This window comes from Strix aluco, chromosome 4 (genome assembly GCF_031877795.1).
Source record: "Strix aluco isolate bStrAlu1 chromosome 4, bStrAlu1.hap1, whole genome shotgun sequence".
Lineage (NCBI taxonomy): Eukaryota > Metazoa > Chordata > Aves > Strigiformes > Strigidae > Strix > Strix aluco.
The window spans coordinates 119,661,483-119,804,539 of NC_133934.1; the positions used below are offsets into that span (position 1 = coordinate 119,661,483).

Sequence of the window (143,057 nt, forward strand, 5' to 3'; positions counted from 1 at the left end):
TGAAAACCTATTCTGTGGTAAAGAACTAATACACTTTGCACTGGGAAATATTGGTGGCTGTCAGTGCTGGGGTTTAAGAGCATTGCTTATTATTCCCCTGATTTAGAACTGATATTTTTAAAGAGTTGCCACCATAAAATTTAGTCTTGTGAGCTAGAAAGTTATTTTTATGTAGTGTAAATAAACTTGGGTTTTGTGCTGTAAATAAATAACTGTGGTGAATAAATATTCGCAGGTACATGCATGTGTACATGTAGGAAAGTGATGATGCATCTGTCGGTGTATGCACACAACACATACACTGGGTATAGAGGGGAAAGTAAATATTGCAGAGAGGTCAGTATGCTGAAAGAAACTACCACGCATTTCAAAAAGGTATTTATTTTCCTAATTTTAATGGAGCAAATAGTGCATGAAAATCCAGGACCCTTTCCAAACTACTACCTAGATGCGAAATAATTTTGATATTCTGAAGCACAACATAGAAAGGGAACAGTGAGCCCAGTGCTAGAGACCGTAGCTCTCCCTCAGCAGCTCTTTCCCCCTCCCCCTGTGCAAATTCTCTTGGATTAAAATGGCAGAGGGAGGAGGGGAGTGGCTGGGGACAGTTTGTCTGATATAAGATAACCGCTGCTAGTCAAATTGCACTTTTAATTGCACAGGCCAATAAAAAAAAAAACTTGCTACAGAAGTTAATTTGAATGAAAATAGAAGACACACCCCACAAGCTGCTTTCCATGATTCGGTATTGTTTTCCCTCACCCTGCTGTACAGTCCAAGTCGCAAATAAAAGCGAACACTTTGTGTTATTACTTTTCGTTGCCCATTTTTGTCAGGACGGGGCTGCAGCCCCCGGCCCCCCCAGCAATTCCTGCCCTGAAGCTACGGGAGCCTCGTGCCACAAGGAAAGGAAAAGTGGTCGCACTTCCCCTTTTGTTTCCTCCCCTCGCCCCCGGCCCAGGCTCCTTCCCGGTGTCGCGGAGCGCTGCCGGGGGCTGGCGGCGGGGCAGGCTGCGCGCCCCCGGGCTGGGGGGAGGCACAAACGCGCGGGGCCGGTGCTGTCCGCGGCTCCGAGAGCTCGATCCTCCGGCGGCGGCCATGCGGGGAGGGCTGCTGCGCCCGGCCAGGCCTCCGCAGGCTCCAGGGGCTCCTCCACGGCCCGAACCCCCGCCCCCGCCGCGGTCTCCCGGGGGAGCCAGGCGCCTCGCCGGCGAGGAGCGAGCTGTGGAAATTTGGGGCGTGGGGTCTGCGGCTCACTCCGGGCCCCAAGAGCCGACCTTGACTGGGCAGAGGAGCCCCTCGAGGGGAACGAGCGGGCTCAGGAGTTACGCGACGGGACCTCGGGGCGACCATCGCCCGGGCAAGGGCTGCGGCGGCTCGCGCGACTGTGCCAGACCCCCCGGCGGGCGGCTCTGCCCGGGGGGCCGCCGGCAGCACCCTCCGGACGGGGCCGCATCCTGCTTTGGCCGCGGCCCAGGGAGCCCGTCCCCGTGGTTGGTGCCCGCTCCCCGGCCGGCTGCTCCCATCCCCTCCGGGCGCCGCTCCCGGGAAGGGGGAACCTCCCCGGCCCCCGACGCTGTCCCGTACCCTCAGCGCCGCTCCCCGCTGGCCGGGCCGCTCCCCCCCCGCCCCGCTCTCTCCCCAGGGCACTCTGGATCGCCGGGTCCCCCGACCCCTCGGACGGCTCTTGCCCCGCCCCGCCCCGCCGAGCACAGCCCCCCCCCGCGGCCGGGCCGTCACTGGTCCGCTCCAGGAACCCCAGCGCCAACCGCCCCCCAGCCCCGGCCCCCTGGCAACGGGGGCTTTGTATAGCAACCCATTCAAACCACGCGGTAACCTTCCGCCGCGGGGGGGGGGAAGAGAGGGAAAGTAGTCCCTCGCCACCCTCCTCCCGAGGCTGAGTTCACAGCGGGGCGGCGGACCCCGCTGCCGCCCCCTCCGAGGAGCCGGGCCGGGCCGGGGAGTGCCGCTCCGGCGGGGGCGTGCGAACCCGCCTCTCCCCGCGCCCCGCTCCGCTCCGGCGCAGCCCTCGGAGGAGAGGTATCGCTGGGCGGAGAGATCGCGGAGCCCTCACACGTACGGCCCGGCGATACGCCTCCACCTAACAGAGCAAACGGAAGCACCAGGCAGCAACGATGGACAGGAGGCGCCGTCCAATGGGCAGGCGGGCTGGCCTCCCAAAATGTAGGTTTAGCCAATGCAAAGGGGCAGGAGAGGGGGGAGGCGGGGCCGGCTGCAGGCAGCAGCGCAGGTTGAACGGAGTCCCAGCGCAGGGCTGGGATGAGCTTCAAAGTTCAGGGCGATCGTGGTGGGGGATGTAGCAGCGCCGCTGTCGCGCACCGGCCCGGCCCGCCCCGGCTCCCGCCTCCCTCGGCGCCTCCCCCAGCCCCCCCCCGCAGTTTTTAAACTCTAATTCCCCCTCCCTTCCCTTCTTCTCCACACCCCCCCCCTCCCCTTCCTCCCCTAAATGCCAGCCATGATCGAGAAGGGCCCGGAGGTCTCGGGGAAACGGCGGGGCAGGAACCACAACGCCGCCGGCGCGAATAATAACAACAACGGCGGTAGCAAAAGTTTATCCGCCGCCCCCAACGGCAACAGCAGCGGCAACTCCTGGGAGGAGGGTAGCTCGGGGTCCTCCAGCGATGAGGAGCACGGTGAGAAGCGGGGGGGTGGCGGTGTGTGGTAACCGGAGGGGGGGGGGGGGGTAGGGGCCGGGCGGGCCCACGCGGGTAACGCTTCTCCCTCTGCCTCCCTCAGCTGGCGGCGGTATGAGGGTCGGGCCGCAGTACCAGGCGGTGGTCCCCGATTTCGACCCCGGTAAGTCTTTATTATTTTTTAGGGGGGGCGACTCCCCCTTCTCCCCCCCCCCCCCATTGCTTTAGACCCCCCCCTTGATAAGTGGAGCCCAGGGAGGGGGGGGTTACCCCCTCTCCGGGCTCCGCTCATCAGGGGGTTTCCAAAAATAATTCCCCTTAATTCCAGTCCCAAACACCCTGAGCAAGAACAAGGACCCCCCCCTTCCCCCCCAACACACACGGTTGATAAAAGAAGTCTCGATGCTTTCCAGAGGGCGCTTTGCAGGCAGGGAGGAACAGGGAAGCTGGCAGGGCTAGAGGAGGCAGGAGATGGCAGTTGGGTGGTTTTTTTTTCTTTCTTTTTTTTTTTTTTTTATCCCCTCCTGGACTCGTGTGTCTGTGGGCTCTGTGGTAGGGGTGAAACTAGAAGACATCAAGTTGTAAATATAATTTTTTCGAAGGTATTTAGAAGCGACTTGGGTCTGTATTTTAATTTTCTCTCTTCCTAAGAAGCTGCTCGCCTCCCCCCTCCAAAAAAATGTTTCACATTCCAGCTATTCTGCTGCGGTTCTTTGTAAGCTAATTTAAAGTGGTATGGAAGCAAATTTTGAGCAAACAAAGGAATTGGGGCTGTGCTGAAAGGCAGGTGCTGGAAGCACGTTAGTACTGATGTATCTCCGTGTATAGAAGACAGGCTGTTGACCTCCTTAGTTTGAAATCTAAGCAATTTTTTTTTTTTTTGCATTGTTCCTTTGTAAGTGGAGGTTGAAGCTAGCGAAAACCCTCCTTCGGTCTGGAGATTCTAGCGTTTGGAGTTGTCCCTTTGCCCAGCCCAAACTTAATTGAATCCTCCGCACCACTTGCCTTAAAACAAAAAGAATGGTGTGGAAAGCCACGGTGTCTCCTTATCGAATAATCCTGAGAGTTATTGTGTGGAAAAAGGTTTCTTGTGGATCGACCTCAGACTGTGTGCTAATATGTTGGATGCCTTTTTTATTATTAAATATATATATGTTTGTTCTTGACTGTTAAGGTCTCGGGGGGGGGGGGGGTGGTTTGGGGTGGGGGTGGGGTGGGGGGGAGGGCGGAGAGGATTTTTTTCTTAAGTTCAATATTACTTGTATTTATTTACAGAATCCTTTTTACTCGCTCCTTCCCCCCTTCATTTTCTTGACAAAATAAGATACAAGGTCTTGGCACATGGGAACTCCATTTCTTGCTTGACCAGGAGGAAGAAGGGGGGGGGGGGGCGTGGGAGGAGGAGGAGGAGAAAAAGGGGGGGGGGGGGGGGAGGAGGGAGGGGGAGCTGTTAGTTAGGCAGCAGTTGACACTGTTTTTCAGTCTGTAGGTCAAACGCAACATTTCTGTAACACACAACGTGCATCACACTGGCTGTTAGCCAGGTACCGCAACAATACTTGGGCTTTTCGGTCACCCCTGTGAATTACTCTTTTGTGCAGTTCATTTCTCTAACATAATAGATGGAGGGGGAAAAAATACTATGTGCCCCTTCCTCACTGTTAAGTGCTCAGTTATACATTGTTCTGGTTTTAACTTATAGATGTACAGTGACCTATACAAAGGATACTGCTTTCTGTGCTGTGTGGAGTGGAAGGGAGGGGGAAGTGTGTGATGTGGAGAAACAAATTTTTTTGGGGTAATATATGCCCTAACACAGCATCAGCAGGAGTTCTTGTTTGAGTACACACTGTACTAGAGCAAGCTCTGAGTAGATTGACCCAAAGTAAATGATCAGTCTTCTGATGAACTGAATGGGCATTGGATCCTCCTTTACTGGTGTCTCTATTTTTTCTTTTTTTTTTTTTCTTAAAAGTATACTTTTTAGGTAACAAGTTTGAGGTGAACTTTTGTCTGCTTGTGTATTGAAGAGTTGGTTTCCTGGCCTGTGTAATTACCCAGGAATAATTTTGCAATGCAAGGTTGTTCCCTGAGTTTTGTGATCTCTTCTTGGTCCTAAAGGCTAAATAGCCACATTGTGTGTATTTGTTATGATTCTTTTGTTTCCCTGTTTAAGAAAGAAAACCCTGAATAAACCTAACACTGCACTAAGACCTTTTGACTGAAACTGTTAAATTGTCCTGTCTCATTGGTAATTTTGAAGTTAAGTTGATGGGATAGTGTTATCAGAGCACACAGATGCTGTATCTGTTTCTCACTAGAAATTTTAGGGACTGGATGACCACAGGATCCTAAGGCTTGAAGGTTGTTTGGTGTTGAGTTGCAGACGCTTTCACCTTCAGATTAGCTGGCTGGTAAAATGCGGAGGGCTCGTGCTCCTCTAGCTGTGTCTGAGGGGAAAATGGCACAGACTAGGCCTTGTGTGTAATTTTTTTTTTTTTTAAACTTAATGTTCAATTATACCTCGGGTTTGGCTGAGGTATATTTGTAACTGCTGATTCTTACATCACCATTCTTACGTGGGTGTTCCTCTGTCCCCATGCGTAGGGGCAGAGAAAGCATTTAATTTTGTTTCACTTCTCAGCCACATGTGAGCTGTAGCAAAGAGCAATAAAATCAGGAAAGCTTCTCTGAAATCTGTTTCTGTGAGACTATGGGAGAAAAGAGAGGTAGAGCAAGGCAGTGGTGGGATGTTGGTTTGGGTTTCATGAATTAAATAGCCCGAGAAGAGTGAAAAAGTACCATATGGTGTGGCCTGAAAGTGAGTCGAGTGTCTTCTCAATGATTCCTTAGGTTTAGGGAGGGAAGGGACCTCAGCACCTTTCAGTCAGCATGGAGGATAGAGAGTGCTTGTCTCCCTTGTTGGAGCAGAGTATAAGGAAAATGGTTAAGGGTTGTGTTTCTTTGGATTTGCTTCATCCTTAGAACCAGAAAATAACAGGTTCTCATTCTGGATTAAAATATCATGGTGCAAGTTTTTAATACTCCTCATGGCTAAAACTTGCTGGGACAGTGGCCAAGGAAGGGCCTGATGTGATTGTTTGACTGTAAAAATGCTCTTGACTGGAATCCTCTGTAGGAGGTGGTCCTTGCTCGCAGCTCCTTTAGTAAATCTCTTTATGGTGGCAAGGCCTATTCCATGTGCTGGCAGAGCCCATAGGTTCTTTGCCAAAGTTAACGTTGCTATCTTTCTTACCTATTTTACCTCTCCCCTTACTTTGGGGAAGTAAGTTCTCACTGCATTGATCCCACTTCTTCTATTCTCAAAAACTTACACCTCTACTATTATTGGTATAGTACACCCCTTATTATTTGTATAATATAGTTGTACAATAAAGGCAGAGGCAATGTATTAATTAAACAAGCCAACTAGGGAGAACAGGCAAAATTTTTTGGGCTGAAAATCCCATGCTAGAGCTCGCTAGAATCAGTAAAACTTGCGATTCAGCTGTGTTTCACTGTTTGGCCTTGATTACACAGATGCGATGTGAAAAATTGCTATTGTCTCTCCTGTTTCTTCTCTTATTAGAGCTCAGAGTCATTTGCCAGACGAAAATTCTGAGCGTTAAACAAAGGGTGGTATTGGTAGGTCAGCATTTCTTGCAAGTTCTCAGTCTGAGACATTGAAGGTTTTGAAGAGGGAAAACTATTATGGTTCTTTTAATCCATACAAATGAAACCCACATGTCCTGTTAATGGAAAAACTCAGTGGAAGGAAACATTGCATATCCTAAAGCTAAGTAAAAATCTTTCATATGGGGAAGCACTGATATTGTACTTGACCATTTTACTTGTTGCTTATTAATTTATGCTATTGGAACATTGAAAAGAGGAGGAAGAAAAGATTAGTGAGCACTTTAACACAGCCAGTGAATTTAAATAAAGATTAAAGCTTCCATAATTTTGAGGAGTGTTAAATAACTCCGCAAAGAGGACAGTCCTGTATTTTGACATGTACTGAAGGCAGATGAGCTTTTCTTTCTCCTTTGTAGCACTACAACTTTAGATTCCCTCATTTGTTGTGATGGCAGTAAAAATACAATCTACATCTTGTACCTTTGGACATCAGTTGTGTTGGTCATCTTTAGAAAGCAGTTTCTGGGACTATTTCCAGTGGAAACAGGTGAGCAAAAGCTGGTTTGATTCAATAGTGTCTTCTAGAGATCCAAAGTTGGGAGACTTCAATTTCAATCCCTTGTTTGCAGCGCTGCTCTCTTCCCAGTTTGTTGTTGTTGTAGTGTAACAGTTGAAGTAAAAATGGTGGAAGGAAATACTTCACCACTAGGTGCAGAAAAGCCTACTGGAAGGTGCTTGCTGCCAGAATGTCAGTAATCCTTAAGGAGCTCGTCCTCTGGTCCACACTCTTAGCTGTGCTCTGTGTGCTACTGCACAAACACTTTGATATTCCCTGACCTTCCTTTGTGGCTAAGACTGTGTTGTTTTAGTGTTACCAAAAATGGGGAGTGGGGAAAGAAACCAACAACCCTTTTCAATGTAGTCAGAAACTGTCAGAATAATTGTGTCTAAGAAGACCCAAAACTAGTCTCTGCTGTCTCTGATCTGGAATGCCTGATAGGGAAGTGGTGGCATGGCTGTGTCCTAGGGGAGGAAGCTGGTGCATCCATCCATTCAGCTCTGGCTGTTAAAATGTACCCACCCTCTGTCTATTTAGGATCAAAGATAAAAGTAATAATGGGACAGCCCCTGGGTGGCTGATTCACCTAGAATAGCTCTATGTCTCTGGTAGGTGTAAAAGCCAAATTTCATTAGGTTGCATCTTCAGCTACTTCATGGGGTGCTTGGCAGAAGCACCTATTGGCCTCCACAATAGGGACTGTAACCCTTTAACAAGAGGTTGTTAAAAGCCCCCTTATGACTTGCACTTGGCAAATCCAACTCCCAGCCAGCTTGTTCTGTTGCTTTGTTTGCAAATAGTCCTGCTCCTAACAGTTTTAATAGTTTGCAAATAGCCTGAGTACCCAATGACTGTAAGAGAAAATGGTGTTTATATGAAGGGACTCCTCAGAAAGGGGGTGGGGACAAAGTGTGCTCTTCAGGTGAGACTTTGGGATCTCCATCTAAACAAGTGGAAAAGTCAAAACCAAGCTCCTGAAACTGGAAATACTGGTATCCTGGAAAACTTATCTCATCTCCTCAAATGACTTTGCCTTAAACGCAAAAGGCAGGAACTCCCTTAGTGCAAGAGTCTTTTCCAAAAAGATGGGAGAATTATAAGGATGTTTGATCTAATCAGAAATACCAAACCATAATGTACTAATGTCCAGTGTGTTTGGGCTGACAGAGGCTGCCTAGTGTCTTTGATAAACCAGGTGCGCCTCGGTCCTTCCACTGTTGTCTGAGGAGACATGCATTGTCCCCAACAAGACTGTGTTTTCACAATTAGGTGGTGGAAAATTTAGGTACTGTAGGTTTTCTCTTAAACTTTCTGGTGGGAGAAGAGAAGCTTTTCCTCCTAGTTATAGTCTGCTCAGCCCCTTACTTCCCTTGTGGGCTATATTTGTCTTACCCTCCTTCTTCCACAAGTCACAGCCTCTCTGTGTGTGCTGTACTGCAGAGCACATGAGAAGGTCCTCAACAGGCATTCCACCAAAAGCTGTTGCTGAAACCTTGGCTTTTTGGCTGTCTCAACCCTTCAGGCATTTGGATACAGTAAAAGGGAGTTCTCAAGGTCAGGCTGGCCCCCAGCAGCCCTGGGCAAGGGGGAGATGACTCTTGCCGCCTCCTTACTGTGCTGGCAACTCTGCTGGTGTGTGGGTGAGTCTGAGTCTCTGTCACCAGTACGAACTCTTGGTCCAGTCACCGCAGCAGCAGAGAGTGCAGTCCCACTACTCCTACACTAGGAGAAGGAAGCTGACTTGCAGATGCTGACACTTTAGCTTGTCCTCTGTTTATTAAATCCACCCTGAAGAAAAAGAAGAGTAGTGCTCAAGTTGGAGACTTTATTATCCATATCTCTGACACCTCAGCAAGAGTACAGCTGTCGATTTGGTGCCATACCTTTGTTACCTCTGGGCTGCTTGCCCGAGGGAGACCATTTTTAAGCCTGCATGGCTCAGTAGTTACCTTTTAGTAGCTACCCGTTCTGTTCACTCATCCTGTGAAGGGGTGCAGAGGCTGCTGGTGGTGAGCAGAGCTCCTGCTCCACCTTATTCCAAGGCTTTCTCGTTATTCAAATAGTACTGAGAACATCCTTCTCAAACCTTAATGCTGTAGTAAACAAACAACTCTTGGTGCAGCCAAAGTCTGTGGCTTCCTTCCCTGCCTGGCACATGCAATGTTTGTATGTGGAGGTAATAGCTGTCTCATGTACTGACAAATGTATTAATGGCTGGACTGGAATTAATACTGGGTAGAGTGACTGCTTTGTTCTTCATAGCTGGTTCCTGCTGCTTAATGAGTTGCTCTTAAAACTCTTGTTTTCAGCCCTAGTTAGGTCTGTGACTTGGCCAAGTGAAGGCTTAGAGCTCCCTGTGATTAGTCATTATAATTAGCTCGGAAATCTTTGCCTCTGTGATCAAGGCACACTGTATAATGCGGCTTATAGTGGGCTCTAGTCCTGTCACATACCTTCAGAGTAGTATAAATGACAATGCTTTGTTGGACATACATATGTATTTTTTTAACTGTGTTGTAACTTTAATATACAATTTTTTTAATATGTGCCAGGCAGGTAAATCTGAAGTAACTGACTCCTCAGAAACTTATGGTTAGTGCTAGTCCCCTCTTCCCTCAGGTATAACAATTTCTGGTCATGGCCAAGGCTTGCCTTACCTATTCCAAGTGTAAGGTAAGATTGCGACATGGTGACTAGTGGCTCATTGAGAGTAGAGGCCAAATTAAAAAGAAAACTTTGGGGTAGTTAGTGTGCTCCCTTCCTAGGAAGTCTGTACCTCTTTCTGCACTGGGTGACCTTGTCTTTTGAGGCTTTGACATGACGGTATAACAAGATGAGTGATCCCACGTTCGTAAGTGTTTAAACTTGAAAGAACAGTTTGAAATTCAGTTCCTGAAAACACCAAGTTGATTTGTAAACTGAACTTGCTCTTAAAAAATGCTTTTGTAAGGGATGTTAGATTATGTGTCTCTTTCTTTAAACTTCACAAGCTTTTAATTTATAGTTCTGTATGAAAGTTTTGACTACTTTGTGCTTTTCGAAAGTGCAAGAGGATGTGCTGAGCCTTAGTGAAGGCAGTGAAAGTTTCTCCAGCATATTCTAGAATTGTGCTGCTTTTGTGTTGCTCTTGCTGTTTGTTTTCAAATGCAACAGATTGTGATGGGACTGCCTTTAAGTACTGTAGGTCAAATTCAATAAATTTGCTTCACTTCTCATGTAAGGTTTTAAGATGAAACAAGTGAGTTTAACCTACCTTTCCAAGTATCTTCAAAAATTCAGCTCTATGCAGCAGCTTGCTCTTTGAACTTCATAAAGGAAGTATTGGTAAATGTTGCCTCTCTGGGGGGAGGAGGCTACAGCAGTGTCATAAAATTGCAAAAATCCCCTCTCGGGAGGAAATTCTTGTCTATGCTTCCCCCTTCAGCTCTGTCCTTCTATGATGCAGGTACCTCTGGGGGACATCAGCCAGGTCTCGTATGTACTCTATGTGTGTGTAACTAGGTATATCTCTAGAAAAATATTCCCCTGCCCCAATGGAGCAGGAGAATAAGGCTGTGAGTTTTTGTCCTTAAAGTTATTTCATCTTCCTGGCCCTTATCTCTGTGCTCTTCACCAGGGTGGATTTCACAAATAATAATCTGAGAGGGCCAACAGCTTGTTTTTGTAGCCTAGTTATCTAATTAGAGGAGTCTAACCACGTGGCTGTCTATCACAGTTCTGCTGTCTGTAGGTATCTGTGATAACCTGTCATGATAGCATGTGCATGTACTTTTAGATGACTAGGTATCTTACTGGGTTGGTGTTAGTTCATATAGACACTTTGATTTGAAAGTTGGGTATTGAAAATAATTACTAGTGTGCATGACCTTGAATTGGTGTCCTTCGAGATTTTATAACCATAGTATGAAAGCACAATGTAACAAATGTGTAATCATAGCTGTGGCTTCTGGGTTCAGAAATCCCTAAGGAATATGTATAAACAAGACTTGCATGCAGGGATATGATGCCAGCCCTCCCCTCTTAACTGGTCCCTGGAGAGGGCACAGAGAGATTCTAGTTCCACAGGGGGATTGGGGATGGATAAAGGCTAAGAAAAAACCTCTTTCTGAGTGGGAAAAAGCCTCACCTCTTGAAGAACTGAAGCCTCGGGACTAAGGAAGTCTGGTTTACATAACACGGCTTTTGAAGCAACTCTTTACTTGCAGCTTGCATTGAAATGTGGAGGTTTTTTTCTTTTCCTTATGACTTCCCACCTTCTTTGGGGGTCTAAACTCATCCCTCTGTCCTCATCAGTAACATCGGTTTGAGTCTTGGCCACGTGTGAATGGGGATGGACGGAGGATTTTTCATCTCCTCCTCACCCTGTGTTGAGAGCTAGTTGCCTCACGTAGCAGGCACCGTTGGCTGGAGTTGTATATAGTTCTGTGTTGAGGTTGCTAACAGCTGTGTGAGAAGCTGGAAGTGCCACATCTGTAATCCGAGCTTTTTTTGTGCTAAAGAGTGTAAATGATAGATACCAGTGTGCACATGTATTCCCCTGGCTGACATCTTTCCATCCCTAGGAGGGGGCTGCTCTGAGTGCTTTCGAGGGCAGTAAAGGGCTGTAAAGGCAGGCAGGCACACCAGGTGTAGCATTTGTACTTTCTCGGTATTGTTTTCTGTCTGGGAATCTTAAAGATGTCCCTCCTGGGACCCTTGTGCTGACTTGTGCAGCTGCCACCACACTGTTCATGACAGTAGCCATGGGAACACAAGTAGGATGATACAAGTTTAAAACTCCAACTTGTTGCTAGGCAGACCTTGCTCAATGTGTGGATTAAGTAGTCTTAACAACAACCCTCCCCTCCCCGTTCTGATGTTCTACCTTTTTCGTGGGGGAAGATAACTCAGCTTGCCCCAAATTATGGGTGTTTGTCTTTAGGCTGGCAGAATGAAACCAGCCCCAAAGGATCCCCTGACACCAGCCAACCTTGGGGGAAACCCCTCTCATACATCTGAATGATGAGTATGCGGTGGCTGGGTGAGTGGGAGTTTCAGCAGGTAGGTTTTAACACAACCTTTTCTTAAAAACAAAGTGCTGTGAAGTAAAGCAATGTGCCATCCAATGCAGAACTGTTGTGCTGCTCATATAGTCTAAAAGTTGTAGCCTGCATTAAAATAGATACTGCTAAAAGTGACGTACACTCTAAACAAAGGTCACGGGCTTAAAATATCACAAGATCATTTCTAAACTCTGGCTGTAAAAACTTAAAATTATGACTAAGGCAAGGTAAACACCTTCAAAACTTACACTGCTTTTGCACACTGTTAGCACAGATGCTGGTATGTGCTGGATGAGCTGGTGTAGACCTTTTAACTTGGGCAATCTCTTGTTGATAACTTGCTTTGTCCTAAGCTCGTGTTTTGGCACTTCTTGTTCAAGAAATAAGGGCAGCCCGTTCCCTCATGTTATTTTTGTCATCGGTGCCTGCAAAGGATGTATGGCAAATTCTAGGGGCCTGAGGGGAACTGGAGACCCTAACTTTAAGGGAGCGATGGGCCCCATGTGCTTCTTGAGGGCTGAGCTCCAGCATGCCTTTGTCTCTGCAGCTGTTGGCTTCCTGTGTCACAGCAGTAAGTGGTTATGCTCTGGCCACTGGTTTCAATGGATCTTTTTTATTTTATAAACATTTGCTGTGCGGTAGCTGTCATTCCTGTTGGAATAAGGCCATTTATAGAGATGCTCCCAATTACCACCTGCTCTTTTTCTTTCTTAGCAAAGTACACTCTTACCTAATTTAACCTCCTGCAGCAACTGCTTTGAAGTCACTTTCTCTTTGCACCTTGGCTCACTGCTATCCCTTTCCCCCTTGACCACCCTAACAAACTGCAGTTGTCCTTGCTTGTCCTTCCAGAAATTACTTACTTCTGGGGGGAAAACCACTTGCTTGTTTTGCCCCAAATGTTTTTGTAGTCAACTCTTGTAAGAAAAAGATTGCTTTCCTTCAATATGCCTCAGCCCTTCTTTTCGTTTCCGAAGTTACTATTTGTGGTTCTCCCATTTTCATTGTAATTTGTGTACAGCTTCTAGATCCTATCTGTCGCCGATCTTACTAACGCAGCCCTGCTCGGATTTCTGTGCTCTTCTATTATGCTCCTGAGCCCTCTTTCCCTGTACTTTGTCCCTTCAGGAGAGACACCTTCTCTGTGCCTGAACTACCTTGTAGTGGTTCTCCCAAGTTCCCTCTCAGGCTGGAAGAAAGTGGTTGTGATTTTTAGTTTGTTATGATGTTGCTCTAAAAGAGGAGAAAATGTAGCGGAACTCTGCTCCTTAACCTATTTTATAACTTGGATGCCTCTCTGGATATGGTGTCTGCCTGCTTTTGAAGCATTTAAATAGCAGTGATGTTTTTGCTTTTTCAGGCTCCTTTCTCAAGGCTTTTTTGCATTGCTGAAGAATTTTTGCCTCAGCTTCTCCCATAGAAGCCTCAAGGCGCTGCTTGCTCTTGTAGGAGCAAATGCTTCCCCCCCCCCCCCACTTTAGCCTGGTAGAGCATCTGTCTCTTCAGCCAGTTCTTCTCCTGAACTGTTGCTGCTGTGAGGTATGTGAGAAAGGTGAGAGCTGATCTCTCCTGCAGCCAGGGCTGCCCTGGGGACAGGCTGAGCGCTTGGCTGGAGCCTCCAGCTGGCCCCTGCCTGCTGGACACTGGGGCTGAGTTGCCCTGAGTAGCTCTGAAGCTCATCCTGTGAGTTTGGAGAAGAGAGAGGGCAGATCTCCTCTCCTGTTTTGTGAATAAAGGACACCTCGGGGTTGCTGCCTGTCTCAAATCTTCAAGCAGTGAGTTGTGATGCAGTGAGGATGGGCAAGTGCTCAGAAGAGCTTTTCCTTGTCTCTTTTTGCTGTAGACTCAGCCTTGGGCTCACTGTTGGGTGGTGCTGAGGGGAGCTGGGAGAGTACAGCTGGATCTCATCTGAAGTTCTCATGGCCTCTCTTCTCCTGTTAAGCTTTGTACAAGTATTGAATAACTTGTGAGGGGGAGAGGCTTGCTGGTGGGAACTTGGTGGCAGAGGGAAGATTTTTCAGAGCTGTCCTCTGGCTTTCAGCCCAAGATCTGAGTTGCTTGGCAAATTGTTTCCTCCTGTGCGTACTGGCTCCAACAAATGGGTCTGCTCTCTGGGAAACTGCTGCATTGTGCTCTAGTTCCTTCTGTATTTTGAGTGGGTTTTTAGTCCTCTTAATTTGGTTCATAAGATGGTTCCCCCCTCCCTGATTTGCTTGGAAGTGTGAGTGCATGGGATCAATTTCTTTAGTTTCTTGGGCAATTTCAGGTAAAACAGCAGAGCTGTCCTCCACATGCAGGTCAGATGCTGTCCTTGTGGTGCAAACAGGGCAGGCACAAATCCAGCCATTCTGCCAGCAGTCTGAAAATTGGCAAGCATCTAGGTATATTTGTGGATTTGGGTGAAAAATTACTTTTTCTACTGAAGCAGAAGCAAAGGTGGTGGAGCTGGGAAGTGTTGCAGTTTGCTCTTGTGCAGCTAGTGACTGAGGAACATCTGTGTGCTGGTCCAGGAGCAGAGATGGGCAGCGCTGGTTTTGCCTGACAATCCAAGACTAGCTGCTTCTGGTTTGAAAGCATGGATGTATATGGAGAGGACCTTTATAAATGTTTAAGCTGTTCAAAATGTGTGTGAGAGTAGTTACATTAGGCAAATTGATGTCTTTTATTGTACCCATCTTGCTGAAGTTATTTTGGAGGATGGAGGAGACATAAAGACAGAACTTCTTAAAACCCTAATAACTATTTTTAGAGGTCATAAAAACAAATAAATGAGGTGTTGGGGGAATTAGGCTTGGAAACAGTCCTTATGGCTCAAACTTGCTGGGAAGGGGACTGTTTGCATGTCCTCTTACCTGTGCTCTTGTGAATAGGCTCTGGGAGCAGACACTGGTCTCCTCTTGAAACCAACAGTCTCCAGCTCAGTTCAGTGGAATGCTGCCCTATCTGGTTATCGCCCGCTCCGCGGTGGCTGCTGTGTTGCCCAGAGCAATACCTCCCGAGCAGCAGTGTGTCCTTTTGTTTCAGCTCAAGAGAAGGAAACTACTGGGTGCAGTAGTGTCGCTTGCAAAATGATTTCAATGTCTGCTGAGGGAGGGGGTGGGAAGAGATGCGGTAGGGTCTCTGAAAGAGATGGGTAGGGGAAACCTTTCCAGTGACTATATAATGCCTGTATAAATAAAGGCAGCAGATCCAATTCATGCTGCCAGAGCTGGGACAAAGCTTGGAGCAGGTGCACACCCAGAGCTTGCTTAAGTTGGATGGATGCCTGCTGAAATGTTTATCAAACATGAGAATAAAAGGAAAAGGGTTATATTTAACCTTTTTTTTGATGATGCATTTTAAAAATAACTTACGTTTCTAAAGTGAGCAGCAGTTACAACCAGGTTTGAAAAATTGACTTGGTGCTTGCAAGCTGCAGTGGGAAACACCTGTGCTGCAATATGCCCTGCAGCAGGAAGGGATAAAATGGTTGGGTGATGCTCGCTTACTGTGGTGTTTGGCTGTTGCAGCGGGGTTCTCCTTGAGTGCTAGGGTTGCCTTCACACTCCTATTGCTACTTGGTTCTTGCTCTTTCATCAGTAGACATAATTTGGCTTGATATCTGTATTTCACTGCTGTTCAAGTGATTCTGAGCCTCTGGAGTAGGAAAGAATGAATCTAGTTAGTCTTAGTTCAGTTTTCCCCCGTAAAACTATGGCACGTAGTTGAAGCTGTCTTCAGACTAAGGAAGACACTACTGCACTAATGTGCTAATTTTATACTCTCACTTGGCAGGTTGCCTTTGTAATCAAAGGGCTGGAAATTTTTCAGTTTGAACAAAATGTTCTAAGTAGCTGTTCTCTAGGTGGAAATGGATTTGATATGGGATACTGCCTTCAAAAGAAATCCATCTTTCCATATCTTTCTGGGCATAATCATTGTAACTAAAATTCCCTTTCCTGACTAAGTGAAGTTATAGTCAAGACCTGGGTAAGGCTTACCTGTGAAGTTTCCTTAGCAGTGGTGTATCTCATCAATCTCTATGCATCTGATAGGAATGGAGAGGGGGGATGTTTTCAAAAAGTACCTGGAAATTTTAGGAATGACAGTTACAACGAATTTCAACAGAACCATTCTATTATGTGTCATTTTCTCTCTGGTTAATAACTATTGTACAGGCTTGGTAGAGAGCATGGTTAAAATACAAAAGCTTGTTTTAAGCATGTTTGGAAGAGAATCATAGAATGGTTTGGGTTTGAAAGGACCTTAAAGATCATCTAGTTCCAACTTCCCTGCCATGGGCAGGGACACTTTCCGCTAGACCAGGTTGCTCAAGGCCCTGTCCAACCTGGCCTTGAACACTTCCAGGGAGGGGGCAGCCAAAACCTCTCTGGGCAACCTGTTCCAGTGTCTCACCACTCACAGTAAAGCGTTTCTTCCTTATATCTAACCTAAATCTACCCTCTTCCAGTTTAAAACTGCTACTCCTTGTCCTATTGCTACACTCCCTGATAAAGAGTCCCTCTCCAGCTTTCCTCCAGGCCCCCTTTACGTACTAGAAGGATTCTATAAGGTCTCCCCAGAGCCTTCCCTTCTCTAGACTGAACAACCCCAACTCTCTTAGCCTGTTCCGTAAGGGATGTGCTCCAGAATGTCCTGGTGAATTGTATAGTACCTGGCACATGGGAATAAGAATATGCAATAGGGAGTAAGTATCTGCTTCTCATCAATAGTGTAAAAGTAATTAGAAACATCTTTTGATGCCCTTGGGTTTTTTGCCCTTTGTTTTAGGGAATCAGTGAGCGCTGACTAGAGAACATAGTATTCCAACTTTACTTTTTCCAATGAAAATGTCTATGGGAGCAGGACAATCACAGAACAATCATATATTTTTAAAGTGGTTTGAAATGAAATGTTAACTCAAAGACCACGTTATATTGCTAGATAGTTTAAAACAACTGGTAGAATTGCTTCCAGGTTGTATGAAACTTGTGTCTTTCTGGTGCCTTTTTTTTTTTCCCCCCTAAAGTAGCTTCCAGTTATCTTGAATTTATATAGAATTTTAAATACACTATTTTTTAATGAGCCTAAAATTTCAACTTCTGTAATACTATGACAGCTGACTGGTAAATTTTGTTGCTTTGAGTTTAAGATGAAACAAAACTCTGTGTGCCATATGTTAAAAGGACAAGCTGACTTGACAACAAGTATGTGTTTTATCTTCTGCATTTTGGCAAGACTCTGTAGTCTTGGAGGGCAACTGTAAGGAGAGAGAAATCAGTGAAGATACAAGAATGATGTGAGAAGGACTTGTGAGGTCAGCAGAGTTGGAAGCTAACTGTCTTGGATGGGAGGGGGGAATAGGAAGAGAACCAACCAAGAAGGGCTGAGAAGTGGCAGTGGGGAAAATCTTTAATTAAAAAACCCTCCATGCTGTTAGTGTCCTCTCTAAAGATATTTGGCTATTCTTTCTGTTTTATCATTTGATAGATTAAACATACAGTTACCAGTTCAGGTGAGTGCAAACCTACCCTTCCAGTGCTTTGGAGAAGATGGTCTTGAATTGAATTCCTGAGATCAGGGGAGAGCCAGACTGGTGGGGTGATGATGAAAGGGAAGCTACGTTTGTGACAGGGTCTTACAGCAGCCTTTGGCTAGTATCTGAAGGCCTGACACATCCACATTGGGCTGAGCTACTGCTTCTGCCTACAGCAGCTGTTCTTGTCTGTGTTAGGGGCATACGTACGTGGCTGGGTACTGCTCTGGCAACCTGGGCAAATATGCAGCTTGCCTGGTGATGGGAGAGCCAAAGCAGGCCTGTCCTTCCTTTCTCTCCTTCTAGGGAAGGCGAGCTGTGGCTTTCTCTGTTCACGAGCCCTCTGCCAGCCCTGCAGCTGCTCAGGCCATTCAGCTGAAACTCTTCTTTGCTGTGGCTTTTGTTCTACCTTAACCAAAAGCAGTTTGCTCAGAAGTTGAGGACCGCTGTTGTCGTTCTGTCACTTGTGATTTCCTGTGACCATCAGCAAAGTGTGATGTCCCCACAGCACACTGTTTACTTGGCCCCACTGTGCTGGGCTTGGTGAAGCTTGGTCACCGCGGAGCTAATGACTGACTTGCCATAACCTGCGATAAAGGTGTAGGGGGGATTGCGAGAGAGTTTCAGTCATCCCGTTGGTATATTTTACTCTCCTGTTGGTTGTCCTGCCTGTCCTTTGAAGCCAGGCAGCATCCTTTTGTACTGCCACTGGGGCATTGGGACCGCGTGTGTGATTACCTTTTGCTGGACTGTAGCAGGCTGCTGGAAAGGTGAGCAAGTCAACTGAACTGCTGGCTCTGAGGAGTGTGCCCAATCCAGATGCAGGAGGAGCCAAACACTAAGTCACCGTACAGGCTGGCTCTTGGCACAGTGTTCAGCTGAGTAAAATTGCAAGATGTGCTTTGCAGGGTCTAGAGTCTGAATTCACCTCTGAGTGGATCTTCTCAAGTCTTGTTACTTCTGTTCAGGCTTGAGTTTTGTGATGCAGGTCTCATTCCTCCACCTCTGTGTTTTACTCCATGTAAGTTCTTTGCTAAATATTTGTTTGGGTTAAGGGGCCCTTATGGTTTTCTCTCTTTCTGCCTCTAACCTCCCTTATTTTCAGGCTCGTTGTTTCATCCCTGAGCCACACAAAGCACTGTATCTCTTTCAGAGGTGGAAATTCTGTTACTATCTGCATTCCTAGACCTCTCTGAGTCTGGGACAGGCCTTGCCTAACTCATCTCCTGGGTCATACCAATTCCTGTTCCTTGTGCCATGCAACAGCTCAACCTCCCCCCTCTGAAAAAACAAGCAATATTGCAGTCACTCGTGCGCTGTTCCTGTGCTGTGCATTCAGGGCAGGACCCTCCTCTGCCGTCGGGGTGTCCCTGCTGCAGCAGGTGGTTACTCTGGCGCTGAATTTGGCCAGGTGTTCCCAGGACTCTGTTCAGTAAGAGCAGGCACTTAGTGCTGGTGCTGTTAGACAGGCGGGAGATCCCCGTCATACTTGGATCGCAGTACAGTTACACCCTGTTGTTTCACATATGTGTCTGTGTCATACAGCTGTAGGGTGACAAAGGTCTCCTTGTCAAAGCAGGTGTTTAAGTGGCTATAAATACTTGCATCGTAGCAAACTATCTCCATGCAACTACAATTGAGTGGAGTAGGAGTATGGGCTAGCATTGAGGGAGGTGGGAATACTGCCTCCAAATAGTCGTAAATAAATAGTCTTTGGTTGTGGCCAAGCACAGCTAGAGCGTTAGTGAAGTGAGTGAGGGAATGAAGTAATGATCGTGGACAGACCCTGGAATGAATTGGATGGGTCAGCGCACCAAAAATGGCCCTTCTGTGTAGATGTCTGACTAATTGGCAGTGATGGGGAAAAGAGCACGTAGGATGCTGAGATCTGACGCTAGCCTCTGAAGGGCTCTCTGGGGCATATCTGACTGCTGGAGGTGGCCTGTGAAGGTGGCTGATAGGTTCCTTCCAGGGTTTAGTTGTGGAAGGTGGGCAGTGGCAGGGGAAGAAAAATAGCTTGTTTCTCTCTTCAGTAATTTGGACTGTAAGAGTACAAGTTTCTGCTGGGATTGGGGAAAATGAACGCTATTGCCTGTAGCACTCGTGGCTCTTGGTACTTAGAGGAGCCTGGGACATTTGTGGGCCGCAGGGAAAGTGGCCGCTGTTCTTGTCTAGGGCAGGACTTCCAGTGCACAGTTTCCAGGTATTAAGATGAGTAACTGGCACCTCTGGTCTGCATGTGTGTTCTCCATAGCTAAGCCTTCGTCAGGTTCTTGTGATTCTTATTCTGTTAGCCTCCAGCTGGGTCACCTCTCTTTGCACAATGGAGGCTGCACTTGAATGAATGAGAAACCAGTTGGGAGGTGAACCAGCTTGGTATGCAGATAATATTGTGATATTGCTGCTGCTTCCTTCCCCCTTTTGGCCCAGTGGCTTAAAACCTTGTTCTGAAAAAGCATCCTCCAGTTGATTTTTCAAATGGGGAAACAGGCAAGGCTTCTTCTAGTAAGGGAAGGTAAGCTTGGTTTAGGTTACTTTACCCTGCAGCAAAGACATCTGAAGGTAAGAGGTGGTGGTGGGGAGAAGACTCTAAAAAGAACTTGGTTTCATTAAGTAAAGTCACCTAAAATCTTGACATGTGAGAATCATTTCCACTTGGCACAGACTGTGACAGGTGTTTCACCATAGGATACTGTTAGGTGTGGGAAACGTGAGAAGCAAAACAGTGAGAAATCTGTAAAACACACATTTCCTTGACACAGGGTGCCCAGAGCAAGCACAGGACGGGATGGAGGTCCAGTGATTTGTGTTTGTCATGGCGCCAAGGAGGAATGCAAAGCGGGGCGTAGGCTGCGCGGTCCCATTCTTGCATTTCAAGGACAGATTTATCTCCTGCTCTTTGCAGTAGCCTGCTGGCCTTGTTTCCTATCCTCCCTTTTTTTCCTCACAAAATCCAGCTGCACCCCTCACATCGAGCCAACCTTGTTTCTCATCCTCCCTTTTCTCCCACAAAAACCAGCTGTACCCCGGCACCAAAGAATGTACTGTGTCCTTACTCAGAAGATAACGGCTTGACTACAGTCCCACCCACTCACACATACAAACTAAGATAAATACTACCCCAAGTTTTTACCTAACTTGGAGGGACGATAATCCGACACCAGACTGGAGGAACAGATCGATGGGTTTGTGCTCTCGCCCCCCCCAGAAGGGACACCTTTTGGTAAGATTTCCTTGGCTATGCCGAGTGTATACCTGGGAACTTAGTGTGTGTGATTGCAATCATTTTTCTTTTGTGTAGTGCTATATAGCCAACCTGCAGTTTGTGCATTTATCATAGGCAATCTTAAAGAATCTGTAGATATTGCATGAAAATAAACCGTACTATTAGTGAATCTGACTGCTTCTCTTGAATGCAACCAGACTTGCAGTGTGTGGGCTGTTTGGGCTGGGTCAGACCTATAGTTATGGCCCCAGTTGGCATACCTATTAAGGGATAAGTCCAGTCACCCCTAGCCCCTCTAATCTCTGAGGACCAGCTAGAACACAACGGATTTAACTCTTACCAAATTTATTCTTACCCTAATTGCAACAGATATTCATAGTTTGACTTCCAGTGTGACCTTGTCAGAAAGCTAAACCTTTTAGCTTTCTCTGTTTTACATTAAAGCTACCTATATTGTTCAGTATGGAGATGAGAGTGGAGTGGACAAGAGTGTGTACCTAGAGATATTAGAGAAGAAACCAGCAGCCCGGGTAGAGCTAGTGCTTTATGAGGCAGGGCTGGAATCCCCCCTGTCTGATTTGGTGACAAGATGGGGAGAGGAGGTATCAGTGTTTGGTCTATCTTATTAATAGAATTGATGCATCTGAAGTCTGGTCTGACCACAGCAGACTAATTCATGTTCTGAAGGTAAAACGGGAAGGAATTTTCCTTTGTAACTGTCTTCCAAAAGTCAAAAGTGTTTCTGGCTTCAGGGTAACTAAGGTGCATTAACTATTCCACTGTGAATTCCTTGTGGAGACAGTGTGCTTGCTCTAGCTTTACTGCAAAGTAAAGCAGGTGCAGCCAGTGCTCGTCTGCCTGGCCATCTCAGGGAGGAGTCTGTGCACTGGAGGGGGAGGGAGAGATGTCTCTAGCAGGGAAGGCAGAAGCTAAATTTACGCATTTGCCTTTCAGACTGCTTGGAAGGAAGAGAAATACATAGCAAATAAATGTGTGTTGGGCTTAGGCTCTGTTGTGCCAGACCTGCGCTGTGCCTTCTGAGCAGCGTTAATGTGTCTCAGAGTTTAATTCCTTCCCTCTGCCTATAATGGAATGATGAGGGACTAGAAGGTTTCCTGGTCTGTCCAGTGTTGCTCATGTAAGGGCATATTTCTCTGGGTTACCTTAACTTCTAGTTCATGATGCTTCCTCGCTTGCTTGTTCATGCAGGAAAAACTGTTCCCAGGGACCACTGGAGTTGGGGAGTCCTCTGTTCTGACTGCTTTGGCAGTGTCCCTGTTTCTGGAATATTACTTGTGGGTGAAGCCTGTCATAGTAGAGCAGCCACAGCCCTGGAGCAGGGGGATTTTACTGCTCAGGGGAAACCCTCTTCCCCCTTAAACAAGGGGTTTGGAGGGTTCTTCTTGGCAGTTTCTCTTTCATGTTTTTTTTCTGTGACTATTTCACCAGAGGGTGTCTGAGAATCTGGAGACCCATCCCCTGAAAATCTGGGAGGGGAATGCAAGGTATCAGAGAAGGTAGGGAAACTTTTGAGGCAGTGTGCTCTGGCATGCTGGATTCAAGCAAGTGCCTGAAGCCCAGAATTCCCCGCACTCAAAGGCCTCATCTATTGCAAAAGCTGTAGAAGTGAGTGCCAAGTGATGCTAATAGAAGCATGTTCAGTTCTCCCGGACTCTTCTCTAGCTGCCTGCCTAAATAAACACACTCTGCATCAGTCACACCGTTGTCTCATGCCTCTGAGCTAAGCTAATTTTCCCCATGATGGTGTAAAATGGGAAACAAATTCCAAATCTTTATTAAATGACAACTCCAGCACTATCCCCTGCTAAGCAATGAGAGCACAGCTGGCCTATGGAGACACCACAGCATTTGTCACTTGGCCATGTACAGGGTAGCCAGAGGGTGCTGAGTGCCTGCTGCATCCATCAGAAGTCCTTGGTTTGTTCCAGCCCACTCTGTGCAAGGTGCGTCTGTACACTGTGCAAATGCTGGTTGTTTGGAAATCTTAACAGAACTTCTGTTCAGTCTGTGCTCAGAAGGGAGAAATTAAAAGCAGGTCCTAACCATGTCTGCCGTGGTCTGTGCAAACCACTGTCTGTTGGGTAGCCTCAGTTATAACGGAGCCTTAGGGCATCTCGAGGGGACTAGGCTCTTGTTAGTCTGATGTGGAAGCATAATTTAAAGAGATCCCTCTCAGGGTTCAAGGCCTGCTGGTGATCTGCTTTACTGTGAAGAGATCCTGTCATGACATGGACAAGCAGAAGCTGGTCCAAGGCTATGACCAAGTATGCCTGGGTGTAGTTTGACACGTGTGTTATGACAGATGAATATGCAGGTGAGCCGAGAAGAGGATAAGAGGTCAGAGTAGCTAGAAGAGCTTCTTCAGGATCTAGCAGCCAAACAGCCATTGTCTTAATCAGCATGTTGTGGGAATGGCTTGCGGAGAGAAGAATGAAGCAAACACTGGCTCAGCAACCTGCTTGCTAGTGTGCACCCAGGTGTCTTGAAAATGTATTTCTTTAAGATGTATTACTAGTTATGCAGGGCATTTTGTGTCTCAGATTGATCTGTAAGCTGTACCTTGGCTATCATACGACTTTTTTGCAGGGTATGTCTACCACACTAATATAAATCATCCATCCATCTAGTGACAAAAATCCTTGCTACTTATTCCTGGAAACTTGTTTTTGAATTGTAGAGCATGAACACTCCAGTGGGCTAAGCAGTAAGTCTGAAGTGCATCGTGCTGGCTTGGTCCCTGCTTGGTGCAGTATGTGCAGGGGAGCCCAGATGGAGCCCTTGGGTTCAGAAGCAGTTGCTGGAAACCAGGCTGCCTGCTGCTTGTGTCTTCTCAGCTCTGTGAAGTTTTATGCTTTTACACGAACGATCTTTCTCAGTAATTGGTCCAGGGGCTTGGAAGAAAGAGGTGTGCAGTGCCATGTTCTGCTGTAGAGCTGTGTATCGGGGAGCAGAGAGTAGTGTTGCTGGTGTTTTGAGAGAAGTCCTTAAGGCCCATCATTCTTAAGTATGCTGTGACTGACTCTGATCGAAGGCTTGCAGGGTGTCTCTGTTGCTAGTTTGCAGAGATTTTTCCTCGTGGCTTTATCAGTTACAGTTTTAAAAATGAACTTGGAATTACTGGCTGTGTGCAGGCTTGCAATGGTGGGATACACTGTTAACTCATCTTTGAGATAGAGGTGTGGGTCGACAGGCAGAAATCCCTAATGTAGGTGCTGTGTGGCCAGCAAACCCCACCCTTCTACCAGCAGAGCTTGCTGGGAGACGGTTCGGTATAGCTGTACAAAGCACAGCTCTGCCTATATAGCAGGATACATACTGGGAACGCTCTGGGGATGGTTTTGTACTTAACTGCGATGGAGTGAATCCATGAACTTCAGAGTATAAACGCCATGAACCAGAGCCCAGCTAGGTCAGTGGAACAAGTCCCCTTGGGTTGGAGGGCTGTAGGCTGGGTCTTGTATTGCCATTTTTCCTTTCCCAATTTATGATGTGAAAGAATTGTGGGGTGTTTTTCCTCTCCCTTTTATTTTTATGTGGCTGGTTCTAATCCACGGTATTTGTCTTATCACCTGTGATTCCCCAAAATTGTAAATTGGCAAGAGACTTAATGTTAAAATCTTTCAGTTTTCTAGGAGGTTTTATGATAAGACCAATGACATTTCTAGAACCTAAATGTCTTGTCCTCATTTATTTAGCTTTTCTTTTTAATAGCTGTCTCCAGTGATTTTTTTTCAGGCAGTTCACCTAGTACAGAGGTAAGCCTTGCTGTTCTGAACTTTTCAGAATCACTTCTGTCCACCTGCCTCCTAAAGGCTCTGCACTCTGTACCACCATTGCAATGCCTGGTTAGAATAAACTGATGTGGCACAGCAGAAAGGATGGACTAGGGAAGCAGGGGAGAAGACTTGTATCTGAATCTGCAAAGGGATAGATAGTCTTCTTTCTTATGATTAGTAGCTTGCTTTTCTTTCTAGTTCACTTAATTTATTCCTTCATTTGCCTGTGCATTAGTCTTTGAAATACTGCTAGAAAAGGATAGGCATACATGCAGTTTCCTCTCTTCTGAAGTCTGAGATAGATCATTAGCTTCTCTGTAACTAACTTATCCTCCTTAACTACTGCTTTTTGTTCCTGGGTTTTCCAGATCTTGCTGACTTGCATCAAAACAGGAAGTCTGCAGTGCTGTAAATAACTGGGTGGTTCAGTCAGATTTTTTTTTCCATCCAACATTTTACCAGCCAGAGTTAAAATTCCAGTTTACTGGCATCAGTTGACCTGAGCTAGGGCTAGACTTTCTCCCAGCACATAACTTACCAAGTTTCATTATGGAGAAATGTGAGATTTGGGGGAGAGCAGGGTTGGTCCTGCTTTGCCTTTCTGTTGTAGTTTGTCAATGTTCCCTACAAAGGTACCATTTGTGAAGACACTGTGGAATGTCAGAGCATCCTTGGACTCAGCCTGAAGGTAGCTGTCTGTCTTAACCTGACTGTAGGAAAAGAAGGCTTAGTTCAGCAGCCTCTGAGGAGGAGCACACCAGATGGACACAGAGGATTTCGGTTTCCTGGTGAAGTTCTGTTGCTGAATTGACTCAATTATACCAGTATAACCACAGAACAGAATCCTGCTGCAAGAGTGGACATAGTATGGTGTGACTACTTTTTCACTGATAACTGCTCGGTTTAACTTGCTCTCATCTTCCATATCTGTACAGAGATTTGGGTTATGTCATAACTGTCCCTGCTTGGGGTAGCAGCTATAGGTAGATTAACTGTGTACTCTGCAGTGAGATTTCTGGGTATAAGAACTTCAGGAACTCCTTTGGATAGCTCAGGTGTATGGGTATTATTCTCCTATGTTCTTTTAGTAGTTTAAGTAAAGCTTAAGCTGTGTAGCACAACTCTGGCTACAGATCTGCAGAGATGTAAGGTTCAGATTTACTCTTTGTGTATACTAAAAAGCTTCTCCTGTATGAGCTGAGCTAGGGTGTGAACTTAATCTGCTGTAGTTAAGACTGTATAATCCTTACAGAGGAACACTAGTTAGTTGTGAAGAGCTTGCTTTCCCCTTCCTTTCTTCTCCTTCCCAATGGAGTCTCCTCTTTAGAAAGGGGTTTTGTGAAACCTTAAATGATATTTGGGAAGCCGCAGACCTCCCTAGGTAGGCAAGGCATCTCATATCCTACTAGACACCACTCTGAGGCTGTAAGCCCAAGGACACCTTCCTGTTGTCCTACTGGAGTGAATGGTTTCTGCTCTTGCTTTGACCCCCTCAGGCCGGGAACCATTTTATGGAGCTCTCTGATGTCTAGGTCCCTGGAAGGGCCTTTGTCTCAAGCAGAAGGGACACAGCTACCAAGACATTTGCCCAGGTAACTGGCCTGAGACTTGTGTATGCTCCTGTTAGCACTGGAACTGGATGTGCAAGTGCTGTTGATGTTGACACTGGAAAAGTTACAAAATAGGGTAAAGTACAGTAGCTCTGCACAACTCGACTGATGCTACCCCACTCCCCCTCACCTCAGAGGGGGACATTTCTGTAGTTCAATCTGCTGTGAAAGTTGTTCTTCAGCAGGCATGGTGATCTGCCTGTGTTGGTAAGCTGTTAATACTGGGTGGGGCTTCATTCTTTGGATGTGATGGGTGGAAGCCTCCTATGGCCACTATTACCTTCAGGAGGTCACTTGAATTGACTTGCTCTGGTCTTCTCACTTTGAAGTGCACTGTGATAAAAATTCCCCCAAGGTCTGTCTGCCTGGCTCGCATGTGTGCAGCAGTTCTCTTTCTGCCATGGGGCCTGGAATGCCGTTCCGATAACCGCCTTTAGACTTTCTCACCCTTTGCATGTATGTCTGCAAAGTGCTGAGTATTGCCATAAGTTGAAGGCAGGAGGGAAATCAAGGCACTGAGGTAAAAGGACTTGCTTCTGCTCCAGGGAACGAAACATAGTTTCCCACATAGCATCCCTGTTCCATGTTCGGTCACTTTCTGTGGCAGCTGGAAATAAATCCATTTTCATACAGCTTTTTCTTCAGAACTGCGGTGCATGAGCATTCTAGCAGATGATCTAAGCTTTTGTTGTAACAGTGTTTGGGAGGAGAAAACATGGGGCTTCTGGCTGCAAAGCAACTTAGCATGGTAAGGTGTTCATGAATCAGTAATGAAATGCAGGGAGTCCCATTCCAAGGAACAGATCTTTTAGGTCTGTGAGAAGAAGAAAATAATTCCCTTGGGTTTTTTGTTTGTTTTAATAAATGAATAAAACGGGTTTATGGGTGTCTTGTGAACTCTGGGCTCAAAGTCAGAAGGTCGGACTAACACAGATCCTAATAATCAGAACTGGGACTAGTTCATGGATGATAGCATTGTGTTTCATGAAGGCCAGATAGTTCTCTAGGGCAAGATTCAGTACATGAAACAACACTTAATTTCTATGGAAAGGTCATGGATGCGATGTACTGGATGTGAGAACTCAATAGGGAAAAAAAAGAGTAAGTCATTAGCTCTCAGAAACCACTTTACCCTCCCCAAGTCCAGGGTGGAAAAATCAGAAGGGATATTCTTGAGATATATTTAGGGTTAAAAGTGAAAAGCTTTAAATGGAGATGGCTGCTGCACTTGAGTTCCTCAGATTGTTTTCTGTCACTAATGAATTCAAATGTGTTTGCTTCATTTAAAAAAAAATCAGTATATATGAATTAGTGATAACGTGGGATCAGATTTACTTTTTGTCCTTGCTGTTTCCATGTCACAATGAAAGACACTTTTATGTAGACTGGGATGTTGTACCTGTTTCTTTACGTTTGCTTTATGACACTAGGTCTTTATTTACATACCATTTCAGAGCCCCCAGCATATATAATCTTCTGTTTGAGTTAACAATATTGATACTTTCTATTTCTGACACTTTTCCTGCTTCCTTTGTCTCATTTTAGAGATACACCGACTGGCAACAAATACGCTTATTACCATAGTGTGCTGTGATGTTCTAGTCTCACTTCTGAATGATGATAAATGTACCTTGTATTAAAGGGCTTTATTTGAAAGCATACCTGATGGAAATTTATGGGCAACTCAGGCATGACGTGTTTCTCATTCCTAGATGAGCAAATGAAGTTCCAAGTTTTTACAGCTGACTTCTTTGAAAACTTCTGGGAAAAGGCAGGCAGAAAGAAAAGGGAACTAGTTTTCACTTTGCGTGTTTCAAAACTTCAGGAAGCATTACACCTCCAAGTGATTGATGTGTGAGGTGAACAAAACTGATCAACTTTACATTGGGATGTAACAATGCAGGAAAGTGTCTAACCTGTAGAACATGGGGCATGGCATGGGCCTTTCCTTCTGTCCTCTGCATGTGTGCCTTGTTCTACCAAGGATTTAGGTGGCTGGAGAAGTTCCCTTTCTAATTCGTAAGTGTTACTTTTTGTGGCAGTGCTGAGAAGGATACTATTATAGATGGCCTTGAAATCACCAGAATAAACAGGAGGAACAAGAGAAACTCTCCATGTCTTTTGAATGATGGAAGAAGTGGTAGGGTTGTGTGATGGTTTCAAGTGAGTTTTCTATAGAAGAGCCAAAGCAGCCAGGGAAGAGATTGTTAATATAGCTAAATGGCAAACCCAGGGATGGTAATTGCTGCTTCTATAAAAAAATATCTTTTTTCCCCTTGTGTCATGATTTCTAGTGGCCAAAATTGATGGTTCTGTAGGAACAGCAGAGGAAGGGCTTCTGAAAGCAGAAAAATCTGCTTTCCTAGCAGTGTTGCTAGTGTGTCCTTGGCCTATACATTTGAATTGAAACCTCTGTTCAGGGAGGTGCCGGCATTACAGGGTAAAGTTGGACATGAACTGCCCTAAACTTGACAAGAGAACAACTGACCACCTGGTGAGTATGCATACATCTTGGGGCAGGGGGATCTACTCTGCAGTATCCTTCTGCCAGGAGGTGGCTGTAAGAGAGAAATGCCTACATTTTGTTTCTTCAGACCGTAGCCTGGTGTATTCCCTGTCTCTTGTCTCTCCCCTGTTCCTACAGGGGAAATTCTTGCAGGTGGTGCAGTAGAGCAAAGGCATGTGCCCTTGCCTTACATGAAGTTACTGCAGGACACTAGCTGAGCCTGCTGGCATGTGACCTTCAGCTTTAGGAATAGAGAAGCAACCTAGAAGCTCAGTGTGAAAGCTTTAGCTTTCCAGTAGTGTCCCCCTGGCAAAGGGGAGCTTGGAAGAAAAAGGTGTAGGTATTCTGTTCCTGTAGACCACTGGGGTGGGAGCTTCAGAAGGGCTTTGCTCTCAGGATGTGGGGGAGGGAGGTTGCATCACCAGCCGGTGTCAGATGGAAACAAGTTTTCAAGCCTTACCGACTGCACAAAAAGAACTATCCACAGGCAGTAAGCCAGAGATGTGGAAACTGTGGTGCTTCTGGTGTCATCTTTCCTAGAAATTGCTGCAGAGTTCTCTACTGGAGATAGTACAGATATTTAAACAAACTGCATAGAGGGAGTGCTGTTTTCTTGGTGTATTGCTATAGTCAAGGGTGCAAGGATTCTCAAACAGAAAGAGCCCAGGGATCTTATTAGGCATTACTTAATTATTACTTTTTCTTGTGCAGGAATAACTTAAAACCTGCTCTCTCAGCATCTGTGCTAGTCTCATATGACTCGTCTACATACTGACTGGGCAGTTGCATAAGGAGGTTCTGAGGTTGTGGGGGGACATGCCTGGGCTCTGGGACTCATTGTTGAACTGTTCTTGGACTGATAATGTCCATACTTGTGTCTGAACTGCTGGGTTCTGCGAGAGGGGGAAAATGGAGGTTTTTGGAGGGGACTCTGCAAGTTTAGACAGAACTCAGCAGCGACAGGCATCTAAATTCTCCTGCATGTAAGTTGATGCCTCTGTTTCAGGACAGCACCAGATGCAATGGGATTGTTTTATTCTGCAAGCCTGGAACAGCTGGGAATGGATCTGGAACACTGCTATGAGAAAGTGGTCTTTGAACGAGTTTTGTTAGCAGTTTCCTTCTTCCTTTCTCTGTGGGGCACAAAAACAACTAAAGCCATGCGGTCAGCAGCTTGGCAGTCTGAAGTACCGTGCAAAAGATGGCTACAGGTCTAAGACCAATGTTGTTAGGACTGTGTTGCTGGAGGCCATGTGAGTTGATCTAGCATGTGGCTTACCGGACTGGACGCAATGCTGGTAACTGATAATCATGACCCCAAGGAAAAGAGCATCCTGGATTTCTTGGGGCTCATCAGGGATGTTTGTCTCCCTGCCTTGTGCCAAGGTCTTGAAAGCATTGCTGGTGTTCAGCCCTTGCTGGAGCAGAAGAGCAGGTGTTTAGCTTATGCTGGAAATACCAGAAAAAATACTTAAGTGCAAAGATCTATCATCCAGCTGTTGAGAAAGCCTGGGCCATATTCCTGCTGAACGACAGTTTTTGAAGATGGGGGTTTGTGTGGACCTTCAGGGAGTCTCACTTCACTGCTGCTTCTGTATCTTGTGCAGCGGCACATGTCGTGACTGCTCCTGCAGGGAGCTCCCACAGCTGTTGCAGGATAGTGGAGAGCTGTCTGTGGAGGTGTGAGCATGTCACAGTGCTGCAGCTGGATGGCCTCATGCAGGGCTCTGCAAGTGGAGACGTGGGAAGTGTTGACAAGAGCAAGCTTGGAGTCTTGCTTGCCTTTGAGCCCAGTTCAGACAGCCAGCGCCTTCTGTGGGCATTGCTTGGGTGGGATCTTATGAACAAGTAGAATAAGATGTTCTTGTTGCTCTGCACAGTAAATGCATGCTACAGAAAACTGCCATAGGAAAAGAGCTTCAGTCTTGATGAAGCTGGCTTACTCTTGAATTTGTGTTGTTTTGATTTGATTTTTGGTACCTTACAGGCTGTGAACTCTTCCTCCTTTGCCTGTACATTCAGGCTAGGTGTTAATGAACAGAATTATACCAAGAATCACTGCCAGCATCAGGAATATCTGACTACAAATAGTTTTATCATTAGAAAGTTGGACCCATTGGAGCATGCCTTAAAGGGAGATGAGGCTCCCAGCAGTGTCCCTGGCCGTGCTAGCAAGTATTGGTTTAATGTGTGCAAAGCTTTCGCTGAGGGGATGTGTGCGTGCAAGGAGGGGGAGGTGAGGCTGAAGGATTTCCTGGGGGAGGAGGAGAAGAGAGAAGTCTGTGGAGTCAACTTACTCTGAATTATTTTGACACTCATTCTTTCCCTTCAATGTAGATATAACTGGACTCAGCAATTTGTATTTGAGTGGTGGCACAGAGCAGAAGACTCAAGACTTCCAAGTGTGCAGGGTAAAATCAATGTTGCAACAGTGCCTACAGCCCCAGTTGCCGATCAGAGCTCAGTTGCACTAAGAATGGTGGTTAGTCCCTGTTTTCATGGTACCTGTCTTGGAGTCTATCCTTTAAGGTAGCAAACTTTTACTGAAATAGCAGCCTGTGAAAATCCAGAAGTCAGGGAAAATAGTCATCTTTCAGTAAATGTAATAAATTGTGCTGGGAAAATGCGGGCCAGGATAAAAATGAAGAGGACATGCAGCTGTTCTGCTGAGGAAGATGCAAGTGTCTTGGCAGAGTCCCTTGCTGTGGGTAAACGGTGCAGATTCCCTGGCCTGCCGTGCCTTGTAGTTTTCTTTGTCTGTCTGTTTTCCCCTCTGGTGCCAGTGTGTCTCAGCTTTTCTCTGCTTCAGCCCACATATGCACCTGTAAGGCTGTTGTGTTCTCTGAGATGCTCTGCACAGACTTTTTTTTCCCCCTTTGAAGGCCCAGCAATGTTAGTATAGTTTTAGCTTCTCAGTATCTAGTAACTGCTCTTCTAAATATTGTCCCTCCCCTGAGGCTCTCTGCCATGTGTTTCGTTTCCCTTGCTGCCTTGTTCTTCTTGCTGCTGCTCCCCCCCCCCCCCCTTCACTTCTGTATGGATGTGTGTTATCCCCATTAAGCACTCTTCCACAAGCTGGGGAGCTGAGATTTGGACTTGAAGTAACCTGGTGGCAGAACACCAGGCTGTATTGGGTCACTGATGCTCAGAAGGTGATAGTGTGGAGACAGTGTTCCAGAGTGGCCAGGGTGGTAGCACTGGACGTGGGAGGACAGGGACGATTGCTTAATGCGTCCTTACGTGGCTGGAGCTCAATATAGTGCCTTGTGGAGGGCCGCTGGTTGCTTTTATGGAGTTGTCCAGTGATCACTGGGTAAAGAAAATGAGCTTGGCAGCCACGTTTTGAATTTGCCCAGTGCAGTGTGGGGCAGCATAATTGATGTGCGAGGAGGTACAGCTGTATTTCTATCAAACAGCTGCTGGGGGCTGGCCACTGCATTTTTTTGCCATTATATAATTTGTGGGAAGGGAAAATGAGACCTCTGGGCTCATAACACAGGCAGGGACTCTGGCTGCTTTCACTATGATGATGACTTTTGGAAGGAAGGGAGAGAGGGGATGTTTTGCCCTGAGCATGAATTCTGTCTAAAAGGTATTTTTTTCCCCTTTTTAAATTGGAGAAAAGAAGAATTTTCAGCCTCAGTGAAGAGGCATTTATGTGCTGAACAGGATCTCGGTCCTCAGATTGGAAAGACTAATGGCCCTGAACACAGTAAAATTAAGTTAATTTTGTAGCTCTGTGTGTGTGAGGAGGACCGTGCTGCAGCGTTGTGCAGTGCGAGGGACGTGCTACAGGGCAGGTAAGTGCTGTGCAAACTGCCTTCCTCTGCTTTGCCAGGAAGCGTCTCCTCCTTCCCCTCCCGGGGCAGCGCCAAGCTGGGTTCCTCCCTCAGCTCTCTACCAAACCACACGTTTCTCTTTCCAGCAGGATCTTGGCTCCTCTGTTTATCTACATTGCCAGGCTGGCACTCGGCTGGCTTCTCCTTATCTACTTAGCCTCACCGTCCCATTTGTGCTTGTTTCCTTGTGGCGGTGGCTGGAGAATAAGGCTTGGTCTCCTCTTCCCCAGTCTCCTGGCTGCCGAGGCTTTCCCAGCCCTCTCCCTCCCCTTGGTCTCCCGCTGCCTCTCGGCTCTTTGTGTGAGCTCTGCTCCTAACGCTTGCCACGTGGTGGTTGCGTTTTAGAGAGCTGGTAAGGCTTTGCGCCTGCAAACTTCTGTCCTCTTTGTTAAATGGAGTGGGGAAGGGGATCATGCTTTAGATGTGGATGGGTCGTAACCGATTTGCTTTTTCCCCGAAGCATCTAAGCAGAGCAGAAAGCCGTGTGCTTTTCTGCTGGGTGCCCCAAGCACTACGGGCCTCTTCTCCGTGTTCACCTTTGTGCTTGTGTCCCGATTGATTTCTTTGTAAATATGCTGTGGTATGCAAATGCTGGCACTGCAGAAGGAGCATTCGTAATCCCACAGCGGAGGCAGCTCAGGAAAATCCAACATCTTTGCAGGGCTGTGCCCCTGTTTTGTTCCTCTGGACTGCAAGTGTACTTGCTGCTTGTTGCCGAGAGCCTGTCTCTCCAGTTTGCTGTTACTTGGCACCTTTTAGGATCAGTTACATTCGACATAAAGTGGGAGTATGGGTAGAACAGCAGTGCAGATGAGTGCAAGGCAGTGTTTGGTGTGGAGCAAAGATGAATTGTTTAGCCTCTCTTGTAGTTATCATACTCTGAAATTATTAATGTAGATGCAAGACAAACTAGTTCTGAGACTCTTTTGAAGGCAGGAGGAGGAGAGGAACCAGATAACTTCTTTTGGATAGTCTTTTACTAAAAGTTGAATGTTTAAAAAAAATAATTTAAGATTTGCCATGATTGTTAGCTACATCTTAAATATAGTTGTTACTGTGCCTCTGAGTTTGGCAAAAATGGGGAAAAAACAAACTGACTTGTGAAATCTGTTGGGGAAAAATGTGATCGAGGATCTGCCTGCATTTCAAGGGCATGTTAAATCTGACTTTGGTTTTGGGTATGAATATTATCCTTACAGCACCCTGTTGAGCCAGGCCCCGTGCAGACAGAAGGAGAGGGACTGTCTGTGCCTTGGGGAGCTTGTGAGTTAATGAATACACTAGTCATCTCCAAGGAGAGCTGGAAGCAGACTGAATTTTCAGGATCTGATTTGAAATATTACAAATGTGTTATTTATGGGCCCCTTTTTGATTTCAGCATTTCTGAGAGCGGGATGATGAGGAAGGATGACCCGCAGTTGGGGCTCTAACATGGGGCCCGGAAAACCTGACTCAACTCCTGCAAGCCTGGCACTCTGCACTTTGTGTGTGTGTTGATAAAAGCTCTCTTCGGCTGGTAGGGGTGCTGTGAGGATAAGGACCTGGAAGACTGTCATGGATGGGGGTGAGAGGAGGATATGCAACTGTTGCAGACGTTTAAAAGTCGGATTTGTGTGGGTTAAACTGGGCATGCTCGCAGCCTGTTGATTGCAGTTGCACACCACATCGGTGCATGACTCAGTGCTGGGTGGGATTTGATATATAAGCTTCTCCTATGCTCACGTTGGCCTGAGGACAGGTGTCTGCTGCTGGAGATGGCTGCGTCAGGAAAGGAAGCTGTGCCCCCTTTTCAGAGGTTGCTGTCTCTGCTGCTTTGCCAGCCGGGCCACTCATGTAACCTCTACAAAACTAGCTTCAGGTAGAAATGGCTGGGTCGGTTTAGGTGACTTCAGCATAGAGGTAAGGCCTCTCCTGGGCTTGCTGGCAGGGCCTGATTCTGCTGCTCTTGGAAGCCACCAGTCTCTCCACAGCACCCAGCTGGGTTTGGGAGATATGTGTCTGCCACTGTATGTGATGGGCTTGTCTCCTCATGGCCTTGAAAAGCGTTGGTGTTTGACTCAGGTTTTAAAGAATAATAATGTGAGAAATCTTTACCGTTTTTGAGAGCTGACTGTGCTTAGCTGTTGCTGATTGATTCATTCTGCTGTGTAAAATGATTTGGCTCTACTGGAGTACGCTAACACAGAATTTTTCTTTTGTTTGACCTTTTGAGTGGACTCTTGTCTGGATGGAGACACCGGTGTGTCCTGTTGGCATGCCCTTCACACTACTGTCTTGCAAAGCAGTAACACATTTGCCTTCAAGCAGCCTTAGTTCATAAGCCATCAAACATAGCTGGTTGTGATTTTCCTTTTTTTTTCTGAACCCCTGAGATGTAGGGGGAAAAGGAGGAGGAAGAGAAGTGCCTGCATCCCATACTCTTTGGAGACCAGGTTCTAGTTAGTCAGATATGTTCTGACTATCTCTTGGCAGGGTTTTTGAAGTATGGTGGAAAAAATAAACCAGTTACTTTGTTAACCAAGAATCCAAATTTTGCATCACTGTGCTTTCTAGGTACTTGTTACTTCCACTGATCAGTGTAAGCTATCTCAAAAGGACGCTGTCATGTGAACTTTAGATGGGTGGGAAGGGAAGAGGTGTTGCTAAAAATATTGAAAAGTAATCTCTGCTTTGTGAACGCTTGAGACTGCTTTTTTTTTTATACTTGCATCGGGCAATAGAAACAGGCCAGCTGGTCCTTAGTGTGTGGGAAAGATGAGTAAAATGCTGCTTGTTTGAGTTGTCGGTGCTTGTGCAGGCCTATGGAGGCCAAGTTTAAAGCTTTACAGGGGAAACAGAGTCTCCTCTGAGTAAGGAGGTTCAGTGCTTTCTAAAGCTGGGGTGGTGGGAGTGTTGCTTCTGAGCAAAAGAACCTTTACCTCTCCCCTCCGTTTCTGGTCCTTCCCCTCATTCCCCAGAGGGTGCTGGGGAGTGGGAAAGGGTGGGTGGAGATGGGGAGGGGGAAGTGCTTAGGTCAGTGGCCTACTAAACAGTATTGCTTCCTTGGTGGGAAGGGGAATGGGGGGAGCCACAAGGTCTGAGAAACCCTCTGTTGGCTTCTTGCTCCTTGTGTCATGTCTCCTGGGGAAAGAAGCCTTGGGAAGCCAGAGGTGTCCTGGAGCTGGGAGTTGGAGAGGAGCACTTCTCACTATCTGAATAAAGCAACACTTGTGTATTCTCCATTTCAAATTACATATCTTGTTATTTTTGTTTTTCGCTTTTTATTTTTGCTGCTAACAGCTGAATTGTCCTTTTGTCAGTGTGTAAAAGATTATGTGAATGGGAGGAGGGGGTGGTAAGGGGAGTCTGGGTATCTGCTGAAGGGGGGAAATGGGCAACCTGTTCAATCTTGTGACGGCATGGCTGTAAAATGACAGGTGACACTTGTTGTTATGCACTAAGTAATATTCGAGGCGGGGGGGGGGGGGGGGCGGGGTAGGGTAGGGTGAAACAGCCCTTAACTGTATGTGTATGGCAGTGGTCTCTAAAATAGCTGTTACCTTTCCGGATAAAGATCTTGGGAGTCATCGTGGTTTTTTTTTTTCAACTCAATGGCAATAGTGAAAAGGCAAGTGTATTGTTAAAAGCTGTTATGAAAGCATCCGAGAACAAAACAGAACCTCATTATAGCATGTTTTATAAATCCTGTGGTGTACCCTCTTCTCGAACACTGCGTACAGTTCTGGTTGTGCCCCGTTTCCATCCCTCCCCCATGCGTATAAGCTTTTCAGAGCTGTAAGATAACTAGATAAAGTACAGGAATTGTTCTTGTTTCCCATCTCTGTACAAGGGAGAAGCAGAAAAGCCCAGACTGTCTAGCTTGGAAAACAGATGACAGAGAGGAGCGTGGTAGAGGGGTCTGTAAAACAGCAAGAGACACGGAGGAGGTGAACAGGGTGCAGTTATTCTCTGCTTCTCATAAGGCAGGAAATGGGGCCACCAAATGAAATGACTGGGTAGTAGCTTCAGAGCTGAGAAGGGAGTGTGTGCATGTTCTCCTTCAGACAACAAACATATAATTAAATTGAAGCACTCTGCCACAGGATGTTGTAGATGCCAAAATTACAAATGGGTTCAAAAAGGATTAGATGATTTGATGGACTTTCTTTTTTTTTTTTCCCTCCTCCCATGAAGGGTCATTAAATCCAATGATGCAGATACAATGCCAGGCTTAGGAAGTCTCTCTGCTGGTCCTGGTCTTGTTATTCCTAAGTGCTGCCTTTGAATAATGGACAGGACTGGACCCAAACAACTGCTCTTGCTGGGGGTAAGGGAACATAACAGAGGACCCCATTCAGTGGGTGGGAAGACCTGAGGGCTGGCTTAGTAAAGAGATGGGAGACCATATGAATGCGGACCTGTGCATGTAAGAGTTGCTGACTGTTAAGGATCAGGGGAGGCAGCAGAATCAAGATCTATGATGGAAAGAAGATGATGTGTTTGCCTTATCATTGCTTCCTCATCAGTAGACTGTTGGGCTTCAAATAGATTTGGCAGCACCTAGATATTTGTTGGCAGCATGAGACCTGGCACTTGAGGGACCTGTGCTATATTATTGCTGTTCATTTTCTGTATATTAAATTCTACATGTGGATCTTACTTGCATACGTGTAGGCATGCCTCTGTGACTTCTTGGTCACCTAAATGAAAGTGGAAGGGAAATAGTGTGGAGGAAGGGAGGGAAGGAAATTCTTCTTGTTGGGGCAGTGTTCAGGGAGATTGAACAGAAACCAACAGTAGTTGGCTCATTGTAGCTTGGCTCAGGTTGGAGATTGACTCTCAGAACTAATTGTGTGCATGCATTTACCTATTTTTAACAAACTTTAAAATGGTACACTGTGTGGCTCTGTGGAGATTCTGCATTGATGTTGTTTTGTAGGGTTGTGAGTGTGCAGGGATTACCAAGGTTGGTGGTGGGATATGGGGCCCAGCGTGGCAGCCATGAGTTGGGGGGTGGTAGCCACAGGGTGTGTGGGACCTTGTGGGCCCCACGGGTGGTGCCTGCTTTTGTGGTACTGACTGATGGGGCAGCACGGGTCCCAGCCCATCCCAGTCCTCCTAACGGTGCTTTGGAGCTGCTGTGGCTCTGACCCGCAGCCTGGGGAGGCCGGGGCGCTCTGTGATGCGGAGGGGGCAGAAGTGTGCTTGGGAGGGCAGGTGAGCCTTGTGGGTCCAGCCTGACATGGGCGCTGCAGGCTTTTACTTTGTTATGGTTGTCTGCTTTTTGGTTGTGCATTCAGAATCACTGTAGTGTAGTTAATAATCCTTCTTTAAAAAACAAAAGAAGTGGATGGGACAAATGTTTACATTCTTCAAAAGGCTTGCCAGAGATCTGTTGTAAAATCTTAATCAAATGTGCATTTTCTCATCTTAATTTTATACTTATCTCTCTATACAAACTCCAACCCTTTCACATTTCAGTGCAAAACCCTGGCCATGTCTAGACAAAAGCCTGTTGTGGTTAATAGAGGTGTGCGTCTCAATACTGAGTGTGTGTGGGGGGGTATATTTATGCTTCTGATATTTTAATGTATTTCCTGCTCCTGTATGGGTTGCAGGACTTGTGTATGCAGAACTAGCTGCAGAGCTTGGATTGGGATTGCATGCATGTAGAAAAAATAATTTTACACACTTAGAGTGTATGTTGAAAGGCTGCTTGCTCATATAGTTATTCAGACCTCATCTATGGCTGCACATTGGTGCCACCTGCTTGCAGGAAAGAATGAGTGGACTCCTATTATTCGGGGGAAAAAAAAAATCAAGGCAAGGCCTCAACATCTGTTCTGGCTTTATTGTTCGGTCTGGCCTGGGCAAAATGTAGGCCACAGCTTTTGCTTTACTGCTAGCTCTTAAACTGGAAAGGCATCTGGGATCAGATGTGTTCTTAAGAAGTTTACAACAAAATAAAAATATACAAAGGTGGGAAGTTCAAACTTAGTATGGATTGAACTTGATTACTTCAAAGAAAAGTGTATTGCTAGCCGTGCTTTTTTGATTTTTCTCTTCCAGTTCTTCTAATGATAATTTTTATCACTGCAAAGTGACCTTTGTAATCATTGCTGGATGATTAATCTTTAACTGGGTAACTTTTAAAGCAATATTTTTCACACTGTTTTAATGTGTGATACTGTGGGTTTTTGTAGCACAGCACCTACAGTTACTCTGAGGCAATAAGGTCCTTCAGCCTGTGTTTCCAGTACTGTTGCTCTGTATAGAAACCCAAATAGTTGCCTTTGTTTCCCTGGGCAGGTACAAAAATGCCCTCAGAACTTTATTTGCATATAGATTGTAGTGCCAGTCAGGTGTAGTCATGTATAGGAAGAGCTAAGTGCTGCTTAATTTATATATTTTTAATTAAAAAACATTCATCAACTTGCAGGATTCCAGTCTAAAATGTTCTGCTGCATTTAATACTGCTATAGTGTTTACAAAAATGGTATTTCTATGAGGTACCAGCTACTATATCAAGGCAGTCCTCAGAAAACACAGATGAAAGGGGATCACAAGTATTGTCTGCTGACTCAGGGAGAAGTCACATGCTGAAGGAAGTGGAGATGGGCAGCAAAGTTCTTCAAATGTCTTTGAGTTGCTGCTTGGGACACCAGCACCAGCAGTGGGGAGGGAAGGTGGAAGAAGCTTTTCTTCTGACTCTCAATTTTGTTTGAAATCTCATGTGCCACATAGGTATTTTGTCGTTGTACTGCAGCTGTGCATTAACAGTTGCACTGTGAGCCTGAGTAATACTAACAAACCAGTGAGAGTGAGTTTTTTTAAACTATGGGAGCCAGTGCCTCCCTTGTCTTATTTTGTTTAACAGTCATCATGGGTACTGTAAACAGGATGTTTTGCCCTATGCAATAAATATAAAGAAAATGCAGGGTTGGGAATGGAAGCACTTGTTTAATCTCACTTCATTAGAACTAAATACATTTAGTCTTGGTCCAAAACAGCTTTAAGCAGTGTTCAACAGCTAAGTTGTTATGTCAGCTCCAGCTCTTTCTCTCAAACAATAAAAATGTCTATTCACCTTTGGGTATTATACAAGGCATGTTTTATATATAATGCTGAGGGTTACATATTAAAAGGAAGAGGTGTTTCTTAGTCTTTCTTTTTAAACCTGCAATATGTGATTTTTAAAATGAGTTGGTACCAGTTATGGGGGGATCAGTGAGTGATGTTAGCCTTTGTAGGTGGGAATCTTGCTATCCTGTACCTTGGGGATTTCACTTGTGTAAACTTCATGAAGTTATTAAAGTACATTGTTTAGATCTGGAAATCTTTTCTTACCGGTTGCCTTGCAAAAGATCAGTGCCTGAAGAATTCCCTGTACTTCTCTGGCAAGTGCTTTTTAAACTTTGATTTGCCCATGTTTGGTTTCCAGAGAAAGTACGGAAGTGTGTATCTGTATCAAGCACCTGACAGTGGACGTGCTTTTCTGAGTTACCTTTTGCAGTTTCTAAATAACAGAGGAACTGACTTAACAGCAGGCTCCCACTCTTCATGGTGTGTGTTGCAGTGCTCTCACATAGTCATGTGTTAGTGTGTCTTGCTTTGAAATTGAGGGCTTCAGTAGCTCTGAAATGCCTTGTGCAAACAGCAACAGCAAAAACGCACATCAGAAACTATTGGAAGGTTTATGGAGTAGGAAGAATGCTAGAGGCCTCCTGGCAGAGCTTCACCCCTGCTTGGGCAGGATGGAGCTGGGAGCAAAGTGTGTCTTGGCATCTACTGGAGGCGAGGATCATCTCTCTGAGGGGTCAGTATAGGTGCCAAAAGCAAGGCATAAAGCGCTGTTGAACGGCTCTCAGCTGCGGCTGGAACATGCAGCATCCTTGGGGAGAGCTGTGGAGCAGCTCCCTCAAGTGCAGGAACTCGAGTGGGAGCTGGCACCACTGCCTTGCACAGAAGCAAAATAATAGGCAACAGAGTGATTGGTGGCTCTTCGAGAGGCTTTGGCTCCCACTGAGTTTATTCTGGCATGTTTCTTCTCTGACTTGGAGAAGAAAAATAAAATGGGATGTGTCAGGCTGGAGGTGCACAGCACTGGGCTCCCACTCGCTGGTGGGTTCTGCCTTCCTGCTTGCTCTTCATGTACGCTGTCATTCCACCAGCAGTCCTTGAGACAGCCTAAGCTGGTGCTGTGATTGAGGGAGGTGTCCTGCCTGTTCCTGCTTCTTGGTTCTCCTTCCTTGTCTCTTAGGTTATGCGGTAGAAAATGAAGAATTGGTATGAGTTAAAGCTAACAGTTTTTTTGTTGGATTAGTTTTTTTTTTAAGTTCAAGGTAGATCCCCTGCTTTGGTTTGTCAAGTAGGCGTTAGTGCTGGTAGAAGGGGAAATGGCCTCCATCCCTCTCTTCTGCAGTGGTGCTGCTGAACCATCGTGTTGGGGTGAAGCTCTGTGGGGTGAAGGCAGAGAGGCCCCTGTCCACATGGGCCTGCTGCTCCCTGTGCACCCGCTCAGCTGTTTCTCATCTTGCAGCCAGATGATTTAATAACTGGGGAAAATGCTGTTTGCTTTCTATTTTGTCAGGTTACTTTTCTCAAATGTGCTTGTCTTGGAGGGGTAAATGCCAGAGTCAACACAGGATGGGGGGGAGAAGCAGGGAGCATGTGTCAGGAGAGCAGAGAAATGCTGGCTGAGCAGGACCTCCTCTCCTTTTCGAAGTAGTGAGGTGTTGGACGGATTCAAGTTGTGAAGTGCAAGCTTCACCCCTTGGCCTTTTAACACAGCTCTTCAGAGGCTCTTGGTTCATCTTGCCAGAAGGAGATTCAGGTGGGATGAAGGGAGTGGTATTACTGCCAGGCACAGCTTTCCTTCTGTACTGATGCCCACTGCTCCATAGCTAACTTGAAATTGGGGAGGGGTCAGAGGGATGGGAAAGGTACCCTCTGACCTGTAGGGAGGACTTCATGTGTGCTGTACAGTGGCCTTTGGTAGTTTCTGTTTTGGAGACGTGCCCATTTCCCTTTCACTGTCAGGTGTCCTGACTTCCCAGCACCCTAGTAGAGGTGGGAAGAGAAGCACACTTTCAGCCCCGCGTTGTTGTCCATTGCAGCAACTCTGCTGAGTGTTGGTGGCTGAGGAGCCTGCAGGGCATGTGTGTGTGTCTTGGCTCTCTCGTTCTGGAGAGAGCCTGAACAAAAATCTGTGGTTTCATGTCAACACAAATGTATGCATGAGACAAACTCTGCAGCACGTTCAACACTGAGCTTATTCGTATAGTCCTGATTACAGCACTGGTACAACTTTGGTTTGACTAAGAAAAAACTTGAAGTTAACAGTATCTGCAGAAGAACCCCTCAGATGTGAGGAGATACATGTGTATTTCTTGGTGTAGGGAGGGGCTCCAGACCCAGGGTTTAAGGTAATAGACACATCAGAGGACTCACAAGGGTATTTAGGGCTTGGTGTCCTTTAAGAAGTTCCTTGCAAGGAACTTGCAAGTTCCACCTTTGGCTTGGTGTCCTTTAAGAAGTTCCTTGCAAGGAACTTGCAAGTTCCACCTTTCTCCTCTGTTTTTGCAGAGCGTCCTGTCAGGGTTGACCCTCTGCTCTCTGACTCAGAGTGGATGCAGCAGAGGAGTGTGGCTCTGGGAGGGAGTGGGTTTTAAGAGTTTTGATTTGGTGTTTGTGTTGGGTTTTTTTTTGTATTGATAAAAAAAAATTCTCCTTGTTCTTACTTTGCTCTCACTTTACTCTTTGTTCTCCTCCTGTGTGAGCTGGGATCGCTCAGGTATGGGGTCTAAGGTGGATTTACCCCTGAGGCTTTAAACTTTGTGGGTGGTAGTGGGAGAGCAGGACTGACATCTTTCTGTATGCAAGTGAAAATTGGACAAGACAGATGCTTGGGAGTGAGGCTGTCCCACCTAGTAACCCTCACAGCAGGGAAGAGACATGCTTTAAAGACTCAGTCAAGATACTTTGTCTTGTTTTTCTGAGAGGTAGGGATAGTCTTGCAACAGCTTTCTAAAAGTTGTGGAAAAGCTATAGCTGCTGTGGGCTGGGGTTTCACATCTTGCATTGTGCTGCTCTTGCATGTGCCAGGCCTGTGCCTTAGCACAGGTGGCCCAGGGAGCCCCTGGGGATGGAGAGCCTCAGCCTGTGGGCAGAAGTGATAGGAACTCCAATGGCAGCGTTGTGTCTCTGCTGTACAAATCAATATATTCCTACACACCGTGTGGTCAATAGCATGCTGGTGTTGAGATGTTTCCTCACAGCTCCAGGGGGAAAAAAAAAAAAGCCCCCACAACTTCTTTTAAGAATAATTTTGATATAAGGGTATTCTGCCCTGCCTCATCTCCTCCCTTGCACAGTTGAACTGTTTGGGCTTGTGCAGTAAACCACATCTGTAAATGAGACCAACTTTTAAACTAACATTTTCCTCACAAAGTGAGTTTTAACCTTGATTGATTCCCTTCTGTGTTTCAGTGTATAGTCCATGGGGTAGGGGTATGTTCTGGGGATGAGGGAAGAGTGAGGGATGGGAACTGCTGTGGAAAAAGCAACATGATACTGTGCCTGGTGGGGGCATCTCTGCTTGGGTAAAGGCAATGGGAGCTTGAATCCCCTGTGAATTCTGACAGTGGAACAAAATTTCGAGGGTGCTGCTTGTAGTAGGTGGTCTTCCTCTTGAGGATGGAGGAAGCATCCATGATTCCTCGGAGACATGGGACAAATAGGAAAGCCAGCAGTGGGAAAGTGATTACAGAGTGTTTGCTCCCACAACAGATGTGATAGGGAGCTAATGGCTGTGGCAGAGACTCTACAAATACCTGGTGGGTAGCCTGGATGAGAGTGCAGGATTAACTGAAATGCCAGATGATCTTGTCTGCCAATATACAGCTTCTCTAAACACAGGTTGCACTGGTTTAACTGCAGTTGCTTAAACAAGGAAACCCAACAGATCTGTTCCCCTAAAAGAGTAACCCTGCCCCCCTTATGTGGCTATTTTTATATGAAATATAGAATAAACTGAATTATCTTTTTGGCTTTGTCACTGAAGTGTAGAGTGTTAGAATTCACCCTAGTATCCTTTGTCCAAAAGCAGGGGACAGGGGAAGGAATTCCCCTGTGTTGGTGAGCCTTGCAGCTGTGCTTGGAAAGATGCAGGAAAGGGAGGGATGTAATGACTGCTCTGCTCTAAACCCTCCCTTCTCCTCTCATGGCTGTGCTCTGAAATAACCATTTCAACGTGTTTTCAAATTCTGAGCAAGCTGCTAAGCTCTTCCTTGCTACATCATGTAGCAAGAGTACTTGTGCTGTGTGTATTTATGATGGGGTCAGCACTGGACTCGGAAGAATGCCTGTCGTGTCTGCCTTGTGTGCAGGGAATGGTAAACGTTGGGGGCTGTGGGCTTGAGAAGGGATGATGGGGAGGATGTGGTGCTGGATGGTGAAGGAACTGGGTGGCAGGCTAAGTCACCTCTAATATTAGAGAGGTAGTCTGGGCCTCTGTGGATGTTTGAGGAACACACTCCCCCACCCTTCTATGTGTGGTGGCCTTTAGGTGCTTCTGTCCTTTGCAGAGAAACATGAGTTTTAACTTAACCCTATGCATGCCTTGCACTGGCCTCTACCTCTGAGGAGCGAGGGCAGAGGGGGGACAGGTGTGGGCTTGGGTGGAGTGGCAGAGTAGGAGAGATGTTGTGGGAATACCAGAGGTGCTGCTTCACACCTGTTTACAACTGCAGTATAACTTGGCTGGTTGCTGCTACTGAGAGACTGGAGGGACACAGGCAGAGCAGAAGAATCTGGGCTGTGGGAACTGGACAGAAAAGCATTTTAAGGGTTGCATAAAGCCTGGCATCTGCAGGGGGTTCTTGTTCAGGATGTGAGGCCCAGGTTTACCCTGGCTCATAGGGAGGGGATGTGGGGCTGGAAGGAGGTAGTTCCTAACCCAAGGCACTCCCTTTGCAAAGGGAGGTCTTGGGTGCCTGTGGGGGGAGCTGTGATGGAGGATGAGGAACACATTTCGCCAACCCCACTTGGGTGCCATAAGGTCCCGCAGTACCTCCCTGCACTGGTCATCACCTCCCAGGGCTCACTGCAGTTCACAGCCAGGAAGGCTGTGGTGCTCCCTCCACAATGCTCCAAAGTGTAACTTGGGGTTTTAACCATGGGAGGTGAAACATCACCCACATTACTGTGGGTGAGCTGAGCTAGCAGTGCTCTGCTCCCGAAAGGGACAGCTGGGCTGGGATGTGCACCTGACGTGTCAGGGAGGAGGTTCAGCCTGCTAAACTAGGAGAAAACTTCTCCCTTTTCCTGAGTTAGGTGAGTTTTGCCAGCTCAATGAGTGAGACAGTGGTAAAGCCAGGCTGACAATTTGCCTAGTGTTAAGCCTTGCTGGCAGAATTTGAACATCAGGCTCCTGAACTGCCATGGCTTACTTGAGGTGCGTTGGGATTTGTGTGGAAAGTGCTTAACTTCCTGGAGACCTGACTGATGATTTCTGTCTTTGAGTATTTTTATGGGATGAGAATGTGCTTTTCAGTGTAATGCAAAATGAGGAATTTTTTTTCTTTGTGTTTTGAACCCTGTGCTAGACTTTAGTAGGACAGATCATCCTGGATAGGGAGAGTGAGGAGCAAAATTTGATAGAGGGGAGGCCTAGGGTTGCCTCTTTCTTTGCATTCTAGACCTAGAGTTGAAATGAGGGAGAAAGTAAAATTTAATCCCCAATGTATCCAGACTTTTTTTTGTGTGAAGCTGTAATTTTAAATTCAGACACCCTTCGTGTTCTGTGTCCTGGTCTCCACCCCATCTCTCACCACCAGAGGCTGTTGTTGTCTCTTCTCATTCCTGTTTTTCTGCCTAGTGTAGAAAGTAATGAACGTGCACAGTGCACAAAATATCTTGTATATGCAGTTGCTATCCTTATTTAAAAAAAAACATCACAAGCTGTGTGAAAGATAATCACGGTGTGTGTTGTGGAAAAAAAAAATTAGTTCAATATAAATATGTTGCTGGCAACTGGTTATTTTTAATATGTGCTATTTGTGCTTTAAATTTAATGTTAAATTTTTTTTTTTTGTCATTAAACCCTGACTGTTCTTAGTTGAGCAGATTTCAGGTTAGAAACAATAGTCAAACCATAAGCGTTGATAGCATTGTAATGTAATTTTGTGTTACTAGATCTTTTCTGACCTGTTTAATGCATCATGAAGTGGTGGTTATATGTATAATTGCACAGCGTAGAGAAAATAGCATTGTGTTGAAATATTGCATAAAACTTCAGTGTTCTATGACGTTTTGTAGTGGAAGTAGTACTGTAGGCACTCGTTCATAACAAGACCTGCAAGTTTCTCTTGGCAGGGCGGGTAGTTGAGCTTGGCTCTGTGTGTGCTGACTCAACAGAGCAAGTTTCTTTCTCTTCTCGTTGTCCTCCTCCTCCTCTGTTGACTGCTTGTGACTGAAGAACAGATTCACAAGAGCTCACTGTTGAAATGTACCTTTGCTTGAGGTTGCTCTTTCAAACTGTGCAGCTGTGGTTCTTCACTTGAGACTTTCAGAGCTCTCATGCCAGCCAGGTGTTAAGTTGGTTAAAAATGGTCTTGCTTTCTGAGTGTGGGTGCATGTACACAGCGTGGGTGTGAATGCACAAGGATTTCTCTGGAGTGGTTGAACAGAGGACCTGATTCTGACCTGGGAGACCCAGTGTCACCTGGGTGGGCATTCCTGTCTGTATGGGGGATGAAGCCATAGAAGGGCTGCTGGGGCAGAGGAGGTGCTCAGAAGTGAAATCTGGGAGGTTCATGCATGTGTGTACCCTGGAGTGTTAATCTAGCTGCACAGTATAGTCTCATGATGTCAATGGCTTGGAGCCTGCTGCCTGAGCCCAGCTCCTCCCTTTTTCATTTAATGATGGCTGGAAGAAAAATAATCAAGTATGCTGGAAGAGAAAAACATTAATTAACTTTTAATTTAGATCTAACGTATGCTTCTTAGTGTACTGCATGAAAGAGGGAGTGTGCGGTATCTGTCATGTTATATAGGGGGTGATGCACTGAAAAAACAAGGAAAAGCCTCAGGTCTGAATGGGAAGATGGAGTTTTAACTCTGTGGATGGGTTTTGTATCTTGATTAAAAGCTGCAGATGTGTGATAAGTCATTTTTGTATCCATTTTGCATCTGAAATGACTTTCTCTGTAACTTGGTTTGTATCTGTTTTCTTTTAAGCCAAACTCGCAAGGCGAAGTCAGGAGAGAGAGAATCTCGGCATGCTGGTCTGGTCACCTAACCAGAATCTGTCTGAAGCAAAATGTAAGTCTCGGAATCTTTTATTCCCCCTTCCCCTTACAAGTATCACTTCAAGAATCCAAAGTTGCACTTTCAGTGGAGAGATTGTCTCTGACCTTTCCATTATGATTTGAAATTAATTTGAAAAAAGTCAAGTCTACAAAGCAGTCCCCTAGAAGAGCTTCGTTCCCCACTGGGCAGCTGCTCAGAGCGTCAAATCCATGGAGGCAGGGAAAGCAGGAGAAATGTGACACACTTTCTGCCTCAGTATGAATTCTTTAAGATACTTATCTGCTTTTTTGCTGCTGCTGCTGTAGAAAATGACAAATAACTGGGGAGACCAAAAAGAAAAGTATTTGGGGAGGGGAAATATATGGTAATCAGTAGTACCTTTTTTCCACAAAGACACAAATAAAATCCACATCTGGAGCCCGTGGAGGTTTAAATGCCAGAACAATTGCAGTGCCTTGGAATTCCACGTGAGGGCAATTACCAGCACTCTGTGTGTGTCTGGGAACAAGTCTTAGTGCGGCTGCCAGATGGCAGAACTAGTGTTTGAAAGGTTTGTCTAGCTACAGTTCTCCTCATGAATAAGTAGGACTCCTTGATTAAAGGGCTGCTGTTTGAATGCAGTAGCTAAACCCAAGTGCTTTTGGGGGAGGGAGCTGAAAGGAGCTATTTTTGACTGTACCTTTTTTCCTCCTTTCTGATTCTGGGACCAAGAATAAGAATCTTACATTCCTGTTCCTCTGCAGTTGTTTGTGGTGGCACTATGAAGTTGATACCTGGTTTTCCCCTAGACCCAAGGGCTAAGATGGATCACAAGACACTTGTGAAGGTTGTAGTAGCATTTGCAAATTAATGCAGCAGAGATTGTGCACAAACTGGCTCTGTCATGAAAGGGCTGGGCTCTGCCCTGGGGCATTTGTTCCACTGAGCAAGTTGCCCCTTAAATTACAGAAGGATGATGGTACTGTGATCTACAGATAAAAAGGGCTTTGCAAGGGTCCTGTCTGACTTCTTTCCTACCAGTGGTGTCTTGTCTGTTCCCTGCTGGCTATTGGATGCTGAACTAAATAAGACTGATGAGGAGAGGGATATTTGACAGTTATCTACAGCTAGAAACCTCTAAAAAGGTGTAAGAGCAAGAAACTGTTGTCTCCACCAAAAGGAACAACTGTTTATGGGTCGTCTGTGACTACCTGTAGCTGTCTCTCAAGTCTGAGAGCCTTTTGAATCTCAGCTCAGCTTTGGAATGTTTTACTCCTGCCTGATAGGAAACAGTTTTCTTGGAGAGGGAAGAGCAGAATGGTGGAGGAAAAAGTAAAGATATGTGGAACTGAATAAAATAATCTATGAGTATTCTGTGGCAATAGGCACAAAAATATGTAAGGACATTATAGAGCATAAAAAGGGTATAATATCTGCTAAGATGATGTCATGAATCTAAGAGGTCATTAAAAATGTGGTATGACACTGACTAAGACTAGGTGGCAGTTGACTGTTGCTGGTACAATAAAAAAGTTGGGGAAAACAGCATGAATATAAGAGGGCAAGAAGAAATTTCTAAAAAACCCTCAACATTTTATTAAGAGTATAGGCTTATCAGTGATTTCACTTTCCAGAAAAGATACAGAAAAAATAAAAAATTTCATACTTCCCTCCCTCAAACACCATATGATGCTGTTGTGCGATACATGACACACAAACTATCTCCGAGGTGCCTGATTGACATAGAGGGATGGAGTTGTGAAATTCAGTATCTAGCAGTAGTAAAAAAAACAAAGGAGCATTGGGAGAGATGGCTTGAGGGGACCTTGGGGTGACAGGAAAACTCCAGCAGATGGAGAGAGGGCAGCTGTGCAGAGAAAGAGAACAGGGTAAGAGTGGACTGGTTGGTCATTGCTTTGTCTTATGTCAATTTGAGCTGACGCTACCGAAAAGTATCAGTTACTCCTGTCTCTACCTGGCATTACTTAAAAATAGACTGTGAAAAACAAATCCTGCTGAAGATAGTTGCTTTTGTTCTTTTTGAGACTAGAGATGGATTGATCAGTAGAAATAACTTTATAGCTCTAATGTATTCAGCCAGCTGTTAAGCATTGATTGCATGAGAGTCTGATTCAATCCCCCTTCCTTTCAAAAGATGGGAACCTCCTCCAAAATACCAGTGCTCTGCAAAGGCTGTAGAGCACTTAATAAATGTATTACAAGCAGAGTTCCCTAATCTGCTTTATGGTTTATACAGAAGAACATCAGGGGACAAGGAAGTCTCTTCAGCTACTTTTGAGTTCACTGACAAGTCTTGGCATTGTTGATAGTGAATCCTAATTAAATGGGGTCTGTGGGGTTGATGATCATCAGGATTGATGATCAACATTTCCATCAGTGATATGGGAACTGATACGGAATTGCTGTGGAGAGAAACTGAGGATGAGCCATAGACTGACAGGATGGTAAATAAAATGAATGCTACTGATAGTCTTGTCGAGTGCTTTGGATCTTTTCCTAACTTGGACTGATGCCATTACAGTGGGCTCTTAATGACCCAACTGCAGGTTACAAATCTCAGTACTGAAAGCTCTGGCTTTCTGCATCAAGGCTGTTTGCAAAGAAGTGGCTTGGAGAACAATTTTGGGGATGCAGTGAGCGGGTAATTTGTCAAAGCTTTCAGGTGTCCTGCTTGACCCAGTGGATGATGTGGGTGTAAAAAGTGAGGTAGTCACTGGAACACTTTGTTGCCTCTGCATCCAGAAGCAGTCAGGAAAATGAACCTCAGAATAGTGTCTTTAGTGTTGGAAAAACTGAGAAAAGGATGGAGATGGGAGCTACTGAAACGTTTTGGAAACTGAAGACGAAGCAAACTCCATCTGTTTAGCTTACTGAAAAGAGACTGAAAGGGGACTATTGTAAATTATTTTCTCAAAGGAAAATTTTGACATAGTAAAGAGACATGCATAATACAAATAGATGACTGCAAAATAAGTCAACATGGACAGAAATGAAATGTCTGAGTGTGTGGGGGTTTCTTTGTGATTGACTATTGGATGTTATCCAGAGAAGTGATGGATTCTCTTTATTTCTTGATGCCCTTTTAAACCATGGATTTTTGTGACGTGTGTGTTATCCTTGGTGGGGGGAATCATTGCCAGTGTGAAATGGCAAGTGGAAGGAGCTGTGTTCTTCAGGAGGTTGGTATAGCCCCTTGGGCTGCAAGGACTGTGAATCCTAGCTAGCACATCCATTCTTAATATTGCTGTTCAGGTTGAAGTGTGGGTGAACAAATCCTTCCAATCAGTAGCATGTTGGTACCTGTGTCTAGCTACTTTCATTTGTACTCCAAGGTGTTTAATCCATCCTGTGCCTGTTCTTGTGGTGAACTCTTTAAGTCTGTTCCTGTGGCTGTGGCTTGACATGAAGATGGAAGTTAGTGCAGCACATGTTAGCCATCAGCTTGGAGCGAACTGGTAGCTCTTGTGAGTAGGACAGTTCTGTGCAGTCAGTGAAACTCTTGGAAGCCATGTCTGTTAGCGGTGAATCTGTGCTACAAAGCAGATCTGTGACAATGCTCAGAGTAATGCACACCGATGGGTTTGGCAGAGGGCTGGCCAAACTGGTGGAGGTTGTAGGAGGGTCCTCTGTAAAATGCTGAAATTAATCCTGGAAAGACCAGTGTGTCAGCCAGGACCTGGTGGATATCTGCATACCAGATGCTTCAGGCTCATACAATTAGTTAAAGCTTGTTTGGGTCCCATGCATCCTATATGGAGCAATGTTTTAGTCATGTTGGAGAAACCTCTTGCCTGGACACGATGAAATGATGGATATGGTAGAGAAGATTAAAACAAACAAAAGTATGTGTTGACACATTGATCACTTTTTTTATCCTGTGCCTCATTAACCATCAATCCTGGGTATAAACAACTTACTGCCTTGCCCATATTCATACCAAAGTTGAATGCTGCCAGCATGTTCCATATCTACTGCCAGACTTCTTTGAGGGGGTCACTTGCATAGTAGTTGCTACCATTAGTGAGTAGTTCACAAAGTTAGCCCAAAGCTAGAAGTTTGTCTTGTCTCTTTTGGAGAAGAAAGAAAGAATTGTCATTGTGCAGTAACTGAACATTTGGACTTAAAAGAACTGTGCTCCCCTTCCAGCTCTGCTCCAGATTCCCTGTGTGCTGTGGTTGGTGTCACACCTCTTACAAAGAGCTTGCTCTCAAAATAAGACTCCTGAGAGGCTCTCTGAGGACTTGGTGCCATGGAGGGCAACTGTTCTGGGTGTGCTGGGACTCTGTCACAGAGGGTGGGGAAGGGGATGGGGAGGGAGAAGGAATAGTGAGGTCTTGAGTAAGGTGACATAGATGAGCAGGAACAGCTAAGTGGAAGACAGGCGTCTGCTCTCTTTGAGTGGCGTGTGGGGAAGGAGGGGGAAATAGTGAAAAATGCATTGTAACGATGCTGTGGAAACCCTGCACAGGATTGAGCTGGGCCAGCATGAAGCTATTAATAAAACAGCAGTGTCTCCCTGTGCCAAGTACGCCAATGGGTGGAACCATAAAAATGACATTGGGTTGGTTTAGAAATGAGCAAGTGCTGGCATGCTGCAGCTGCCCAGGAGCGAGGGATGGAAACCAGGCAAGAGGATAGGATGTGATGATAGCTTTTATGCATCTGCAGTTCAAAGGTGAACTACAAGAGGAGAAAGATGTATTATTTTGCTAGTGATAAGCTCTGTTTTGAAAGTAATGTTTCTGTTCTCTTCCTGACAGAATATGTCTGCTAGATGGGAGTTTTGGTTTATCACTGATGTCTTGGTGGGTGTCTCCAGTGGATTTGCAGTTTATGGGGTGTCACTGAAGAGGCAGGTGCTGTCCCTAATACCCCTGGGACAGCAGGTCGTGGATGGCAGCTGGGTCCCCTAGTCTTGCAGTGCTGCTTCTCTTTGACCTGATGATTGATCAGCATGCCATTGGATGCTCACCAGTCCCTCCCTCTGTTATCCCATGGCATCCCTTCCTGCAAGGGTACAGCTGGCTCTGTGCTTTACATTATGCCAGCCTTGGTGCACTTGGAGAGAATTTAGACAGCCTCTTTCCCCCTATGAGGGGAGGTAGAAGTGCCCAGGGACATGGGGACAGAGGAAGGCCAGAATTAGGTGAAGCAGCAAATGCTCCAACATCCTTGTGATGTGCTTGGCCAAACCCTGTGGCTGGGGGAAAGGGAAAGGGAGGGGTCTCTAAATGTGCTGCAAAACCTGATGCTGGAAAGGCAGCATTGTGCCAGCTGATGCTCTGATGGAGGAAGAAGTGCTGGTTGCTATGGTTACTAAGGATATTAACCCTGTGGTGTCTGGATGGGCAAGGTTTAGTTAACTGTGCCACAGGCTGGGTAACGGTTTGGGAGAGTGAAGCAGCAGTGCTCCACCCTAATGAGTTGGCATTCAGGATGTCAAAAGCCTATGTCCCAACCAAGTCTGTAAGTGTGTCCTGGTCATTAGTGTGTCAACAGCTTTCTTTAGGTGAGAGTGAGTTTTGGTAGCTGTCCTCTGTGGTGAAGGTGAGGTGAATCCCAAAATTTGAGGGCAGTTGGCAGGTTTAAGTGGCCAGAATCTGTCTTCAGCTGTAGTTCAAGGGTTAATCTTTTCGTAGAACAGGCTATGAATATTTTTCAGTTTCTCTTTTAAAGGGGATGTTAAACAAGCTTGGAAATGACCTTTGTCTAAATTTTCTAACTTAAAATGACTGCCAGAGTAGAGGACAGGAAAATTTTTGTCTTCTCAGGTTGCTGAGTGTGTCTCATCATGCTTTGTGTGGCAAGTCTCTGTTTTCAGTGTATAGCTGAGCCATAGCTGTTTTAAGAAGAGCTTCTGCTTGGACATATCCTTTCCCCCTCAGCTCGCTTATTTTGGCCTGTGAATTCTGTGGATGTACGACTCCATGAACTATCATCATCAGTCCTCATTTTCCTTGGGATGTAGGGTTCCCTAGCAATAAGTAAATGTGAGTGGAAAACCGCAAATGAGAGGGAGTAGACTGGGGAAAGTGTTATCTTTAAAATCTCCCTTGTAGAACATGAAGCCCCTATTTAACAGGATGCATTTAAAATGGATGGGATTAATGCTTCAGAGGTATGCGAGAGGCACCCCTCCCCAGGCAGCCGCAGTGAGGGAGAGGATGTAGTCTGGTTTGTATTCAGCATCAGCATAGCTGCTTTTTAAGTCCCTCTTCTCCATCATGCTATAAACAGGATCCTTGAAACAGTTGGAATTGTGGTTTTATTTTTGGTCCCCTCTCCTCTCCAACCCCTATCGTTTCTGTGACCTGGTTTATAACACAACCCCATGAAAGGTTGCATTGGTGCTCAGTGAGAGTGCAGCCACCTTGGACAGGAATGGGAGAGTGGGAGCTGCTTAGGCTTTGCCACCAGAGAGAAAAACGTATTATTGAACTCTTAGCTGAGCTCATACTTTTTTTTTTTTGTGGCTGGCTAAGTGCTGTGGGAGGTCTTGAAAGGAGTGGATATGTATTGTGCTTTTCTTGTTTGGGGTTTTTCTGCTTGTTTGTGTCTGAGGTTTATTTTGTTGAAGTGGTTTTTTTTGGTAGTAGGAAAAGTGTTGGCCTTAAAAATAGCTGTCAGGTAGAGCAAAAACTTCCAGGTCTCTGAGGGGTGGACCTCAGGGGTTATGTTGCCTGAAGCTAGGTGCTTACCTTTTGTCACTGAAGTGAAAATAGCAAAAAGCCCCAACCAACTTAGGATCTTGCTGTTTGTATGCACTCCTTCCCTAGAAATACCAGTTTGTTGGCTGTCCCAGTGACAGCAAAAAAGGTTAATGGAAAAGCAGAGTTGGGTTTATGTTTATCCCTAATCCAAATTTCATATTATGCGGTGAACCTGGCAGCTGTGAAGCCTGGATGCAAATACAGTAGCTGAAGAATACAACTCCGTGAATTCAAAAATGAGAGAACTGGTGTTTAATTTGAGATTCTGCTTGAGTTCAGCTGTAGAAATAATACAGTCATGGCCACTTCTCCCAGCAGCTGCAGTTGCTGCACTTCAGGAAATGCTCAAAAGATGAAGGTGAAGGGATGCAGTTTTTCATTTTAGCTGAGGCACCTTCTGATGCTTATAGTAACAATATTGTGAACAGCAAAAAGAAGATACCAGGCTTCAAAGGCTATGGGTGTATCCCAGAAATGGCTGAGTTGCCTCAAACTTAGCTGCAGTTTCCTCTTTGTTTGTCATCTGCTGTGCTAGTTGCTGTTGCAATGCTGTGTGGAAATCTCAGAGCAGCCCTTTCATCATTGTTGCTGCAGGTTGATATTTCTGGATACTGAATGCATATTTAAATTGAGATTTTAACCCTTTCACAGCAGTGGTTTGTATTGGAGCCAGGAAGGCAATTTGGTTTGAAAGAACTAGGGTGTGTGTTTGGGATGGATATCACCCAAGGTGCAGTGGATTGTGGATTAGGTTTTTTGTTTGTTTGTTTTTAAAAAAAAAACCCAACCCACAAACAAAAAACCTGAAGGAAAGAATGTGTTGGAGAGTATCCAGGAAGAGGATGTCTTATCTAAGGTAGCTGTGTTATCCTGGAGGAATTTTTGCTGCTGTGCTGGGAGTGGGGGAGCAGTCACCAGTTTCTTCATGTGCCTTGTTCTCTCCTGCCACCTGTTTGTTCCTCCTTTTTACTGCAGTGTGAAACAGGCCTTCTCCGAACCTGTTGAGATGACCCAGTTTGAAAATGCCGACTGACACTCCTGTGCGGATTGAACTAGTGCTGGCGCTAGGAAGAAGCTTTTTTCCCGAAGTTTAGAGACAGGATGATGTGGATGTAATGGAGTGATGATAGCTGTGTTGAGAGTTACCCTGGCAGGGAGCCTTCATCTGAAATACATTTGGGAGAAGTCTTAGCCAGCCTGATAGGCGCTGTGTGAGTTGTAGGACCAGTATGACGAGAACTAGCAGGCTGCAGCTACTTTGTGCTGCTTGGACCCAGCCCTGGGACGGGCTGAGTGCGCTCCAGTCTTGCTTGGTCTTGGTGGGAATGGCAGCCTCGGAGCATTTCAGAGAACTAGGTCTTTTTTCCTGACCTCTTGTCCCTTACTATAGCTGTGAGGGGAAAAATAAGAAGGATCAGTGAACTGGAGGGTAGCTATTTTTTAATTTTTTTTTTCTCCTTAGAAGAAGGTTAGTCAGCAAATGCACCAGCAAGTGCGTGTTTATAGGGATGTGATAGGAGCTCTGTGCAGGGAGGGAGGAGCTCTTGTGGGATATGTCCTTCACTGGGGAATGCTTGAGGAGGTCATGGCCGTAACAGCTTGCTGTGATGAGTGTGCTGCTGAGTGTGACCTTTACAGAGGTGTTCATGCAGGAGGCAGAGCAGATAGGCTTTCTCAAGGACATGTGCCAGAACTTCCCTCACCATAAAGTGTTTGCTGTGGCATTATTTGCTCTAATTAGGAACCACTCCCAGTAGTTATTTTTCCTGTACTCTTATTTTTGCTCTTCGTGTTAAGTTACTTTCCTGATCATCTGCTTCTCATGCAGATTCATATAATGGTAGGGTAGTAGCAATACATAATAACTTCTCAGTAAGGATTGGGCTTCTAAATTCTGGCTAAAAGCTGTGACCACCTACCACTGATGCTCCAAGGTCTAGTTAGTGACCTTGGTTTATCATAGGCTTTTCTGCTCAGTCTCTTAGGATCAGCCTCGAAGGCTGAAGGCCTGTATGCAATCCAAGTTTCAGCAAGTGCTGTGTGAATCTGAAAGTTGATTTTTTTTTTTCCTAAACTGACTTATTTTTTATGTATTTTTGAATACCTTAATATCTGTCAACATAATGCTGATACTTTGATTTAGAAGCTACTATAAATATTATGTTGTCCAAGATCTGACTGTGTAAGCTCGCTGTCTTTCTGCAGGGACTTCTTGGAGGGATCAAAATAATTCCTTTGCACTTTTTTGGTTTCAGACCTGTAGGAAGTAAACAAGTGCAAGAATGGATGTAGTTAGTGTCTCCCAAAGGCTGGCCTGACTACAGTAGGGCAATCTGTATGAGTTTGTCCACAGGTAGCTTCTGATCTTCAGTAGAGAAAGGGCTTTTCATCTAAACCTCTTTTTATTGCCCTGGTTCTCATGTGTGGGGTAAGATACCAGGAATTTACTGAACCACTGCACCTTAACCTGTAGCAGCCGCTTTAGTTCATGGCTGCATTAAGTGATTAAGCAGCTGCTTATCAAGAAGCCAAACTGTTCCTGCAGGAAGCAGGAATAGGAACTTTTGGGAGCGGAATGAGGCAGACAGCTGGGGGGCAGAGCCACGGCAGCTCTCGAGATAAGCTGTTCTCTTTAGGTTGTGCAGCCCTCTGTCCATTGGAAGTGTTTGTCTTGTCTTCGTTGTTCTTCCTGCTAACTTGCTCACATCCTGCTGATATGAAAGTGAGGAAAATGGAGTCTTTCAAAGGAAGTTTGAGACCTAGTTTTTTTCGTTCTTAGCACCCAGGTGCAGTAGTGCAATGAATGAGGTTGTGGGAAGGCTCTTGCTTTCTTAGAAGGGGCCAGCCCCAAACATCTGAAAATAGGTTTTTAACTGTAGATGTAGAAGGAATAAAAGCATTCCAGTATAGTGCTTCAGAAAATACAACTAAAGGATTAGTTCCTCTCCAACACCAAGCTGCCTTCACGTAGTCTCTATCATTCTTCATCTAATTTTGCTGGAAGCAATTTTCATGCAACTTGTTCATGAACACAGAGGCCGCCTGGGTTGCTGAGGCTATTATGTTACTCATATAGCTGGGTTTGGAAGTGAGGGGGCTGACTGTAAAAAAATAACTGAAATAGTATGTGGTGCTTTTATGACCTGACCACTCACCATTCAGGTTCATGGGGTTCTCCTGTTCCACCTGCTGAGGAGCTGGATGTGGGTAATTACAGATGGAGGTTCTCTCCCCTCAGTGAGCAGCTCCTGTCTCTCAGCACATCTGCTGGGGGCAGCTCCTCTGTGTGACTCTGACTTGTCTACTTCCTTTCACTGCCTGCTGGTTTGCCTGATGCTTCCTTTCTGCCCAAGTGACATCCTTCAAGGAGGTGGCTAGGGGACAAATTGATCGTTTCTTTTGCTTTTGTACCCATTATAAAGGGGGTCAGCATGACTTCTACGCTCTTGTCACAGGCTTTATTATCAGTAACAATAATAATGAGCTGTAATTTAACCTGATGGCTCTTCTGCTCCAGCATACTCTTGTGTGTGTGCCCTCATGCTGCACAAAGACCCCGTGATGTGGGGAAGTGGAGTTACCCATGCTGTTCAGGAAGCCTGGCTCTGATACAGAGAATATAACAGTTCTGGTTTAAACAGGAGTTTTCAAAATCTTCTGGAGGGTGGAAAATGGACCTTGTGAAAGGTTTCACCCTCTTCAGAGGGCTTTGAGTCTGGATATTCCTTGATAGCTTCTGAAGCTGGTTGACAGCAGGTTGTTTGACCAAGCTTTATGGTAGTCTGTGCTGACTGTTTTGCAGACCAAGAATTTCAGCATATATAGTGTGACATGGTTGAAGAGCTGAGAATGTTCCTATGTAGAGTGTGGAGGCCTTGTATCAGGCTGCTAGTAGTCTGCATCTGTGGTCTTCCATGCTGAGTGTCATCTCTGTGTGTCAAACTTATTTTTCTGAATTGGTAAATCTGGCTTTTGAAAAGGGTATACTAGATCAGGTGTTTTCAAGGAGTGCAAAAAATAATAATTTCCATAAGAAAATCTGTGTGAGGGAGGTTTCTTCCAATCCAAGTTACCATCTCCTGCATTGAACCGTCTGATCAAATAATTTTTAAAATATTCTACCCCTTGTCACAACTGTATTGATAATGTTGCTACTTGCATTGCTTTGGCATGTTGCTGCCTGTAGTTGAAGTATATAATCCAAGGCTATAACCTCTCAGTAGAGTTAACTCAAGCCACGATTTGACAGCAGAATAAATCTGGCTTTAGGGCTTCTCAGACTGAATTGAGAGCACTGTGCTGAATAATGCAAAGAGCTGTTCTGCTCTAAACTCACTTTGTTAGGATGCGTGTTCTGTGCATTTATCCTGTCTGTAACTTCCTGTCTGTGTCTTGGAAGGTCATATGTGGGAACGAGCATTCCCTCTCTGGAAGAAGCTAATGTGCACTGGTTTTATGTTCTTACATGGGCTCCAAACCTGGTATCAAGTGCTCTGGCTAGTTACATTTAATACAGTCCAGTGCCTAGGTCTGATTTAGGATCAGGTTTGCACTGCTGAATGATAGCCATGCTCACATCCTGTATGGTCACAGATTAGGTCCCGGGGTGATCTGATGTGGCGCTGCCTATGCTGTGCTAGGTCCCAGAGGTAGTGTTTCCTCTTTACTACTGCCCTGCCAGATCTCCCTTGTCCTCTTCTCTTCTGTGGTATGTACAGAGACATCTGGGGTACCTAGGGCCTGTAGATCCTGAAGCCTGTGCCATTCCCCCGGTAAAGTGTCGTTCAGTGCTATGGCAGAGTAAATTTCTGCCTGAAGCTTAAATGTGATGGACGTATAAGAATCAGTCTTTCTTCCCAGAGGGTCCTCCATGGATATCCTTACACGGGGCATCCACATGGCCTTTCTGAGGGAGAACAGCAGCAGCATCAGAGAGCAAGAGGGGCAAGAGAGCATCAGCCAGCTGGCTTTCATTGTGGTGGTCCTCATTAATACACTGCCCACACATATGCACAGTGTGTTGAGACTTTTATTCATGTGATAGTGTCAGCTGAGGGTTCAACTTTAGGAATAAGCATATGTTGGTAAAAGCCTTAGAAGTAACATGTCTACTAGCAAAAGGCCTTTTCTGGTAAACAGTTTAAATAGCTTTGTCAAGCTGCAAAAACTATGCTGGGTTTGTCAGTACACCTGTGTCTGCAGTACAACCTTCTTGCTGGTATAGCAAAAATTAAAGGCAGATGAGTCAGGTCTTTAAGCATCACTGGAGCTTCAACTTTGGACTTGCCCTTAGATGCAGGCCATGCAAAGAGCAGCATTAAAAAAAAGTGGGGGGGGGGGGGGATACTGTATTTCTTTTCTAACTTACTAGTGTGCACTGCTTGGGTGGTGACTGGTTGCCATTGTGTGAGAAAGGCAGCTTTTGGTATGTCAGAGCTTTTAGAGGGACAGATGTCCCAGCGATGGGGCACTCCCGTTTTATTCCTTGTTTTATGCTCTCTGAGGCTGCCGTTTTCAGGCTCCAGGTGTGGTTCCATGAGCAACTCTTTCCTCACCAGTGCTAGTTGACGTAGCCATGCCTGTCCCTGCCTGCCTGCTCATCCCTTGCCACTGTGCTGTGCTGGGGCAAGGAATGAGTTGCGCTTTTGGCTGAGCTAGCCTTATCCATCGCGGGAACTAGGAGGGCTTGTCTCTTCTCAGGCTTGTGTAACCTCCCACCAAAGTGATTTCTGTATGGTATACAACCATATAAAAAGTGTAAAACTGTTTGGTTTATGAATAACATGCTCCTTTGGTGGTGGTCAGCTGTTCAGTGCCTTGAGTGGCTCCAGAGCTAGTTCAGGAGAAGGTGACAGCCTGTGTAGCTAGGGCTGGCAATAGGAGGGTTTGGGACTGCTCCTCCTGGTAGGTGAGAGCATCTCTATACTTCCACCACTCAGTGCTTGTACAGCTTCACTGTTGCTTGGGTGAGGGAGCTAATGCAGCAGGAGAGGGTTGGTTGTTTTTCAGGTGGAACAGTTTCCCAGTCTGGTTCCCTTGGGGCCCAGGCAAATATTTATGCTCTTGGGTGGAAGGAGGTGGCTGGAGGCTAGGGGTGCTTAACCTGGTCCTGCCGTCGAAGGAGACTTCTAATGCAATGGCACCCTATGGGCCTTGATACAGGGGCAAGAGATGTAATACAAGTAAAATCTGAGCTACAGGGAGCTAAGTGGGTGGGAGGTTGAGATACACTGTGGAGTCTTGTGACTCAAGGTACCCTGCCCCACTGCAGGGTATTTTCTCTTGCTCCTGTTCAAGTAAACTTCCCCGGGATAAGGTTGATTTTTTTTTTTTTTTTTTTTTCCTTTGCCTTGTAGTTGCATCCAGACTTACTCCTCACCTGCTGCAGACGCAGTGGAGTTAAGGCCTAAATCCTATTGTGCCTTCAGTTGCATGAAGTGATTTTTTTCTTTTTAAGTAACCCTTGTGTCTGTGTAACTAGTGCGCTCTGTTCCTAGAAGCAGTGTTAAATGAGGCTGTATGCCTGCCCAGATGGGTGCAGGACCGGCCACAAAACATGCCTGTGCTCTGGCTCTCTGCTCCACTCTTGCCTGTGACACACATTATGTCTTGCCATGAAGAGGAAATAGCTTTTTCAAGGCAGAAGACCCTTTTAAAGAGGCGGGTCTTATTTTCTTTTAAGTGATTCTGCCCAGAAAAAGTGGTCAAGCCACTTGCTTTGATCTCTGCTCCCCTCTGCCTCCTTTTGCAGCTGGCTTTAGTGAGATACTTGTCCAAACTGCTTTTTGCAGCTTCCTCTCCTGTGCTGGGACCACGAGGTGGCAGGATTGTTCCACTGATGCTGCAAGGGTGGTGGGACAGCAATGCAGCTGCTCATTTTTATAGCCAAGGCAAAAACTGTGCTTAGTTGTTTGTGTACCATCATAATTGTGTTTTGAAATTTGGAAGAATTTCACATGTATGTGTCTAATCCATGCTCCTTATTTTCTTTATACAACATTGACTTGTTCTGGGTCTTGACTTTTTTTTCCTGTTATCAAGGGAGATGGAGGGGAGGGGGAGATATACAGCAACATCCAGAATTCCTCGCAGGTTCCAGCATTGATCAAACCCTGTGAAGCACATTACTGAGGCTGTGAAGGCTGTTGCTTTTGTCCTCATTTCACCCTGTTCTGTCAGGGTATTGCATCACGTAATATGCAAAGTGTTCAGAGCTCCTGCAGTACCCCAGTAATAGGGGTGAACTGAGGTTGCAGCAACAGCTCTACCTCTGCATTCCTGTTGCTTGCTATAGGCTTTAGCACACTCACTTCTGCTGCAAACCCTCATTGGGGTCACTGAGTCCACTAAACATAATGCAATGCCTGTGGGGTCACTAAGAAGCAATTTGGGTAGGGGGGAGAAATTCTCCTGAAAGACCCACTTGGAGAGATCATTTAATCTGATCGAATGGTGATGAGGGGAGTCATTGCTTTCAGGCATTTTTCTTTTCAGAGTTCTCCTACCCTTCTGAAACTAATGCTCCTGTTTTACATCTCTCAATTCACTGTTCTAGGATGCAGGGCTGAAAATCAGCAATGCAGTTGTTTTCTCTTGTCTCTCTTTCCCTCTGTCAGCCAAGAGGGTCCCCTTTCTTTTGCCTCTATTGAGGAATTCTTTCTGGAAGATAGTTAAGCAGAAGAAAAGGGTGTATGAGAGAGATGGCTGGAGGTAAGACCACAAAATTCAGGCAGTTGATGGCACCATTTTGGTCAAACTCTCCTCCCTAGATGGCAGGGAGGGGATGCATCTTTCTCTGATTCCTTTCTCACTCCTTTCCATTTCCCTTATCTCTTTGGCTGTTAGTGCTACACACGGGGTCCTTTGGTCATTTCATTGTAGACATCGCTTCTTGTATTAGGGAGAGGTGCTTTTTAGCATCTGAACACTCTGTGCTCTTTGTTGACAATGTGTATGTGGGGCTCTGTTCCCTCTGTGTCCCCACCTTTTTGTGCTGCTTCTGCCTTCCTGAGCATGACTCCCTGTAGGGGAGTACACTTTGGGCCTGTGTTGACTCCATTTTGGGTGTGGGACGGACAGGGGGGGTCCTGCTCACCCCCACACAGCTAAAAATGCATGCAGGAGAAGAAATATAGCCAAATAAGTAAAGAAATACCAGTTTGATTCTCTTTTCTGTCCCTCCCCCCATCTGGTTTCTAGTAGCAACAAGAGCCTTCACAGGAGCAATGCATCTCCCGTGTTGCACAACTGTCTATGCAAGTATCATTGTATTTTTGGCCTGGTCTGTGCTGAAATGTCGTTCTGGCATGTAGAAGTGGGTTGGATGGGAGGGGAGGATGCTCTTGTCTGCTGTTGTCTGTTCACGGAAAAGTTATGCTTGTAGAGTGTACATGGTGGTATAGTTTATGCTGGGGGAAATGGGATGGGATTGTTTTGCACTTGTTTATTCTCTTCTGCGAAGTGGCTAAGAGCTGTGCTTGCAAACTGTCTCTTCTGGTGTAAGCAGGGCTTTGCCACAGGCTCCTCTGGCTCTGAACTCTGATGTCTAAACAGATTGCTGGGTTACATGCTGAGCGTGACTGAACGCCACTGAAATGCGGTGGAGCAGAATTTCACGTGCCCGCTGCCCTGGGCTTGCTAGAGGTGTGTGGGGAAGGCAGAGATGGAAGAGGGCACTTATTTATCTGGTGTGGCATGTGAAGCATTAAGCTTGTAGCAATTCCAGGCTCTACTGGTATGGGAGACTAAAGGGATCCTGTGACTCAGCTGGTGCCATGCTCTTTCTTGCTCAATTCATGTGGAGGGGGATGGTAAAGAAAGAGCAGTCAGAAGGATTGCTCAAGGGACTGTCATACCTCTCAGATGGTGCAAGCATCAAAGCGAGTGAGCCCGCAATTAACCAAGAAATTACAAGCAAAATGGGCTAGATTGTTAGTAGGCAGGCAGGGAACAAGCCAAGAGTAGAGTATGATGGTGTACTACTTGTTCTTCCTTCATCCACAAACACTTGTTTAGTGTATAGAAGGAGCATTGCTATGTGCTCATGGTTGGAAAAAAGCCTTACTGCTTTTTTCTTATTTTTCTTTTCCTCCACTGTAACAATGACATGTAACACTGAGGTGTTGCAGACCCCACTGACAAGAAAAGCATCCTGCCTCCTTTCATGGTGTCTGATCACTCATAGTCTACTGTTTGGCTCTGTGGTGTATTGACTTGATTTGAGAGAAATCCTATTGATATTGATATGTGGGGACCTTGCTAATGTTCTTGCTCAGGAGAGAAAATGCTGTAATGATTTTTTGGGGGGGTGGGAAGCAAGGGGGAGTAAGTATGTTTTCATTGCTTATAGCATCTGGCATAAGAAAGGTAATTTGCTGGAAAGGAGAACGACCTCATCTCTTCTCTGTATATATTAAAGGATAAGATGCTGAAGTCAAATCAGGAACTATAGATCTTTCCACAGTGAAAGCAAGCTAGTTAATGCAGGAGTACTTAGCATTCAAGAGCTTAATTCAGCCTTGGACTTCAGAGAATTCAACTCCTTTCCCTCCCCCTTTGACAAAATATATAACACTGCATGTGCAATACCTGTCCTAAGGAAGCCGTGAGCGTTTAGCTGAAGTACAGGAGAATGCTGCACTTGGGTTTCCTGGCAGTTTTTGGTGTGGTTATAAAGTCTGGAAGCATGTGAAGTCTCCCTTCTGTCTGCATCCTACTGATGTTCCCTGCCCTGTTTGGTGTGTGGAGGGAAGGGATGGTGTGTAGGGAGAAGGCAGTTCCCTTCTCTGTCCCCATTTCCCCCATGTCATCCTCCTTGATCATGTTCTCCCCTTGAGGTGTGGTTCTGCAAGTTGATTTTTTTTTTGTTCCATGGCAAAGCTGATTTCCGAGGTTCCTAACATTTGGTAACCCTCAGGATGTTCTATTAGGCAATGCAGCGATTTCAGCCTGTTTCTGTCACTGTGCCATTACCTCCACCGTCTGTGCAACTATATTACTATGTTTGCCTTGTGCAAAAAAAAGTTGCATGCAAGAAGGGATGGTTTTCATCCGTGTTCAGCATGGCCATAGAATGGTTTGGGTTGGAAGGGGTCATCCTTGGGGTGGCAGGGGCCACCGTCCGCTAGACCAGGTTGCTCAAAGCCCTGTCCAACCTGGCCTTGAGCACTGCCAGGGAGGGGGCAGCCACAACTTTTCTGGGCAACCTGTTCCAGTGTCTCACCACCCTCACAGTAAAGAATTTATCCCTTTATATCTAATCTAAATCTACCCTCTTTTAGTTTAAAACAGTTACCCCTCATCCTATCACTACACTCCCTGATAAAGAGTCCCTCCCCAGCTTTCCTGTACGTCCCCTTTAGGTACTGGAAGGCCACTACAAGGTCTCCCCAGAGCCCTCTCTTCTCCAGGCTGAACAACCCCAACTCTCTCAGCCTGTCCTCATAAGGGAGGTGCTTCAGCCCCCTGATTATCTTCATGGCCTCCTCTGGACCTGTTCCAACAGGTCCATGTCCTTATGTTGGGGGCCCCAGAGCTGGACACAGTAATCCAGGTGGGGTCTCATGAGGGTGGAGTAGAGGGGGGAAAATCACCTCCCTCAACCTGCTGGCCACACTTCTCTTGATGTAGCCCAGGATACAGTTGGCTTTTTGGGCTGTGAGTGCACATTGCTGGCTCATAGTCAGTTTTCCATCCACTCATACCCCCAAGTCCTCCTCCTGAGGACTGCTCTCAGTCCATTCTCTGCCCAGCCTGTATTTGTGCTTGGGATTGCCCCGACCCATGTGCAGGACCTTGCACTTGGCCTTGTTGAACTTCATGAGGTTTGCACGGGCCCACCTCTCCAGCCTGTCCAGGTCCCTCTGGATGGCACATCCCTTCCCTCCAGCGTGTTGACCGCACCACGCAGCTTGGTGTCGTTGGCAAACTTGCTGAGGGTGCACCCGATCCCACTGTCTACGTTGCCAACAGAGATGTTAAAGAGCACTGGTCCCGATACTGACCCCTGAGGAATGCCACTTGTTACTGATCTTCTTAGAAACAATTTGTTGACTTGGATAAGTAGATGCGTTTGTGCTGCAGGGGTGTAAATGAACGGTTGTGACTACACCTTTCTCCAAAGGGCTAATAAAACTTTTACTGAATGTGTCCAGAATGTGGTCCAACGAACAGGTTCATCAGGCCCTTGGGAGCCCCCATTGTATGCAGGTGGGAGCTTAGAAGAGCAAGAACCTTATGGAGTGTCCTTGCTAATGTGGAACTGTGCCTGTATTTACTGCATGCTCTTCTGGAGCAACATGTGGCTGTACTAATATTCTCATGGACTTTTCCATGGCGTTTAACAAAGCCCTTTTTTGCAACACCTTTTTGTGAAAATTAACTAATGCATCTCCTTTCCAAATGAAGGGCTAGCACTGATATAGCATGTCATATGGCCTAGTATGATGGGATGTCTGCTTTTAGTATCTAGATTTAATTTCTTTGTATTGATGACAGGCTGAAAATAAGAGGCTGGTGCTCTCCTGCTGAGCATTTTCTGATCGATTCTCTCTGTTTTCCCAATACCTTTTGAGTTTATTCCTTAGTTTGCTCAGCTGAAGGAAGAATTGAGGAGTGTCCCGGCTTGAAGAAAAGGCTTTTAAGAAATGCCATGCCATTAGTCACCAAAGACTTCATGCAAGAGTTCTTGCAGGAAATATGGGAGAAGCACATTTGAGAGCTGAAGTTAATTATGGGGCCCAAAGAGTGGGAAATGTGTCTTCCTTAGCTGCAGTGCACGCAGAACCATTTCCTTCCAGAGGTGCTGCACATTTTCTCCATGAATCAGGTGCTCAGCAGAGGAATTTGCTTGCATTCCTCCCTGGGTATCTGCAGAAAAGGAAGGGGGAATGATTTTTGAGCTCATTGTTAAGTGAGTTGCCTTGAAGTCCAAAATTTGTAGAAGAATAGGAATTCTGGCTGTGTGTACCAGTTCTGAGTCTTTCAGGGTACTTGCGTGTTGGGATCCTACAGACAACCAATGCTTCCAGCATCTTCCACTCCATTAGGTGAAGTAGGAGTTTCACCTTTTAGCTTTTTTTTTTCAAGGATGTTGTTATCATTACAGTGCATTTAATAATGACCAAGCACAAGGGCACAGATTTCAGAACGCCACCACCGGTGCTGACTTTAATCCAGCCCTCTCAAATGGGTGCTGTTGCATATAATGTAAGCTCAGTCACTCATACTGAAAGAGACGTTTTAGTCCCATTTATAGAAAATATAACTCCTTAGGGCATCTTCATATTGTAAAGGTTAAAAGCTCCTAGGGGCCTGATAATACGTATAGGTGGGGTTTGGTCCAAGCTGAAAATTGCTGAGGCATAAGGGCTGAAAAATTTGCCAAGATGTCTGCAGTGGTTGTGCAACACTAGGAGTCTGGCAGTATTGGAAGGTATGGTTGTGTCTGGGGAATTTTGTTTGTAAGAAAACAACTGCTTGGGGGGATTGGGGAAAAAAAAAAGTAGCTGAGACAGTCATGTCTATAGCTTTGTTGGACAAGTTATGAAATACTATATGCCATGTTTCAGAAGTACTGGATTGGATATCTTGCATCATTTAGTCTTGTTAAGGAAAATACATAGCAGTTTGTCTGGTGTCTGTTGATTTTCTTTTGTTTCCTTCCTTTCCTGAATTGTTGGGAACAGCAGCTATTCATGAGAGTTCTCTCTGGAGGCTGCAATGACCATGACTGAAGTCAGAGCTGCAGGACTGGGTTTTCGACTGGAAAGGGGAAGGGGAGATGAGATCATTATATGAAATGCTCTTTATGCCTTCTCTTTGTTTTTCAGTGGACGAATATATTGCCATTGCTAAAGAGAAGCATGGATACAATATGGAGCAGGTAACAACCCTTTGAATACTTACTTTATTTTTTAAATTTTTTTTCAGCAGGTATTAAAACATGACTTAAAGTAACTACCTAGAACTACTTCTTCCCTCCTGTATTGTCTGTGTTTTCTCTTCTCCTACTTCTCCCAAAACTGGCTGTTCCTAATAGTAACCTATGTTCTTGGGGATATGGAGTTCATCCCCAGTTTTACACCAAGAGTCAAAAGAAGAAACAAAACCATTGTAACTTCTAGCTGAGTTTGGCCATGAGTATTATGCTTCCTACAATGACTACTGCTTGAACACTTTCAGAACCCCTAAACAATGTTAAAGAAATTGTCTTGTCTTTGGACAGCTGCCTGATTGCATTGCAGTTTCCAGTTGGCTGCTCCACCTCTGCTTCATGGATGTATTGGCAGTTATTAAGGAGCTATTGAACCATCATATGCGTTTCTGAGGCAAACCAATATCCACAGTTATTTACCTCAAAACTGTGCTGCAAATCATTTTGCATTTCATAGATGGGCACCTTGGATGCCTTTGCAGTAGGAGTGGATGACTTCACCAGCTGTCCCTGAGGGTAGCCAGTGCCTTTAGCCTAGGGATGGAAATCCTGGCCTGAGGAGCGGACCTCTCCTTTACTCCACATGGTCTAGGACTGTGTACTAATCTTCCCTGTATTAACCAACATCGATTTCAACACTCATCTGGGGAGATGAGTAGACCTGTGCTTGGGAAGCTTTTCTGAATTCTGCGGAGTTTCCTTATGCACTAATACTTGCCCGGAAGGAAAAGGAAGGTGGGGAATCTCATGACTTACTGTATTGGCAAATTACTTACTGTCTCTACAAAGGGACTCTATGAAAACTTGAAAGTTTATGAAATTGTTCAGACAAAGGTCATGAGCATAGAAACCAATGATTTGGATGGGCAAGTGTTTCTATTTAAATGACTCTGCTGTCATCTTTGAGTCAGACTTTCAGTGGTTGATACTCGTGCTCAAAAAGACTTCTTGTGGAACAGGGGCGTTGAAGTTGAGGTAACCAGCAAAATTTCCAGCAAAATCAGGAATGATCAGATTTGATATTTATAGTTTCTGAGTGCAGAGAACAGCAATAAAAGGAAGATGAAAGCACCAAAGGCTGTGACCTTAAATGAAAATAAGGGTGGTAGCTCACTTCATTTGAGGTGGGTATATCCTAGTATTGGATATTGTGGGTAATATTTGCCAAAAGAGATGGTCTCAGGGTAATAAAAATGGGTTTCATTATTCTAGTGGAGAAGTGTTGTTTGGAAAGTATAGACTGGTCTGGAAGACTGATCAAAATGAAGCTTGTGATATAAAAAAAACCCACTGAATTATTGTGTTTTGGAAAACTTAGATTTGGCTAACGGATTTGCATTCATTTTAATGCTGGAAATACAGACTTCCCACTCACTCCTCAAAGTCTTTCTCCCCTTTTTTCTCCCCTCCTCTGTGTACAGAAGTAGAAGTTGTGGGACTCACCACACCAGGATGTAAAGTGGCTGAGTAACTTGTAAAAAAGCATCTCCTAAAAATTTTTTTCATTCCTTCCATAGCACTTTCGCATAATTCTGTGGAGTTAAACATGTTTCCCAGGTCCTTTGGGATTTCCTAGACAGCTAAGCTAGGTACTTTCAGGAAGTAACTGGAGAAGATCTATCTTGTATTGCTCTAGAAGGCATGTGCTCATTTTGTATTATAGGGCTAAGTGTCAAGGCTTTCAAATCAGGATGATTTGTTGTGTCACCAAGGGACACTCTTCAGCAGGTATCATTAGAGCTGCTGTTGGCTGGGTAACTGTGGACAAGCTGATGCAAGCTCCCTGAAAGACAGTTAGAGCTCACTTTAGCATTTGGTCACTGTCTCTGGGCTTTGCTGACCAAGGCAGCCCTTTCCCACGTGTGCATCGCCCCAACAGCCGGTCTCTTTGGACCCCTGTATGGGTGGCTTGGCTGACAGTCATCACTCAGAGATTCCGGTTCTTCCATCTGTGCCCCCTGCCCAAAACCTACCTTCACAGATTGAGACATGCCAGTTTGTTGGAGGGAGTGGCGAGCTGTTCGGCAGGGTGGCTGGGGTGTGTGCTGGTGCTCCTCTGCCCAGCAGCTTTTCCATCCAGCTGGCTGCCTCTGCGCCGCGTGTGGCTCCCATACCTCCGGCCCTGCTCTCCCCTCGTCTGCGGCTGAGTGCCCTATTGTTGGCTCTCCTGCTATGAGATGGTGGCTGGAGGCTTGGGGCTGTGCTGGTGGCAGTCCCTGCAGCCTCGCCAGCTCGAGGGCAGGCAAAGGGCAGGCTCCATCAGGTGAGTGAGCTCTGTCAGGGCAAGCCCACTTTAGCTAGTGTTGGCAAACTGCGGTAGGTGGTTGTGTGGAGCTGTAGCAGTCACGGGCTTCTGGGAACGTAACAGCAAGTCTGGCCATGAGCTGCACTCTCCTGTCAGCCTCTGTCAGACACACTGCAACAAATGAGGCTGGAAAAGCAGTGTGCTCACCTGTATATGAGCGCAGAGCTCTCCAAGGGCAGCATGGAGTGGAGAAGGAATATTATGCTCCTGTTAAGCCTGTAAGGAAAACCTTTTTGTTTACCTTCTGCTTTGTGTAAGCAGCTGTCCCTTCAACCCTCACTAGCACCTCAGTGGTATTTAACACTACCCTGCCCTCCCAAAATGTCTCCCTCCTTGTTTTTCCTGTGCTTTCTCAGCAGAGATATTTGGTACAGCTCATATCTGAAGCTGAAAGGGATGGCAGGGAGAGAAAACTTGGTCCTTTGTGACTGCAGAATAGTTTCTTTGGCCCCATGCTTGCCAGAGTGGATGGAGATAAGTGGCTGTGTGGCTCCTGTGACATCTTCAGTGATTGTGCTGCAACCAAGACTACTTCTTATTCTGCATGGTGGCAAAAGGGAGGAGAGGGTGCCTGGGCAGCACTGAGAAGCCAGTAGGGTTAGGACAAGATCTTGGATAACACTAATATTTATACACATACTGTCTGCAGAATCTCAGGCGAGCAAGATCCCATAAAGGAACTGGGTTTTGCATAGCAAAGCATAATGGGGAAACCCCGAATTTGGAGGGATTTTGTAGCTCTGAGCAGCCAGGGTGAAACTACTAGATGAGGGTAACTGTGGCTGTGAAACCTGCGCTGAGTTTGCATATGACGAGCAGGTTACTCTGATGTTTTACTCAGCATGTTAGGGATTGTTTTCACTTTACAGCCATTGTGAAAGGCAGGTTTCTAGCTCCGCAGCATCAGACCTTCCCCAAATGACTTGTGGTGGTCACTGGCATGCCAGATGTAGTGATGTGTCATAACACATGGGGCTGCACACCCCTGGGAGAGGGGTGGCTGTGAGTGAGCATTTCAGAGATGGTGGGGGGAGGACGGTTTGCAGGTGGTGAAGTGCAGCGCATGCCCTTTGTCTTTGGAACTGAGAACCAGAGGCTGCAACAGAGAAACAAGATGTGTCTTGAACAAATGACCAGCCCTTAAAATGATTGAGATTAGTTCCTCCTTTGGGCCAGGGACATCTTAGCAACGATGAAGGTTGTGCATGTTCTCTGCCTTTCCTTTTTCCAGTTCTTCCCTCATCCTCTCCCCCTTTTCCCCCTCCCCCTTAAAAAGAGCCCCCTAAACAACCTTAAACCCCAGTCAATGAAACCATCCTCCTAATTGCACAGGAAATGAAGGGGAGTTTGGCACTGGCAAGAAGCTTCCTTTAGTCCAGCCTGTTTTTTAGGTAGTCTTCCCAAGTCTTTGCTTAGCTTTGATGCATACCATGATCAGTAAAGTTGGAGTGTTTTCTTCAATTTTCTTCTCCCTCCTCTGTATTGCTACTCTCTTACTACCTGTGTGGTTTGGATAAACTTGGTCTTCGCAGCCTAGCAGGGTGGGGGTCAGATACCGGATTTCTTGTGCACAGAAAAGTGTCTGATGTAGCTGAGAATTAAAATTGTCTAACGTGTTACCTGAGAAAAATGCTGTTGCTCTCCCTTTGCATACATATAATAATGTTTCTTGTGATTACAACTGAGCCCTTGGTGTCCTTGTTATTTCTAGGCCCTTGGAATGCTATTCTGGCACAAGCACAACATCGAGAAGTCTTTGGCAGATCTGCCAAACTTTACTCCATTCCCAGATGAGTGGACAGTGGAAGACAAGGTCTTGTTTGAACAGGCCTTCAGTTTCCATGGGAAAACCTTTCACAGGATCCAGCAGATGGTAAGTGGTATCACAGGAATGGAAAAGTCGAACAGGCAGTTGGACCATCATCTTCAGTGCTGATTGTGCTGAACTCTTGTCTAATGTTCTTGGGAGAGAACAGGCCAAAGAGGATGTTAGAGGAAGAATATTACCATGAATAGAAAGAAACAACATTGTTTCCAGAGTCTGTCAAGTGTTTTCCTGAAGTGCTTTATTAGTTCAGGATAAACTTCGACTGTGCCATTTTTTTGGTTGGAAATTACAGTTTTCAGTCCCCTGCGTGCTGTGGTAGTGTTTATGTCTCAGCTGGAGTTCAGGCATGGTCTGTACACATGTGCCCACCCACACACAGAGTAAAGATCATCTCTGTGCAAAGCTGATTTCCTTTCTTACAGCCTGCTTTTTAGGAATTCATTTTATTTGACTATGAAGTCTGTGCTTAATGTGATTTGGGACTGTCAATGGATGCTGCGGTGGAGGTTTATACATCATTGCAAGCATTCAGTCCTTTGCTTTTGGTTGGTAGTCACATTTTTTTAAACTGTGATTGAAAACTTTGAGGGTAGGTTTCTGCCTGAAAGGGAACTGCTGGGGTGTGTGCAATTTTCTTTCTAAAGAGGGAGAGGATGGGATGTAAAATATTTTTTTTATTAATTATATCTTGAGAGTTTCTTCAAGTGGCTCATCAGCTGGGTGGAAACCAGACTTTGTTCTTTGCTCTCCTTCCATAAAGTGCCTCTCGAGTGTTCCAGCAGGACCCGGTTACGTTGGTTGTGACCCTTTGAAGTGAGCCTAGGGTGCTGCAGTCTGTTCAGCCTCTTTAAAGCACATGTGAAGGTGTGTGTTGCTGATCCTGCTGAAAAGCGAAAGGCGACTTGCCTCCCAAGTATGAAGGAAGACTGCCAGATCCCTTTTCAGAAGGGTGGCAGGAAGAGGCTTGAATGTTCCCTTACTGGCATTTGTTTCCAAATATTCTCTGAGTCCTAGGGTCTCCTACTCTCTTAAGTCAGATCATGGGGCTTGTGCATACTATGGACAGTCTGTGGGGAGTTCTAGACTTTCCTGATGGGTGAAGCTGTCGTCTTCTTTATTCCTCTGTTCTTACACAGGGGAAGAAAAAGGGGAGGGAAATGTCCTGGGGAAAAAAAAGATAACATAAAGCCAGTCCTGTTGCTTGGTTAAATGCCAAAGCAAGAAATTCTCAATTCCGGTTTATATGCAAAAGCATGATTCTGTCCCTCGGTGAAGTGCATTCCAATACAGGGATGCCAAACTCATGCACTGTTCCCTAGGTAATGATATTTTTTTACTGTTGCTCCCAGAAAAGCCATCCTGCATGAAAGGAATTAAATGGCATGAAGCTTTGTGTTTAGCAGGGGACAGGAATCAATGGCTTGGGAGTATGTTAGTTGTTAGTTTGTATATGCTGCCCTGTTAGCACCAGTGCAGCTTGGAACTGAGGGGAAAAATCATCAAAGCCAGAGAATGAAAAGTGAGTTATGTTATTTACCGGAGCTGGTTCTGATGCCTTGGCACTCTTAGGATGTGTTTGTAGCCAAGTGGATGTTTGTCATGAGCAGCCTTGTCCCTGAGTTTGTTCTGTGGAACTCTTTAATTCCAGTGTACCAGACTGCTGCATGGCTATTGGCAGCACAACATTGACATAGTACCTGTGCTTTGCCAGTGCAGGTGGATTTATGCCTGTGTGTAGCTGTGGGCCAGGGTGGTATTTCTGGTGCGATCCATTATTAGGACGTAAAGCCAACCTGGAGTCTGAGAACCAGGCTTATCTCAAGTGAAGACTTAAACTGCAGTATCTGAATAAGAGAGATCTGGCTCTTGCTCACAGTTTTGTTTTCTTCCCCACCCATCCTGCCCTCCAAGCTGAATCAGACACTTATTTAAAAAAATGTTTTATTCAACAAGAAAGGCTGGACTTTTACCTTGTGAAAGTCCTGTGTAAGAACATCCATGCAGAGTACCTCAGAAGTAGACAATTAGTCTTAATGTAGTTTTACGCTTTTTGGAGGCAGACTTCTCATTCATGGCTACAGAGCAATGACGTTGGTTTAAGAGGACAAAAAACCAAATTCTGAGACTTGTGTTTTCCTATATCCTCAGTTCACCGTACAGTAATGTTTCACCTTTTGAAAACATCTTTTGTTGAGACCTTTGAATAGATTTCATCATGTGAATGGTGTGAATAAGCCTTTTTAACCAAACATCAAAGATATGCTTGGGTTGTAGCCTGCAATTCAGCAGTTCCTGTGGTTGCTTACACATGTCTGTGTTGGCTTTTAAAACTGTTATCTCAGTTTCAAGGCCCCATTTTGGATTTGCTCTTACTATGTTCCTCTATTCTGAAGGGAACCAGCTACCTGGCTGGTGAGTGGAGGCTTGCTGAGATGCTCTTCAGTGATTTTGATGTCCTAAATAGTAGGCACTAACCTGAAACACTCCCCCATATATCATTTTTGGAAAGGCTGCAGAACTGCCTTGCTTGAGCCTTTGAGAGAATCTATCGTAGAGAGATCAGATGTTCCTTGACAAAACCAGACCAATTGTATGTGAACTCCTGGGGATACTTTACATATAAACATATAAAAGGATACATGTTTAATTTACAGCTTCCTGACAAATCAATAGCCAGCCTGGTGAAATTTTACTACTCCTGGAAGAAGACAAGGACTAAAACTAGCGTGATGGACCGTCATGCTCGTAAACAAAAAAGGGAACGTGAGGAAAGGTAGGTTTGCAAGCAGAAAGGCTGTGTATTGACGTACACTGATTTTCTTTAGACTATCTCAGATTCCTGATAGCTTGTAAGAAACTAGACGTAGGATTTTCCCCAAAATGTTTCCTGGTTACCACACCTTCTTTCCCCACCCCTTTTCCCTGCTGTGCATGTTTTGCTTTGCTTAAAGCCAAAAGGACTCTGTCAGCAATTAGGTGTGCTCCCTTTTTCAACAATTCCTGATTGCCCTCTAGTGCAGTGGTCACTGTCCCATCACTCTAGAAGCTTTTTCTCTGATACTGCTTGAGGGTGGAGAGAATGAAATTGAAACTGTTTACAAGCTGATTGGCACTGTTGTCAGCAGAGCCAGAAAAGCTGATAAGCAGGACAGTAAAAGGAAGTAATGAAAGAGCTAGAAATCCGCCTTTATTTCCTCCATGTGGTGCTCAGTAGAGTGAGAACACTCACCTGATGGGGAACTCCAGTGCAGCACCTCTCAGCCTGTGCATATGCACACACAGACCCTTCCCCTGCCTTTCACTTTGAAAACTGTTAACATAAGGCTGTCAGGCCAAGCTCTGTTCCCGGAGAAAGATGAAGTTAGGGCTGTGTTTTTGAGTGACTCTCTTCTCGAGTAGCACAGGGGAGCTTAGGATGAGTTCTCTGGCAGAGGTGTCTCAAGGAGTGCTGGGTGCATTAGGATTTGGGTGAGGGTGGTGGTGTTTAAGAGGTCACTAGCACTGATCTTCAGCAGATGAGCTTGACTCCTGCTTGTGTGACTTTGTCTGCAAGATACGCTCCTGGATACCTATGCAAGCCCTTGACGGTAGGTCAGCCAGTGGCCTTGTGTGTGTTACTAGAAGTATCTGTATAGTTAGAACTGCCACTTGGTGACTGCCTGGTTCTGGAGCTGGCAGGGCCTCAGAATGCAGTGGCCTCAAGTGTGTGTGTGGGGAAAAAAAAACCACTTGAACTCCCATCTACTTGATGCAGGTGCCTTCTCAACCCGCTCTAAAATGCGGTTAATGTCTTTGCACACCAAACCTGAGGGGCGCCTGGCTTTGGAAGACTCCTAATGTAATTGGGCAAAATTCTGCAAAAGCTTTTTCCTCCAAGGAGTTGCTGCTCTAGCACTTCCCAGGCTGCTCTTTGCTGGCTCTAGTGCGTATGAGCGAGCCTTGTTTGGGAAGGGAGAAGAAATGTGTTTCCAGGGTTGAGCTGTACTGCACCAATGACTCACTCAACCTCTCCCATCTCTCCACTAGATCAACAATGCTTGCTTAACAGGCATGGCCAGGGAGAATACTACCAGCCAACTTGTCCAGTATTTGGTTGGCTTTCTTGGACCTGAGTCTCTTTTTTCCATTCTGTTCTTTTCCCTTCTCTGCAAAGACTGTCTTGGTTTTTCTTTTCCCCATCCTGTTTTTAAAAAATTTTTCTTACTAATTTATGAGGGGGGGGAAATTTTGTGTAAGGATTATGTGTTTGTCTCGTACTATGTAGTTTAGGATCTTTTAGTACTACCTATTTTTGTTCTGTGCTCATAAATGAAATTACTGCAATTTGGAAATACACCTCTCATACCTGTGCTTGTTTGCTGGGAAAAGCAGCACCTCAGACCATCTGGTGATTGGGAAAGAACTGTAAGGGCTGCTGTGTGCTGTAATTTTGTAACCTTTGAGGAAGGCAGCTGGACTAGAAATGTGTAATTTGGTTTACATCTGCAGCAAGCTAAGGACCAGGCCATCAGCTTGATGTTTGATTTTCCTTCTTCCCCTCCGTTATGTAAAATAGTCAAATCCCTACACCCCCAAAGGATTTGTCAGTGCAGCCATGCAGGGCATGGAAGCAAAGCTGGTGAGTTTGGGGTGCTGGATTTTGAGGTTGTACTGTGCCATTGGGTGTTGGCAAAACTTCAAAAAAGTTCTTCAGTTAAGTGATCAATGTCTAAAACCGCAGAATTGAGTGGGTGGGTTTTGATCTAGCTCATGTCTCCGGAACTTGCTGGAATAGAAGAGCAAACTACGAGCACAGCAAAGCCTGTGGGGGCTTGGTCTTTGCAGAAAGGCTGAAATTTGAACCTAAGTGAGAACACAAGGAAGCTCTTTTAGAGATGGAGTTAAGAGAAGAGACAGTCTGAGGTATTTCACTCGAATACTGCTATATCTCTTTGTGGCTAGGCAGGGAAAATCCCTAACCCCTCAGATTGTCACTAAAATAGCTCCCAGTGCATTTGAGACCAGGTTTTCAGTAGCTGTTCTTAGTTGCATGCAAGGGGCTTAGTGTATGCAGCTCTGGGAGGGGTGCTTGTGAATTTATTTCCTGGAATTGTCATTACACAAACTAAACACCCTCTGAATCAGCTTGTGAGCCAGGTGGCTTGGGAGAGTAGGAATGGCTTGTACAGGTGGCTGCTCTTGTGGAGATGGATGCCAGCTCAAGCTACACGGCAGTACGTTCCTCCTTAGGCTGTGTCTGCACAGGACGCCGCCGCTGCAGCAGGGAGACAGCCACGAGCGAGTGGCAGTACCGCAGCCACGCTCGCTGGCACTGGCCGTGCTTGCCGTCTCTGCTCCTGGGTGAACGCACCCTGGGTAGCTCCAGCGCCCCAGCAGCATCGCACAGCTTCTGCTGGGGTTTCTCTGCACAGCCCTGCTGTGTGCTGGCTCTGTGACATACCTGCACCAGCCAAAGTTCCTCATCCCAGGATATAGTTTGACATGACAAAATAGGTTTATCTTTTTGATTTAAAAAAAAAAAAAAAAACCAACACAAACCAAAAACAAACAAAAAACCCCCAACTTTGATTAGGTCAGCTTATTTCTTTCATTTCTGGGCATCATCCCAAATGGTGCAATTAACTTTAGTTGTGTACAGTACAGAAATTCTAAATGGCGAAAATATATTCGATTTAATGTCAGATTAAAATTTCAATGAAGCCAAACTGCCAGGGTCGCTTTCAAGATGGCCTCAATTTCATGCCTATTATTATTCTGTAACTGATAACCTCTTTTTCTTTTCCAGAGGAGGAAAAAAAAGTGAGGCTGTCACTGGGGGGGGACCTCAAACATTTTTTTTATGCTTGTTTCTTGAGGGAGTCTTATTTTGCTAAATGTTAAGGAGTTGTATGAAATCCATGCTTTAGTTACTAGCTGTAATTCTAAGTCTTTGTTTCTGTCTCGGTTTGCCTAAAGTTAAAATGCTGAATGTCTTATGTTCTTTAAAAGATAACTTGTGTAATCTATTTCATATATCTTGCCTTCAGCTGAGCAGACTTATTTTGCCTAAGCGCACTACTGAGAAGTCTTTCTTCCGTGGTCCCTAGCATCTTTACAATGAAGAATTTCTTGACTTAAAGACAAATAAACAAAAAACCCAATACAAAAAAAGCCCACCCCAATCCCCTAGAAAAACACCCTGGGAATAAAACTAAGGAAAACAGTTGGTTTTGCTGTTGTGTTCATGCATTTCTTTTAACATGCTATTTATAGAAAAAGAGAGCCTCACAAACTAACACAGTACTGCTTGCTTTTGTCTTCCAGTGAGGATGAAATGGAGGAAGCAAATGGAAATAACCCTATTGATATTGAAGTTGAACAAAACAAGGAGAGTAAAAAGGAGGTATAATTCTTTTCTTACTGCTGTATAAATGAAAGCATTTACTTACTAGCTACTTCACGTAGAAGCTGACAGTATCTAATTTTCTTTATTTGTGCTTTGTATAGTTGTCATACAAGAAAAGAAGAATTGTCTTCAGAATTATTCTTAAATCAAGACAAGTATAGACAAATAAGTTAATGGATGGAGCTGAGAAAATTTAAGACTTTACCATCCCATGATAATATACTATGTGAATGTTTCTAGTCTCTTTGATTCAAGGTTGACTGTGTTAGCTTGAACCACCTTCAATGGTGGTTTAAATCAACCTAACTGCTTGGAGTAGAAGCACTTCTGTCCCTACTGACATAGCTTGGTGGAGGGGAAATAAGTCTTTTAATCTGTTCTAGGTAGACTAGCAAGAGCATGTTTATGTACACCTTAGATTTTAAGGTAAATTCTTGATGTGGCACCAGGATTGCAACTACAGTGGTGAACAGTATAGGAGAAAGCTTTCGTGTGGCCAGTTCATTTTGTCTGGCAGAGGGTCCTTAACTGTTGTTGTGCACAGAATACTTTGTCTAATTAAAATGTAATACTTGCACCTCACTTCAAACACTTAATTTCAAGTGGCCATACAGTTTTAGATTACAATAGAGCCACACAAATACAACAATTTTGAAAGCCTAGTCTGCGATGCTTAACAGGAAAATGTATACCTTATTTTCTTGTGTATAACCTGCTGGTTATCTGTTACTAAATAAAAAAGCCTTGACGTTCAGCAGCAGCGTGGGTTGTATGTGTGAGTGCTGCAGAAAGACGTTTACCCTAAGGCCTTTTCTCCTTGAAGCAGCTCCCTTTCCTGATTTCTCATAGCCTGATTTCTCTCCCATAGTCATTCTCTTTCAATTTGTTTAATTTTTTTTGATAAAGGATATATGTAGGAAAAAACCACTAGAATTATTTAAAACCAGGATTGCACACAGACAAAAACAAAAGCCTAGAGCAGCTGCTTTGTCAGGCGCTGTCAGTGAGATTAATTCCTCTAATAAATTATTTTGAATGGAAATAACTGAAAAATCACAGCATTCTAGTCTGTTCTTCACCCATGCCAGGGTGCTCTCCAGACTTTCCAGAAAAGCTTGGCTGTTACTTCCACCAAAGGAAGGCATCCCTGATGACTTCCTAGGAGCAGAGTGGATGTGAAGCCACTTATGTTCACCCTTGCAAGAAGCTGAGTTCTCGGAAGCCTCAGTAACACCCAAACTGGAAGGATTCTTACTTGGCTAAGTTGCAGCTGCATACTGCAGCTCTCCAGTGTGTCTTGTAAATAATTACTATCATCATCTCATTTCCCATTATTTTAATAAACTTGAAAGTTTAGATTTCTCTGTAAGCTCTTTGAAAGCTTGCATCTGTAAGAGAGCTCCCTTCAATCTCCTTTATTACTGCTTCCTTCTCTACCATGCTGGCATGCTCTGAACTTGCTGCAGAAGAGGGAAGGGTAGTTCTTCGCCAGGTTGGCTGCCTCTGTTGGAAGGCCAAACCAGAGCAGATGGCTGACAGCTACTGTCAAGACACTTTTGTAGAAAGTCATGTATGGGAGGAGGCTGTCTACCCTCCCTGTCACTAATACAGGCCGCAGCATGCTAACTGATCTGAAAGAGATCACCAAAACTTGTGGAGCGTGTGCAGTCTGACTGTATATGCAATGGCTGGCAGCCTTGTGGAGGCTCTTCTGGACAGGGATTGTACTGGTGGGTGAAATGAAGCTGACAACCCACATAGCCTGTTCAGAGTTGATTTGATTTGATTTTGCAGTACCTGAGCCTGGGCTGTTTGAAAATGCCTTGAGAGAGAGCAGGTATGCAGGAGGGACATATGTTCTTTCTTGATAGTTATGTTTCTTGTAGTGATATGGTCAGACACGCAGGGGTGGTGATGTACCACTAGCCCAGGACTCTTACCGTAAAGAACCTCCCTGTCCCAACCCCACAGACAAGGTTTTTCCAGCTCTGACACATGTCAGTTACTGTATGACTTGCGGAGTAATACTGGGATTTCTCAGCATATCTGAAATCTCTCATCTGTTTCCTCTTTTGGGGATCATTGGAGGAGGGAATCTTCCCTTTTTTTTTTTTTAGTACTTTCAGTGTTAGTGCAACTGTTCAGGTTTCCTCAGACGGTGACTCCATAATACTGAGGTCATGAACTAGAGCTTCTTCCCTGTTCTTGGAAAATCCTTCCTAATTCATCCTCTGCTTTTATATGGCTTGAAATAACTTGATCTTTTCTTTTTACACTCTGAAATCTGAAGAAGGGAACCTTGTTTGCATTAATAGGTTTGTAAGACTGAAGTGCACTGAATAGCAGCGGCAATATCTAAATAGAGAGAAGCACTGCTAAATCTCTGCATTTTAATTCCCTCTGGTTTTTATGAATTCATTTACATCTAGAGAGAGATGTGTGTGGCCAGGAAAGCAAGAGTTTCCAAGATAGGTTAGACGTTCAAATTGTCAGAGCCTGCACAATATCACTGGGGCCTAGAGGCATTTGGAGCTGTCAAAAGCCATTCTGCTGGAGCTCTGGCTTCTTGTCCATAACACAGGAGAGCTTCACGTTCTTTCAACTGTGTAAAACAGTAATTTGAAATTGCTTTCATTTTTCCTTAATGTTGAGGCTTCTGGGAAATCTGCGCTACAGGCATTGTGTGTTGGTCAACGTACGGCCTGAACCTGTTCTGATGTATTACTGCATGATCCTGTGAAATTCTGTATGTAGATGAAATATAAATGAATCTGAAATATCTATCCATGTTGAATAATTTACCTGGCTCAGTTATCCGTGTGCTTGCTTCTGAAGTGGAGTGCAGAGCTTACCTCTCTTGTTCATAGCTAAACCAGTCTGGTTTCTCCTTCTCCCTACTCCCTTCTGCAGAAAGAAATAGGGTATCCATCCTGCAACAGTAATAGTTATCACTTGCTCCTGGGCTTGTCTTAGGCTTTGTCTCTCATGGAGTCCTTTGCATTAAAGGAGGGAAGAAAAAAGTTGAGAACAGGGAATTGTCCACATTACTGCTCTAATGTGGCTCTGGCCATTGAGCCCATGAAGAGGGTAGGGTCCTCCAGTCTTTGGGAGTCAGAACCTTATGCTTACATCAGGCTTTGTGCTCAGCCTCGTGTGGGTTTGAATGCAAGCATTTTAATGCTCACTAATGAGCAAATGCCACAGACTGTGTAGAAACTACATGTAGCTGCAAATTAGGAGGGAAACAATAGTGCTAAGTGAAGCCAATGTGTTTAAAGCTGGCAGTGATCAAGTAGAGGATTTCAGATGTGTGGCCTCCCTTCTCTGCTTTTTCTCTCCCTGCCATCCTTCTTCTGTTCTATGTTCTTGGCCAGGCTCCAGCCACTGGGTAATAAATCTTGGGTATGAGTTGCTTGTTGAAAATAACTTCTGGAAGAAATGGGTTTGGTATTAGAGAATCAGATGTGCTCTTGAAGTATCTGTAGTATAGTGTCCTAGCTAATCTACCTGTTAGAGGGGTGTGCCTAATTCTTTGCTTTAGACAGGAGGCATAAAAATAATTGGATGTGAAATATTACCTTTTCTAAAAGAGATTTAAATTTTATTTGTGGGCAAAACTGCATCAGTTTAATGGAACAGTTGATATATCAGTGCTATGCAAGAAAATGGCTTCCAAGAAACTGCATAACAATCTAAGAATTACTTTGTAGTCACCTCACTCCTTTATCCTTAGCCTTTAAATAAATTTGGTTTATTCCTTCTCCTGTCTGACATGTAGAAAAACAAGTCTGTGTAAACTCTTCTAGTTGTGGTGTTTCCCTGTCTCCAAACTCCACTTTGTTTCCTTCTGGTGCTCAGTTAAGCTGGCATGTTCAGGTCTGGTGATGAAAAAAAAGAAGTGTTTTGGAGTGTTTGAAAATAACCAGAATATTTAACTGCTGGAAGATTGGGCATTTGTCTTCCAAAATGAGAATGGGCGGAGAAGACAACCAGTATCTCTGTAAACATTGAAAGCTGCCTAGAAGAAAGGAGAGATTTATATGACAGTGTTTGTATGACATACCATTCTCCATCCGTCGAGGATGGCTAAAGTCATAGAATTTCAGATTGGTTTGGGTTGGAAGGGACCCCTAAAGATCATCTAGTTTTGTAAAATGACTGCTGTTTGCCAGGTGCCACCCGCTGAAACTGTTCCTCAGGTGAAGAAGGAGAAACACAGTACACAGGCCAAGAACAGAGCAAAGAGGAAACCTCCCAAAGGAATGTTCCTCTCCCAAGAAGACGTGGAGGCTGTTTCTGCCAACGCAACAGCTGCTACCACTGTACTCAGACAACTGGACATGGAATTAGTCTCAATCAAACGACAGGTACGGATGGGATAGTTCAAGAATAACTGCTATTTTTGGTGGTAGTGCCTGTCACAGTCTGCAAAGTTCGCAGGAATTTGTAGCTTGACAGTGATGATGCACATCATTATGTGGCTTAATTGACAAGCTGCTACGCTTGTGCTATGAACTAATGCAGCCCTGTGTTTTATGTCTCTTATGTTTTAGTTCTGTGGCTGAGCCTACTTTATACCTAAACTGAAGCAGGAAAAGTTCGTAGCACTGACTTGAAGGAATGTTTATTGGTGCTTAGTGTTTCTTGCAGTTCAGAGTTCCTTATGTTTTAACTATGAACTTCCCTCAGCTGACATTGGTTTCAGCAGTATCGATTTCCATCTGCAGCAGTCAGATTCGTTTGCCTTTTCCCATGATACTTTTGGAACAGGCAGATACATTTGTTTTATTCTTTCTTAGACAGGCATCATACAAACTTTCCTACATATCTTTTGCTTGCCTGATGGATCTGCCTTTTAAACAAATGTTTTTCAAATATCTATTAGTAAAGACAGGTTTACTATGTGAGTTTATTTCCTAGATCTGAACGTTTTCACTGTTTTTAAAGCAGAGATCTGGCTCCAGCTCTTTATTAAACTTAATAGAATTGGTATTTTGGCCTAAAGCCTTTTTCTTGGCACTCTGGGAGAAGTGGAGCGCTCTAGCAGTCTTTGATTCATTACTTGCTGTGAACAGGGCCTTTCTTCTTATGCTAGGCTTTATACAGCCCTGAAAGTTGGGGCAGTTCTTACTCCAAATAACTTGCAGATAGGATAGAGTAAATTAAATGGGATCTCCTGGTGTGCCAGCTGCTCCTGGATTCCTTTATTCCAATATAACAAACTTTCTTTTTGGAAAAGGGAGGTTGTGAGGATAACTGGAATGCTGAACTTGTGGAGTTCCTGCTGGGGCTGCTGGAAGAAGGCTTGTCCAAAGAAATTTTTTTAATCTTTGTTAAAGGGATGAAACTTTCTTTTCAGATTCAGAATATCAAACAGACAAACAGTGCGCTCAAAGAAAAACTTGAAGGTGATATAGAACAATACAGACTTCCAGAGGTAGGATCATTTTCTGACCTTTATCGTGGAGCTCAATGCTAATCTGTGTTTACGTACCAGGGCTATTGGTGTTGCCAGTAAGCTAGGGCCAATGTTCTATTAGCTGTCAGTGTGAATCCAGACCATACCATACTCGCTGCTGTTGTGTAATGGAAGTGGGAGATGAGAAGAAAGAGCAGTGTTTAACATGTGAAAGTGGTTTCTAACAGAAGTACAGGTACCCCAGATATACCATGTCTTGTCAGTGTTGTACCCATACGGCCTTGTGAGAGAGGTAGTTGCTTTGCTCTAAATACTGAGAAATGTAGGAGAGGATGTTAATGGCCTATCTTTCTCTTGGCACTTGGTGCTTTTGCTGTTTTCTTTCCAGCTCTGGCACCACATGCTGGAAATAATTTGACCAAGATTACAGAGGGTGTCTGATAAAAACAAGTAGGTGCTTTGGAAGAGTGTGGCTCTTGGTTATCTGCTCAGACCATTCTCTATCTTTTTGTATTACCATGACTTACAGGCATAGCGTATGTCACAGTTAACTGAATGGATGCCATACACAGTTCTTTATATCGAAAACATCATTGCTACTAAAAGGAATGACACAGTTTGACTAGCAGTTAATTTCTTGTGGTTTTGTGAGGTTTTTATGAGCTTGGATACAAGTGAAAGTTGTTGCTTATGTAAATTGAGTTACCTAATTTTTTGGGTGTCTAGGTCGTTCAGAAATTTAATGCACGTTGGACCACGGATGAGCAGCTTCTTGCTGTGCAAGGTATGGCATTACAAGTCTATTTGTACTTCAGTTGGTGATAATCAAAATTCTGCATTTCAGAGCTGTGTTTCCCTTCAGTGACTAGTGAAGGGTTTTAACATTGCTGTGTATTAATGCACAAAGGATGGAATTGAACAAGGAAACAATATTGCCCCTTCCCCTCCCCAGGCAGTATAAATTGCACCATATGAATGTTTGCAAATAATCTCTGCTTGTCCAAGCTTTCAGAAAGTGAAACTCTACTGGGGGCACTGTTATGCTCTCTGCCTGCATAATGTCTCAAGTAGTGCAGACAGATTTACCCAGGTCTTCTAGATTTGGCACTGCCCATCTTTATTACACCTCAGTTCTCCAGGGATAGTCTTAACTGTGCCTCCCGCCCAATTCAGACTGCCCCCCCCCCCCCCCCCCCCTTCGCCCCAGATTAATCTGAGAAAGGCTTGAAACCTTGTCAGAAGTTCAGCTTCAGCTCCTTATGTTGTGACTTGAGCCTGATTTGTGGTCTTTGTGGAAATAACAGATTGCTTTTGGTTTTCTTTTTGTTGCTTTTAGCAATTAGGAAATACGGCCGAGACTTTCAGGCAATCTCTGATGTGATTGGAAACAAATCTGTGGTGCAAGTGAAAAACTTTTTTGTAAATTATCGACGTCGTTTCAACATAGATGAAGTTCTACAGGAGTGGGAGGCAGAGCATGGCAAAGAGGAGACAAATGGAACCAATAGCCAGAAGCCTGTAAAATCCCCTGACAATTCCACTAAAATGTCCGAAGAGGAAGATGAGGTAAATCCAATTTAAAAGTCACATAAAATTCCCAATCTGAGCTCGGTTCAGATAAATGTGTATATATGTATACTTTCCGCAAAAGCCATTTTTGACAATCTTCAATCTGAGCATATTTCACTTCCTCTGGATATACAGATTCCAGTACTGATTTTGGGAACTGGGAATTCCAGACATACATGAAAGTGGAAAGAGAACAGTTAATTTGCAGCCCTCTGACAGTATCTGTATCTCATCAGCACATGGACATTTTAATGCCTCTTGCTGCCGAAACATCTGTATCTCACTTGGATGTTTTCCCTGCACTCAGTTCTCCAAGCTGTTCTAGGTTTGGCTTTGTGGGACCGTACAGTCTTCTGAGGCAAAGCTCGCTCTTTCATTTTTGACGATGGAGTGGTTTCACTCGGGGGAAGGGAAGACAGCTATAAACAAGGCGAATGTGTGAAACTGTTCACTCTGGAATTACCTAGAGACAAAGTTTCCTTGATTTTACAGCAGTTTCTGTGAAGACAGAAATTCTAGAAACAGCCTCTCCTTGATGGAGCTTCATGGAGATAACACTTCTCCAAAGACAATGTGTGTTTAAAGTTATCTAAGACTGTAGAATGTTTAAATATGAAAGGTGCAAATATGTAATATTAACACAGTCTTGCAAAAGAGAACCCCACTAGAGGTTTGCATGTTAAAAATGTCTGATCTAGGGCTCCCTTTGGCCTAATTTTATAAGGCAGCTTGGCACAAAAGCCTGATCTTCTAAATGCAAGCACAGTCAATAGCATAAGGCGAATTTTGGTCTCACATGGACTAAAGACGTCTCAGTGTACTGTATATTTTTGTTGCCCTGATTATGGTTGGCTCACTTGTATGTTGCCATTCAGGCATTCAGAGAGTATAACTTAATTGCTTCACAAATCCTAATAATGTGTTAATCAAGGATGCTTATATTTGGGGACTAGGTCCGAAGGTATGACAGATGAACAAAACCAAACTCAAAACACTTGCCTTCTCAGAAGGGTGTGAGTGAAATTGTCCCATTCTTCCAGAATTGAGAGGCGGAACAAAGAAGCAATAATACTAGTATATAGCCACCCATTTGAAAGACAGGTGACTTGTCACTGCCTTTTCCTGTGACCAGTAGAGCGGTATCTGTTAGCAGTGCAGAGCTTTTCTCTGAGCCCTCTGAGATTCTTCCTGGCTTCAAATGCACCCTTGCTCCTGAAGTTAGTCGAAAAAGAAGAGTCGCACTCGAGATAGGAAGAAAAAGTGTTGGGTTGCAGCAGGAACTGGAGTGTGCTGATGTGGCCAAGTGTGTGGATACTGGAGCAATGAGGATCCCAGACAAGTTAGCACAGGAGGAAGGAGAGTGAAGGCATGACAGCATGGTCTGGTGAAATGGCTGGTGGAGCAGCAGTTGTGATCCCCAAACTAGTGATGGAAAGTGCCCAGGCTGGAGATGAGCAAGTGCTGAGTGGTGAAAGGGGATCCAAAATAATAGGCTGGTGGGATTAGTTAGTTACAAAGCCTAGAGAAAAGGCAACTATTGCCAGTTGGGCAATTCACTGTGCCCTGCAGTACAGTAAGGGATGAGGACAGAGCCTGCCTGCACCAGGCTGACACAAGCAGGGTGACAGTGAGCTGCCAGCCATGACACACCATGTATGCCTTACACTAGTACCATGTGGCTTGTGGTTCTTGATAAAGCCTGTTCTGGATGGTAGGAACTGATGTGTCACGGCTGGGAGGAGGAAGGTGCTGGCAGCATGGAGGGGATTTTAACTACCAAGCTTGCAGCTTTTTATAAAAATGCATGAGGAAGAGACATGGGGGTGTCGCACAGTGGACATCTGATGGCCACCATCCTCTCTGAGCACATCAGGCATTGCCTCTCAGGCTGGCTGTAAATGTGGTGCTCCTGCCTTCAGAGGTAACACAAGCACAGTGCTGACTGGGTGCCTGTCTGAGCAGTTCTGGGGGCAAAGTGAAATGTCATTGGGATTATCACATAAGTGATACATATGGGCTAGGAGGGGGGCTCCTGGTCCCTCCTGAGCTGCGCAGTACTATGCAGCTGGTGCCTGCTCTTGAGAGTACTTGCACAGGCAGCTGGTCAAGTCAGGTGGACTCAGTCAGCAGTAGCCAGGAGACGACTTTGGCTGAACACTGCAGTCCCTTGGGTGCTTTCCCCCCCGGCATGCCTTGACTACCTGGCTGCCAGCCTAGGAAAAGCTTTGTCAGCCCTCTGACTGCTCTGGGCTTTCCCCTTCAGTGTGTTTTCATAGTGAGTGGCTGCAGTTCCTTTTTTTGTTGTTGTTTTTTTTTTTTCTTTTTGAGGGGGGGAGGTGAGACTGCTGATTATAAAGCAGCCTCAACTCCAGTCTTAATTCTTCTATGTTTTCATTCCCAACAAATCCCGGTGTGGTTCAGAATAGAGGAAGCTGCTGTGATTCCTCCAATGTGTGAAAGTTGTCAGTCTTGTCGCTTTCAGTACCACAGATCTGGGGTGAAGTTTGGAGATGCAAGAAAGCCTATGTGTATTCATTTTTAAACTAAACGTCTCCTTTTTCTCCCCCCTCCCCCTTCCCTCCAGGCTACTTCTGTTCTTGATGTCAGATATGCATCTGCTTCGTGAGAAGGTGCTGTAGCCTAGAACAATTTGTGTTGACTACTGTGTTATCCAGGATATCAGGTATTAGAAACCTCAGACAGCCATCTGCATCATATCTGTGGACAAGCAGCTATTACCAAAAAAAGGCAAACGCTTCCAGTCCTGTGCTACATCTGCCTTAATCTCCCCTCATTCCTCCATACTGCCTCCACTTTCTTTCAAAAGCACCCAGGTAGCTCAGCTTTCCATTTCATCAACGTCCTGCTTAAGCATGGGGACTTCTAGAACCAGTAACACCTGTCTTTTGACAATTGGACAAATTTTGACCAACCTGCAAAACAAGGAGCTCCTTAGCAGCCCCACAGTAACTCTACACATTAGGAGTTCTTATAATACTTGGTCCGTAGGGTATAAGTATGTATTGCTGCATGGCCTTGTGGTCTCCGCTTCCTGTGTATTCTTACGATGACACTATTATTAGTGAGCTTTCTATAAAGGAGAGGCCTGTGCACATACCAGTGGTGTCAGGTTTGTTCTGAAATGACAGGGCATGTTAACAAGCAATCTTGAGTAATGCAAAGCGATAGGAAATGTTATTTCTAAGGTTTGATCAGTCCAAGCTTGTAGACGTAACTCATTACACTTCTGGTTTGTGCAATTCTTTCCACTGTATTTGTGTGTTCTTGCTTCATAGAAAGCTCCCTAATTGAGCATTTTACTCCTGTATATTTTAATGGCTTTTATTTAGTGCAAAAGGGAATAAATAACCTGAAACTGATACGCTATTTAACCCCTGGCATTCAGCATTTGCATTGTAACTTGTTAAATGAGTGCTACACAACTTTCTTTTTCCTGATCCTCTGTGGGATTAAGTCAAAACAACTTTCTCTGGTGCCTCTCCTTCTGGAATATGTGCCTTTTTACATTTGGCTACCATAGGTCACTTTCTGTCCCAGTGTCTCATTCCTCTTCAGAGCGCTGTTTGCCAAAGACATCAAACTACTTCTCCCGCTGGAAGTCTGGACAAGGGTTGGAGCACAAAATTCAACCTTCAAGTAGTTTTTGGTCTCTTGGAAGTTTAATGGAGAAGAACTGGGTTAACTTCATTGGCCATTTTAACCCTTCTGAAGCACACATCGCTTTCATGTTCTCAACCAAAATATGCAATTTGAAATCTAAGAGGTGCTTTTCCAAATACTTGGTGCATGCAGCTTTCAAATCCCCAGCCCTCTGCTCGGATAACCTGTGCTGTGGCCTATCTAGCTGGCTTGAACTGGAGCTGTTCTTGAAAGTCCTGTATGAGGACTTTGCACCTTGAACAAGGTAGTTAGTTGCTGACTGCCGAGCAGACAGTGTTCAGAGAAGCTGGAAGCAGCAGTATTACGTCTTGCCCAGTGGAAAGCTGCAAAATAACACTAGTCACAAAGCATTTAAAATGGTTAATGTAATGATGTTGGAAGAAACCACCATGTGTCTTTGCGGGTGGAAAGAAGGACCTTCTTTGCCTCTCTTCCTGTACAGAGGGTTCAAGCCAAGGTGGCACAGAGCAATGTGTGGCACCAGCCTCTTAACACAACATGAAATGAGCTAGGCCATGTCCTGGCCTGCAGCCAAGGTGCTGCAGCTTGGAGTCTAGCCCCCAACTTGGTGCTGATGTTTTAGCTGCTGGGCTGTGCCATGTTGTGTGCTGTGACTGCTCTGTTCTTTGTACCTAAGTGAGGTAGGCTAATGCCAGCTGGCTCACAGCCAGCTGTGACTGCACCTCCTGCAGAGTAGACACAACCCAAGAAAGGCAGGGGAGGTAGCCTCATGTACTGCTGAGGTGGTCTCCTTAGGCCTTGTGTGGGGAAAGTAATTCAACATCAGAAATCAAGCAACAACAAATAGGCGAAGGAGCAGATAGGCATTTCTTAGGGCCAGCTAGAGTGTGGAACCCAAAAAGAGGGCCTGTTTCAGCCACTTTGCGGTTGTTTCTGAGTAGTTTCGTTCTGGTAGCCCCAGGCTGATCCTTTGAGGTGATGGTAGGATGGAAGGGAGTTATTCCCCATCCTCTGTATGGGGAACCTGTAATCCCAAGTTTGTGGCAACATCTCTACAGCTGTTGATGCGAAGTGGCAGCTTTGGTGGCCCTGCAGATGTTCCTTCAGTCCTGTGACAGTTGGAGTTGGGAGTTTCTTGTGGGAAAGGACACTAGTTGTTAGCCAGTGTGAATTAGGATTAAAGACCGGGCAAATAGCACTGTGAATTCAGCTGACAGTTCTGGTGTAAAGCAATGCCACTCATTAGAAATACTCTAGTATTAAACCTCCTGCTGGTACCAATGCACAGAGATGGGTCCTCGCCAGTGTGAGGGTTGTGTGAGCTTGCATCCTGGCTGGTGAAACTCATCAGGAGAGGCTTCTGCTGGCGAGTGAAGTTACCTGTGAGGACTTTTCATCGGATTTTGCCCTCAAATCTGTCCATCTTATGATCAGAAAAGTTGTGTTTTGGCTTCATCCCCAAGGGATAGGGGGAAAACATGTATAATTCATGATATTAGGAAGAAAAAAGTTGTTTAATTACTTTTCAGTTGACTGCTATCTTATTGTAGTTGATACATACAATATAATAGCACTGTATTTTAAACATTTAGTTTTTTACATTCTCTTTAACTATATTTTTAAATGCGATAAACTCATTTTAGCTTTTGAAAGTTTAAATGGTTTGGTCTTGTTTAGGTGAAGACCCTCTTTTTCTATTTAAATGGGTCAAGCATTAGATACATTAACTGGTTGCATTCTGATTAGAAGGGTCCACAAAGATAACTGCATAAGATAGAATATTCACTTAAATTTTGTTTCTTAAACTATCAATGTGAATGTCATAATTATATATATTTTGTGGAAAATGGGAAATTATTTCTCCTAAGTATAAGTTATTGTGCAAAATATGGTATCGTTAAAGAAAATGATAGTTTAAGTTTTAGTTTTAGAAATCTTAAAGATATAAAAGTGTATTGCATATGCATAAACAAATTTCATTTGTTCTATTTAATTTTTATGTAGTTGTGTAAAGTGCTAGGTAACTTCTTTTTTCGCTTATCCAATAAAACAACCTTGTTACTTGAATATTCGTGTTTAACTGGTTTGAAACAGTGATCAATTTTTGTAATATAATCTTTTAACCAAGGGGAAAAAAAATACATGCCTCAGTTGTGCTTAACAATATAGCAACAATGTACAATCAGATGCTTAAGACCATAGTAGCCATAACTGGTAGTACAACCACAATGGTTGTCTTGATATATTTAATACCAATGGGGATAATGAATTCTTAATATATTTTTACAAGTTTGCAACCAGGAAGACCCCATAAATATCCACTAGAACACTTTTTTAATAGTTAATATAAGAGTGAAACTCTTATTCTCTTAAAGCAATGTCCTGACAAACATTTTTCTTTCCTGTACAAATACATCTGAAACGTTATGTATTAAAATATGCTCATTGTCACTTTAACGTTCAGTTTTTATTCTCTAAATCGCTAACATTCTGTTGGTATTCTTGCACACCAAATATGAGCCAAACAGTGCATTACACTAACTTGATCACTGGATTTGTGGACATAAATCTCCAAGTCAATGAAGCGCAAAAATATTCTAGGAAATGTTTCTGAAAATGCGTTTCTTCAGATCTGTATAAAATTAGGCATAGCCCATTCAAAGATGAGTGGCCTGGTATTTACTCCTTACAAAAAGAAGAAAATGTATTTTTATTAGCTCCAGCTTGTCTTCAGCAAGTCAAAAATCTAGTGATCTTGTGCAATGCCCCTAAAGCGAATACTTTCTGCCACTCCCTGGATTAATGCAGCTTTTCCTGTTGATAGTAAAGCACAATTGCAGTGAAAGTTACAGTTCAGAAAATGGAAGGTCAGTATAGTCTATGCATGTTGTATAATAATGAGTGTTTACATTCATATTCTCCTAAAATAAAATTTATACTGGAGTGTATAGTATTCCATTATGTAGATTTTATCAATTTTGTTAACTGCTTATAGATTGCTTAAAAGAAGTTTTTTCAAGATTTTAAAAGATGTATAAGGTTAAGTTTGCAAATATAATGGAAATGCTGTATAGCTTTTGAAGTGATAAAATACTTGTTGGGATTTTAAAGAAAGTATGTTGTCATAATGCTGTTGTAAGTAATATTTTAAATGTCTTTTTTGCCTGTTTTCTATTATTCAGCACACTTACTGTGATGAATGTTCATAGCATTATAAAATTGCTTAGCCACTGAAAAGTAACATTTGGTTTTGAATTATTTTACTGTATGAGGAATTATAGTGGGGTAAATTCCTTTGTGAAATTCTACATAATTCATTTTTCTATGATTTCCAATGTTTGCTGACATCAAATAAAATTTTTTCAAGCCATTGATGTAATAAAATATGTAGTAAAGTGTTATTGATGTAAAATCTGGTTCTGAAATGTAATTGATCCCCTCCCTTTCAAATTTTGGTCCGGAGAACCGGCTGGAGTTTGCCCCTTCCTGTATTGCATTGTCTGTGCGTAGGTGTCGGTCGCAGCGCAGGCTGACCGTGGCTGGAGCCAGCAGGCAGAGTCCTGCGCTCTTGGGACGCTGGAACAGCCTTTAGGACAGTGCTCCCAGCCGGAGCTGCCTGGTGCAGTTCATGCCAGTGGCCCCGCAGAGACGTCTGCTCCTTTTTTGATGGTGCAGCATATTCCTTCCCTGGGTCGTGCAGCCGCACACTCCACGGCCCCACTAGCACGGCGTTGCCTTCGGGCAACAGCAGCGCTGTCACCAGACAGCTCCTGTGTGGGGGACGCGGTGGGACTGGGGTGCTGGCTGCTCTTGAGGGGATAGAGTCTAGCTCGTAGGGAATGGATGGAGAATGAGGACCTGGAGATTAAACTGCTGCTTCCAAAGAGCTAGCACCTGGCTGTACAACTTAACAAGATTGTCATCTTTGTCCTGCAATGAAGGGAATGCATTTAAAACACATAGGAAAAGGCAACTCTTACCCTTGAAGCTTAGCGGCGTGCAGATGTTGCTATCCCAGATGCTCAAAATGGCAGGAAATTTTGCACTGGGGTTGAACCTTGGGATTTGCAGCAAGGTAATATTTTCTGTTGTCACATGTCACACTAAGCACTAAATGTAGAAGCACAGACAAGACATTACAGGGCAGTTTGGGGAAAGCTGCTTTGTGTTGTGTCCTTACATTCAACGGGCAGGGTACCAGCAGTGCTCTGGGTGGTGGTGGCACAGGACAAGTGACAAGGAGTTTTCTGCTTTGCTCCCTTGTGTTAAATGCAGCAGAACTAATACAGCAAGACAGCAGGATACTGTGGTGGTTTCCAATGCTGTAGTGTGTGGAGGGCAGGATTTAGTCATGCCTTTTTATATTGTAAAACTTGGGTGGGGGAGGTGGCGGGGGGAGGGAGATGGGCTTGGGGTTTTGGAAGCACAGACAGCATTTTTAGGAGTTGAGGGTCTTTCCTTACTGGAAAGCATCTTCGTAATTTTCCTGGTGGTGGAGAATATGGTACCAGCATTGTAAGGGAGTGATCTGCTCTTTTAGCGGAGTTTGACTCGCCAAGATCTTTCAGCACTTAACCTTCAATACAAACCAGCCCTTCCTGCCCATGTGCCCCTACAACCCCAAAGTAAAACAAAGAGAAATATAAAAGAAGGAACTTCCCCTCCTTTCACTCAGAGAGCATAAGCAGGTGAGAAAATGGGGATTTTCTCTGCCCAAACACATACCTGAAGAATGTCCTGAGGAGTCCAGAAGCACAGGTAAAGTAGTGGTAATGCTACTGGTTTTTAAAAACACAGGTGCTACTTATCTGCCTAGTAATGGTATGTATTTGTAAATGGGAATGCAGTGTTGAATTAATGCTGAATGGAGTTAAAAGGCTGTATTTAGTATTCCTGATAGGCTTTTTCCTATGTAAACAGATTAGTATCTGATAACTTCCAGTGTTGAAGTCTTAAGGCATCAGCGCTCCAGCAAATACTGTGGTTTAGACTTTTAAGGTCTGACCTTAATTAAGCTTTGAACCTTAACTAAGAGTGAGAGTGTGTGTATGTGGGGAAAGTTTCCAGAACACATGTATGTGTCTTCCAGGCCTTTCCCCCCCTCTGCAAGCTGTGGAGTATGAACAACACAGCAGCTCTGAGCACTTCTCCCTTAGGATAGGAGCTGCCTTGCAGGATGCGATAGGAGCTGGAGTTCAGGCTGAAAGGGACGAGTTCAGTGTTGGTGCTGTTTGTGTGCTGAGATCTTAATCTAATCCCCAACTATCAGTTTTATGAAATAACAGTGTAAGCATGGATTTTATTTCATAAACCAACTTCCAGTCTGAAAGAGCATGATGTTTGAGAGAGAACTGGGTATCAAACCTATTATCTCATTCCTCTCTAAACTGGGCTCTGGCTTATCCACCCACTAAGAAGAGCAAATGTAATTTCTGGTCTTGCTTTTAGTAAACAGTAAATAAAATGTGCATGTGTGTATGTAAAAACAAACAACCCACAACCAAGCCAAACAAAAAACACTCCCCAAAACTCAGCAAAGGGCCTGCTGATAGTAGTAGAGAAATTGCTCACTTTTGCTGCAAAAGGGCTAGGGAGAGAATTACTGTAACGTATTAAGGGAACTAGTTTCTGAAGTCGTTGGGAAGGGAAATGTGGAGGAGAGTAGTGTATAGGAGGTCTGAACTTCCATCAAAGCCTGAGAACTCACCTGGAAGTTTCCCCTACTGGAAGGGAAGCAGTTCACAGGGATGGAGGCTGCAGGCCTAGACTGAGAAGGGCAGCAAAGGGCAGGGACTTCTAGGATGGAGAAAAACATTGATCAGCCAAGGAGTTTACGTCAGGAAATGGGAGTGAAAGAAGAACTGACACATGTCATGCTGACTTCTGTTTGTTTCCAGCTGGAGATGATGGTGAGGGAGGAGAGGTCAAGGTGTTTTCTGATTCTGGGTGGACACTTAGTTTTCACTAAGGTAGTTTGGAACAGGAGAAGGTGTGGGATGATGGAAATAAAATGTGCACATGTGAGCTGGGAGGAGCTTTTCCTCATCTGCACACTTTGGGGGAACAGATATAATTTGTCTGACACCTAGCATATGAAACTGTATGGCTTAGCAAGATCTGAATAAGCTTTTAAAATGCAAGATGATACTATGTGACTGACAAAACTGAACTGATTTCTAAAAGAAAAAGATGAATAGGAGATCTAGGCAGCTGCAGGCTTCTTGATACTGCCTTGTGCATTCAAGGTGTAGAATGTCATGATGGGAAGGAGAATTAGGTAAATTAATAAAATAGAAGAATGGGTGCAGTGAGTTTGTCAGAGAAAGACTTGTGCCTGACTAGTCAATCACAAGGTGCAGGATTCATCAGTGGTTATGGGTATCACTGCCTGAGCTCCCTGTCCAGAATCCCTTAGAGAGAAATAAGCTTTTCTAGCGTATAATTAATTTAATCCTAAATTAGATGTTGAAAACTGATCTAATGTATTACATCCTGAAAGTGCTTATTTCTTTCCTTATTATAGATTATAGGCAGAGCCTAGGGCTCTGTCTCAGATGTGGAAGCTGGGCATTAACCATGCTAGTGCCGTGGCTGCCTGGGCTTAACCCCAGGAGTGGGCAGGGACTTAAACCCCCTCCTGCAGCGCTGGGCACTGTACTTCCAGCTAGATGAAGAAACGTCGATGCCGTCATACCAACGCTTCGGAAAGCTCCTCTGGGCTATCGTGTACAATCCTGGTTTATCTCCTGAAGAAAGGTGGAAATGAAAGGAAGGCACCCAGTGAGCTCGGCTTGCTCGGACAGGTGGAAGAAGGGCTGGCTAAGAAGAACTGTTCCCTGTAAATGACACCCCAGGGCTCACAGGCTAAGATAAAGGCAGTGCTGGTAAGAGAAAAACTAGGCTGGATTTTAGTCAGCCCATAACCTTAGTGAGGTGATTCTTCCAGGTTTGAGGACAAATCTCTCCATTATTTTCCTAAGCTCTGGAAGTATGCGAAGGAGGTGCCATGGTTACTGAGCTGAACTCCGTATGGCAGAAGATTCTTTCCAGCCCTGCGCTTGGTACAGAAGGGTATTGGGCAAGCTCTGGTTTACCACTTGGGTCCACCCTTGCTGCCAGCTGGTTTTCTTCCTCCAGAAGAGTAGTGGTGTTAAATCACAGGGATTTGTACTGTTGGTAGGGCCACAGCTTCTGGTGGAAGGGTGCTCCAGGAGACATACCTACCGCTGATTGTATCTGTAGTCCTCCCCTGTTCTGGGCACCTGGCTGCCTGCAGCTGGCCAGTGCATTGCAGAGGCCGAGCAGCTCTCTGCTGTGAATAAGTGATAGGACAAGAGATAATGGCCTCAAGTTGCACCAGGGAAGGTTTAGACTAGATATTAGGAAGCATTTCTTTACAGAATGGGTTGTTAGGCGTTGGAATGGGCTGCCCAGGGCAGTGGTGGAGTCCCCATCCCTGGAGGTGTTTAAGAGGCGGGTTGACATAGCACTGAGGGACATGGTGTAGTTGGGAACTGTCAATGTTAGGTTAATGGTTGGACTGGATGATCTTCAAGGTCCCTTCCAACCTAGATGATTCTGTGATTCTGAGCATGTAAGAGTGTGCTGGCTGCGAGTTTTGAGTCTGAGTTTGCACCAGAATGAAGCTGCTGGCTGACAGCTGAGTGGGTGAGAGCTGGGAATGAAGGGCTCCCTGAAGTGGCCAAGGTCCATGGCTATTCTTCACATCCTGCCTGTGGGGTGGGATAAATGGCTTTGAGATAGGGGGAGACTGAGAGATGCCCTTGGCCAAGTAAAAGTTGTGTTGTGGCACACTGCTCTGGATTTTGCATGTGCTATTCTGGGTATAGAGGCTGATTTGAAGAAGCTGTGGGTCGCTCCAGTTGCCTTGCCTGCTTTGGACTGCAGCCCACAGCAGCCAGGCCACTTGTCCCTGGGATGCAGTAACTCCTTGTTCTCCCAGTGCCAGACACAGGACCTCGCCGCTGGTGCGGGGAGGCTTGGGAAGGACATTCACAAGAGCACCAGCAGATTCCCAGAGATTCCTGCTGTGTTGGTTTGGGGATTTTGTGTTGGCTTATGTTTTCTTTTTCCTCATGTAAAATGAATTGGGTTCCTGATAGGAAAGCCTGGCTTGAAGGATTCTGTTTATTTTAATTTCAGTAGCTACTGGATGTTGAGTTTCCCCAGACTGCAGCACGGCATATACTGTAGGCTTGTCTCCATCACTGATAACTGAATTGCTCGTCCTGATTTTCTGTAGGAAGGGTCTCTACTCCTGTCTTATGCTCTTTCCTTATGAAGGAGGATTAAGTCTGTTTCCTGTCACAAGATATAGCGGGAAATCTGGGACAGAGTTGGAAACTTCATGAACTTCTAAACAAGTATATCCTCCTGAAGGTCCCAAATTTTCATTGCTTGTTGAAATATGCCTCTGATAACAGAACTAGTTCCCCTGTGGCTTGGTACCTTTTAAGTACTTTAGAAATGTACCTATATGGGGCGGGGGGGTGGGGGGGGAACCTCATTGAACCCAGTTTTCATTCTTTTGGGCCCTGTGTCCCACGTCTCTTGAAGAGACAGCTCAGGTAAGAAGTGTCATGATTCACTAATGCCGAAAATGTTATTCTTTTACATCTTCTATCATTTTTAGCCTTTCCAGTACAACTGTAGGGACAGCTCTTCTGGTGCCAAAAGTAGCTTTGCATCTCTGATCAGTATGTTGTGCTGTTAATGTTCTCCCTTAAAAAAATAAATTAAAAACAACTATTAAAAAACCAAAACCAAGCCCAAAAGCAATTAATTGGATGTTCTCCTTTAAGCTAATTCTCTTTTGCTGCATGGCTGGTTCTCTCCTCCTTGCACGATCAAGTCTCACTGGTACAAATATTCTGAGAAGATAACTTTCAAGCTTAATCAAATTGTCCTTTAAAAGTATTTGTATAAAGATTCCAGTTTCTGCAACTAATCACGGGAGGCCCTGGGTTCAGCACTATGCCGTACTTGGGAAGCAAACAATACCCCATGTCTGTGCTCCCATCACAAGCAGCCTCTTGCTTTGACTTCCAATGAGTGACCCAGAACCACAGTGGGATTTAGCAGTAGAAAAATAAGAGAATTGTGCTACGCACACAAGGAAGATAAACTAGTCAAGAGTTTGTTATGAACAATGCCTTTAGCCCAAGGCACGGATGGGTAACTTCTCTTCCTCCTGGTTTTATTTTCATGCATTGTTAGCAGTGAGTACTGGGATCTGCCAAGGGCTCCAGATTTGCGGTTCAGAATCTAGTGTCAAGAAAAAAGATCCATAATAAATAACTATGAACTGACTTGCATCTTCAGTGCCCTCAAATGTGTGCTGCCTAGGGCCTCCATAGTGTGAAATACACTAAGTCCTCTTCTGCCAACCAGTCTCAAGGCGAAGAGAAAATCTCTTACAATAACAGGAGAAAACTTAATTTTTATATACATACATATATATTTTTTAAAAAATTACTCATGACTCCCTAACTTCTGCTGGATTTCCCAAGATATTTTTGTATTAATGCTTTAAACTGCAAGTCCCCCACACAAGGATGCACCCGCTATAGGCATTAAATAAATAGTAGGGAGCCTAATCCAAGCCTTGTTGGGTGCTTTTACATAGTCTGCAGTAAGAGTTGGACCAGGTGGGTAGTAAATAACTTTATAACGTTATAGCAAATGCAGCTTTAAATGATTACTTGTCAGCCTTTCATTAGTGTCTGGGGCCAAGCAGAAACTTGACAAGCAAAGATGTGCCTTGCTAACGAAGGAACACGTCAGCATGCTGTGAGAAGCAGCAAGGTTTCAGCAATGCTTTATCGACTTGAGAGAGCATCTAGCACCTCTGAGTTGCTTCCTTGTTGGTTGGTGAACCTGTTTTGAGGACTTGAAGGAGGGACTTATGTTGCATTCAGGAAACTCTTTGCTTCTTTGTCCACTGGAGATGGTCATTTCCTGGGTCAAACTGGTTAACCTCAAGGATTTCACAAGTAATATGTGTTAACAAGAGGGCAGTGCCTTCAAACTTGGATGTGGTCCAGTGTTCTGTCCTTCTGCAATGTTTTGCTTTTGCTCTGGTATGAAAAGAAGTAGTAAACTGTAAAATGAAGCGAAGAGGGTTTGTATAATTTTTGTTGCTGTTCTTGCATTTGAAGATTGCCAAAAGGCAGTGGAGTCATCACTGTTTTTCTTGTAAAGGTACATTTTTTCATTTAGTAACTCAGTTTTACTTCTACAACCTCCTGGGACAGAGAGGTCACAGTGCTGTATAAATGAAAGCTGAGTAATTGGGATGGTTTTCAATGTTTCATTTTATTAAAAAGTTTAATGTTTACTTAATGCCCTGTAAACACTCAGGAGAATACATCTTTGTTTAAAAATTCAGAACCTACTAAAGGCTTCAAACAGCTGCTGGTCACTTGGGGGGGCTCACAGCATTGCTGAGAGTCATTAGCATGCTCATGGAGGAGGAGCAAAACTATTTTCTGCTAATTTCTGCCAAAATTAAGTTGAGGTTAACTCAATTGTGAGCTCAGGAATAGAGAGCAGTAATGTCAGTGTGAAAGCATTGATGTCTGCAGATGGAAAGTGTTAGAATGTGTCCTTCCTATGGATAAGTAAGTCCTAGAATAATGCCCAGTTAGGGCTTGGGTTGTTAATCTGTGAGTGTTTGGGAGTTAAAACCCTTAGTTAATGTTGCACAGTTGTAGAGGAGCAATTACATACCTAAGGAAGAAGGCATTTCCTAATCCTTGCAATACGTGGCTACCAGAGGCCCCAGAATATCATTTTAGTCAGTGCACTCAAATAAGGTGTTGTACAAGAGATTTGTGGTAGATGTTGTCTAGTAGCAAAGTTGACGTGTATAAAACAAGCCCTGTGAAAAGTCCATGCTGGTGGGAAGGGGGCTGATGAGGAGCTGTGTGTGGCTGTGAGTGTGGCCCTGTCTGAAGAACATTGCAGAGGCTGAGGTCATGTGTTTGAGTAGCAGACTTGGGGGATGGGTCATTGGTTGGATGCAAGAAGGTTCTGGAGGGAGACGTCAGTGTGGACTCTCTTTCTGAAGGCCGAAGTTCTCTGATGCTAGAAGGGTATTGCCCTTGGCAATGATGGCATTTATAGCAGGTTTTTCTGGAAACCCCTAACCAGGTATAATCAAAGCACAGAGGAAAGTTGGAGAACACAAAAAGAATGTCTTGATATTATATGCATCAACAAGATTGCTGGGCTGTGCTCCAGCTACAGACTAGTGTGGGTGCCTAGAAATCAACAAAAGGTACCTACCTTGAACGTACACTGGGAGTAGTGGAAGCACTGTCACAGTCTGTGGGGGAGTTGGGTCTTGGGACCTCTGCCATGGTCCCACTTCTGAGACCATTCCTGAGTAGTGGATGAACAGTGTGGCCTGTTTTCCATGCTGGGTCTGGTTGCACATCACAAGATTCATTTTTCATGAGATCCTTTTATAGCAGGTTATTTTCCTAGAATTGCTGGAGCTTTGGAGAACACTGTCCAAATTTCTTCAGTGTGTGACTATTCTGATTCTAAATAAGTTGTTTCATAGGCAGACCCAAAGGGCCACTTGCCTGGGTGGCTCTAGCTTGGCTTGGTTTATTTTTTGTGTACTAATTATTCCTATGAGATTCAGTTTGTGATTTCTGTTCAGCTGTTTAGGTGTCTCCGTTGTGAAGACAAAGTAACATGTCATTTAAGTAAATTAGCATGTGAAAACTGTGTGTCCTGAAGTGTTTGATTAATGCTTGCAGAAGCCTTTGGAAGCCACGTGTTTGTGGCTGGAAGCTGGGCAATGTGTGTGTGCTGCTGTCTTAAATACTGCCTACAGCACAAGCTGGGGAAGAAACTGTAGACCCCACAGGAAGAAGGGGCATGGATGTGTCCTCACATTTCCTCTTCCTTCCTTCCTACCCACTTTATAATAAGGTCTTTCCTGTGGGAAGCTTGGCCTAAGCCTGGATTACTCTGTCCATCAAAGATACTGAAATCTACTGTTAAAAAATCCACCTCTTGCTCAGTGGCGAAGCCGAGGACGCAGAAGGACGATGGCAGGAATGGCGAGGGGCTGGAGGGAAGTGGTGCAACTCCTTGCAGGGTGGAAAGGAGGCACTGAGGGTAGGCTATGCCATGGGGGCAGGGAGCAGCTAGGAGCCCTGAGCTGACAGGATTTATTTTTTCAGGAGATGGTTTCTGGCCAGAGAGGGTGGACAGGTGGGTGCTTCAGTCCTGGCTGTGTGGAAGGACTAGAAATTAGCTCTTGATGAAGTCCTGAAAATGAGGCGGCAAAGGGAATTAATCATTAGCAGAGCTGAGTGACAGATGTGTCGTGTTCATTATTGCTGTGAAAGTTTGAGTTTGTCTTTCTACACAAACTGTTTCCTGACAGCCTGTGTTCAATGCAGGAGTGCCAGGTGGCACCTCCAGCCTGTACTTTGCCAGAGTTGGTAAAGCTCTGAGGAGGAGTGGGTGGGGAAGGTGTTCTCAGTGGCTCCGGAAAGCCATTAATCTTGTCAGATGTCAACCCAAGCAATACCTAGATTGGGAACTGCTTGAATAAATTATGAATCACAGATGATTTATTTGGGGGTTTTCTCTGTGAAGTCTAGATGAGTACAATTTGAGGGGGAGGCACAAACTGTGCTGGGATGCATGAAGGACCCACACATCTAGTGATAAATGATCAAGTGGGATGAATTCTTGCAGGTTTTGAAGGCCAGGAAGGCCCACAGCCATGTTTTGTGTGGATTATCCCACTACTCAGACTTTAAGAGCCCTAAAACATCTCAGTACCTGATGACCTCTGTACCAAGACCCCGTTCAGACCCCCAGGCTGGCTGTACTTGCAGCTCTTCTGTGGCTCCTCAGGGACTTCTCTAAGTCTTCTAGTGCCTCTGTCCCACGCTCCCATCTCTCCAGGGATGGGTTTTAAACCCACAGCTGCCTTGTAATGTACCATGGTAACTTCCACATGTTGGATGTCAGCTCAACCTCCCCAGCTCTGCTGGGGGCGGTAGCAGTGCAGAGGCTCCCACAAAGCAAGTCCGTGTCTGCTCAGGTTAGCAGGACAGCAGTGGGAGCCCATGGTGAGTGTGGAGCACGTATTCGGCATTTGGTACCGGAGTGAAGATTGTTTCTCCAAGTCCAGCACTGTCAGTATTTAGCTCAAGGGCCTCATCCAGCCTCCTGAACCAAGCAGTGCTGTTTTCTTTGGGACATGATGTCTTAAGAGGACAAGCCATCTATGCAGGCAATTGTGGGAGCTTGCCCTAATTATCCCTTTCCTCTCCCACACACTTCAGCAGTTCCCATCAGGTAAGAAATACAAATTTATTCCTAATGACTTCTGCTTGATGTGACTGTTTCCACGGCCTTTATCATATCTCTGTGCTTCCAGAACATCAGCTCTGTCACACCTGTAATTTATTCTTGAGCTATAACGTAGCTCTTGGAAAGATGCCCAGGTTTGACTTCAAGCAACGATGAATTCACAAGGTCCCTAAGCAAGTTGCTTCGATTGTAAGTTACCTTTGCTGCCTTGATTTGCCCAGCATCTTTTTTTTTTTCCTATTTGCTATATCTCATTGCATCTCCTTCTGCGAGCTTAAAGACTATTATCAGACACTTCTTCACAACCTGGTACTTGCAGGTGAGGAGGCAGCTACATCTTAGTCTTATTTTGGATAAACTGAGTGGTATGATCTTTCTGCCATTCTCATGAAAAGGCAGACTTTACAGAATTGAAATGCCCTCTACTCAAACCCACGGTATTTGGCACTGGTAACCTGTGGAGGTGAATCTCCCTTCCCCTATGTTTCCTGGCATAAATTGTCTGATGGGTATGTTATTCGATAGGTTCCTGTTTTATAGTTGCATTGAAGATGCTCTGCAAGTCAGGGAACCTCTTTAACCTGATTCTATTTACAAGGATTCTCTTTTACAAAAGGCAGTTTCCTCTCTTTGTGTCTGTCCTTGTGTGTTTGCCACAACTTGCTTGGGAAATAAACGTACGCGTGTGGATGCTTTGCCTGTTTGAGGAACCTGGCAAGAGCCCATCTCCCAGCGTGGCGGAGGATGCTGAGTGCAGAAAGTGATTAAATGTTTGTCTAGCAAGCAGAGCAGTGTGTTTAGCTGCCTGGAGGAAAAGCAGGCTTGTGGGACTCGAGCTAAGCTCATTCATTTTCTGATCCCTGAATTAATCTAACTGAAAAAATGAAATACAAAATGAGAGCAATTCTGCAGTGTCTGCAATTCCCTCTAATTGGCAAAGTCCAGGCAAGAGGCCCCAGGTGTTAAAAGAAGCCCCTGAGAAAAAAAATGAGGTTTCCTGTGGAGGCCTGGGGGGGCACCAGGATCTCAAGGCAAAACAGATCCGTAGGGAAGGGAACTGGGTTTAGGCTCCTCTGGGAAGGGCACGAGGGAGGCTCCAGTTCCTGTATCCCTTCCTGAGGATACCGATGGGTACAACGGGCCGGGTGTGCCACCTCCCTCCTGCAGAGAGGAGCTTTCTAGATGTTGCTTTTAACTAATGCTAACGGGTTTGCATTCCCTGCAGTGCTCTTCCGTGCCGCCTCTCCGCTGCTGTAGGGACAGATGGGGAAATGGTTTGCTGCCGGCGAGTGCAGCAGCACACCAAGGAGCCTCATTAGCATGCTGGGCAGGTCAGCTTTGGTGTTTAAGTTGTAGTCTTCCTCCTCCTCCCTTGTTTATCTCTGATACCCACCTGTTGCAAGTTCCATCAAATAAAAGGGGGAGATGGGGTTCTCCATGCTCAGGAAAAGGGAGTGCGACTCCCCCCAGTTGGGGGTCCCATCAGCAAATATTGAGTCTGGCTGGGGATTAATTAATAAGAACCCTTGGGTAGACTTGTTGGGCAGGAAATATCAGCCCCAGAAGAGAGCCTAGTGTCACATTAAGGACGCTTGTCACTGTGTAGCAACTGTAGGAACTGACTACACAAAACCAAACACATTGCTAAATTGGTCATAAATCTTACTCTGACTGTGGGGTCTGTTGGGTTCCAGCTCAAGCCAAGTGCCATCGGTTGAAGTGGGAAAAGGGCAGTGGGATGCTCACTTCCCCTCAGAAGCAGATGATGGTTCTGGGTTGAGCCTTCCTAAAGGTGACTTTCCACCCAGAGGTGATGGCATTCAAATCTCCTCTCCTCCTGGAGAGGATTGCTTTGCACCTAAGTTGAGGAAAGCATCTCCAGCATCTGAAATAATGAGAAAGCTCTGGGATCTGTGGAAGAGGCTAAAGGAAGGATAAATGCAGCTACTGAAATTGCCTCCTGCTAATGCAGTGCCGGCAATATTTCAGCCAGTCGATTAGGAGAAATTATTATGGAGATACTCAATTCTGACCAAGTGGAATTTATCGGAGTCAGCCTGCTGCTGTCCGTCAGCAACGGAGAAAAATTGTGTTCTGTGCTGGGAGAGGAATTTGCAAACCCCAGTACAAAATGAGTAATAAGGGTAAATCAATTGGAGATGCATCGTGCTTATTCTGGGAACGGCAGAGCGAGCAGTGCAGCGTTTAGTTCAATTGGTAGTGTTAGATAAATGCTGTATTTCATATGTAGACATTTACTGGTATTTCCTTCATTTTTAGAAATACTCTTGGCTTGTGTAATCATACTTCATTTTGGTGTTGCAACAGTTTTAGGTTGCAACCTAAATTGGGAAGAGAAATAATGGTGCAGATGCTGGGTTTCTTCTCAAGCACTGTCCTCATGTTTCTCCAGGCCTTGGGAGTAATGAGGGCCAAAGACCTGCTCAATTTACCACAGCCTGGTTGGGTTACTCGAGGGTGAGGTATCTGCATGTCGCATTCCTCACTGCTGCTGCCATGTCAGGAGCCTCCTGCATGTGCTTTTGAGCTGTCCCTTTAGGGACGTGCCCCTCTTACCATGCAAGCCTCTATGCTGCTGCTTTCTGCAGGGAAAGCTCGGTTTCGCCTTTTTCCCAAGCCTGTCTCTTCACCTTCAGTGCATCGTTTCTCCCTGTGGCTCCTGAAACAAGCCCAGAAGTGTTGGAGCCCTCTTACAGACACACCACCCCCGGAGCTGGGCAACCAGCTGGTGCTTGCGGGAATCCAGGGAGCTCTCTCAAAGCAGGACAACCTCTCTGAGTGCTGTACAACAAGTGCCTTTATATTGAGTTGGAAAAGTTGAGCCTTCCACTTTGCTTCTCCAGGAGCTGCTGTCAGCCCATGGACTGGTGTCCTCTCCCACCACCACTCCACTTTGGTCACCAGCGGTACAGAAAGGAGACTTAATTGGCATGGGGAAGATGCTCTTTCTTTTCCACACCTGTGGGAAATGGATTAAAATGATTGTTGCTTTTTTTCCTCTAAGAGAGAACTGTAATTAGATGTCCCTTTCCTTAATGTCTCCTATGGTAGTTTGGGAGAACTTATTAAAGGCTCAATGACTGTTGCTGCTGCATAGTACTTCTCTTTTTCCCGGCACCCTGAGGAAGGTCAGGGGTCTGTTGTGTGAGATGCTGCACTCTTGCTTTAATGACCTCCTCAGTAGGCAGCTGGGATCTGTGAAACCCCAAAGGAGGCTTCTTTTTTTTTTTTTTTTAAATGTTCCCTGAAAAACAGGAATGAGAATACCATATGCCTCTGTGATTGCTTTTAAAGAGGAAGGGTAAGCTGTTGAAAATATTACATATGCCTTTGTCAATCCGTGCTGAGGCATGTTATGATGGACCAAAAGAAAAGCAGCTTTGTTCAGTGAAACAGTGTTGCTCAGTAGGAAATTTCCTATATGAAAATCTCCCCAAGTAAGGGCAGCAGCACGGAGATGAAGTGTCAACATGAAGCTTCAGCTGTGGAAAGGAAAATATATTACAGCTTTGAGGAGAAAATTAAAAGAAATTCAGCATGCTTTAACATGCATACTTTGCTAGGACTTCCACCACTCAGTCAGACTTCCTCTCCTTTGAAAAAATAAAAAATTGCAGTCAATTAAAAATCAAACTGTCCCATGTGTATGAGTTCAAGTGACTGGGCTGGTTTTTTTAAATGTTTACTTCATGCACTTACACTAATTAAAATGCTAGTTATATTGAATGAGTCTTTAAAAATGCCCTGGCCTCACTATATCCTAGCAAATGTCATGGGAAAAGGACATTTAATTATAGCCTGCTTCAGGGGGGAAAAAAAATCAAGCTTAAATTAATACTAATGTCTGCTTGAAAAATATAATAAATGTTAGACTAGGTGAGGAAGTATGAACAATCATCTGCAGCTTTGCAGGATACTGCTTTTGCAAATTCATGGAAAATTAAAAGCCATTAGCATCTTGAGTGCTTTGCAGAGAAGTTTTAGCAGAAGTTGTAGCTATTCCCCTGAGCTTCTGGAAGCGAGCGCCCTGGGTGGCCTGCCCTGTGCTGTGAGCTCTGGGTGATGCCTGCCCTGGGCTTGGTTAGCTCGAGCCTTCCTCTGAACGGAGCCTCTGGTTGCTTAAAAGGTAGGTTGGCTGCGGCGGTGTTGTCCTCTGCAGGGAAGCAGATGTGGAGTTGCTGGGGAGGTGGGTGCTGGGCTGGGAGGCGGCAGCCTGGGGAACATCAGCAGGTCAGTGTGGGAAGGGCAATGCAGGGGATTTTAAACCCCGGTGAGAGGTGAGGCTGCAGGTTATGTGAGGCTTTTAGCCACCAGGGACACAAATTTGTTCCCTTTGCAAGTGCTGAAGCAATAAAACTTACTGAAACAGCCAACCCAGAATGCCTGTCAGTCTTTGGATGAGTTTATACAGGAGCTGATATGTAGCCAAAGTGGGAGGACTTTTACTGCCATTAGCAGATGTTGGTGGCTGCCACTCTAAAAATGAGCTCGGCTGTAAATCAGCTTTTCTACCTCTGCAGGATTATTTTTTCTTTCTCTGATTTTCACTGCGCTCAGAACAGCATCAAATTCTTCTCCATTCCCCTCTCCCTCCTCCAACCTTTCTTGTGCTTCTGCCAAGGCCTAAAAATTCCCAGTTTCTGAACATCAAACTTGCAGCAAACCCTGGAGGTTGCAGTGCTCCGGAAACAGAGGAGCCACCAGAGACCCAGAGGGACCTGCAGCTCCGGCAGTGACTGCTCAGCCCCTCGGCAGCGCTGGCCCCGCAGGACCAGCCCGCTCCCCCGGGGTAGCTCGGTCATGGAGGTGCGGCCACAGCGTTGGGTGGAGATGTCCAGGTGTTGGGAACAGCTTCTTCACACAGGCACTACGTGTAGGAGGTGGTGGTTGAGGGGCAGCGGTGGCCCCGCTGGGGTAATGACTTGGGTGCATCTTAGTGTAAGACATAAATTAAAAAATATTCCTGCCAGCTGAAGAAAGGCATCGTCTGCTTGTCTCTGGCTACAGACTTTACTGTGCCCAAAACTGCTCTGACTGGGTTGCTCTGGGACACTGCGGTGCAGCACTGCTGTCTTAAAGGAAGGAAGGAAGGACTTGCATAACATTGAAAAAGAAATTCAGTGAGACCTGGTTGTGCTCGGCACTGGCCTTCTGGCTCCTGTGCACCCCAGGTGTCCCCTCCCTGGTGCAACGAGCCCAGCTGGCCTCGCTCTGCAGCTTGGAGAACCAGAGCTGCCATCCTGCCATCTCCCCTTTTTCTGGATGAACCTGATGAAGGGCTTCCTGTTTCATTTATAGGTCTGGTTCCCTCCAGTAATCCCTTTGGAGACACAAGGAGGGCGGAATTGCCCCCCAGCACCCAGAATAAAACCTCATTATACATTTGATGCTGGGCTGGGACTGTAGGCATCGCTTCCCACGAGGTAAATAAGCTGGAGATCCCAGACTGAGCCAAATCGCTCTGGGCTCAGAGGATTTTCTTCACAATAATTTTTTTTTCCCTTGTGAAACACTTAAACTTGTAACACTCAAGCTGTGGTTTGTTATCTGTTGTTTCCATAGTTGTTATGCTATGACTGGCAGATAGACTTTTACACAGGATACCACATGGTTACTGGTTTGTAATCTTTAATAATGCTATTTTTGGATTCTAAGAACAATGATCCAAAATCAATATATATTTTCCCAGCATAACCAGGCCTGTGCCAGCCTTGGCCTGCGAATTTGGCTTCCTTCAGTATGTTCAGAAACATTATCTTAGGTTTTTTTTTATTCTGTCTCTTTTTCATTTTACTTTAGAGGTATCACCTTCTGCATTGCCTTCACCTACTACTGGGAACTGGGCTTCTATTTTGTTTTATTTTCCCTTCTTTAGTTCTGCTTCTCTCTCTTTTTTTTTTTTTTTTTTCTCTGCAAGCTCGTGTCCTGTGATACAAATTTTCATTCAGTAAGGTAAGATGAATCCCACCGGGGTTTTAGGTCATGGTGACCAGCCAGCTTGTGTGTAGGTACCTGTGTTGTAAAGTCTCCCTTTTTATCTGATGGAGAAAAACACCCACTTCTAGGATACAACTCATCTCCTTCTAAGCTAGATCTCTAAACTAGCTGAGATGCATTACATCCCAGAGGTGCCCATTCCCCTCCCTTAACCCATGAGGGATCTTGGATGGGCAGTGAAGATGCAGGTTTCCATACTGGACATCCTGAAAGTTGGGGGAGATGAACCCAAATGCTGAAGCTTCAGATGTTTTCAGCCCTGGCATAGGAACCTGTTACTTGAAACAAACTTTTCAGTATTTTGTTTTCCTCTGACATCTAGTTTGCTTCTATCTATGATAAAAATTATTTTCCTACTGTGATAGCCTAGTTCAGCAAAAAGCATGATTATATTTTCTTTTCAACCCTTTTATTGAAACTCCATCTACCCACTCACAGAAGTGTTCAATTTATAAGAGACCTTCACGCTCATGCTGAAGTTTCACTTGCTTGGTGCCTTGGCTTCTTGAGAAATCCCCGTGAGCAGTTCCCCTCCTGCTTTGTACTAAGGCCATCTGCTCCCTTCAGGGATAGACCTTTGGGGTTTCTTTCAAGGTATGTTTCTGTGGGTCCTCACCATATTCTTGTAAACACAGCAGAGTTGCAGAAGCTCATGCGTACTTCCACACTGGATAGAAAATCCTTTGTGCAAATACACTGAGCTTTGCAAATCTTTTCCTGGGTCTTGCAATTCTGGCTCTACATCCCTGGTCCATGGGGCTGGGATTTGCCTGCTCAGTCCACTGTGGTTTTCTGGCCAGAATTTGCAGTTGTGATGTACAGCAACACTGAATCCTTACTGGGCCCTTTTAGCAGGCTCTTTTCCAGCTTTCTGTCTCCGATAGCCCTTACAATCTAACCTTAAACTAGGCATTTCACTAGGCTGTGGGTTTGATGTAAATCTCCCATCTCAGACCTCAGAAGCTTCCGTCTTTATATGAAAGCAATATCCCTCCAATTTTTTTTGTAAGACTGCAGTGTTTTCTTTCTTTTCTAGTGTCGCCTAATAACCAGCTCTTCCCACTTAGCTGTAGACTATTGAGCAAGACTAATCTTTTTGACTGTGAAAAATTATATTTGTTCTAGAGCCATGCTTTTCTTGTCTTCCTATTGAGCGTGTCTTCATAAAAATAAAATCTTGCATGAGCTTTTTTTGATGGTATTTCTGGTGATAGGCACCTTCCTGTCTCTTATTTTCCAAATTCTTGCCAGAAAGAGACAAGTGTTATAATCCATTATTTAATTTCATATCTCGTTTCTCCTTTGCCACTCTCAGTTTTATTCACTTGATGCCTGTGCTCTCAGAGCTCCATGTGTTAGTGGGTAACTTTACTGTGATAAAGGCAAGAGATGACTTTTTCTGAGGAAAAGCAGTGATTTTTAGTAAGTCCCATTGCCTTGGTCTTGCCTAGGGCATCGAGCTTTGCAGCCATAATACACCAATCATATAAATCTTGCCTGCAAATCTCGGGTGGCTTTCCTATGTCTGGTCCCGAACTGCAGCATGGGACTAACTAAGGCAACACTGCCTCTGGGAAAGGAGATAAGCCTGTGGCACCCTGGGATAGTTAGGTGCTTGAGAAGACCAGAAGATTGCTCTTGACTCAAGAACCTCAGACCTGATTGTCTGTTTTCAGCTGTACCGGCACACTGTTGTTTTGAAACGCCCCTTTTCCCGCAAACCCATTCTTGCCTGGCCTGAAAACAATATACCCTGCAATGCTGGTATAGGGTTTACCTGCTAGACGATTTCTGTGAGCGGCCCTGATGGGAACACAATAATTCAAGCCTGCAGCTGAATCCTCTGGTATACAAAATCCTGATATGACAAATTAAGCTTTCAGAAACAGGAATGGTGTAATTCCAGAGCTGCTAGGGTGCATTTTGTGTACATGCTGTTCCCCTGCCTGATCGCCCATCGTGGGTTATGATGCTTTTTCTTCCCCTCCCCTATTATGTGCAGTGAAATAATGGATTATTCTGAGCATTTGAACAGATAGTTGCAGTCCTCCTAATCCACAGGAAAGAGATGTTGTAATATTTATTACTCTGTCAATAAGAATGCCTGGAGAGGAAAAAAAGGAGGTCTGAAATACAAACGTGGAAAACAAACAAATATATATATATATATAAAAAAGATATATATTCCTCACAAACAAGCAAAGCAGAAGCAAACTGGTGTGTCCATGGTCTAGACTGGGCTGTTACAGTGAAAGCAAGAGGAGCATTATTAGCTAAACCCTCACAAAAAATGCAAATCAACATTTTCTGAGCTGAACTGCTATAAAAGAGGCACCTCTGCATTCCATTTCTAAATTAATTTATATAAAAGCAAAAAGCCCCAACCAACTCCAACCCACACATGCCAAAACCCTGACAAATATCCAGCCAGCTCCAGTTCATGTTGCAGTAGGTATCATTGCTAATTTTTCTGTAGAATGACTTGGTGCCAGACTGTTAGCCTGATGCTTTTTACTTGGGCTAGAAATGTCCTGCAGCTCCTTTCTTCCCCTCTCCAGGAGCGAGGAGGAGCACTTTCCCCCCCTTTCATGATTAATTGTTTCACATCCTGGAAAATGGAAGAGAAGTCAGCAGGTAAGGGGAAAAGAGTAATTCCTTATGACACTGGAGACAAGGTCATGGATGCATCAGTGGCCAAGTGTTTTGTCACATTTGTTAGCAACAAATCTGAATTTGTTGGTGGCTGCATGTTGGATTAAGGCCGAGTCTTGCACTGTGTTAGCAGTATGGATAATGTGAGGGATTTCTGGTGATTTAATGAAAGAAATTCTTGTGATAAACTGAATCTGAAGAGTATCTGCTCCCTGTTGCATGGTGAAACACCAGGAATGAAGGGTACATGTACCTTCAATCACTGTGAATGCCATTTGATTTTGACCAAGCACTGGAGGCAGGGCATATGGTGACAATGTGAGTAGAGATGCCAGCTTGAGAGGGGAGAGCTGTGGGTCCGGACACAGCTGAACAGAGGGACACAGTGCCCATGTGCACCAAGAGCCTCATGGATTTGGCATTGAAGCTCAGGCATCCACAGTGCTCTGCTCCAGTGACCCAGCCAAACGTTGTCCTCTGCCACTGTGGCCATCTGCTTGCAGTCTCCAAACCCAACCTCACCCAGACAGCTCATGCACTGGTGGGGAAAAGGAGGTTCAGAGATTAGGGACTAGCGTTGGTGGGGGACTGAGAAAAAGCACAGCTTAGTTCAGTGCTGGGTACTGCAGATGTCAGAGGCTGGACCTACCTGGCTTTGGTGGGAACCAAGAGAGGGTTGTTGACCAAGGAGAGAGGAGGAAGAAAACAGCAGAAAAAGGTAAAGCACGAATGAAAGTGATAAAAGGAGAAAAGACAGAACAGAGAACAAAGCAAAATGAGGATCCTCTCTCCTGCCTCTCCTGTGCTCCTGCTGGTGCAGCTCTTCCCCCCAGCTGCATGGGGACACTCTCCAGCTGGGCTTGTGCCATGGGTGCCAGGGTGGACAGGGCTGCCGAGCTGCCTTTCCTTGGTGCTGGTAGCTGAGTGCAGTCAGCCACTTGAGAAAGCACAGCGTTTCAGAGTGGTAGAACAGAAAATGAGAACATCACATGGGTGTCTGGTTTTTTTTGGAGTCAAGCTGCAGCCCCAACCTGGAGACCTTGGGGCTGGCAGGTGGCTGGCTCCTGGTGACAGTATGGTGCTTGAAAGAGCATCTTGGGCCCCGGCAAGCACAGAGCTCTGGGTCTAGCTCAGTAAATTGATCTATTACTTGGAATTTGAACATCCCAAACTGAGATCCCCTGAGGCAAATAACCCTCCACTGCTATCTGGAACACTAGCCAGGAGCCAGCCAGTTGACCAGTGGCATTAGCCTCCACTCTGCCTGGTCACCCTTTTCAAAGGGAGCCCATGGGGCCTGCACAAAACAACCCCAGCCAAGAAGCTTTCAGCTGTGACTTGAGATGCAGCCAGATGTGTCAGTCACAGTTGCCAACAAGAGTGACTTCATGACCTGGATCAAGTGGTGCTTGCTTCATGGGGGAGGGTGGTGCACAGTGGTCCACAGGTCCCGAGCCCATCAGGGTTAGCCGGAGGCAGCGAGGTCTCTTGTTACTAACTCCTGGACAGCTTGGCAGTCTGCGGGTAAGTCTCCTGCCAAATGATGATCTACAGCTTATTGCAATGCATGCGGTACAGAGTACTATTGGCTGGATCTGGCCTTCACAAGGAATGCAAAATGGGTATTTTAAAGGAACTTCACCCCTTGTTCATCCAGCACATGCTTTGGGTACAGAGAACGAGTGTACCTATTCTACAGTGCAGTGGCACATCATCAGGTACTCTTTGCTTACGTGGGTTCTCCAAACATTGCCTGCAGTGGAAGAGAATGCAGATAGTAGGTAGGAAAGGAAAATCAGATTCTTATTATCTGTGAGACTGAAATGCATAATAAGGATATTGGATTCCTTCCCCCCGCCCCCCCCCCCCCCCCCTGCATCTATACACAATTTTAGCTAAGCCACTGTTTATTTTTGTGCATCTGTAGAGTATCTGTAACTTCTGGAGTGCTCTTTCCCTCTGCATGTATAACAGAAGTTTTAAGTGATTTTGAGCGAGGCGGCCCGTTAGTGAAATGCTGAAGCAGTGCTCAAGCCGACTACATTTCATTTCGGTGTCTTTCGCTTCTCAGTTCTGGACCACCAGCCAACTGTGACTCAGGTTCCAGATAAGCAGCTAGAAACAACAAGCTACTGCAGGCAGCTTCCCCTGCCCTCATGCTGCAGCTCTCAGAGCAGATGGTCCCAATAAATGCATTTAATAATTTTACATGTTAGTGTGCAGTGATCCAAGGCACTCATTCTTCAGGCCAGGCAGGAATCCCTTGTCTGGCATTCCTGCCTCCAACCCTGGAATTGATTGTGCATGTTTTTAACCTGGATGTCTGTGTTGCTGCACTGTGTGTGATGCCATATAACTCACAAGTAGGAATCAACCTGAGCAGCCATTCATAGGCATGATTAGCTGAGGCTGTTAAAATGTCCTTGGTTTTGAAGCTACTATGCTGTGAGCTTTTAGAGGGAAGTTTCAATTCTGCCCTATCTAACTCAGTTTTGTTTATCCTGAAGTTGGGGGATGATTTTGATTTCTTTCATATAAGCTTTATCTCCTCAGTTTTAGAGATAGTAATGGGAAATAAAAAATGAACATAGCAAAAGGTGACAGACTGTTTCTCGATGAGATTTGGGTAGTGCTGGGAATCGTTGAGGGATGGAGATGCCAAGAAAGGCAGGGCTAGAGGGCTCTTGCAATGACAGAGGTGAGGTCAAGGAGTCCACGGAGTAGTGGGACAGAACTGGGAAATAGCCTGGGTGGGAGGAGGTGGCAAAAGAGGGCTGTGACATTTCTTAGGGGTCACCATGTGATATTTAGAAAGTGAAGGATATATTGAAGTAGCTCCTAGGCCAAAAAGGAGGCAGGTAGAGTTGCCTGAGGACAGAAAAACAGCCGTCCTACTCCCCTATTTTTGATGAAGGGGAACAATGCATGCGCTGAAGCCCTGCAGGCTGGAAGGCAGCATGTTATGCTTAAGACCAGAGGTAACTTCATTAGAGCTGTTATATTTAGCCCGTCCTATAAAGACTCTTATTTCTATGGAATATTACATAGAAACTGTTACTATGTACAACACACTAGAAAAATGTGGTTTCTGTCCCACAGAGCTCACAATCTGCCTCTGCAAATTAACTTTGCTGACAAAGGTTAAATGGCAAAAGGTAGAATATTTGAATCTGTAAATTATCAAATACATGGATGGTGGACTCAGAGGGGGGAGAAGGTCTAGCTGGGAGACCGAGTCTCCTGTGCTGCTGTGATCACACCTCTGAGGTGGTGGAGGCTCCCGCAGGCATCATGGAGCAGAGCTGGACCAGGAACCCTGCAGAGGGCACCAGTTTTATACAGAAAAGGAGGAGACCTGGGGTAAAGTGAAGGTGACCAGCTCTGCCCAAGCTTTGTGATGACATTTTCAGATGTTGACTGAGATTAAATCCCAGCCTCCTGGATGTAACCAGTGGTCGAACCCAGGAACAGGTCACCCAGAGAGAGGATACAGCATCTCCACCCGTGGAGATACACAAAGCCTGACAGAACAATCTGCTCTGGCTGACCCTGCCCTGGGCAGGGGGTGGACACACAGTCTCTGGAGGTCCCTGCCAGCCTCAGTCATCATGATACTGCAAATCATCCAGTCCCATTGCTCCTCTTGCTCCCTCCTCCTGCTTGAACACACAACTAGTGCATTGTAACCCTGTTGTAAAGCTCAAGGAGGATGCCCTGAGCTGCTGAAATGCCAAGGAAAGTGGCAACAGGCTGACCCAGGGTGTGCTGGGAGATCAGAGGGTTAATTTTGAGAAGCGTGTGCCTTTGAAACTGGCACTGAAACTTGTCTCAGCTCTCTGCTCCCCAGGGAAGGTGTGCAGCTGCCACTTCCCCCCCCACCCCCCTGCCCCCCCCCCCCAGCTCTGAGCCCTGGCCCCGCACCCTGGGGACGCCCTGGAGCCCCCTCCCACCTGCCTGGCCTCCACCCAAACCTCAGGCCCCCTCTCCCCAAAGGTGGTGTGAAAGTGCTGGAGACACCCATGGGACAAACTCCGGGCTCAGGCTGCGGCAGAGCAGGCCCACAGTGACCTGCCCCGCAGGAGCTGTACATCCTTGAGGAGGTAGAGGCACTGAAGCATCCATCCATCCATCTAAACCAGTGCAAAACCTGTGCTCTGGGGCAGAGGGAAGAGCCTGGTGGAGGGAGCTGCTCTCTGGGCTCTTCCCACCTCAGGGAAAGGAGTTTTCTGGGAGAAACCACAAGCCCTTTGGAGGCCTCCTGCAGGGGCGATGCTCTGGGGAGGGTCCATGTCTAGGGCTCAGGTGGCTGCTTTCTGCCCATCACGGCTTTTGGGCCATGAGGTGTCTCCAGGCTTTGTGCAGAACGCAAGGGCTGGGAGACCACCTTCTGCAGGGGCTCGGCAGACACTGCCACGTGTCACACCTCACCGGGGAGAGGGCTGTGGGTGACTTGCTTTTAAAAAGCAAGCAAGCATTGCCTGGAGAAGTGCCAGACAGCTGCAAGCCAAAGCAGCGCCCCAGTCTGCTCACTGGAGGAAGGCTGGGTGGGTTTGCAGTCTTCCTCATGTCCCGTGGGAGCCGTGCTGGCGTCCCAACAGCCTCTGTGCAGAGGGAACACAGGCTGCCCTGGTGTCTCTGAGGTGGGGGTTTGGGAAGCCTTCAAGCATTGATAGGGTCAGGGAGAGAGATCTAGGACTCCGAGACTGATTTCTGGAACAGGGAGACATGCTTTAGCTAGGTATAAGTTGCTCCCATCACTTGGCGGAGGCAGGAGCACGCTGAAGGAGGCATTGCTGCCATTTTGGCAGCACATCGCTGCTCGGTCCAGGCAGTGGGTGGGGAGGAGCCATTCAAGGTGTCAAATGATAGCAAGGAGCTAAGAAAAACTGCAGTGAAATTATTAACCTGGGCTATAAATACTCTGTTAAATTGCCATAAACTGCAAGCAGTGGTAGCGTAAGATGCTGCAAACAAATGGTCGTTCATTCAATTACTGAGCAGGGCTCCTAAACCACAATTAACATAAAAATGCTCTGCCTCAAGAAGCCAGAGTTTTATCCTACAGTTTTTCTATTCAGAGCAATATTACAATGCTGGAATGTGCCTCAGCAGCTTTTTTAGCCCTTGCCCATAATAAAGAGCAGGCATTTTCAGCCTATATTAGAACGAGTGGCTGCCTGGTTGTGTGTCCCCAGCAGAATCTGAATCCGCTAGCAACATACCTATAAATGAGGTGGTTTCAGATTTTACTTGCTGAAGGGAAGAGGTTTGGAGAATTGGTTGCTCTTTGCTTTCCACCTGGGCTATCATGGTACTGAGAGCATGAAAGGTTAACCAGAGGAGGAAACCCTGGTTAGGAGAGGTTCAGGGCTTTATTCCTTGTGGAAGTGGAGCAATACACCCAGCAGCAGAGCAGCAACACATTAAGCTGTCATTAGTGATATGTGTATTCAGCAGTGGGAGATGCCAGGGATTTCTTAGCTGGTAACCTCAAGGCTGGATGACTGATTTGTTTCCCCTCTCAAAAATCTGTCTTTTTTCAAGTCTCCCCCAAAATCATTCAGGTTTTGGTCACTGGTACCTGGAACATGCTACAGACCAGTACAATTCTCTGCTTGCTTTAGCTGAATACTTAGAGTTTTCTATTTCCCTGGTGTAGACTGTGGTCACCTACCCAGTAATTACAAGGTGGATCTTCAAAGCATGGACATTAAACAGAAGCCTCCTCGGATCCAGTTTCCTACTGTATATTTATCCAGTCTACAACTGGTTTGCACAATCAGTGGGACACCCGCTTGGCATATTTTATACCAAGAAGCACCTTTTCTGACAGGAACCTTCTTCAATTGATTTCCAGCAAGTATCCAAATGCACCCAGATTTTGATGAGGTCTTGATTTATGTGTGTCGATGCTGGGTTAGCTGGCAGCTCTGGGCTTTGTGTGGAGAAGCACCTCATCCTGAAAATGATTGTTTTAATTTCATTCTCATGCTAAAGGTAGAGGATATTAGAAACCAAAGTCTTAATGGCTCACGATAAAATATGGAATAACAACTACCCATTACATTTGTTATTGTCTCTTTCTTCTGTAAATCAATATAATTGAATTTCTCCTAACTTCTCCAGTACTGCATGCAGCCACGTGCAATCACAGGGGACATTGCACAAAGATGAATAAGCACAACACTGTTTTAGATGAGCAAAGCACCCAGTAGCCTCTCTGTGAGATTTGTTTTGCAGCACACTCACCTTCTCCTGAGCTGGCCTGGCTCTGTCCTAGAGGGAAGACTCCTTTCCTTGCAGCAGCTGGGACTTTCTGAAGTATTTAGAAGTAACACATGGACTTCTCACTGCCAGGATTGTCCGAGTCTCAGGAGTGGACAAGACCTTCTGTCGAAGAGGCTTTTCAGTGTCAGTGAATTGATTCCCACTGAAGCTTGACTCTGCCTCAGTTTCCCCAGCTGTATGACTTTGCCAGCTACATGGCATGTCACCTGAGTTGATGAGTTTATTTTCCTTTGCCCAGGATTCCTGTTTTCTAAACTAGAAAAAAAAAAAACCAGGTGCTGTAGACCCTGTCTGCTGTTTCTGCTACATGGCTGGCACATCTACTTGTCCCCTTCCCCCTGCCCTCGCCCCAGGCCAGCATCTGTGTGACAGCATTCGCAGCGCTTCTCCATACCTGTCAGAGAGCTTACCAGAAGGGTGGCTGCAAGCCCATTTTACAGAGAGGGAAACTGAGGCACAGAGCAAGGAATCTTGTATAGGATCATTGGGAGGTGAAGGTGGTGCTGGAAGTAAACTGTTTCCTGAGCTGCAGGTCTGTGCTCTCGCTTCTGTTGCTTCTTGCTCGGGTGGCTGGGCTGGAGGTAGGGGAGGTGCAGAGGCTCACGGCAAGCATGGCTCCTCAAGGCTGCTGAAAGGCCTTGGTGCAGGACCAGGCTGCCTTGTCTATCTCAGGGAGAAGCCAGGTTTTGTGCTCTACTGCATGCATTTGTAATTGCCCAAAAGCTCCTTGGGGACCCCAGAAGAAAGCAAACAGCATCTTGCATGCTGGGAATTCCCCAAATGGGGTCCAAAGCTATGAGCTAAAATGCAAGTGTTTTGCTTTCCTCACTGTCTGCACAGCAAGGCAGCTGGTCTTCGCCTGTCCCTGCTGCTCCTGCTGCAAAGGCTGCCAGCAGCCAGCTCATTTCTTCCTGTTGGGACAGTGCACGTCTCCCTCAAATAACAGCAGTTAGAGACTGAACCAGACTTTGATCCCGAGCTAGTCTTTACTGAGGTGTGGGGCAAATCCATTTGGATTTGGAGTGCTGATCCGCTCTCGAGCACTGTAAACCATTCAGACCAGCTCTGACGTGGAGCCTGTAGCTGAACATCATCTTTAATCACAGCAGTGACCGAGATGGGACCTTTGCACTTGGCAAACACAGCTGGGAGCCGCAGGAACCTACCCCAGGCACTGGGCAAAGCCATTCCTGCGAGGTCCAGCTCGCCTTGGCTGCGGGGCCAGCCTTGCGGGGCAGTCAGGGGTGCTGCACTGTGGGAGAGGCAGCTGTTCCAGCGGGGACAGGCACTTAAAGCTCAGCTTTGCAGAGCAGTGGTCGAGAATCTGGCCCTGCATTTCACTGGGCTGCAGTCACGCCAGCTTTTTGGGGGGATTAACCTTGCTCCTGGGGCATGCGCCCGAGCAAACCTCCTGCATTCGTGGCTGGTGACGCCGTTGCCTCCAGTATCGCTGCGTATTGAAATGCACAGATCCTCCGGCTGGAATGGATTAATGGATTACAGCCAGCAACAGTGGAGAGGGCTTCCTGGAGACCCGATCCACACCCGGTGCAGAAGGGCTTTGCTCACTCAGCACACCCAGGGTGAGGGCACAGACTCCTTCTGGCTTGCTGCGAAGCAGGCTAGTATGCTTATCAATAATTAACCTCCTCCCCCACCACCAAAAAAACCCCTAAAAATCCCAAACCACCATAAAAATATGTTGGCAGAGTAGGAGAAGTCATGCAATGATATTTGGAAAACACGATCTTGTTTTTAAAATAGATTAATGATGGGTTTGGTGCCGGGGAGTCTGCCCTTTCCACCCCCCCACTTAGAAAAGCATTACAGACAGGTCTGCAGTCCAGCAGTATAACTTCCTAAAAAATAAATAAAAGGCTAGCTAATAATAACAGCGCCACTACTATTACTCCTAATAGCACGCTTCTGGCTGTCAACGTCTGCGACTTTACGAGCCTGCTCTGAATGAAAGGAGCTGGGGAACCGAGGTCACAAGCTCAATTAACTGGGCTCCACCCTGGCAGGGGCAGTGTCCTCGCCTGATGGAAACTTAATGGTGAGGTTAAATGGCTGCCCCACCAGATCCTAATGCAGTCCATGCTGCTCTGAGCAGGAGCTAATTTGACAAATCTGAGGTTTTTTCCTTCACGTCTTGCTGGAGGCCAGGCTCTGGTATCACCCCTCAGAGCTGCGCTGGCTGGAGGTGCGATGAGATGCAGTAGGTGCCTGAGAGAGTTGTGTTGGAAAAAGCCCCTTGAATATGCCCCAAGCAGCCTTTTCCCTGTTAGGGCTTGTTTGGGGTAAGGGGAGCAGAGGAGAGGTTGGTGCATTTATCTGGCAGAAACTAACTTTTGCAGATGACCAGTGCCTGCACCCAGACCGCTTTGCCTGGAGATAGCCTGGTCTAAGTTATCCTGGTAAAATCCCGCCAGTGCAGCTCCAGCCCCTACCCAAAATGTTCCTGGCTGCCCCAGCAACGTCTTCTCTGCGGCACAATCTGACCGCCCAGAGCACAAGCATCGTTGGAGGGATTGATGCTGTGTCTTGCTGTGAAGGATTTTAGCAGCAGTTCCTGGGGACGCAGGGCAGAGCGGGGCTGTCAGCGGCAGCCCGGGGCCGGGGGGATTGCAGTCACATGCTGGTACTGCAGGGCTGGAGGAGAATTAGTAAAATTTGCTGCAGGATTCCCACACCCTTGCAGCAGAGACTGGCACTGCATCCCTGGGGGCCTCTGATTCAGCTCTTTCTCCCCTTGGTCTCGATTGCCAGCGCTATGTTTTTATCAGATACTATGGACTATAAAGTGATTTTTCTAAAAGCTGCTATTCAGAGCAATTTCCCCCCACCCAATGCTATTATTTAATGAAATCAATACAGTGTTGTTACATGTTGTGTTGTTTGTAAACTATAAGCTTTCAAGCTAGGAGTTGGATCAACATTATTCAAAGCCTTTTCAATTTGTTGTGCCTGCCAACTTATATGTTGAATGTGGTATTTTGCCCAAATAGTATCAACTTGCTAAACCATAGGAAGAAATTTAGGTGTGTTAACAAGAAGGATTAGAATCTGTCATCGGGATTCACCTGCATGTCAGCGGAGATGTGGCTGCATTTACTTTGTTTTTCCTATCTGTTGCTCAGTTTGCTTGCGTGCATGTGTAGCTATGGCACAGCATCCTTCCAGGCACTGTCAGACTGCACCATGCGCTGTTTGCTAAAATGAAAGCCAAGGTGTGAGCCTGCAGAGGCACTGAAAGTTGCATCCAGGCTGTGCCAAGTCTCCCTGCCCTCTCTGCTGTGCCAAAGCACCGCGATCGAAGCTGTAATGCTGCCAGCATGCCCTCGCCCAGGGAAACCCACCTGGGTCACTGCAGCAAGGCTGGACTATGGCTGCTGCTAAAACAGCTCCCCAGCTTCCCCTTTCTGAGCTCTTTTTTATACTGTAATTTTGTAGTTGCATTAGCACAGAGTTCAGTACGGAACTTCTCTCCTTTTTCCACAGGTGGAAGGTGGGAGGGCAAATGAGCTTTGCTTAATAACGCTATTGATGAAACGGTCCCAACTCCCCCATGAAGTTCACTGCTCATTAAAGCGAACAGGCTGCAGCTACGCTTTTGGCTGTTTGCTTCTTTCAGCAGTGCCCCACAGACCAAACGGCAGCACTGCAGCTCTCATCGCAGACACGGTATCTTTTTTTGCACAAAGATCATTCAAAGCATTTTCCTTTGAAAGAAAAGCTTTGTAGTTAGCGAGGACATCTGAGGAAACGCTGTCGGGTTAAGGGCTCAATGAGGTGATGAGTGACTGAGTGAATGAATTGACTTGCAGCATACGGTCCACATCTCCCACGGGTCCTTTGGACTTGTTTACATGAGACATTTTGGTTTTATCTGCATGAGGAGAAAGCAGTACCTCCCCTCCCTTCCCTTTCTGGGCAGGTCTGAAACTGTGTGTGTAAGTGGTGGGGAGAAAGTGGGGCTGGAGACAGGGGACAGAGGAGACAGATGCTATCAGAGATGCCATGGACCGTGCTTCTGTTTTGCCAGTTTTGTTACGTTGGTCGGAGCAGTGGCTTTTTACCTTTCTCTTGCCAAAAAATAGCTGTGCTGGCAAATGTCCTAGTGCTGATGCAGTCATATCACTTGAAAAGGACTTTGCTGGCATTATTTGCTCTCTCTCCAGAGCCAGTCTGAGATATTCCAGCTGAAGGACGTTGCAATAACCTGCATTTCCATAAGGGTATTTGCTGGGAGATGTGACCTGTAGCTGGGGAAGGTGGGGATACTCAGGAAGGACGAGATACCCCTTTAAAACCACAAATCAACCACTTGCAAATTTATATGCATTTCTGCTATGAAAAAAAAGAAGAAACAAACCTCAGGTTTTTGGGGTGTCCCCCCTGCATGCTTTCTGAACCTCTGCAGTTACTGCGAGAGCCAGACATGTGCAAACAGGGCAGAGGGAGTAGTTTTATCTTCATGAGAACAGCTAAGCCACAGAGACCAAGGGCTTTGTCAGAGGAGCTCCAGGCAGTCCCATGGTGGTGGTTTGAAGCCTGATTGTCTCTATCAGACCACCCCAGCCTTTGCTGGAAGTTACTGCTTGTGTAGCAGTGAATGGCAGTCCCTATCTCAGTTGTGAACAGTCCCCCTGGCATTAGTGGGCCAGCAGGATAGCAATGGTTACTCACCCACTTAGAGGTGTCCCATTTGAGGTGTGTGACACACACATTTTCCTGTGCTGTGCTCTTGTTCAGCATGCAGGAGTTGAGAACTTCCCGCAGTAAGATGTTCTAGGCAGCACATGTCCTGCTGCCCTGCCCTCAGTTCCTGCAGAGGGACGGGGAGCTGCAGGGAAGGGAGGTGTGACTTGGGCTGCGTGGTTACCATGAAAGTGAGATTATGTGCTCATATTGTCACTCTGTCCTCTGATTTTGAACTCATTTGACCAAATTAGACAAAATTTCAGGGACCTCAGAAGTATCAATCTCCTTCAGTTCTGTGAATACACAGACCTGTTACCGCTTCTAGGACAGGGAAGGGGCAGGAGCTCATCTTTCCATGGGTATCTGGGGAGAATCCAGCCTCACCTTTAAGATGATGCTTGTAGAAAGCAAAACTTGCTGTGCACAGTATTACTTGTTTCTTTGATTGATTGCAGTTGTCTGTTTTACTGTATGAAGATCCCAAGTAGGGCTTCATGATGCTGAGACTCAGGGGTTTGTTTAAAGGGCAAGACAGCCTCTCTGACGTCTGTGTTGGACCTTGTGATGGCACAGCATGTTGGGAGGTGAGGGATGAACAGCGGAGCAGCTGCTCTTCAGATGTCCCCTATGGACAAGTCTTTCAAGAGAGCCCCTTGTGTAGCCTGAAGATGCTGACCAGCACTGATGGCCTGCGGCATGAATAATCAGGTGACAAAGACCAAGATGTCCCTGGCACTCATCAGGGTTGGTTTGGCTGCCTATACCAAAACCCAGTGCAACGAGTTTCAGAGAGACGCCTGCCTGGACCTGGACATGCCTCTGCCAGTTTGCTTGGTGAGTAAGTCCGCTGAGTGGAAAGGTAACACCAACCTGGATATGCCTGGGGAAGGACCCTAATGAAGTCAAATTTGGATGATGACAGGTTGGTAGAGATGGGGGTGATGACAGACTGTACTTTTCTTTTTGCACCTCAGAAGGAGGATGGGTGCGAGAGCTTGAAACACGGTTCATGTCAAGGTACCGAGACACTTTGGGATTGTTCTCAAAGCCCAAGTTTATGTACTGCTGCTTGCAAACCAGCATTGTCACTGACACAGTTGCACTGGTGCTGATGGTGCTCAGCACGTATTTCAGGGATGTGATACAAGAGTGAGGCAGGGCAGCGCGACCTGAGTCTCACGCAGACACATGTACTTCTGGCACGGAGCAGACATGCCTCTGAGGCTTACTGGGCTGGCACGAGTGTTGCAGGATCAGCTGGTTACTGAATCACAGGGACCGGGGCTGGGAAGGGATTTTTGAAATCCATCTGCCTGCCATCAGTGATACCAATGATACTATCAACTATCAGCAGTGGTGTGGGATAGTAATTTTTTTGTGGCCAGATGACCACAGGATGTTCCAAGCCCTCTGTTACTGGTATCATGAAAAAACATGTGCCAAACTCTCTGGACTCTGAGCTCTCTATGGACTCTAGATCCTATTTCTGATCTGCTTCAGGCATCAATGTGTAGCACCCGGTAAGTGCTTCTCCTTGGAGCAAAGTCTGATCTCCATGAGCTGAAGCAGTCCAGAGCATGTCTGTGCTACATGGGTGGAGCATAACAATATTTACCTGAGCACATTTCTGCGGGCTCTGAAGATATAACTTGTTTCTCTCCTTGCTTCAGCATATAGACAAAGGAGAGAGGGGGCAAGTCCATTTCCCCTAGATCCTGTAGGAATTGCTTGGCAGATGGGCAATGGATGAGGTACTTACATGGGAGCACCACCTCTGAGCTGCTGGCAACAGAGGGAAGGGGAGGGAAAAGTGGGGAGCTCTTCCCCCATGGTCTTAGGGAACCAAAGGGAATGGCTCACCCTGAGGATGCTGGTATGGGCAGTCGCCTAGGTATGGGCGATGAATTTCTGTTTAGATGCTGAAATTAAGAAAAAAACCCAAAAAAACTAAAGGTATTTTTTACATATTTTTTACACTTTTAAAAATTTTTACATATTTTTTACATTTTTTACCCAAGCAAAAGGGATGAATTCCTGTTTAGATGCTGAAATTAAGAAGAAAAACCAAAAAAACTAAAAATATTTTTTACATAGGAACTTTAAAGAAATAGAAAAAGTCCGTTCAAAAAACAAATCCACACACCCCAAAGTGGGAGTTACAATATAAACTATTTTCCTTTTTTTCATGGCAGAATTCACTTTACTGCAGTGTAATGTCACAGAACACAGTACATTGGCACAAATTACGTATTTTAGACAGAAATAAAACTTGTAGTTTGAATGTCTTTTAAAGTCATCCTTTGTTTTTGTGCCAGGGGTTTTCTAATTTTTTATTTCATCTCCTGCTTTCCTTAAGAGAAGTAGAAAAAAATCCCAGCTCGATGGCAGAGGTGCCTTCATTAAACGAGAAAACCCCATTACGTAGAGATAAAGAACACTCTGACCCTCAGCGCAAACTGGCAGCCTTTGCTAATGCTGAAAGGATACCAATTTCAGCATCACACTAGTTTTACTCAAAATAATTAAAATGTCTCTATTTTTCTAGTGGTTCACTGGATAAATTTAAGGTTATGCTCTGTATAATCGGTTTTGCTGCTACTTTCATGTAAAACCAGCTACTGTGTTTCCCTTGTAGCTCTGGGTGGTTCTTTTCTAGAGTAAGAAGGAAGCTCAAAAAGAAACTGCAATTATATATCCAGAAAAGCATTCAGTGGAAAGAAAAGGGTCAGGTGTAGCACGTGAAATTGTCTGTATTTTCTACCGCTTCCCCAACATCAGGCTGAAAATATCCCGTGAAATTCACAAGCATCTTAAAATAAAAGGAAAAAAACCCCACAACATGAAGATTTTCTTGCCTTTGTCCAGACTCCGGTCAGGTCGGAGAACTGCATATTTGCACTATTCAGGGTATTTTCCCTGGAACGAAACCTGCACAAAACAATGTTGGGAATTTTTTTTTTTCTATGAGCTGGCTTTTGTGGTGAGCACTGTGTTTGCCTCTACAGCACATTTTTCCATTTGTTTTCATCTACTTTCATAACTCTTACAAAAAATAAGTTTTGAAGGATAACAGAACAAAGCCCTACTTACTTTAACAGTATTTTTCATGGTACAAGTAATATGCACAGCTCATCCACTGACACAGTCCTGTGGCTTGAAAGGTGTTTGCTGTATTATCTCGCTTAGATAATTATGTAGGCACTGGTGAACATTGCTTTGAAATAGTCAATAAAGTAAGGTGAAAACCTGAATTATTTTTGTTTTCACACATTTTGGAACGCTGATAGAAAACTCAAGTAGCAACGCCAAGAGAAGTATTGTACATCTGCATTTAGCCCTGAAGAGTCATATCAGTTCAGCTTCATGGAGCCCATAGGAGCAGTTACGAGACCAGATGTTTTTCTCATTCATTAGATGGAACTGGCCAGTATATATTTCTGTACAGAAAAATGTTGGGACTGATGTTGAGACGAGACCACTTTGTGATGTGAGCTCTGATCTTACACCTGATGTTGCTGTGCGTGTGTGCTGCAGGGCTGCAGAGCAGACACTCGGGGTGCGAGCTGTAAAGAAGTCACAAAGCCAAGAGGCACAACTGCACACACCCATTAGCCACCAGGAGAAGGGGTGAATTCCTGGTCCCACTGAAGTTGGTAGGAGTTTTCTCATCAGCTTCAGTGTGTTTTACTCTGACTGTCTGGTTCTTTGGCTCCAAAACACACATTTTTATCTCTTGAGCAAAGAGAGAGTTCCTGCAGTGGTCGGTAGTAATAAGTCACTTCGAGTCAGTCACCGGGGAGCAACTTCACTCATTTGTACACACAAAGCCGGTGTAGTGCAGGGATGTCAAAAAGCGACGGTGGCCAGCACCTGCTGACAGGCTGAAAAAGTCAATTCTCACTGACTTCAGAGCAGCAGTTCTGTATTGACTTCCAAAGAGTTTTCCCTGCATGAGAATGGTGGGGTTTAGCCTGGAAAATGCTAGAGCCAGCTAAAGGAAAGTGCAATTATAGCTGCTGGTTATAGATGAGGAGTGTCTGTCGGGATCCCCCTTCCTTCCTTCTCCAGCCCAGAGCAGTTGCTTGGAGTGGAAAGCAACCAGCATGTGGAGTATGACACAGGTTTAAACTTCAAGTGTCTTTTAAAGGTGGCCAGTTGTAACACTTCGTAGAGAGATGCCACAAGATTTGTTCTTTTGGTTTGTTTTTTTTTTTTTTTAAAAAAAAGAACTTTATTTTTCTTGGAACAATTAAGTATGGTGGTTTTTTAAGGAAATTAAGCCCAGATTTTTTTTCTGCATTTTTGAATGATAACTAAACTAATGTTGTTGGCAGTGAGAGGACTGCTACTGAGTCAAAGGACAGCAAAGGTTCCTGTGCTTGCCAGCAAAGCTCCCCCTGGGCTGAGTCTGGCTTGGCAAGAAGGGTTCCATATGGTCCCATATACCTCTATGTATGTGTGTGCATTTATATATAGAGAGATATATATTTTCTCGTGTGTGTGTATATACCTATATGTAAACAGGAGTTTTTAAAAACAAAAAAATAAACTCAAGGAAATAAACCACTTATCAGATCCCAAAGGACTCCACTCATTCAAAAATATTTTTATTTTGAAATATTCACATTATTTAAAAAATATATTTCCATGAGGCCAAGATTCAGAAGTATCATCTCAATAGACTGTGTATTTTTTAGGAGTGTGGAAAGGATGGAGGGCGAGATTAAGTTATCAGAGATATCAACAACAGGCTACATGAGCATTGTGACAAGTATCTGAAGAGTGGATTGAGTTTTATGCTGAGTTCATGGTTTGGTGAAGGGCTTTTGCTGGTGCTATGATCAAAACCTGCCCCTCTGTCCATATTTTGAATGTGGGATGGAAAGAGCTCTATGAGTGTTTCTTGTCAATAGGGATGAATTCTGGTGTGAGAACAGGGAATTTTTTCTAGCACATGATGTAAGAGGGAAGGGGAGATTAGTTTACTAGCTTTGTGCACTTTGGCCTTTTTACACATACTAATTAAAGTGGTTTGATGGTAGTTTGAGGATAGTATTAGGATCATCTGTTAGTCAGACTTCAAGTTAATTAACCAGCCAACCCGCTCACACTGGAAGGGGCTCGTATATGATTATGAGTCACCCACTTGAGTAAATGATATTTGTTTATTTTTAGGCAGACTACGAGGCACCCAGACACTACAGCAACGGGTCCCAGATCAGTACTTTAAATATATGAAATATACTGGTGATTTGGACTTTGCAGATGAGAGGAGTGTCTGCTTGCTCATGACCTCTCCCTTTGTAGATGATGAGGTCAGGCTCATCACATGAAGACAAATTCCTTATCCTAAGTATAGTTAAGGCTCATTCCTGAAATACACAGAAAGCATTATTTTGGGATGGATCTGTATGTGCTCTTACAGCCCTTGATTGGCCCTATATTCCTAAGTGAAAATGTTGGTCTTATCCGTGTAAGAGTATGAATATGTATGGTGCTACATTAATAGCTTCCAAATTTGTTTTGCACCTTTGTCCTTTATTCTTGAAGTGTGGTGCTGCTGGGTCCATGAAAGCACATGAGGTTGGCAACAGTGAGCCACAGACAGCACAGTGGGGTTTGGGAACAGAGGTGGGGGTCTTTGGGACTCTTGAAACAAGTCTGTCTTCACAGGTGATTGCACTATATAATCCCTTTAATTAATGCATCAAGCTCTGTTTCATACTGAATTAAGTTCCCGCCCTTTGCCACCCCAGAGCCATGCTTCTCACTGTCACCTTAAACGCATTTGTGGCCAGCTCAGACCCATTTGTTCTTGTGCCAATGCTGACTTTGCTTCAGTAGCTTTTGTTATAGGGCATGTGCCAATTTGTTTTGTCAGGAGCGGGAGGGAAGTTTTTCTTGTCTGCATTTCTATATGGGGAATTTGGAAACAGAAGGAAGGCTTTGTCTAAGTGGGAGTCTTCCAGGGGCCAGTGCTTCCTCCTCAGGTGAAGTAAGTATTTTCCTTCATTTTCCCTTTTCTTCGATTTTTGCCTCCTCCATCTTTTCCTCTATCACATTTCTCCCACTGGCCTCCTGTTTTGTTTCCTATGGCACCTGGTGCATGCATTTGCTGTCACTTCTGTCCCCATTTTGCTTCCTTTCCTCTCCGCCATCGCTTTGACGTCCAGGCCTCCTGGAGACCATCTCCTTTGTCTGTGGTGGTTCGAGTTCCCTTTCTGGCTCAGGTCAGGCTCCCTCTCCTCCCGGCCAGGCACTGCTCCATCAGTGGTGGCTGAGGACGTCTAGTGCTGGTAGCTCAGGCCAGTGCTCAACCCTCAACAGGGAAGAAATGTCACCCATTACAGCTCTTCAACTCCCTTTCAGTGAAACCATGGCACTTGGGGTCCTTAGTTCACCACTTCTTACTTGTTTCTCTCTTCAGGGTCTCCCTTGGTGCTGTCGAGGTGCATCTCCCATGGGTGGCCTCAAGCCTCGCAGAGGGACCAGTGTCCATGTGGCTTTCCATCTCAGCTCTGAACCTCTGCTGTGGGTGGGCAGGAGGAGCACCTGGGAGAGGGGGCTGAGAGACGAACCCCGCTGCCCCATGGGGTACTGCAACCACCGTCTTCTCTGTGGGGAAAGGCAGCAGCAGAGAGAAAGGTGACACAATTTCTATTGCTTGTTATTTGGTTTTGGGGAAATCATGGGGTAGGGGGGCACAAATGTCCCCAATTCCCCTGCAGAAGTAACTTTGGACTGTGGAGGGTGATGGGAAGAGAGACAGACGTAGTGAAATGCAGTCCTGGTAGCTTGTTTGTGTTGCTGGATGCTTTGAGTCCCACATACTTATCTGTGAATGTGAGATGTGGAGCATTACTCAAACTGTGTAAATAACTACTTATTCATTCTTACTCTGTGGCCTGGTACACAGAAAGAATATGCTGGGAATAAGGTATCTTGCTGGAAAAGTGTCATTTTTATAAGAATTGCATTAAGCAAAGAGTTGATTTAATTTAGAATTCCCCTTTTGTGGATTCATTTCTTAATATTGTAATTTTAACATTGGTTTTGTTTAGTGTATTTTGTGTAAGCAGTCACTTAATTTAAAATGACTTTATTTCATTATTACAAAGCTTATTTCTGTATTTTTTGGTATTTGTTTTAGCATTATAACAACATAAGCACAGTCGTCCCTTCGGTTTCCAGATGGAAAACCCTGCATTTTCATTTTCCTGAAATGGGATATTTTAAGATTTTTCCTTGGAATTGTTTTGCTGTATACATTTCATGTTTGGTCACTTATGCAATGAAATTTAATGAGCTTTCCTTATAATAGTTTCCAGTGCAATAGTACTGCAGCAGCACAAATCCTATGACTTTGGTAGATGCAGTGAGGAGAGAAGATTTTTACATGAACCCTTTCTATATTGTGGTTATGATAGGATTTGGAAAATTATTTTTGACAATTATGGTGAAATTAAAGAAAGGTCCTCTGTGCATGAGTTCGTGCTCTGAGACAACTTCTCACAGCAGTTTCATCCCAGTTGGTGGTGGTGGTGGAATCACTTTAAGGAGGTTTAGTACTGGGTGATCGGAAAGGGATTTTCTGAAAGCCGTGGAGGCCTGGCAACGGCAGCGTGATGGGGGAAGTTTTTCTGCATGCCTTCTGGCTCTTGGCTCAAGCCAATGGCACAGATCTCATGCTATTACAAACACTCAGTTAAATTGCCACTGTATTTAATAAACAATTTAAAAATATCAGATGTAGCAAAACAAACATGGAGATGACAGAATCAGTTTTGTTTTTAGAGGTGGTGGAGAACAGAACGTCCTTTTCTTGGAAACGCTACATGTCCAGGATGAAATCTGCTCCTTTGCAGCGTATCTCTCGCTTCTCCTGACATTGTTTGCAAAGTCTCAGGCAACACTGGCCCATGGAAACCCATGTGCCAAAGTTTGTAGGAGCATGGGCTCCCCAGCTCTCCCAGGGATGTTCATTCTATCTGTCACCTAAATAAAAATCACTCTTGCAATTCTTGCATATGAGGACTAAAAAGATTTGGTAAGAACCTAGGAAAAAAATAATCTGGGTAGAGAAAAGGAAGTGCTTTTACTGACCTAGAAGCAGCTGTCCATTTTGAAAAGCAGTGGCAAAAATCATGCCTGGGCTTTGCCTTGAAATCTGTTATTTTAAGCTGATGACCAAGAACTAGGTAGCTGCCATGCTTTCCACCTAAACAACGGCAGCTAAGGGCTGGGTTTGACTGGCTGATGTGTGGGAAAGGAAGACCAACCTCCCACTTCAGGTCTCAGATGATGTTGATGCTTAAGTAGTTTGAAAACATACTAATGACCCCTTATTTAATAAAGGAATGGACGAAACCTCACTTCAACATCCCAAACATCCCAAATACAGCACAGTATTAAATCACTTCTCCAAAGTAGCCTTCTAAAGTTAAGCTGCAGATGAGTCCTCCTTTGTGTCAATGTCCTAATATACCTGAAGTTCTCAAAGAGTTGCCTGATTTTTGTTCTCTTTGGGCTGACAGATGCATTTCTGAGCAGGCTTGGAGGCTTTCATGCACGTTGCCCTGTTGCCCACACTGGATCTTGAGGAGTCACAGTGCTGCTGGCTGTCTCCATTTGTCGGTGTGCTGGTGCAAGGTGAGAAGCTTACAACTGAGATCCCGAGGGTTCATGTAGCATGCAGCATGGATGCAGCAACTCTGGAAAGCTGCCTTAACTTGCGGGGGTGCTGTATCCCCAACGGGTGTTGCAACGGCAGAAAAATTACAGGATGCTTCACTCTGTGTGTTTTTGCTCCTTATTCTTTCTACATCTGGCTCTAGCAGCTCTCTTTGGGGTACAGATTTTCTCTGCAGGAGTCACCCTCCAGGAAAGCTTTACAGTTCTCTCACCCTGGCTTAGCAACTAAATGTCTTGCAGTCTGGGAGAGTCCTGAGGTTTTTACATCTGTAAAATAAAGCTGATCCTCCTGAATGGACTAGATAACCAGATGGATTAGATGACCTCAATCCCTTTTTTCTGTCATCACACTCCTCAAAGAGATCCTCCAAGTGCTGGGAATGGGACTAAGAGCTGCCTGAGGGGTTGGCAGCAAAGAGACTTAAAATGGGTATTTCCACAAAGGGCAAGAAATGACCCTGAGGACTAAAATAAACTGGTGTCCTTCTGCGAGTGTTTGCAGTTAAACTCCCAGTATCACATGTGTCATCTCTGGGGGCTTCGGTAGAATCTAGAGAGACCAGTACACTTTAGCATCTAGATAACACTCATTTAATTCTTGGGCTCTGTACCTTAAAAAAAATGCATTAAAAAATCTATTAAGATTAGATTCTATTTCAGTAATTATTTATTTTTCTCAAGGACTACTGGTTTCATTCTTGGACCAGTGTGCTCTTTGGCTACCTGTGTTCCTCAGCTTTAAGAGGCCTTCAGCTCCCAAGGTTTCTCTTGAAGCAATGCCTGTGTTGTTAAAAAAATGGTGGTCCCAAAACAAAAGCAAAGACCAAACCAATTCAGGTTATGAAAGTTTACAGGGAGTGGGGGCAAATATCTGTTTAGCTCTGTTTCAATTTTGTTGACATAAAGTTAAGATGTATAAAATGTCCTGGAGCTTAAGATGTCAGTCCTTCATGTGACTTCGTGCAGGTGGGTCAGTGTGTGATGTGGAAAGCCTGTCCGGCTTTCTTTGCTCCTGTCCCTTCTGCCCCACCAGACACAGACACACAGAAAATTCAGTTGTCAGCTCCCTCACCTGCAGCCTGGGCCCAGGTCTGAACAGGACCCTCCTGCCAACCTGGGGAGGTGTTTTTATCCTCTTTCCTTCATGGGGAAGTAAAGGGAGCAGCAGCAAGAGAAGAATAAAAATCAAATCTCTTCACTGGGGTCTGGGCAAATTGTGGACTCTGCAGTGTCTCCATGTTATTTTTGTTTAATAAAACACAGCAAAGGAGGCGTTCTTGGGACACTCTTTACTTCACTCTGTACTTCAGGGTCAATATTTTAACAACTCATTTTTCCTCGCATTTGTACTTTTACAGTATTTCTCCTGCCATGGCTCAGATGGGACTAGCCCCGTTCAAACACAGGGAGAGAGGAATTAGCAGCTGGGACCCTCAGTCTGTCACACTGCGACAGAATGAACAAAATGCCACAAACGTACGCACCAGGCACAGGTGGTGGGAGCTTTCTTGAGTGCAGAGAGAGCACACAGGCAGCAAGGGGCAGATCTGTACAGGAGTAAGTGGAAAATCACAATCTTGAAAATCCCTCTGCAGCTAAAACCTAACCCAAAGCAGCACCTTGGGTTTTGAAATGAAAATTCACTGGATACCTGAAGTTTGTGTGTGTGTGTGTAGGCACTCCAGCCCTAAAGCCAAAAGCGTGATGCGAAGACTGTGCCCATGCATCTCCCACAGGGATGGCAGATGACAGGATCCAACCCACCTCCAACATATCAGTAGCTGTGCTCTCTTGCAAATCAAAGTGAAGGCATTCCTTTGTTTTGCAACGTGTCTCCTGTCCCACCTTGTGCTGGGCCAAGGCTCTGGTCCGGCACAGCCACAACAGCCTTGAGAGCAGCCCCGTGGCTCAGACCCTCTCCAGGGGCTGACAGAGACAAGGCTGGTTTCTCTCCTGTGTTAGTGCCTGGACCACTGTGTTGTGGAACACAGAGGGGACCTGCGCTGCAGAGGGGCTGCTGCTGCCGTGCTGGCAGAGGGGCGATCTGCCTGTTTGCTTTCTGTCCAGGGCATCTGGCAGTAGCAGCCTGCTTTTTTCTCAGGGGCCTTGCAATCCCTTCCCTGGCATTTCAGGAGTAGACCTTTGCTCGTGTACTGGGCATGGCACTACTTATCCCTCCACGTATGGGGGAGAACAGTGCCTGGGGATGGCCATGGTTCCAGCCAGAGCAATAACTCTGTGGGCTCCCTGCCCGAGTCCCTGTGAAAGCGTGGAAGCAGGATGTGTGTGGTGCTTGCTTCCCTCCCAGCACTGGCCATGGGGGCTCTGCTGCAGCCCAGTCCCGCACATGAGAGCTTGTCTTCCAAGAAGTGACCACTCTCTGGGAGCTTGCACACTGCAGCGGATTAGAATGTGACAGCTGAATCAGCTTCCCGGCAGCGCTGTGCCCACCCTCACTGGCATCCCTACAGCAGGGATAAGAGCTCAGGATGTACAGGAACTCCTGAACCACAGCAGTTGTGACAGTCCACTACATGAAATTAAAGCAGGACTGATTTCGGTTTAACAAAGCAGGGTGAAAATGTGGAAATCAGCACCTTTAAGGTATTTGGGGTTACACAGGGTTGAACTCAGTCCTTCACACAAGATTTTTTTTGAAACTAAAAGTAATGAAAGTATTAAAAACATGTGGAATTGATTGGAGCAAAGGCCTATTATCACAGACTCAGGGTTCTGTTAAATTCATGTGGTAAACTAGGTCATTAATAAAGGATAAAATGATGAGTGAGTGGGGTTTCTGCCCATTTGGGGACTGCAGTGGCCACTAGGTGAGGAGGACAGATTTCTGGCGAAGCTGTTAATCATCAGGGCTTCCCTGTCCAGACTCTTCTTGTTTCCCAGAAACCACTAAGTTACTAAGATGGGTTTCTTCTACTTACTCTCAGAAAAATTATGTAGTCAGGGAAACTGAAGGAAAGGATCTGACTGAAATCTTAATTTCCACCTGGTTGGGCTTCTTATTTTCTTTCTTCCCTCTCCCTGTTTCCTCTTCTCTCCTCTGTCTGCTTGTGCCCCTATTTCAAAGTCTGGATTAGGCAGCCAAGATTGCATTTTTGTTAGAGTACTGCAAAGGTGCTCAGAAAGGCTGAGCAGTGCCCTGAACAGCCGTATGCTGGTACAAATCATCTCAGAGGAAATGATAAGAGCATGAGCTGTGCCCTTTCTTTCACAATGAGATGGAGAGGAAGAGTCAGCACCACAACAGCCACTGTGTTTTCTGTCTCTGCAGCTCTTCCCTCTCACTCTCCATTTGTATGCTCTTGTCTTTTTTTCCTCTGGAGGAACAAAAGAAAACAACATCTGCTCTGGCCCATTTAAAATAACCTTTTCCCTTTTTGACAAAATGGACAGTTGTTGTCACCTCCAGTACCTTACAAGAGCCAGCCAAAGAGTGGCTTTCCCTGACAGTAGGTCATTCTGTGAGCAGGAAAAATAACGAAGCCTGTTTCTCTGCAGATCTATGCTCCTATCATGTAAAGGGCAGTATTGACTTTTAAGTTAATTATACTCGAATCTACTGTTATCTCTGCATAAAGCATAAATGGTATTGTGCTCTGTGACTTCCACATTCTTCAGCCACTCTGCCTCCTCGCCTCCCCACAGCTGCTCTGCTGCCTTTAGCTGGCTGGCTTTCCTCCTCCTTTCCATCTTCCCTGCATGTTACAGCTTCCTTGTTTTTCTGCTGCTCCAGGTTTCTTTTGAGATCATCTTGTCATTTCCTCCTCCTTTTTAACCCATCCCTTCCCCTGACGTGACTCTCCTTCTCTTTGCAGGGCCATGCAACCTGCTGTTGTAACCGTAAATAGCGGGAGGGCTGCAGTCAAGCAGAAATAACGCCACGTACATGGGGAACACCAGGGGAAGTGGGGTGATACCTCACCCCACTCCCCCACAGCCGGTGATCTCTCAAGGTCTCTCACATGCCCAGTAACCACAACAGACCCTCCAGAACTAGCTGTGCTCCAGAGATGGGACCCACCAACAGTCCTCCTCCACGGCTGACCATTTATCCGCTGGCCGTAATCCAGCTAGGGAATTTCTTTTTCCTGCTGTCTGCCATTGCACGGCAGGGACTACAGCTGCTCTCGGTACAGGGGTGGAACAGTAGCCGTAACACCAGTACCAGGGCCCATGTGGCACAGCAACTAAAGGTAGAAGAACTGAGCTACAGCTACTCCTGCCTGGTACTCAATCAGCCCTTTGTACTGTGCAGTGCACTTCCTTGGTGGCTGCTATCTCCTATTATACATTTTTAATTGATTAATTTTTCATCCTTATCCTAAGGTCGCACGTTCATGGCAGTCATTGTCAGCACCCCGTGTTCATTTCATGTAAAGCTATATTTAGACATTTCCTGGATGACATATCCCTAATGTCCAATATCCTTTTACGGCTTGTGTTAAGTCAGACTCCAGACCTTTAGATTAGGGTTTGGTTAGTTCTTGTCTGGACCATAAGCCATGCTGCTCAGGAGAAGCTTGATGGTCCCACTGGTATGACTACAGTTACACAGCTACATGAGGTTTCCTTTTTTTTCCACAGTTTTTGGCATTGCATTAGCCTGTCCTCTTGCCTTTACTGCCTGCTCTCAGCCTGCTATCTGAGTATGGCCGGGAGGGCTCCTGTGTTTGGCCTTTTATCACAATGGCACCACAGTGGCTGTTGCATATAGCGTGACTTGAGTACGCCATGTGTACTCACTAAAACACTGTGCTTTCCCTTTCTTTTCCCTCACAACATTCCCACATCAGCCAAGTATTTTAAAGTCAAGTGATATTCAAGAAATTGGATGATAGGAGTAAAATCATCTGAGGTCAACTTGGGGAGGCCCAAACCATGCTCTCTGCTTCCTGGCCACTGGTTTTTATAAAACTCATAAGAATTTAATTAACTCTGAAGAACTTTACTTTCTATATTAAATTCTGGTGAGACTGGCTAATGGGGGAAAGAAGGTAGGGGAAGGAAGAGACGTGCACTACCCAGCTGATCTCATAAGCCTTATTTCTATAGAAAACTGGGATAAAAGCTAATGGAAAAGGAAATAAGGAGTGTTAAAAGTAACAGCCTTACTTGATCCTTTGCATATCTGATGCTTTTCATGTTTTCTCTCTTTTTCAATATGTTAAGGAGGATACATAAGGCTGAGATGCTCTGTCTGAAGCCTTGGACTTCATTTACCAAGCTGAAGTTGAGTTAGCACCTCCGAGCCTCTGGGGCTGTGTCTGGCATCAGAAACAACACAGCTCGTTATCATCCCTGAACTCTGCTCCTATCAGTCGCTGTGCTAGGTGATGTTAGGTGACACATGGAGGAAAACAGGATCTCTTCCAGAATATGTGAAAAGGTAGGTTTGAAATCAGATTAAATCAATAAGAGGAAGATGGATGAGCATTCATTACCTGTATTTATTGAAGAGACTGTTTTAAGAGAAAGGAAAGTTTACCTTAGGACATTTGTTTCCCCCCTTTTGTTGTACAGCTGCTTGTCAGTCAGCTCTTTGGCTGCCACAGTTGGGAGAGTGTATTTCAAGGTGAACTGTTGCTTATTTCAGTTTGCCTTAAAATGTTGCTTGGCAAACCGAGGTAATTCAGGAGATGATTGATGAGCAATGAGACAAGCACGCAGCAGGGACAGGCTGGACAGCTGGGATGACTTCAGCAACAGTCCAGAGCTGATCCTATCATTTAAAGGGCAGGATTGGGTCGAAAGGAAAAGGGATGCTAAGGGAGAAAGGATGAATAAGGGAGAGAGACAGTTTCAAAGGCTAGGAGACAGGCTGCGATACAGTAGTCACCATAGTGATGACGAGGGAGGGAGGCAGGAGACAGGGCAAAACCAAAGTCAGTCAATAGTAAAAACATTCAAGGTTCAAAAGGCAGCCTGCTGGCTTTGTGCACGTCTGGGGATGTTGAAGACTGGGCAGGCACCAGCTGGCATCTCTATGCCTTTCTGCTGCTACTAGTTTTATTTTGCTAAAGGTATATTTAAAGTTATTATTTGGACCATCATGTAACAGTGACAACAATGTTTTAACTAAAGGATGTTCGATACAAGTGACTCTTGGCTAAGCTTGACTAACTTTGTAGCAAGAATGATATGGGAAAAAAATCCTTGTGGCCTCCTTTCCTTTTACTAGTGCCTTTGAACTGTTAGTGCATTTATTCACTGTAAAGGGAGAATTGCTCTACTGATGGGGTAATCAGAACACAGCTACACACCAGCCACGGCAGGATCTGCAGATCTGTGGTAGACCCCTTGGTCCCCCAGTGCATGGCAATGGTAAGGTAACATCAGAAGGGGATCCACAAAAGCCACTATGCTGAAACGCTAGTTATCGAAAATAGTCCAGAGGAGTCACTGAAAAGTGGAGACATCCTTGGATATACACCACCACTTTAGAAGAGACTGCAGCAATTTAAGACACGATCATCCTTTCAGGTATTTGAGTTCACCACGTCTCTGTCCGAGGTTACCGTTATCACAGCAGAACGGTTCACCTGAGCGCTCCTCACCTGCTCAGTGCAACGTCTGACCAGCTAGTTATTGCACTGAAGCAGATGAGTTATGTCACAAGCGACTCCCTGATAAGGGAAAGCAACAGTTTTCAGCCCAGGAGTTGTAGCTGAAAGACAAGGAGCTAATTCCTTATGCTGTCACAGTTACACTTGCAAGAGGCCATCTGACCAAAGCTTTAAATCTATCCCTTCTTGTGGCATAGACTTCTTACTGCATGCCACCAGGCAGTGCCTTTCTCCTTTCAAAATTCAAAATGCCTGAAACTTTGCCTTATTGTGTTAGTCTGTTTGTTGTTGTTGTTTTTGTTGTTTCTGTGTCAGCTGCTGGAGATGACACAAGAGGCAGGGGTTAGAGCACTTGACAAAGAGATCCATTCACCTCCTGTCTATCAGCAGAGCATCCAGGCATAGCTGGAACTGTGCTGGAAGAGAAGACCCTGCAGACCTTTTGAAGCTTTTCTCTGCTGCATGAAATAATTAGAGATTTTTGAGGGGGAGAAAGGAGGAGAATAATTCTGTTCCAGATATTACAGCACCTATCTGAGTCTCAGCATCCCAGACCATCCCTAATAATTTAGCTAGTCATGCCTAGTCTTGTTCTGTCTTTGTCCCCTCAAAACTTTATTCCAGACAGCAGGGTTTCTCTGAACTGTGGGAAAAGAGACATATAAGCTTAGAGACAAAAATCAGTCTTATTCCAGTTATTACTGGAATACACCAAGGACATAAAAATTTGACACTGGTATATTAAGTGTGTTATTGCTATCACTTTGAAGGGTTCAGGATATGCTGTATTTGCTCTGACCCTTTTACTTGCAAGTGTGTCTCTTCTTAATGCTTCAGGGTAAAATTATCTGTGGTGTTTGTTTTTTTTTTCCTTTCTTCAGAAGTTAGGTGAATTTTAGATTTCCAAACCAGTTTTCCTTTACCTTCTTCAGTGAGGAAAGGCCTTTGACTATGCTGTGAGAAGTTTAGGGATTTTGTGATTTTGACGTAATTTTTTAAGGGTGTAGGATGGCCTGAGTCTCTGGCTTTACTTCAATAAATATCCTCACCAGACCAACCACACCTCCCATTCCATTTGGGTTGTAAAACCAAGTCGAGCCTTGCAGGAAAGAGGGTATTGTGCCTAATTAGCCTCCTTCCTTTGATCCCTTAAGCAGACCAGAGCACATGTTAAAATTCTTGATTCTTGGAACCTGCAGTTCCAGACAGCTTTCAGTTTTCCTGAGCCCTCCTATAACTATTTTAAAATGTGCATGCCCTGTGAAGTGTACTGCATGATGGACTGCTGAAATTGTGAACCTGAATTACAGACAAACATACTGACCCTTACTTCTGCATGTATTTTTATGGTATTTCAATACTTTGTGTTCTATGGCTCTTGCAGTGTTCAACAACCAACAAGAGCTCAGATTGCAGCATGGCAGTTTTCAGTAACCTGCCTTTGGGATTTTTTTTGGCAAAGGTTTCATAATGGTACCCTGGTGTGAGGCACAGGCCTAGAGGTGAGAGAGAGAAAGGGAAATAGGGAGGAGAAACTGGAATTAACGTGATTAAAAGATGGCTGGTACTTGGTGTAAAGGCATTGACAGTGTAGAAAGTGAACAGTACTTGGATGGAAAATCCAGAGATGGAGGTTATAGTGAGGCCATCAAGAGGCTGGGATGAGGATGAGATCCCTGAGCAATGGAGAGTGAAGTTAAAACAATGGAAAAAGTGAACAGCATGAGAGGAAGTAGGGATGTGGAAAAGACTGAGACACAGAAAGGTCCATTTTAGGGGAATGTCCATGAATATGTGCGATACCCCTATCAGTGCATGGAAAGGCATTCAGGCTGCTGAGCCTCCCTGTTCTGCTGTCAGTAAATAACAGTGAAGCTGTGATGGCAGGAGAGGTCCTCTCCCTTCCAGAGCACATGGCATTGTACTACTGTGAGTTGATACTCCATTAGGTCAAGTGGTAGAAATCTGTGGAGTGAACCTAAAGAGTCTCCTCTTTCTGAGCATAAGAATATGAATGATTTCAGATGATATATTTTAAAAAAAGTCTTCACTCTCCTCTCCCTCACCCCAAATTAGAAATCTACATGTACGAGTGACGATGAGGTTGAAGTTCAGGTGATTCAGAAATTCAGACGACTCAGAAAAATGACAGAATAAAGACTGCATTATGATGCAGTCCTTAGTGAGATACTATTCTTTCCAAAGGACTTGAATTTCTTCAGTACACAAGATGGACAGAGGATCCATTAGTCGTTTTATCTGCGGTATTTAATGTGTGGTCCTCTACATATTTTATTCTGTGTTATTCAGTCTTGTTTTAAAAGCTATCTGTTTCCTCCTAAGTAAGGATGCCATATATTTGTTTTTCTCTGGTACATCCTTCTTTTCTGCCCTTTGAATCCCATCGGGATGATTCTTTTAGGCAGTAAAGAGGATTTTAAAAGAGAGTTTGAGGGATAGGTGCTCTTGGCGTTAGAGGATTTGAGAGTTACCATGTAAGACCTCTACTCTTCTTACTTTTTGTCAGTGATATGGTAGCTCAAGTCCTAAAATTTTCTCTAGTGTTCATCACTACTGTTCTTGAGGGCTTCACAAACACTCAATTCATCTTCATATCAGCCTGGCGAGGGTTTCATTTTGCTCTGTAATTTTGGGGAAAAGTTAGGTGGGGTTTTAGAAATAAATTTCATTATTCATCTTTCAACTTTGATTATAGGGTGCATCTGTCCAAGCAAAGCCCTTGCCAACAGCATGCTAGTAGCACAGTGGATAACACCCTCTGATTATAGATCAGAAGACTGTAAGTATGACTCCTGGATCATTTTTCTTTTGCAGGCCATATGCTTTTCCCTTCTCATTCAAGGTGTCTGAAGCACAGCATGGTAAACTCTCTTTCCAATCTTGGATTCCTTATCAGCTGAGTGCATAAATACCCCATTTTCACCTACTTTCTCCAGGACTTGGTTTGTGTAGCTGCAAGTACCTCTTTAAAGTTAAACAGAGATCTGGAAGGCAAGAATCTCTCTTGCTGCGTGCTTCACATTTAAACCCCAACAGAGTGATCCATTACTTGGAGAGGTAGCAGATCCTGTGGAAAAAAATGTGATCACATCATTAAAGGCTTCAGAATTAATATTCAGAAGCAGGGCATAAGGGATATAAGTCAAACTGAAGTTGCATACATAGGCTTAATTTTAGTAGTTCCTCAGTTCCCCTGTCACACTGTTGTTACTAGATTTTTATGTAAATGCTGGAACTAGAAATGGAATGACAAATATGCTTAGCAGAACTGATATCAATTCACTGCAAAATATATTAGTTGTGACCAATAAAGTCAGATAAGTTCACAGGATTTACTCAGGGTTTACCCTAGTGTAACCCAGAACAGACTGTGGCCCGGTGGGTATGGGAAAAGTTACAATTTAAAGAAATAAATCTCACCTATTTCAAGTTTTATTAGCTTCTGTTGTGCTTTTCAATTTTTATATTTGTCATACACCGGGGCTTGGCTAGATGAAAGCTTTAGTCTTCATTGTGTTATAGAGCTTTTCTAAAGAGTAGATGATGTTTTTAAAAAGCCAAGAATAGACAATACGTGTAATTGTTTATAGTGAACTTAGTCTTGGCTCAATTTAGCCTTTAGCGTGACAAAGAATTTTATCCAAGAGCACAGTGAATCTATATGGTATTGCCAAATTGAATCATTTAAAGATCATGAGTCAGATCTTTAAAAAAAAATATTATGACATGGACATCTAATTATAATGTTTAGGAATGAATATATGTTCAACTCATTTTGCTTTGCCTTCTGATTCCTGAGCCTTTTGCAGTGTACTCAGGTAATATTTTTAAGCTTTCTATCTACAAGCATGAGAGCAAGAAAATTACTGCCTTTTTGTTTAAATGAAAGAAAAATGAGAGTTTCTCACATAATCACATCACTCCAAGAGCTGGTACTTTGAGGAAAAAGCCCCAAATATCACAAAACTTATGATAAAAATTGTGCGAATTGGCAATTTGTAGCTCCTCAGAGGTGTCTGAGTTTTAGGTATGCCCTTCTTACAAATAAAGAACTTCCTGAAATATATAAAAGATGCAAAGCTATACTTTAGAGGCAATACCATTAGAAATAACTTCTTCTCCAGGGAAACACGCAGATTGCCACCTTCTCTCCACAACCACTGAAATGGGAGGCCCAGCTAAAGAAAAAAAAGTTCGGATCTCAGCTGAGTCGACAGTCTGTTACCACAGTATGGATTGGGAGTAACTCCAGGAAAGTTAGAGCAAATACCACAGCTTTCCACTTTGAATCTAAGATCAGAATGTTTCCTGATACCTCGGGGGAACTGAAGGAGGGAGGGATACTGATTTTTGGTTTTATGACTGTGTATTATCTTGAACAGACCAGGAGAGGTTTGGGGCCTCCTTCTGCTCTGAATTACGTTGGTTTAATTCTGCAGTGATTGCACAGAGACAAATCACTATACCTCAGATAAGACTGAGGCCAAAGAAGAATTTAGCTTTTTGCAACTTTTAGTTCAGTACAAAGATGACATTAGATTTTGTGCATTTTAACTCACATCTGTCTGCAACAGGGGAGCATTTAGTTCAGGATGTGGAAGCACTTTTCTCAATGGCTAGAGCAGACACTGAACACTGAACTCAGGAAAGTGGTACAGGATCAGATATGGGCTCTTTTCTCTCTCGGATATAATCCAGGAAGAATGAAAAAGTGAGGAACCTGGGAACAGGTGTGGCGTGACCTAGTGAATGGTGAAGTCCCATTGTCCCATCTCGCTAGGGATCCTGAGAATTCAGCTACTCCATTTGAGGCTGGACATGGCAGCCCCTTGTCCTCAAACCTGATGACATTTGTCTGCTATTATTAAAGTGAGAGGGTTGCACTCAGAATATTCTGGGGCTGCTTTGGCTACATCTGCTAAAATTACCTGACCGCCTGAACCTGCCTGCAGTTTGACAACAGGTTCTGTTCTATTATTATCTGTTTTTATGAACAAATACATGCATACCTCTTTTTGCTTGCAAAGAGTCCTTGTTTTCCACACTGGCAGCAGATTACTAGGTGTGTCCTGTAAACTGACCAGATGATCTCTCCATACATGTTCCGCTGCTCCAAGGGTTCTTTACCGAGTTGCAGCCTAAGCATCTCCCCTGAGTTTCAAGGGAGCTCTTTTTTTTTTGTCATGTGGGCAGCTACAGCAAATGTGTTACCACCCTTTGTCCATTTTTCTGCAGGGAGATGCCTTTGACTGATACACCGTCCCATGGCTACAGCAGATGACCTCTGCTGACAACAGTAGCTCACTCATTTCTTGTGGAAACTCTTCAAGCCAGTTTTGTCAGGCACACTCCTTTCCAATCATCTGAAGGCTCCAAAGGAATTTTTCTAATACTTCTAGCTCTTCACAGGGTCTGAGCTATTTCACCACTTCAACAACAGGTCTTTCAGCATCTGGAAGAGCAGGAGGGGCTTTTTCTCCAGTGGATATGGCTCTTGTGGGGGTTGGTGCCAACAGAGCTTGCCTGTTATCCCCCCAGTATCAAAACAGCAGCCTCTACAGTGGTGTTTTGCTGATGAAGGATACCAGTTAAACTCAGACATCAGAGTGAAAAGAGTAGGTGTATTTTACTGGTGATAACTAAATAATGTAACAGAGTAATACAGAAAACATGCAGTAAGAAAAGGCAGAATAATGCACTTAAAGCAAACAAATAGGAAAATACAGGGTAATGCATCAAATCATTACTACACGAGAGAGAGAACAGTGATTAAGAAAGATACGTCACCACTTGCATACGTTACCATCATCCAGATCCGCAGACGCTGGGGAGCCCTGGTTACAGTGAGGATTTGGAGAGCCTGTCCCGACAAGTGGGAAGTCCTATGTGGTGCGTCCACCCGTAGGTGAGGCATCCAAAGTCGCTGCAAGCAGGTCCAGCCTTATATACCAAAAATCAGCAAGCCAGAATAACTGGCACCTTTGTTTTGAGTGGAAAATATCTGGTTTCATTCTCCTGCTGGATTCCACCCAAACCCTGGCCAGGGCTCGGGGAAGGGGGGGAACCAAGGGAGTTTCTAACAAGGCCAAATACTTGGGTTCTCAGCCTTGAACAAGGCTGAGGAAGGAAAGTTGGGTACATTCTCTCAGCATTTCATCCTCACTACTGCTTATACTCTGTCTAAGCTGCATCTTTCACTAGTGAGCATACATATTTTGTTAATGATTACATACTAAGTTAGCAGCTTTGGCTTGGGGGCTGTTCAGGCTTCAATACTTCAACACTTTAGCACTTTTTACATCAGCATAGGTGGTTTGTTATAACTTAGTACAATACCCACTAGCACAATGGTTATCAGTTATAAAATATACAGGATTCATCTATAGGTCAACTCCGGCTTGGGCCTGTCGTCCAAGCCTTAGCACTTCAAGTGGGATAGTTGAAGACTGTATCCAATAGTTGAAGACCCAATGTCCAGCAGGTCTGTTTGGCTTCCTCTTGCTGCTCAGGCCTTGTTGTGGGTCTGCATCAGAAGCCTGAATAGTCCCGCATGATTAGAAACTCAAGGTAGTTACCGTACCAGGGTAGGTCTATTCCAAATGCTGTACATGAAAGATCCACAGCTCATTACAACTATCTGGCAGCTGACTGGCACTGGCCTTCCTTAGACTGAGAGGCCTCCTCCTTCCTCATCCCTGTACTAGCAGTTCTACCATCCTACATCTCTCAGGTCCATTGGAAGACTTACCCTGCATAGCCAACTCACTATTCCTTCTCAGTTTTTCTCCTCAGTCTATGTGCTCTTGAGTCATTACTCCTTTATGCTAATTGTTGGAGCTGGGTTCTTTCTAGCTCTCTTTAATTACTCTCTAGCTTATATATAACCCCCTCATACTGTAATCATAGAGATAGTAAAGATTATGCAAATGCTGATTAGGGTGTAATGTGGTTTGTAAAGCATTCATCATAACTGGTGAGAGGGAAGAAGAAGGGAAGCTTGATTCCTAGGGGCTAGGCTGAAATTGTCCTGAGAGCATTTAGATTTTACTTTTTTTACTTGAAAACTGAACATATTTGATACAGAGAATACTGAAACTCAGAAAGAAAATATTTGAATATAATCACGCTTCCCTGAAGATACATTTAACCCAGATACCTGTTCTTGTGTCTCTCACCTATGCAGTATGTGGGGGGTGCTAAGAGACAGTCAGTTTTTTGCATCCCAGGACAGCCACTCTCATCCTGATATCACTTGGAGCACTTTTTGTCACT

At 45.1% G+C, this 143,057-nt stretch overlaps 1 protein-coding gene across 2 annotated transcripts; it reads left to right on the forward strand.

Moving 5' to 3' along the window:
- The first annotated feature begins 2,105 nt into the window (after positions 1–2,105).
- RCOR1 (REST corepressor 1) lies at positions 2,106–90,849 on the forward strand. Of its 2 annotated transcripts, XM_074825146.1 has the most exons (13): positions 2,106–2,184; positions 2,475–2,654; positions 2,758–2,817; positions 46,602–46,685; positions 66,214–66,266; positions 70,334–70,495; positions 73,105–73,223; positions 76,754–76,832; positions 81,008–81,202; positions 82,195–82,272; positions 82,981–83,038; positions 83,591–83,820; positions 86,408–90,849. In XM_074825146.1, exons 1-13 carry the CDS (start codon positions 2,136–2,138, stop codon positions 86,447–86,449), a joined length of 1,389 nt encoding a protein of 462 aa, XP_074681247.1. In that variant the 5' UTR covers positions 2,106–2,135; the 3' UTR covers positions 86,450–90,849. The 2 variants fall into 2 exon arrangements, with proteins under 2 accessions (XP_074681247.1, XP_074681248.1); XM_074825147.1 differs by lacking the exon at positions 2,106–2,184 and having other exon boundaries at positions 2,355–2,654.
- The last annotated feature ends 52,208 nt before the right edge of the window (positions 90,850–143,057 follow it).

Coding starts and splice junctions, on each gene's coding strand:
- RCOR1 (XM_074825146.1), top strand. CDS start 2,136: ATGGACAGGAGGCGCCGTCCAATGGGCAGGCGGGCTGGCCTCCCAAAA. Junction 2,655..2,757: donor CTCCAGCGATGAGGAGCACG/GTGAGAAGCGGG, acceptor TGCCTCCCTCAG/CTGGCGGCGGTATGAGGGTC. Junction 2,818..46,601: donor GGTCCCCGATTTCGACCCCG/GTAAGTCTTTAT, acceptor TTTTCTTTTAAG/CCAAACTCGCAAGGCGAAGT.